The sequence below is a fragment of the Meles meles genome, chromosome 10, assembly GCF_922984935.1.
Source record: "Meles meles chromosome 10, mMelMel3.1 paternal haplotype, whole genome shotgun sequence".
Classification (NCBI taxonomy): domain Eukaryota; kingdom Metazoa; phylum Chordata; class Mammalia; order Carnivora; family Mustelidae; genus Meles; species Meles meles.
In genome coordinates, this window is record NC_060075.1 from 43,183,566 (window position 1) to 43,327,744 (window position 144,179).

Sequence of the window (144,179 nt, forward strand, 5' to 3'; positions counted from 1 at the left end):
CATGTGTTTTATTAGTTTCTTGAAATAGCAGATGGTGTGACAGTGCCTTTATTGAACAGCATGAACTTAATAGAAATTTTGATAGAAATTTGATTATTTAAAAAATTTTTCTATGAAAGGAATTCACGCGCACTAAGGAAAAGTTGGAAAAATTCTGAATAGTAGTGAAAAGAAAAAAGATGATTTTCTAGTACAGCTTTTTAAAAATTGCCACATCATGGTTCATTGGACTTTGAAGAAAGACAGCATTCATAAAAATTGTATTACAATTCATAATTCATTTTGTTGTCAAGATGAGCAATATAATGGCTTTGTCGTGGCCTTAAAATAGCCTCCATAGGATGAGAACTCTGTATTTGCAACCGAGCACAGTGGATTTGATAGCCTATGTCTGTTAGACACCTGTGTTCTAAAATATATAGAAACATTTAAAATTGGATTTTTTTTTTAATGTCAAGATTTTTACTGTCCAACTTGGAAGATAGTACATTGATTAGGACTTCAAATTAGGCTCCCTGTTTCTCTTGAATCACGTTAAATTATTTTTTTTACCTCTTCTGGTGATTAAATACCAAAATTAGAAAGAAATACAAAATGTACCTACTTAATAACACATCCATAAATAGATGTTTTTTTCCAAAAGAAAAAAATTTCTAGCCTGGGTTTCAGTAATATTGAACAGGAGACATTGCTTTTCTTTGAAATGAGGCCTAATCAAGTATCCAGCTTTGAGCTTAGATGCTAACTGGCGATAACCATCTCTGACACCCTGGCACAACTGAAGGGATACTTGAGCAGACCCTGTCACTTCACAGAAGACTTTCTTCCCATGGATGCTGCTTGATCTGCATCTGAAAGGGAAGGTAAGAAGTAACCAACTCAGTGGGATGGGGGAGGGGAAAGGCACTTTTCCCCGGAAGGCGAAGCAGCACGTGCAAGAGCCCAGAACCACTGAGGCCCGTGGCTCAGTCCAGGACGTGCACTTTGGTTCCGTGAAAGCACGGGCATGCTGAGGTGCCTCCTGTAAACCGGACAGAGACAAGCAGCTCATGCAAGTGGCAGGTTTAAGGGAAAATCTGCCTCCGCCGTGGGAAGACGGAGCGCCTTACTCTCCAGTCTGGCAGCTCTGGGGCTCCATTTCTCTGGAAACTTTATAATACCTTCCTCCCAGAATCGTGAGGATCCAGCAAGAAACCCCGCGTGGGAGTGGGTCATCCAGTAGTATACATACAGTCCATCTTAACTCCTGAAGATGTCGAGGCAGCTTCGAATTGGACGTGCACAGGAGGCGGCTCTGAGAGGTATTAGTAATCCGAAAGGGCAAATCACAAGATCCCTTTCATTTGGCTTCGAATCATGTTAGAGGAGCTTTTTCAGACAGAAACAAAGAGAATCAAAGAGAACTCACTTATTAGGCTTGGCTGAGATTAAAATTCATTTGTACCCTTTGAAGGCGTATAGACAATGGCCCTTATTTTTAAAATTCCTCAGAACAGCTGGGCTAACGCATCGATAGATACTGAGATGACTCAGATGAGGTCGCAAAAGCCCTTCATGGAAGATGGTGAACTGCTCCGAGCCCCCAAGGATGTAGGAACTGGCATCTGTGGAAAAATAGCTCCTCTGCTGCAAGGGGGAAAAAAAAGCTTGGTCACACAGCTTCATTGGAGATGCCGAGGGGATACAAAGGGGATCTTAACAAGAGTAAGTCTTTTTAAACTAGTGTTGTGTGGCAGCCACAAAGGCACATCATCGTTGGGACAGTCCTCCAAGGAGGAACTTACCGTCCAGTGGCCAGAGTAGAGTTCGCTGACCGTCCCCAACCCGAGTCCTGGCAGCTTCTGGCCTGGCCTCAAAGAGGCCCCACTCTTCTGAGCAGTCCTGAGGGGTGACAGCATGGCGGGTGTGAGGGCCCGGCCATTTCCGCCCAGGGCTGGACTCCCCAAACAGGCAGCCTCTTCTTTGGAGCTCTTCACTGAGTCAGCCCAGATGTGCTCAGGTATCCCTTGCTCCTCCTCTCCGGGGTCTGGGATGGGCCTCACAGCTGTCAGTCTTCCTCACACAACTCACTTCCTCTCAGGGCCATATCTGCCATCAAGCCTCTTGCCCTCCTTTCTCCATCTCAGCTTCTGTTTCCTGGAGGACATTGTTAGGTCCATAATCAAAGGAGCAAGACTGATACAAAGCGAAGGTCAAGCAAAGCTTTATTTTGCGCCAAGCATCGAGAATCAAACCGACCGGTCGGGGGCGCCTCTTACAGAGAGGGCGACCCCTCCAAGCCTCACAGACTAACTTTTATAGAGCAAAGGCCATGTGATTGAGCCTGGCCACACACAGGTGGCCAATGAGATTGCAACACACAGAGAAAGCTGCACAGTCATGCTAGGTCACACAGGGGTGGCCAATTGAATTACAATTCACCCCATAGTAGACATTAGAACTAGCCTATCACCTTGGTCAGAATTGGCGCCCAAAAGGCAGGGGCCCACACTCCTTGGTAGCTAGGGGGACAGTAAGCACGCCCTACTGATTGGATGTCTCCACCTGGCCCGACTCATCCCTGCATCCGGGCTCTGTTATCTCCACCTGACCTGACCCACCCTTGTATTTGGGCTCTGTTACCTGGGACTGGTTGACATATTATACTAGTTTCCCGGACTTGCTTTTAAGTAAGTCCCCTGGGGGAGGCAGGGTCAGTTTAAGTTTTACTGCATAAACAACAAAATGGCTGTTTAATCCAAGATGGAATTGTTCTGGCTAAATAGGCCCTTACAGACATGAGCTCATCTAAGCAGATTGCTAGCCCACATCCTAGGCAGAGCAAATTCGGACTTCTCTTTCAGTCTGACGGGGTGTCTGAGAGATTCTGTCCCTCCCTGTGTATGTGGGGTTTACAAATACAGAGAACCTTACTGACTGCAGAAAGCCTACTTTCATTCACGCTACTTGGCCATGAATTTTCCTGACCATTCCAAGATGGTGCCACCAAGGAAACGCTTCTCTTTTTAGAACTCTACTGGGGTGCCTAGGGTAATTCCTAGGAGCCTTTTCGCACAGCAGCTATTGTCAAGAGAGGGGACCAGACCTTATGCCTATGCGATGCCCGCCTTTTCTCACAGTTCTGGACCCTCATCAGATCTTAGGGTTCTCCAAATAGAGAAAAGTCATTTGAGAAAGTTAGAGGCCAGGCATTCAAGCCATTAAGGCACAGTACATTCATAATGTGCAGATGAAGAGTTAAATGCTGAAATTTGGTCAGGATATTAATCTAGCCTCATCCAGTTATTTTAAATGATGAGTTGGGCTTTGTTAGACTCTCTTTACAATATTGTGAAAAGCAAAACAATCTTAATCTGAAATACAGACTTGTTTGTTCCCCACACTTATCAAAAGGTTTACTGTATTATGAAAACTGGATTAATTTTTTTAATGAGACCCACTAAACGTGTGCAAAAATTCATTTTATATATCCTTAGTGCCATCTGCTGGCTGTGATGTATCATAACATCTGTCATGAAATACAAAAATTGTTAAGCAGCTAGTTTGCATTTGTTTTAACAGATAACAGGAGAATTCGGAGAGAAACAGAGAACTCACAGACACGAACTGCACTTTTAGTTGTGATTATGTCCACAAACGGTGATAAAACAGTCATTCCTGGCTCTTCTTTGCCCTACCCCGTCTGCACTATGACTTTGTCTCTCTCCCTCTGCCTCCTGCCTCTGGAGCTTCTCTTTCACTTTCACCCTTGCCTCCCTGTCCAAAAACACGGGTGCTGCCAAAATCACACGGGTCACTCAGTGATAACAAACTGTGGAAATCTCCAGCATCTCTTTGTCCCACCTGGGCTCACATCATCCCTCCAATCTAATAAGGTTTCCCCTGTACTCTGGCTTCCTCTTGCTGCTCGTCTGTCACCTCTCTGCCCAGAAGTCCCTTCCTCTTGGAAGTGGGTCCTGCCCAGCTCCTCCATAGTCTGCTAATACCACTCCACTTGCCATGTTGTCTGATTGCTTAAAAATTATCTGTTTGCCTTCAGAAGCCTCTTATTGAGCTACGCACCACTTACAGGATGTGTGTCTTATTTACTTCTGGGTTCCTCCACCCAGCACCGTACCCAGAACACATGAGATGCTCAGTAAATGTTGCATGAAGGCATAATGTGGAAAATGGTCAGGTTAAAGGGAAAAACAGAGATAGGGTGGTTGGTGATCCCCTTGGGTCATTTTCCTCCTATTTTCTGTCTGTACTACATGGCTAACTTAACCAAAAATCATTCAATATATTCTTAATTATTCCTTAGGTAGCCAGCACCATATTGGATGTTCTGAGGAACAAATACAAAATATTAGGATGTGGATTAAGACTGGGTTTGAATCCCTGCTCTATCACTTACTAACTGAGCTATTCATTTGACACTTAAGATTTTTCTCTGTACACACTAGAGGTCTTAAGGGGTATCCCTCAAAATGATCTTTTGAAGTAAAAAATGAGATGATACCCATAAAACATATAAAATAGAGTAAGTGCCCAGCAGGATGCTTTCTGTTGTTCTTTTTGTCCTTGTTCTTGCTAAAGTCAGATCAGCACAGAGCACCTGCTGACTGGGTTGGGTTTCCAGTCTCCACTTAATACTTTGTTAATTCTTCAGGGACTGTCCGTACCCTCTAGAGTCTACTACCAACACCTCACGAGGCCAATTAGGGAAGCTTTGCAATGGTGGTGTTTCTCTGATGAGGGCTAACTTAGATCTTTAATTTGAAGAAGCCATTATGGTAGACTCAGAAAATGCACACAGCCTAAATATATGACTATAGCTTATCTGGCAAAACAGCGGATGGCTATAGTATAGTGATATTTTAAGTTTTAAAATAACTGATTTTTCTCAGGTGGTCTTTCCCTCCAAGTATAAAATAAGAAACACGACAACACAACCTTTGGAGTTTGGCTTCTGACAAACTCTTCACCAGTAAAGGCAAAGCAAATTGAAAAAGATAAATGACTGTTTCTCAATTGGAAATGAATCTAAATGCCGTCGAGGGAGTTGAGGTGCTGTGCACAAATTTTACCTTATGTCACAGCCTAGTGAGTGGAGGACGGGGGGGAGGTGGCTGTCTCTGTTTCCTCTGGGTGGGACTTTGTTAATGCTTCTCTAAATTTCTGTTTTTACAGCAGATGATTTTATCTTCACAGAATCAGAAAACAATAAGGCAAACGGGCAAAGTTTTGTGCCTTGGTTCATTTTCTTAAAAAGATTTTATTTATTTATTTGAAAGAGAGGGAGTGAGAGAGAGAGAGAGACGGAGCATGAGCAGGGGGAGGGGAGAAGACTTCCCTGCCAAGCAAGGAGTCTGACCTGGGGCTCCATCCCAGGACCCACTCAGGGGCCCCAGGCATGGTTTTAATAAGTGGTTCTGTTGCTCTTTTTCCTACCTCCTACTCCCACTGCCTGAAACAAGGCGAGAGGGGGAGGAATGCTGAAGAGAGAAGATGTGGAGGGAAAGAGAGGGAAGTGGTGGTTGGCAGATGGTAGGTGTCTGGGTTTGCACCATTTTGGAACAGCTTCCCAGAACCTCTTATTGGGTAGAGCCACGATGTGGGCATTTCTAGTAGGACACTTGGGGTTTAAGATCAATCTTTCAGATCATCTAGGTTGGAGAGTCAGTCTAGCTTGCCTCAGATTTTCTGCACTCTGCTCTCTGTATTGACCATGGCTTTTACTTACGATAACAGGTGATTCTCTCTGGGCAGTATTTTCCCACTACTATCACCACCCAAGAAAAAACAAACTTAAATATCAATTTCAGAATATTTTAGCTAATGCCGTGTCTCATATTAGGTGGTTTATAATTATGGATTCACATACACTCCTATAACATAAAATATTCTATGTCAAATACCTTCATACTTTTAAATCTTCATACACACACACACACACACATGCCCATACTTCTATTCAATAGGTCCACAGTATGCCAGAAGCAGGGCCTTAGAGAAGTAGAAAGAGACCCTCCGTGAAGAGACTTTTCATCAACACTATTCCCTCCTGCAGGAAAATTAATATAGTCACCATAGTAAAGGCAAGAAATTTGGTGTTATAACAATTTTCTCAACTGAGTCTCTGGATACATCAGACATTTGAAGATAAATATGAGAGTATAGCAAAAGTATAGAGACTCTCTACAACGTCTCCTATTTTGTTCTCCAGATCAGAAAAATAGGAAGAAAGAAAATTTCTGCTTCCTGTTTTAGGTCCCCACTATGCAGATAAAGACTCCCCTTGCAGAATCGATGGCATTTTGGTGCCTTTACTCTCTACTTACTTTCATTTTCCTTGAGGGTATGAAATGCGCCTTAATAGGAAAGCAATTTCTTGGCATGCCTGAGACCCAGTTCAATGCCTGGCTTCTCACAAGTACTTGGTAAATGTTTTCAGAATAAATTTCTCATTTCAAACAGATCCCACATGCATGGTTCCCATGGAGAACCAGACTGAGCAAATAAGGGAAATCAGTGGGGGTCTTGGAATTAAAAGAAGAAAGTAGCTGAGCGTCTTACGGTGTTGCTCTGATGGAGTCTACTCTTTGAGGACACATATCTATCTTTCCTGTTGGCAGCTGCTTCTCTCCTGCCTGACCAGCAGAATACCTTTCTTGCGAGCAACTCGCTCTAGTTTGGATTTCTAAGGGCCTTTTGGCTCTAAAAAGCCCATGTTCTGTGTGTGACTCATTGGCACCGACGCTTTTCCTTCAGGGGAGGGGGAAGAAAAGAGAAGCAGCTAAAAACACACAAAAATGTCAAAATGACCAAAGCTTTTGGATTGGGGGTGGGAAATAATGTGAGCCCTGGAGTTCCAGAGAGGTCTATCAGCACAAGAAATTTGAGGACATAGGTGAAATAATGAAAATACTTATGGTTGATAAACACAAGCAAAAATGGGTAGCAAAGAGACTGGAGGGCAGCGTAGGCATCATTTGAAAAGTAGGGAAGTTTCCATTCAGTGTTTTTTCAAGGGAGCTCCAGAAGCTGAAGTGGGTGATTTCTTGACAACACATTCAGACCCCCTAATTCAGTCGAGTTTAACTCGGTGAAGTGCTTTGTGAGTACCTCTCACACAGCCAGTGACAGAAGGAGCAGTGGCAAAGACAGCCTATTAACCACGATTTTTATTTTCTGTATTTTGGCACTTTGACATCTGGGCACCTGCTGACCCTGGAAGGATGGTCTCTCTCCGGGTGAGTTAATTCCTGGAGATGACAGGCATCTACAAGGGCACCTTTCATGTACACACTAAGCAATCCCTAGGCCCCCTCCCCAACCACCCACTTTATGTGCTCCCACATTCCAGGCCATCACCCACCTGCTCTAACCACCAGAGCCAGGGATCAGGCAACTAGGACCCCAGCACTGGCTGCAATTATTCAAACTAACCAATTCCAAACTTACTTACATTTGCTTACCCATTTCCTCCCATAGAAACCACAGTAAAGTTCCCTTCGCCCACATTTCCCACCACTTTCCTCCACCTCCTGATAGGCCTCGGTACTTCCCACACAGCGTGGCATGGGGTGCCCCCTCCGCTGGGGAGCCATGAGCTTTCTTCCTGAAAGTCATCGCCGTGGCCGCGTGTCTTCCTGTGCACAGTTAAAAGGAATCTGAAGGGGGCACCTGGGTGGCTCAGTGGGTTAAGCCACTGCCTTCAGCTCAGGTCATGATCTCAGGGTACTGGGATCGAGCCCCGCATTGGGTTCTCCACTCAGCAGGGAGCCTGCTTCCAGCTCTCACTCTGCCTGCTTCCACCTCTCACTCTGCCTGCTTCTCTGTCTACTTGTGATCTCTCTCTCTCTGTCAAATAAATAAATAAAATCTTAAAAAAAAAAAAAAAAAAGGAATCCGAAGGCCCAGATCTGGGACACTGACCACCAGGTGGGGAAGGAAATGAACAAGGAAGAGCTGGCTGAGAACGAAGGCACTGGCACTCCTGTGAGCGATAACTCACAGAAGTGGCTAATCGGCAGGGACCTGCAGAGATGTTCACGGAGTCTTGCAGCTCACTGGCCCGCGGCCGGCTCACCAGCAAAGAAGAGGATCCTGCTTCCTGTCTAGGGAGCTCAGGTCTCTGCTCTCCAGACTACGGGGATTCCCTGTAACCTCGGCCCCTCTGCCGCCTTGCGTGAAGCCCAACTCTATGGCCCAGGCGTCTGAAGTGTTGTTTACAGGCACCCATTTGCTGGAATTTAAGATTCTCTGGAGGCAATCAAACTCCCATCTGAAGCAATTTGGTGACCGTGTGAGCTGTGTGTGTGTGTGTGATTCAGTGTAGTTCCTGAGGGTGCGGAGCTGTTCCCAGAGATGTGATAAATGTCTCATTCAGTCAGACAGGGCAGGTGCTCAATTTGGAACATGCAGGTGAATGGCTGATGTGACATCTTGCTGGTACCTCTCGGATGCAGAGTTCCCCAAGTATGGAAAAGCCTTGGAAAATAACATGAAATTGCCTTGCCTGCACTCACACACCAGTAGAATGTAAATGCTTTTTTTTTTTTTTAACTTAAAAAAAAAAAAAGACACACCAATTGAAGGCTTTTGTTCCACCATAGAATGGAAATGCTCAGCAGTGCCGAGCCCAGTGATGTCAGTGAAGCATGGCGCTCTGTGCGCTTGATTATTAATGCAGTCAGAGACACTGAGGAAGGCAGAAAACGTATTCTTAAATGATGTCTTCATGCAAAAGTAAAAGTGAATGACTTGTGAAGGTCTATTGAGCTGTGTGCTATGCAGCTGAAGGAAATTGAAATCAGAACTGCCATTATGAGTCTGGGTTGACTCAGATTCTCCATTTCAATTTCTTCATGGTGATTAATAATTGTGGGTTGAAGGGAAAGACAACTGACTTCCTGCTGCTTTAGTTTACCTGTCTCTGAAGTAGCCAAGATTCACGGGGACCTCTCCTGATCGCTCCAGGACGCTCGTGGTTGTGAAGTGTTGACCCTCTCAGGGATGAGCCACTGTTGTCCCAGGCCAGTTCTCAGGGATGCATGGTATATTGTTGTTAGTGGACAGGTTTAACAAAACCAGAAAAATACCACTCACTGGCATCATTCATAATGCCAAGAATCAGGAAGTCAATTTTAAGACAAAGTCAGACAATTAGAAATATTCTGCTATGTGCCAGAGACTGGAAGAAGCCTAGAAGGCACATAAAAATTCTCTGCCCTCAAGGAACCTCTAGGAGGAAACAGACCTACAAACCAACAATGACTCTAAGTATTACGGGTAATGATTGTAGGAGCAGTAGGGTATGTTTCCAGTATGGGAACATAAAATTGGGACCTGGATCATTATGATTCCTGAAAGGTTGAAAGCTACCAATATGCAAATGGGTCACATGCTGACAAACAAACAAAGCAAATCAGATTCCCTCAAAGTCTCTAAAATTCCCACATAACCAGCATTCCTAATCCAAGTTGTATATAGAATTCACTGTTGGATGTCAAATATTACTGAGGCTGGCTTCTCTGGCCAAGATGAAGTGAGCCCTCAGCCTATTTTCCCCACAAACTGTATCTAAAAGCCAATATAGGGGCGCCTGGGTGGCTCAGTGGGTTAAAGCCTCTGCCTTTCGCTCAGGTCATGATCCCAGAGTCCTGGGATCGAGCCCCGCATCGGGCTCTCTGCTTGGCGGGGAGCCTGCTTCCTCCTCTTTCTCTCTCTGCCTGCCTCTCTGCCTACTTGTGATCTCTAACTGTCAAAAAAAAAAAAAATAAATAAAAAATAAAAGCCAATACAAAATGCCCCAACTCCTTAAGGAAGCTGAAAAGCAAACAGTGGAAGGTAAGTTGGAGAGGAAAGACAAAATTTAAGAAAAACCAGTATTAGGATATTTGGGGTTATTTTTTCCTCTTCCATGTCACTGTTTTGACCTGATAGTAGCCCCAGTTATGGAATGGCACACAGGCACAGAGATTCTGAGAGAAAACTCCTTTCTTGACCAGAGCCGGAAAGGGGGCCCTATGAGCTGAAGAGTGTGCCACACACTGACTTTTTTGCTTTTTTCCCCCTCCTACTTCTCACACAGGAGTGGCCCCTGTCTGGAACTTCACCGCAGTGGCTGTGAGCCTGAGCCCTAAAGCACCGAGGAAAGACTACTCTCTCTTGCCAGAGGAATCTGGCAGAAGGGTGCCCAGTGGTCCAAAGAGTATGGAAGAAGTCTCCGTTATCGTTTTCACTCTTCCCCCCCCCCTCAGCATTTTGCCCAGAATGCAGCACCAGTCACTACGAATTGGATAACAGAGTGGCCTGAATAAGTTCTCAGAAGAACTTGTCCTTCAGGTCAGGTACAAGTATTCCTGGGGACCTGAGAGTGGGAGGGAAATCTGGGAGAGGTTAGAATTGGAGGAGGGAAAGCTCTAGTTCTGTGTACAAACCAGCAGGACGCCTGGGCTAGTGACAAAGCTGCATATGCATGAAAACAGACCCAAAGCAGCATGACCACCACTCAGATCTGAGGCCTCCTTCCCACAGAACTCATCTGTACCTAACCAGGCTGATTGTTGCTAAAGCAAGCAAACACACAAAACCATCATTCTCTAGATTTCTCTCTGGAGGAAAAAAAAATCCAACAATTTCTGAAGGATTTTAACAGGACCCAGAGTCTTACAACATCGTAATAAACTGTTTAGAGTACAATCGAAAGTGAGTTAGCAAAGAACCCAGAAAATGTGGCCAGTTCTCAAGGGAAAATCTATTGGCCAAAGCCAATCCACTCTAAAACAGCAAAATTCATGTTCTTTTAAAGTGCCGTGTTCTAAGACATTAAATAAACCTTAGATTTTTTTTTTTAAATTGAAAGCATACCAAATTTGTTGACAATAATACACATGACTATAACAGAATTGGAAAGAAAAAAAAAAAAAAAAACAAGAACAGAAAGATATCTAGGACATACCCAAACATTTGCAAATTAAACAAGACAATTCTAAACCGCCTTCTGGTTATTTAGGGGAAAGAAGTCTCAAGGTAAATAAAGTATTTTTAAATGAATAACAGTGAAAACACAGCCTATTGACCATTGTAGGAAGTGCTTAGAGAAAAAAATACAGCACAAAATGCTCATATTAAAAAAGAAAGTCTCAGATCAATAATCAACTAAACCCAAAATAAGTAGAAGGAAGAAAATAATGAAGAGCAAAAATCAATGAAAGAGGAACCAAGAAAGGGAGAGAGAGAGAGAGCCTATGTGCGTGATCAACAGCTAACAGTATCAGGAACGAAAGAGAAGATACCGCTAGGAGAAGGAATACCAGGAGACCCTTGTCCTCAGGGGCTGGGTCCCTTAGAGAAACTAGAGGTTCCTTGGAGGAGATTATCAGGATTTTAGACCTCAGGGATAAAGAGACACACTCAAGGAGGGGCTGTGGGTCGTTAACTGCAGGCTCAGAATGGTGCCAGAGTGAAGAAAGGGTAGAGCCAGGGTCTGGGGTCAGTTTAAAGGCCATGTAGGAGGAACAAACATGGTGGCCAGAACTGTGTTGTCCCGAGTCATGTTCAGCCTAGCTCTTGAGGGCGTTCTACTGTTTCTCATGACACCATGAGGCATGAGTGTTTATAAGCAGAAATTCCCTCAGGGGACACAGAGACAGAGACTCTGTGAGAAGCATGACCTGATTTGGTCAGAGCTGGGTTGGAGGCCAGGACGAAGTCAGCTCCTGCCACCCCTTTCTTTCAAAGGGGGATCCTAGTATAGTTAGGAGAGAAGGTAGCTACCACGATGGCTGGCATTTAGAAAGTGCTCATGACACACTGGTTTCCTCCCTCACCCCCTCAGCAGCCAAGCTACCTAAGGCCATGTGTCAGAAACATGGCTGAAAGAACCACAGCCCAGCAGGAGCCAGCAGAACCCATGGCCACCATGGTGACCAGTCCCTTGAGGAGGATGAGATCTAGAAGAGGTGCTCCATAGAACAGGCTAGAAGTGGGAGGAGACTGGTGGGCAGCCCTGTAGCAGCTTGTTTGCACTTGGGGAAGAACCTTCTAGAGAGGAAGCAGGCAAGGCCCACTATGGGGCTAACTCTCTGTAGAGAGCCGCAAAGACCCCCAGGGGAGAAGACCTCTCAAGACAAGGGGTATGAGGGCAATGAGCTGAGCCTAGTAACAAAGTCTTCACTGCTAAAGGAAGTGGGGATTCCGAGTTCAAGGTGGAGGCATTCACAATCCCTGGCCCAGCCCAGCCTCTGGGAAGCAGGTTCTTGTCTGTTTCCTCTGAAGAGGAAAGACACTATATGTTTCTTTAAAGAGTAGTTCTGTCTGTAAATTTTAACTCGGGGCGGCGGGGCGGGGTGGGGGGGGGTTCACAAGCCAGCCTGGTTGGCATTCCTCCAACAGCCAGTCACGCAGCCCTGGTCCTTTTCTCCCTGCACCTGAGTGTCACAGGGGGAGCACGGCCCCATTCTCTAGACATTTGCAGGTGGGAGGCAGAGAGGCTGTACCTCCCACCAGAGGAGCTTCCCCAGCCGGGACAGCCCTGCAGACAGGGTGTTCTGGTGACGGACAGGGCATATGCAGGCCTGCAGGGCGCAGACAGCAGCCTGGTGCTTACCTGTCTGTGACACACCTTCTGGAGTTTCCCAGAAACACTGGGCTGCAACTCACAGGTGGAGGCGGTGTGAAGGTCCTGCAGATGGCCGCCAAGCAGCCCGTCGGTGAAATTTAAATTGTCCTGCTAGTTTGACCTCATTTTTATCTGCTTGGTGGAGAAACCTTGGAAAGATAAGGCAAGAACAGTAATGACCGGTAGTTATCATTCATGGAGCCACTATCTTGGGCCAGAACTATGCTTAATAACCATGTTATTTAGTCCTCATCACAATCCTGAAACTCTGCCTCTTTCTTCCCCTCCTCCTCCTCCTTCCTTCCTATATGTACATGCCTTGATTAAAGGAAACCTAGAAAGCAGAAATATAAATTTGGCAATGAATCTTTTCATTGCACTTGGATATTGCAACAGGCAAAAATAAGCAGGTTCTCATTAAAAAAAAAAAACATATTTGGGGCGCCTGGGTGGCTCAGTGGGTTAAAGCCTCTGCCTTCGGCTCAGGTCATGATCCCAGGGTCCTGGGATCGAGCCCCACATCAGGCTCTCTGCTCCGTGGGGAGCCTGCTTCCTCCTCTCTCTCTGCCTGCCTCTCTGAATAGTTGTGATTTCTCTCTGTCAAATAAATAAAATATTTAAAAAAAAACATATTTAAAAAAGTGAACACTTGGTAAATATTTGTCAATTCATGAAACATATAGATGTTAAATGAAAATGCATATGCCCCAGAAATGAAAAAGATGACTTATATTTGCCTAGCACACAGTACCACAGCAAGGTTATATCCCAGGTGGCGCCATGCTCATGTTGGGTTTTTTTTTTTTTTTAATTTAAGTGGCGCCCCCTACAGGACAGCCTTGGAACACTAACGGAGGGCAGGCCACCCAGCAGCCCTCAGTTCATTTTAAGTGAAAAATGATTTTTATATTTTTATGCCTTCTTACCAATCTCTTTGGAAGAAGCAGATGAACATTTACAATTTTAACAGAGGATGTTTATTTTAGAACGGAGAAGCTCGATTAAAAGATCAGCTGGGGCCCAGAACACACATATTTTTTCTGTAGATGCAGCCAAATGTGAGACCGGGGCCTGCGCCTAATTCATCAGAGCCAAGCAATACTCTGCAGGCAGGGTGCAGGGCACGCACCTACCTTTGCAACACTGCCTGCTTTCAAATGCAAGCACGGCCAGCCAACTCCTCAGAGGAGGCCCAGAGGACTGGAGGGAAAGCCAAGCTGGCAGCGGACTTGGCCACTCTTGGAGCCAGAAGCCACCTGCACACGGCATGGTGCAGAGGAATAGCCATCGTGCCCTGGAGCCATTTTCTTCTAGAAATCAGCTGCGGTGGGGCTCACCTCCAGGAGGCCAGAGCTGCTGTGAGGGTGAGCTGGAAGGAGGAGGGCCAGATCTTCGAGGGCTGGGGTGGTGCCTTAGTCTTCTGGGTCCCCAGGGCTCACCGCTGTCTGGTGACTACCCCATTGAATGAAATGCACTGATTCGAACCCCAGCTTCACTGGGAGGTTCCGGAGGGATCTGGGAAAGTGACTTCTCTTGGAACCTGCTGAACAACAAACCACCCCAAGCTTAGTAGCATAAAATGAAAATAAGCATTTGTTATCTTTCATGATTTGGGTGTCCACAGGGCCCTGCCGGGGAGATTTGGGACCTTCTGCAATTATCATTACACGGTGACTGGGCTAGGATTCTCAAGAAAACCTTTCCATTCACAGGTCTGTTGTCCGGCCTGGCAGGTCCTGAAGAACTGGGGCTGGAACTTCTAGGGCTTGTGGGACACCCATCCCTAGCACAGTGGGGTCCCTCCGTGTGGGCTCTCCAGCACCGCGGCTTCAGGCAGCTGCACCTCTTACATGAAGGGTGCTTCTTACACAAGGGCACTCATCCCCGGAGAGAGGCAGGTGGAAGGCTGCCATCTTTTGTGACCCAGCCTCACAGGCCACACAGTGAACGGTTCACGACATTGTTTTCCTGGAGGCCTTTGAAAGTCCTGCTTATGTTCCAGGGGAGGGAATGCAGATCCCGCTTCTTGATGGGAAGAATGTCAAAGAATTTACTGAGATATTTTGAAAGCTCCACAGAGCCTCAGTTTATCCACATTAAATAGGATTCCAAGGATTACTCCTTGGAATAGATCTTTGGGAGGAGGGATGGGAGGATAAAGGGGGCTAATGCAGATGAACTCAGGTGGCAAAAGTTAAGGCACTGTCCAAACAAAGAAGATGAACAATTAGAAAAAGCTGTCTGGTGTTACTGATTTTCAAATTGGACCATATTATAATATTTCAAAGGCTGAAAAGCAAACATAGTTTTCTCATTGACATTCTTCTCTTCAATAAACAGACCACCTAAGCCAAAAGAATATAATTTCTCCCATAGGATCAACAACAAAGCCATTTTGAATGAAAGAGAAATATAGCCTGTAAGCATTTGTGCTTTTTCTTGAATTTGCCCTTGATCAAAATAAGGTTGCCTAACACTGCTATGCATCTTGTTAACCCCATTGTTAAGCTCAATGTCTTGCAAATATGTTGCTGCTGAGTATGAATGTTTATAAAGGAAAGAATTTAAAAACAAAAACAGGACAGTCATCAGCCTGTTTTTCATGAAATATGATTATTATTTTTATTCTACATGTAGCAGTAAGACAAGTAAAAAGTTTTCCCTTGATGCAGACCGGCTGAGCCTGAGGACCCAGGGGGTGTCCCTCAGGACCAGCCACGAGGGCTCTTGGCTTTGCACAGGATAGAAATCAAATGCAAGCTGGAGAAAGTGCAAGCATGAGCGACGGAAAAGCAGACGGAGTCTCTGGGAGACTCCGAAAGGAAAGGAGAATGAGTCTCACTCTTGCTTGGGGTTGGGATTTATGTTGGAAAGGGGTCTAGGGTATGTGTTCCTCCAGGAGTTCAGGGTAGGGTCCAACCGAAGGCAAATGCCAAGTGAACAACAGGTGTTGTTCCTTAAGTCACTGAAGGTAGGACTGTTGACACCAGCGTCAGCCGGGTTTGTTAGCAGCAAATGTGCTGGATCGTGTTTGGGGTCCAGCTCTTCCTCGACGTTATCAGGTGCTGGGGGCCTAGGACAGAAGTTAGAGAATGATTCACTTTCTTGCTTCCCCCTTGAAGTGGGAACGCAGCTTCTTTGGCTTATTCAGAGGCAAAATATAGAACACGAGTAAATGGGGCCTGGCAGAAAACCAGCGGAGACAGAGCCATTCTAACATGGAGTCAGCTCTGCTTTCCTACCTCACCTTCGCCCATTTCAGTTGTCATATTAATGACAATTCACTCATTTAGGAGTTAGAACTCTTGGTTGTAAGCATTTAAAAAAAAATGCGAGCAGACTTCACAGAAAGAACTGCAGGGCGCCTCCCGCCCGGGAGCCTTGAAACGGGCCCGCCTTCAGGCCGGGTCTGCGAGCAGCGACTGGTGGGAAGCATGGTTCTTCAGGACCCATTCACTCATCCATCCTCCCTCCCTCCCCTGTTCTCGTGCTGTCTGTTGCATTCCACTCTTCCTACAGATTGATATCTTTCCTACTTCTTAGTTGACACGACAAGCAGAAGGAGACTGCTCCGTCATTTTCTATTTCGAGTCCTCCATTCAGCAGGCTTGTCCAAACTAAATTAGACGGAATTGTCGGCGGAGAGGCTATGCTTGGCCCCGTGTGGGTCAACATCCATTCACCTGGGGCGGAGGGTCAAGTCACAGAATGCAGCTGCAAGCTTGCAGGTGTAGGTGGGGGCGGGGCATCCCCCATTCTGGTGTACAAGCAATGTACGTTTTAGAGTCTGTGGGCCAGAGACATACTAGTAGGGCTTTGCAAAATCTCTTCACTGGAAATGGAAAAGAAAACACCGAGGTGGATTACTGGGAGAAGACTGAAGGCAGGAGGAAAATACGCAGTGAAAATCGAGCATTCAAGCTAGCCCTTCTCAAAGGGAATCAAAAGTCTGCACCAGTCTCATTTTAATCAAATCAACACAGGGCTCTGAGTAAGAAGGGACTTAGGGAAGCACGCATTTTATACTTTCATAGTAATATTCAGTGACTTGACCAGTCACCTCGCTGACCTGAAGCATCAAGGGAGCAAGACATCCGGGCATGCGGATGTCCCGGGAGAAGTGGTTCATTCTTCCTCCAGAGCCTGCCGTTTGCTGTTTCAAAGGGGAGAACTCTGAGCCAGCAGCGATTTAATCTTACGCAATAAAAGCTGTGGCTTCTGGGACTTCTGTCCTATAATCTTGGCAGGCAGCAGGATGGCCTGAAGCTTATCTCTGCAGCTCAACTGCAACACTGTGACGTTTGCTCTTCTGCCAGCTACTTTCCTTGCCCACTTTTCCAGAAAGGCACGAAGCTGGGAGGTCTGACGCAAACTGCTGCTATCTAGTTTCATGCATCTTCCAGCTACCTTTTCCAACTCAGTCATATAAATATCCTTCCATTTAGGTCTATTCGCCAGCCTGGTGCTTCCCAGAATGGTGGTGTTGCAATTCCACACACCCCCGATTCGCCCCCGGGGGTTGCAATGGGCTGTCAGCAGTAGAGCAAGTCATGTCTTACTAAAAATAGAGTCCCAAAGTCTACACACAACTTCCTTTACAATACATGAATTAAAGAGAACTCAGTTAATCCCTGTGATATGTCACACTCAGTCACCCTGAACATACTCTCTTGTGAAAGCCGGTAATTGTTGGATGGGTGTGTATAGGCTTTATTTTCAAAGAAGCAATTTTTAGCTCTTAAGGGAAACCACAACTCATGATGCCTTTCATGAATGTTCCTCTTCAAAGAGAGTACAGACTTAAGGATTGGGCAGAGTGCCCTCTCTCACCCCCCACCACGGGTTCATATCCCAGTTCCACCTCTAACCAGCTGCCTGACCTTGGGCAAGTCACTGAGCCTCTCTCTGCTTTCCCCCAGTTAACTGGAGAGAATAAAAGTATGCAACTTGCAAGTTGTTGTGAGGATTAAATAAATTGTAAGAAAGACACAGAACAGTGCCCAGAATCTGGTAAAGGCAAGTTTTAGAGTAGCTGTTGCTATTTATTATTGGGAGGCTTTTGCTTTTCTGAGGATTTTCCTTGATGCCCAGAGACCAGTAGTTCAGTCTCTGGGCATAAAGAACAAATACGTCATACCTGCGCTGAATACTGCCCGCACATAACTTACATCGGGTGCCTCCACATGATTTCTTTTGTTTTCAGTATACTTCAAATCCCATGGGCCTCGTCCTCGGCCACCTCCAGAAATATGTCTTGGGCTGGGGTAGCTCCAGGAAAACCTTGTGATCTGGCACGGGAGATCTGGCACAAGGAGCTGTTCTTCTAAATATTTCGTGACTCTCTTCACTGGCTGCTCACACTCGCACCTTGATTCATTTCTCCTTCCCTACATCCATCACTGTTCAGCTCTGTTTCTGGCTATTCTGGGAAGGGGGGAGAGAGGAGATTCCTGCTCCGGGTTTTCCAAGCTGTGGCAAAGCTGGGTCTGGGCCAGGGAGAGGAAAAGGAGTCTAGGAGGCGAATCCCTGGCACTCCAAGTTGAAGTTCCCAACTACTTCCCAACCAGCGCGGTATACTACTGTGTGCTGTGGGTTAAGCTGGTGTCTGTGACCAGGTCTAAGTGTTGGAGAGGCTGCAGAAGAGAGACTCAAATGGAGATGGTGTCCTGGACAGAAGCCTGCCTCTGACGTGAGAAAGCCACTCTAGGCTTTGAACGGAGTGACATCTTGTATTTCTTCCTACCTCATTGTTGTTTTTCTTTTTTTGTTTGTTTTAATTTATTTATTTTCAGCGTAACAGTACTCATTGTTTTTGCACCACACCCAGTGCTCCATGCAATACGTGCCCTCTCTATTACCCTCCACCTGGTCTCGTTGTTGTTGTTTTCCTTTTACCACACAGACCCTACAGAAAATAAATGAATATATGTTGAAAGTCTATCATGGAACCAAGGAATACACATAATTTCTTTCTTCCCGAGGGTTGAGGGGTCTCAGCCTCACCGTTTGGCAGAATCACCCGGGAGCTTCTAAGAGGTACTCTGGCCTCTCTTTCTGATTTCATGATTTGGGGTGAGGTCTGGGCACTGGCTTTTCTTAAAGGCTCCCCGGTAGTGTTAATGTTGCCAGAGCTCCAGGGATGGGAGCTGGCTGAACTGTGGTATTCACTGAGTGGCTGTGGCCATTCCCCCACGCCTTCTTCCCCCTACCCTTCAGGGTCAGGTGACACCAAAGACACCTCCCACAGAACTCAAAATCATATATCTGTGTAACCTTTTAACAAAGTTCTATAAATAGTATGTGGTCTATTGTTATCTACCTCATTTTTTTTTTTTTGGCAGTATTTTCAAGATCTGTTTCTAAGATCCATCTTAAACTACTAAAGAAGAATTATTAGGGACATTCAAGAGCTATTTCTCCAAAATATGACTCCAAAAAAAAAAAAAATGAAGGGTAAACTTTGTGAAAATGTATCTCTATTGCTTTTTTCATTTTTTTTTTCCTACTGGCAAACTCTGTATGCTCTCCTGAATGTCTCCTTCACAAATGCACAGGTTATTAATAATAAAAGAGGAATCTGAGAAAAATGTTTGTCTTCAAAAAATGAAAAATGGAAGTAAAGCTAGAATAGGTGCCTGTGGTGCATCAGGCCCTGAGACACTACCACCTGGTGTGGACATGGGTGCTGTGTGCAGTGGGGGGTGGGGAGCGGGCAGAGAGGTTGGGGTGGAAGCTACTGAGGGTTTATTGCTGAGCCCCTTTTCAGGAATTGGGGGATTGCCCTTGGGTGTGCACACTCCATGGAGCTGCCTTGCTCAGTTTTCCCTATCCCTCCCCGCTGTAAGCAGCTAGCATCCATAGTTGTTGATGTGCGATCAAAGGCCTGTGTCTCTTGCCACAATCTGGGATGATCTGGAAGGGCCATCCCAGCTCCAGAGCTCCCTGTTGGGCTGGCTGAGGCCTTCCCTGCACCTGCGCTGTGGCTCAATTCCTCTTCTGCCCAGTCGAGCTTTCCTCCCTCCCTGCTCCCTTACAGGTTCTGTTCTTGAGCAAGACCCCCAACAAACCACCTGCATGTGCCCTCTCACCTCCAAGTCTGCTTCCTGGGCAACAGGACCAACTACAGAGCTTTCCTTCAAGAGGAACGTATGGTCTAACAGAGAAGATGGAGCAATAAACAGGCAGAGACTGTGTGGTAAGTAATAGGAAAGAAGGGACTCTTCGTTACTGGATGTATAGCCCAGGGGGCGGGGAGGGAGGGGGAGGGAATTTGCTGCAGGAACTGGTTTCTAAGTGAGCTGTGAAGGATGAGTCAGTTGTTCTGGAGAACTGCTAGGGGCTGGGTAGGCAGGAGTGGGACAGAGAAGAGCGCATGCATCAGTCCAGGGGGATGGAGGGCACAGACTGTTGGGACAAGGCGGGGATGGGGCTGGAGAAGAAACAGAAGTGGGAGAGCACAGTATGGCACAGATCATGATGGCCTGGCACGTCATGCTGAGGAATTTGGGAGGGCTGGGGTTTTTGCCTTTTTTGTTTTATTTTTAAGGAGCAACATTGTTAAATTTGCATACTGCATTCTCCGGACGATTGATGGGCAGCAAGAGAAGATGCAAATCATTAATTTAGGAAATGCTGAAGGCCATGTGAAAAAGAGTGGTGGATCATGGCCATAAGGATGGAAAGAAAGGAATTTATTTGGGAGACATTCATGAGACAAATCAGTGGGATTCTGTGATTGATGGGATGATTGAAGTGAGAGAGAAGAAATAAGAATGACTTCCTCAATAGGAGGATAGAGGGAATTGTGGTGCCATTTACTGAGTTTAGGACACTAGAAATGAAACAGGTTTGGATTTTTTTTTTTAAGATTATTTATTTATTTATTTGACAGACAGAGATTACAAGTAGGCAGAGAGACAGGCAGAGAGAGAGGGGGGAAGCAGGCTCCCTGCTGAGCAGAGAACCTGATGCGGGGCTCGATCTGAGGACCCTGGAATCACGACCTGAGCTGAAGGCAGAGGCTTTAACCCACTGAGCAACCCAGGTGCCCCGGGATTTGGGATTTTAAGGTGCCAACAAGACATGCCAGAGTAATATCGAATGTGCAGCTGTGTATAGGGATCTGAGATTCCGGAAGGAGATCTGGGCTGGAGATGGAAATATTCATCAGAGAGCAGTGAAAATGTTTAGGGAATGTATGTAGAGTAAAAAGGGGGAGAAGCTGGTTTTTGAACCTGGGAGAGATCAACATTTAGTGAACAAGAGGGAATTTTAAGGGTGATTGGAAAAGTACAGCCAAAGAGACACAAAAACCAAGTGTGTGGGTCAGAGAAAACAAAGGAAGGGTGTGTCAGAGGACAAGATGGAGACTGGGTGGCCTATAAACAACAGAAATTTCATTTCTCACAGTTGGAAGCTGGGAAGTCCAAGATCAAGGCACTGACAGGTTTGGTGTCTGGTGAGAGTCTCTTTCCTGGTTTAATAGACACCCGTCTTTATGGCACGTCCTTACATGGAGGAAGATGGCGGAGGAGCATGCTAAGACTCTTTAATAAGGGCACAATCCCATCCCCAAGGTCTCTACCCTCATGATCCAATCACCTCCCAAAGGTCCCACCTCCAAACACCACCACACTGGGGACTAGGTTTCAACATGTGAATTCTGTTTTAGGGACACTCCTGTGCATTAGTGAACTTTTGCTGCACCTGCTCTGGAGAATGGGACAGGAGAATAGGGAAGGATTTCAGGAAGCACTTAAGGTCCAGCTGCTGAGGGAAACTATGAATTCCTAGGGATTACTGCCTTCCACATTGTGGGATTCCTCCAGTGTTCCTCAGCAGCACTGGGTGCAGATCTGAAGTTGGACAGTGCCATTTTGCCAGGTTGGTGGGAGAGGAGGACATGAAGTGGGGGAGGTGGAGATCTTGGTAGACAGAGCTACAGGGATAGGTCTTGGCTCTCAAAATGGAATAACCAAGAGACTTAGAGGCCTTGGAGGTTGGGTTGTTTGAATTTTAAATGTAGAGCAAAGCCAGTCAGGGTGATGACAAGGATCCGGATGAGCCTTAAGAGTGGATGGGTGACACAGAGTAGGAGTGCAGCTCGCCAGAGAGGATGTTGGGGAGCTGAGGGGCTGGGTGTTGTTAGACTGGTGGTATAGTCCCTCAGAGCACTGGAAGGAACTGAGCAGATTGGAGCCAGGGCTGGAGTAATGTCCATGGAGGACAGCTATGATGAAGGGTAGAGCTGCCTTGGAGTTCGGAGAAGCTCTCTAGGAGGCAGAAAGGAACTCTGGGGAGAGAAGGGGTGGCCTTGTCAGGAATGAACCTGTTGCAGAAGGGGCCTCTGGAAACAGCGGGAAGTGGAGACTACTGAGAAGAACGGAGTGTTTCAGGGATGGACGGATAGCCTCAGGGAGCACAAGGTAATGCTGGGTAGAGGCAACAGTTTAGGGGTGAAAGGCAAAATTGTGCAATGCATCCAGGTGCTTCCCCTGGAGCCTCGAGACAGGAGTCTAGGTCAGTCCCCTACCTGAAATGTGGTTGGAGACAGGTGAGAGACTCAGTGTTCTGGCTAGGAGTCACCAGAGGCCTGACAGCCGAGAGAAACTCCTGGCCCAAATCAGAGCCTGGGGGTGGAATTCATTGGCTCTCAGTATTTCTAAGGCCCCTGGGTGTGAGGGTTGCTTAGCATCCTTCAGGGAAGAGCCTGGTCGGGTCTAGATAGATCTATGGGGCTTTGAGAGCCAGGAGCCATGTTGGGGTGCCCTGGGCATGTCATATTCCAATCATTACTTCATTCATTCACTCTTTAATCCGTCTATGTATTCCTGATACTTACATTAGCTGTTTCTTCTCTTCCTCACTCTGAAAGGTCTTAAGATGTTCCTATTAGTACCTACTGTACAGCATATCAGCCACATAGGGTTTCAAAACACGCTATTCCCCACCTGTAATGCCTTCTCCGTGTTTCCTTCTGTTCAAACAAAATCTATTATTCCCACAAGGCCTAGACCCAGTTTCTCCTCCTCCCTGCGAACTCCCTAGTCACGTCAGCCATGGGCTCTTCTCTTTGGAGCTCTTTCAGTACTTACACTCTGGATCACATGCTTTCCTATAGAACTACATTTCGTTCTAGCTTACCCTGTGTCTCTGACTAAGCTGTAAACCCTTTGGGGTTGGAGACTTAGTGTATGAAATTTTAATGTCTGTAATGTCTACTAAGGCACCAAGGACACAGCAAGCCCTCAGCAACAGGACCGGCAGTTTAGGGAAACATGCACCTCAGAGCCCGCGTGGTTCTCCATGATGCCCTGTAAGTAGAACTAATAATGCACTCCCTGAGTTTCCCGGGGAACACTCCATTTGAGCAGAAACAGTTTAAATTACAAGGTCAGCTACCAGAAAGAGGGAAGATAAAATCTGAAAAACAATAAAGTAGCAATTTACATTTGTTCTCCCCAGAGACTAAAGGCATACATTATAACACACTGACAAATTAATGTTGGAGCTTTGTTGAAAGTTGACTGTTACACAGACTTTGTTGCACCCACCCATTTTAGGCTTCTGGGAAAGTGGGCTGGGATTTTGCAGGTTCTTCCTGTTAGGAGCTACTGCTGAGAAATCTAGAACTTGCCCCCAAGACACTTCTCCAGTAAAGAGATAAGTGACCTAGTCCAAGAAAATGAGAAATAGAGGCCATAGTCAAGATTCTCCTTTTGCTTCACTCTGTGGGCAAGAGAGCAAGTGGGAGGAAATGCAGGAAATCGGAAAGTTTTAAAGGGCCTTAAAATGCCAATGTAGAGAAATAAGGAAACTGGTTCTCAGCATAGTCTTCCCTTGACCAAATTTTTCTTTTCATTGCTTATTTAATATATTTCCCTAGTTGCTTATTTTAATATTGTTAAGCTTTATTTTGGGGCATTTACTTGTCATCTCTTTTACGCTCATTTCCCCTTTTTAATTCCCTCTCTCTCCATCCCCAAAGTCTTTATAAATTATTTTTTTAAGTAAAGGTTTTTATTTCAAATGCCCCAAATGTAGCTTTTAGTGAGAAAGGGACTGGGTTTTCATCCTGGGGACCAGACTAGGGATTCTTCATGAGTGGCTGCTCTGCTGGAATCTGTCTGCCTTGGCTCAGTATTTCTATAATGTCCCATAAGGAAGTACCTTCCTGCTGCATCTGTAACTCTTAAAAAGAAAAGCACATTAAAGGTGGCCACTGACTATAACGCTTAATCCATATTCATTACAATCATGAATTGATTCATGGGATCATCTGTGCACAACAGTTTTTAAAATGCAACTTTCATTTTGTCTTTTCTTCTTCTTCTCCTTCTCCTTCTCCTTCTTTTCTTCTTCTCCTTCTCCTTCTTCTTCTTCTTTTTTTTAAGTATCCACCACTATGTGGCAGGCACTGGCCTAAATATACAAATACGAATACAGTGCATTCCGGGCTCTTGTGATAAATGCAAAATGAAATCTGGCATGTAACCTTCCATGACTGTTCTGGTCTCTGCTCTACCACCCACCCTGTGTGAAATATACTTTTTTGGGGGTTGGGATGCAGGGAGGAAGAGGATACGCCTACTGTTTTATCCCCGTTTAATCCCCCACCAATGGGCATCATTTGAAGAGCATGTGTGGAAGCAGGGACCTCAGGGAAGGTGAACTGCTCAGGTAGCTTAGAAGCTGGAATCACATCCCATGTACAACTGTCCAAAGAGCACACAGCTGTCCTTGCTCTTCTGTGATCTACTCCCCTACCTCCTCACATCCATCGGAGACTGTGAGCCTCTGGGAGGGCAGAGGACCTACCATCCTCCTTACTCACCAACCATTGCTTTGAACACTTACTGACCAATTACTCTGATGGAAGTAATTGTTAGATACTTTACATACATTGTCTAATTTAATTTTTACAAATCTGTAGGATAGATGTCTTCATTACCCCCATTTTAGGGATGAGGAAATTGGCCAACACCATAGGGCTGGCACATTTCAGACCAAAGGCTGGAACTCTGGTGTAAAATCACCACGTTTTCGACCAATATCCCACACTGCTCCTCTCTGGGATTCTCTACATGGTCTCTAAGCAAAGAAGAGGTCTCATCAGCCATGGTGGACTTGATCAAAATCCACTGGCTAGGTCTTAAATATAGGTGTCCTCCGTTAATTCAATTCAACAAACTTCCACAGTCAGGCTCTGGGTTAGGTTCTGCAGGTTAGGTTCTATTCAATATGAAATTGAATAGAAAAGACTGTCCTCTAGAAATCTGAGACTGTAGGAGAGAGCTAGAACAAGGTGATTTCAACTGCACTACAGAATACAGGGTTTTGAATCATCATTTGATTATATCATTTCCTGCATTCACTTACTCATTCATTCATTCAACATGTATTTTCTTGGGCGAAATGGTACCAGTTGAAGGGAGGCAGTTCCTGAATCCAGCCTACCATGTATAGGAGACAGACATGCAATCCCGTTGTTCAAATACTAAACTTCCTTTTCCAGGTGTTTTTCCAATCATTAAAAACAGTTAGTCAAGGGACGCCTGGGTGGCTCAGTGGGTTCAGCTGCTGCCTTCGGCTCAGATCATGATCTCAGAGTCCTGGGATCGAGTCCCGCATCGGGCTCTCTGCTCAGCGGGGAGGCTGCTACTCTCTCCACCTTTGACTGCCTCTCTGCCTGCTTGTGATATCTCTCTCTCTCTGACAAATAAATAAATAAAATCTTTAAAAACAAAACAAAACAAAAAAAACACAGTCAAGAATTATTTGTATCACCTTTAACAGACGCTGAAGTAGGGTACTTTTAATCTAATTGATCATCAATTCAAAATTAATCCAAGAGGACAACACTGGATCCATCTGACACATTGTTTCAGAATTCAAGTATTAAAAAAAAAAGAATTCAAGTATTCCCTGATTTCACTTGCAATCACTTTTTTGAAAAAGCCTCTAAAAATAGTTGTTCCCTGTTCCAATAAAAACAACAGCTGTAAATCCTAATTCACAAAATACAGAGTATGAGGGATTACCAATTAGCATGGCAACGTTTTTTTTTTTTTCTTTACAAAAGAATTCTCTGTCGCTTAAAAAGGCGTAACAGTGAATAGATGCCTGTATTAACTTCCCTAATAAAGACGTCACTCAATGGAGCAACTTAAGGGTAGGATCCATAGCCACGTGAAGCCTCTGGAATTATAATGGAAATAATCAAAAGTGACCTGATTTACAAAATTGGGATTTAAAGACAACTTTCTGGAACAAGTCCACTGGACACCGCAAGGTAGGAAAACTTTTAGTTAACCCATAAAGCCTAGAGCTCTGTGCAAAGAATTTGGGAGTGCGGTGGAATAGAGGGAGGAGGGAAACTGGAGTTTGCCTGGTTTTCTTAACCTTGCTGGGCTTCCTTTATTGCATTCCGTGCTCTGTTAGAGAAAATACGTCCTCACTAAAGTTTTGTATTTTATCAGCAAATAAAGTTTCTCTGCTTTAAGTAAGGAGATCACAGCACGCAAAACTTACAGAACATACTTGTTGATAATCTTTCCTTCTTGGGCCGTTCAGTTTGATCACATTCAACCTTGCTTGCTTGCTTGCTTGCTACCATGGTTTTCACTTTAGGACTGCAACGTCAGGCACACACTTACTTGTGCCTCCACGCTTATCACTTTCCCGGAATACTCTGCTGCCATTTTAAATCGGGCTGCACCGTCGGTCGCGTCCGTGGAGGGAACTGCCCTGGGCAGCGTCCCCTAGCAGCGAGACCACACACTGTGGAGTCCGGGAGACCACTGACTTTTCTCCGTTCACCTCCCAGCGGAGGGGCCCCGGAGGCTGCAGAGCGCCGGCACAGCGCCCCCCGTGGTCGTTCCCGAGCGCCTCCTCCCCCGCCCGGTCCACTCCCGCCACGAGCCGCCAGGGCCACGCGGGCTTCGCGAGGCTCCACGCGCACCCAGAATGGGGTCCGAAACTTCGCCGACAGCCCCCGCGCCGGGACGGCCGTTACTTCCTCGCAACCACTCCCAGGGGGAGGGGCGGCCGCTCCCGGAAGGCGTTCAGCGCCCGATCCCCAACAGAACCCCTAGCGGGCCCGGAGCAAGGCGGGGGTCGCGGGCCGGCCGCCAGGTCTTACCCCGCCCGCGCCGGAAGTCCGCGCGTGCGCGCTGGCCAGCCGGGAGCGCGCGTCCGGCGCGGAGGGGCGGCGGGGGCGGGGCCGTGGCCGCTCACAGGGTGTCCCCGCCCCCGCCCCCCGGCGTTCCGCGGTCGCCGTGACAACCGGAGCGGCGGCAACGGCGGCGGGCGCGCGAGTCCGGCGCCGCCTCCCGGCCGTACCGCCAAAGCAAGCAGCCGCCGCCCGGCCTTGCTGCTCTCCCCGCCTCCCGGCCCGCGGGGAGGGAACGGCCCGCCCTCCGCCCGCCCGCCCGCCGGAGAGTGAGCGGCGCCCGGGCCGCCCCGCCAGCCCGCCGTTCTCCGGCCGCCGTCCGGGCGCGCGCAGCGAGCGGGCGCGACTATGCCAAGATGGTCCTGCAGGCGCGGAACAAGCACCGAGAGGCGGCCCCCAAGCCGCCCCAGCCGCCCCGCGCCTCTCAGTCACCGCTGAGGGGGGCGCCGGACGCCGGCGCGGGGGAGCCCGGGCCCGAGCGCGCGCCCCGGTCCCCCGGGCGCAAGGGCGCCGCGGGCAGGAAGGGGCCCCGCGCCGAGCCCGCCGCGCCGTCCGCCGGGAGCGGGCTCGGGGGGCGCCTGGTGGCCGGGCTGCGCGGGGCGCTGGGCCTGCGGCGCGCGGGGCGCGGCCGGACCTGGACCACGCTCCTGCTAGGTGAGCAGCCCCAGAGCGCGGGCGCCGCCGGGACGCGGAACTTTGAGGCGCGGGCCCCTTTCCCCCTCCCCTAGACTCTCCTCCCACTTCCGCGCCGCCGAGCCCCGCCGCCCGGTCCCCGTCAGTTTGCAGCCCTCTCCGACTTTTCCTGGGACGTCCTCACCTCCTCTTCCCCTCCCCCTCCGCCTGGCTCAGCCTTCCTCGCTCCCTTCCCGTCCGCTCTCCTTCTCCGTTAAAAAAAAAAAAAAAAAAAAAATGGCCCCGAGATCAACAGCTGCCCGGCCTGGCGGCGAACTGACAGGTCTGCGCTAACGAGACTTGGACGCCGCTGATTGGCGCGGACCCGCCGTTTTCCCGTTATCTCGGCCCCTGCCCGGAGGATGGTTTGCTTTTGGTTGGAAGCGATTCCGTGGAGCTCAAAGCAGAAGCCCGTTCCCTGTCCTAGAAAGTTGCTAAACTTATAATTAAATTTTAGCGTGCTTTTTTCTTCTTGGCCGCAAACACCGCCGGTGGTACTTAGTGATTCCTCTCGGCACGTCACTTTCCAGGTTGTGTTGTGTTTTGGGCACTGGAGCTCCAGTTCTCTCTGCTGACCTGGGAACAGTTCTCTCTGCTGACCTGTGGAGGACTTCCCTCCTTTTCCGCTGCCATGCACCAAATGGATGATGTGCAGCGATGTGCTGGAAAAAAAAAAAATAAAGTTGAAACAGTCACAGGTTGTGGACCGACTTTAGGTTTCCTTTGTTTCCTGATTGACATTCCGATAAGGCGAGTTGTAGGAGTTTGGGTAATGGGCCTAATTTTTCTAAGCCAGTAAAATGTAATACTGCCTTTACTATATAATACCATTAATGGGCTTTGGCTACTGCATTATTTAACTACTGGTGATTTATGCCTAATTATCCTTTCAGATTCCCTTAGTGGCCCAAAAGAATTTGGATTTCAATATAGGCGAAGGATTAGGACTCAGCAATTCGGCTTCCCCTGACATAACATCCACCACTAGAAGCCGCTCAGTCATAAAAGGCCAGAGTCATCTCCGTGTGTGTGTGTTTTAATGGGCTCAGAAAGGTTGATATTGTTATTTGGATACTTTTATGTATTGTAGATTCAAGCCAAGAAAATTCAGTGTTTTCACTATATTCCTCCTCTTTTCAGTAGCGAGCCTGAAAAACCTTACCAGTGTGCAGGTTAGGTAAGTTCACCTTGGGGAGGCAGCATGGTACAATGGATGAGACAAGCTCCAATTCCTGTGCAGAGTGGTAGTTTGGTTTAAGTTTCAAATTATTTCCTCTGTGAGCCCTTCCTTCTCTGTGACCTGAGATTATCACCTTCCGTACTTACTGAGTAGAACTAAAAGGGGGTGGCTAATATATGGGAAGGCATTCTGTTTCTAAAGCCTTGTTAAAGGCTTTTAACATTTTGTTTAATTGCTCTTTTAAAAGCACATGCATAATACTGATTTGTGACAGAATGAAGCTGCATTTTTATTGAGTGGCTAGTGTAAACATTAACCACTTCATAGTGAAATATGGAAGGGCACCACTTCTTTTTCAGGGAGGTTACAGTAACACCCATAGGATAATCATCTTGCAGCTTTCTTGTAATTGCATTTACTTTGAATCTTTTATTGGATGGCTTAGCTTTGGATTTAGTAAGCATTATATTTAATGCTTATACCTAAATGCAGTTTTGTATTAATAGAACACTGTGACACTTTACTTGACTTCCCCCTTGGGTAATGGTAGCTGGTAGGGAAGGAGCTGTCTCACATTTTTGGGTGTATTCTGGACACTGGTTGTTGGATGGAGGTTGGATGATTTTCTACATTTACAAAAGGCCATCTACCGGATTCTGGAGAATGAATGGACATAGGATGTTTGGTTCTTCCTCTGGCCTTGTACCCTTGGGTCCTGCAGAAAGGAGCAGAGTTTAGACATTTTTGAAAGCTTCCTTATCCCCTCTCTTCTTGCCCTTTCCAGAATGAGTGTGGATTGAGTTGACACCATGCAAGTCTTTAGTGTAGGATTTTGCTATCACATAAATGGCTTCATTTCTGTTTGGGAAGAAATTTTACAACTTGAAGCTCCCTGATAGCACACATACTTAAGTGTTAGAAACTGACTAGAGGTTCTGGGTTCGGTTTCTTTCATCTCCTCCATATGTACTAAGCACTGATGAACTTACTACCTATCACGATGACCCTTTCTGCTGTTGGGCACTGTTAAGCACTGTTAAAAAGATCTACTTAACAACAACAACAACAACAAAATCTTAACAAACACATGTTTTTCTTATTTTTAGACCTTATTTCTATTTATTTAGTGGTAACAGTCATAAAGAATTTTTTTCAAATGTTTGTTTTTTGAAGTGTCACTCTAATAGCTCCCTACATCAGTCAAGGGGAGCAGCAATATAGTAAAGAAAAACCATGATGCTGTTTCTCCGGCGTTATTGACCATAACTCACAGTAAGCAATACAATGTACATTAAACCTGCTCACACTTCTGAAAGTACAACCCAGTACATTTATGCACGTGTCTGTTATTCCATTTAGGTATGTCAGTGTCCTGGTAGGAAACAGATTTAATAAGTGGACTGTTTTCAGAAGTGAACAGTTTTAAGGAACCCATAAAAGACACTGAAACATCCCTGCCTGTCAGCAGTCAGAAGGTGCTACCGCCTCTGGGCCTCCAGGGGAAGGGGTGCTTCATCAGGAGCTGACCCTGGGGAGGGCTGTGCTATGGGAGCCGGATCTCCCAGGAAGAGGGACCCCAGATCCTCTCCTCCCACCCTCTGCTCTTCCACTCATGCCCCTCCCTGGCTGACCAATGGGAACCCCCTCTGGCAATGGACCCAGCTGAAGCATTCTGTAGGCCTCGGATTAAGGCAGAGAAGGGAGGAGAGTGGATTTAGAGATGCAGAAATGTGCATATACTTGAAACAAGCGTCGTGTAATAATACTTCTGTAATGTGTGGTATACTCTGATTTCCTATTCTGTCGTTTTTTAAAAAAATGCTGTTTACTAACTCTTGAGTTTTATGACATAGTATTATAACTTATGGTTTGAAAACACTGCCTTAGAATAACTGTTTTCTGATTCTATACCTGTTTTAAACTAGTTGGGGGCCTGAGGAAAGCGTTTAGCTTCCCTGAGCCTCAGTTTGTGTATAAGTAAAAATGGGAGGCCTGGATTAGACTGGTGGCTCTCAATCTTAGCAAAACTGGACTAGAGTCACCTGGAAGCTTTAAAAAAAAATCCTGATAGCCAAGTCACTCATTAGACCAGTTAAGTCAGAATCTGGGGTAGGGTTAGGTGGAGGGAAGTGTCAGTAATTTTAAAGTCCAATGTCCTGCCTCTACTTAGAAGCAGACTGTCCAGCATAACAGGGCTGACAATCCTACATATCAGCGACCCCCTAGTACTAAGTGCTTCTTGCTTCCTGTCTTTTATTTATTTTTTAAATTTATTTATTTTTAAGATTTCATTTATTTATGACAGAGATATCGAGAGAGGGAACACAAGCAAGTGGGGAGATGGAGAGGGAGAAGCAGGCTCCCTGCTCAGCAGGGATCGATATGGGGCTCGATCTTAGGACTCTGGGATCATGACCTGAGCCAAAGGCAGATGCTTAACTGACAGAGCCACCCAGGCACCTCCCTCTTTTATTTATTATTTTATTTTATCTTATTTTTTAAAAATTTTAAAAGAAGATTTTATTTATTCATTTGACAGAGAGAGAGAGCACAAGCAGGGAGAGTGGTAGGCAGAGGGAGAGGGAGAAGCAGGCTCCCCTCTGAGCAGGGAACCCAATGCAGGGCTCGATTCCAGAACCCTGGGATCATGACCTGAGCCAAAGACAGATGCTTAACCGAGGGAGCCACCCAGGTACCCCTTCCTTCTTTTAAAGCAGGGACACAGACAGTCCTGTTTGCCCATTTCTCCTAGTCTCTGTTGTTTTCCCAAACCTGGAGCTGTAGGTTGCCATTCTTCATATGATATGGCTGTTAGTTTAGTGTTTCTTGTACCCATGTCTATTATCAAAAGAGGATAAAAAGGATAAAAAGGATAGCTGGAGAGGGCTCTGTGTTTCAAAGAGAAATGGAAAGAGTCCTTTCTTTGGTGGAAGTGAAGAATATGCATGTTAAGCACGCAAATAAAGCATGCCTGTGGCGAAAGACTACAAGGTAAGATGTCATCTACAAAGCATAATAAAATTGTACCCTGAATACAGAAGAGACAGATAATGAAAACTTATTTTTTCCCCTTACCTCTGTCCTACTTGACTTGTTTGTTACCTATCTGGTTCCTAAGGTCAATGGCAACGTCACCCTACTGTAAGTGGGTCCTTTATTGGCAAGGCTTCTCATATGCACCGTGAGGACATTTTGGATTGAGTAATTCTTTGGTTGGAGGCGGGGGAAGCTCTCCTGTGCATTGTGGGATGGTTAGCGGCATCACTGGCTTTGAAGTAGCATAGACATCTCTGTACTGACCTGCATCTGAATCTTGTTTCCACACTTAAAAGCTGTAGATCCTTTACTATTTCTGACTCTTGGCTGCCTCATCTTTAAAATGGGATGATAAATGCCCCACATGGTTATGGTAAAGAATAAATAATATATGTAAACTGAAGCTTTACTCGTATTTACCAATTACTGAATGCCTACTACATCTGATGCTAGTTTAGGGGGATAAGATAGAAGACAAGACAGCTGTAGCCTCTGTCTCCATGGAACTCCATTCTAAAAGGGTCAGGGACAAATAAAAGTAATAGTACCTTGCAGTAAATCCAATGGAGGAAAGAAAAAGTGGCTGAGATAGAAAAAAACAGGAGATACCTGCTTAAGAATCAGAAAAGTCTTTGGGGAGGTAGCCTTCAAAGTGAGGCCTATAGGCAGAGAAGAAGCGCGCTGTCCAGAGTAAGAGAAAGGGCAGTGTGGATGTGGCACACAGCATTTGCTGTGGTAGGCCACAGCTTAGCCTGTCCAACACGACAGGGGCACGGACCAGGTCTCCTTAAGGAGCTTGGGTTTTATTCCTCGTATGATGGGAAGCCACTGAGGAGTATTGAATAGGAGAGTAGCATGATTTAATTTTTATTTTGAGAAATCTGCTCTTGGGAAAATGGGTTGTGGAGTACAAGGGCAGAGCAGAGAGAAACCAGGCAGGGGAGGCTCTGGTGGGGCTGTGATGAAGGGGAGGAGATTTGAGATCTGTTTTGGAGAGAGAAATGGTAGGATTTGCTGATGAATTGGACTTGTATTGAAGGAAGGGAAGAGTTATGAATCATTTCTAGGTTCTGGTTGCTCTAACCGGGAAAACAAGGTGGCATTCACTGAGATCGTGAAGACGAGGGGCATGGGTGAGGGCATAGGTTTGAGAGGAAAGGTTGAGAATTCTATCCTGGCTATGGTACCCTTGAGACATTTTGTGAGGTGCCCAAGTAGAACTGTCAAGTGGACCGTGGGACATAAGAGAAGATGTCAGAATGGAAACACAATAGGGCATCACCAGCAACTGGGTGGTATTAAATTAATGGGAATTGAGAATAGCATCTTTTACTGATCCTGGGTTTACTCTGTGCCAGGCATAGCTCTAAGTGCTTTAGATTAACTCATTTATCTTAAACTCATTTCACTGCTAACTCAGTCCTGACCATGACTTTGTGATCCTCATGCCTGTTTTATCAGATAGGAGATCTGAGGCACACAGATGTTAAATAACCTGGCCAAGATCATCCCTAGAATGTGGAAGGGTCAGGATTTGAACCCAGGCAGTGTGGCTTCAGAGTTCATGCTCTTAACTGCTATGCTGAATTTCACCTTCTCTAGGGTGAGTATAGCAAAAGAAGAAATGAAGCCCCAGGACTCAGTTCAGAGAAACCGCCAACTTTAAATGTTAGCTTTCTTGTTCCTTCCTAGGGGAAATAAAGAAAAGAGGGATCATGCATAGAGATATGGGAATAAGAAGTGGAAAGAGGGCATATTGGGGTGGCATAAGGGACAAGAAAAACTGAGGAACTATGAAGACACAGGCACCACTGGCCATCTTAGTGGGATTGCTTTCAAACACTTAGATACAACTGAGCATCAGCTCTAAGGGTGTAGTAATACATAGATGATGGGCCAGTACATTTCCCTGGAAAGCCAGTGAATGAAATGGGAATTTGGGATTTAAAGAGTTTCTTCAGTGTTTAAAACCAGTTGTTTTTTTTTTTTTTCTGAGATAGACTTCTGGTTAACTCTAAAGAACTATTTATAATCATTTAAACAGTTTTATTATTAAACTAAACAATTAGAAGGGTTTTGAATATGTTCTATTCATGTGTGCTCAAATAATGAATGTGATGTATTTAGATTGTGTAAGTATAAGGATATATTATCAATTTGTGATTGATTTTTGGCCTATAATATGGCATCAGTGCTAAAAGCAGGTAAAACTTTATTATATACATGCATATTTAGATGTTGCTAAAATTTGAACTATAGCTGTTTTTATAAGTTCTATACACTTAGCCTGTTAGGCTGTATTAATGATTCTTAAAGTTTATCTTAGTGAGATTTACATTATCACAAAGACTGTAAGTCTGTGTGTCTGTTTCTAAGAGGGGTAGCTTTAGGCTTTATAATTTACATCTTTAGTCCTAAATTCCTGCTTTGCTAGTTTATCTTTTGCCATCAGATTATACTTTACCCAAACGTTGGAACATTACTCTTCCAAGAGTAAATCTTGCTAGTTTTCTTTGGTTACCATTCTGAAGAGTATTAATCATCAAAGTTGGTAAAAATTACATCTGTTTCTAGGTCAAGACCTTTATGCTGCTGTGTAATTCCATAAAAGGCAGTCTCATTTCATAGGAAAGATAGTTCTCCATGGATGATCTTTCATAATTCAAGAATCATTGAATAGGAATAAATTTAAAAGTGGAAGAATTGATTTTTAGAGTACATAAATCTACAATTATTGTTAACTTTTTTTTTCTGCTTCAATACTATTTTTTAAAAATTTTCAGCATTGTTATTTTTCCCCCCAAATACATTTCCCCCTGAATACATAAATGAGCAGCTCACACATCTTCATGTTTGTCCGGCATATTCCTTCGTGTTTGACTTCCTTTCCAAAGTAACCAGTTGCTGGGTGTTTTTCAAGTCTGTCACTACACATGATCAATGCTTGGGCAGCATTTTGTAATTTTAACTTCTAGCAGCAAATGTTAACATAATAACCTAGTCACCAAGATCACTCACAGAAATTCTATTGTGATTCATTGTACTGACCAAGGGTGGGGTGAGTTTTCTTCTAGTTTACAGTAGTACCAACTGTATTTTATTTTATTTTTTTAAGATTTTATTTATTTATTTGACAGAGATCACAAGCAGGCAGAGAGGCAGGCAGAGAGAGAGAGGGAAGCAGGCTCCCCGCTGAGCAGAGAGCCTGACAGGGTGCTCGATCCCAGGACCCTGGGATCATGACCGGAGCCGAAGGCAGAGGCTTTAACCCACTGAGCCCCCCAAGCCCCCCACCAACTGTATTTTAAGCACTGTTTATAAATTACTCGGCCAAATACTTTTGAAAACTTGCCACCTTGACAGATTTTTAACTTGGGAAGTTATAATTGAGAAAAGTGAGGCTTTAGTCATATTTTTATACAACTCAACTCAAATTTGCCTAAAATGCTACTGCTCTGCACTGGATTTGTCTATTACTTCCTGACAGTAATCACTGCTTTTTGTAATGCAGCTTTTCAGTGCTTCAGTTGTCAAACCTCAGAATCTTTTCTCCACATTTTAATAATAATCATAAAGAACTTGTGTAACTAGCACAGTGCTTCTGTTTTCTACTACATTTAAAAGTGTTTTTTTTTAGTAAGACCTTATTTCTCATTCTTTTTGTCATCTTTGATTTCCATGGAAATATCATAAAAAATCTAGAACTGAAAGGTTAGTTTCTGGAATTTTACATGTGAAGAAAGTAAAGTAGACCAGATGAGTGGCCTGCCATCATTAGTGAGTTTGCAGAGGGAAGTCTGAGATCGAAGTTAAGGTCTCTTGGCTTGTTGAGCATATCTGTCAAATTGTAGGTTTCAGATCTATAGTTTTAGGCAACTGTCAAAAAACTATCAAAGATACATTAATGCAGGGTGCCTGGGGGTGCTGTCATTTGAGTGTCTGGCTCTTGGTCTCAGCCAGAAATCTCAGCGTCCCAAGATGAAGCCCTGCCTTCGGCTCCGCCCTCAGTGCCTTGTCTGCTTAGGGCTTCCTCTGCCCTGGTACCCCCAAACCCTCCTTTCAAATGAATAAATCAATCTTTTTTTTTAGATACACTAATGGGAAGATGACCTCCTATATTCTAAGACCTGATAACTCTCTTGGCAAGAACACTACTTTGCTGGCTTCTGCTAATTTGGGGGAATTACTCTTATATCCTTATGGTCAACCTGTTAGTTTCCATTTTGTTTTTCCTATTTTTTTAAAACGACTAGATTCTGAATTATTTTGGATTGGTTGGTTGTTTGGCATTAGTATAAAACAGAGTAAAATAGTAACCAGTGGTATCACGGTTTTCTTAACCATTAAGGAATAGGGTATTTGGTATATCCAAGGGCAGTTTCCAATTTGTGGAGGACTCTCTAACCTGAAGATTGGGATGATTTCTTGGTTTTTTGTTTTTTAAAGATTTTATTTAACACAAAGAGAGATCACCAGTAGGCACAGAGGCAGGTAGAGAGAGAGGGGGAGGCTTCTGGTGAGCAGAGAGCCCAATGCGGGTTTAATCCCAGGACCCTGAGATCATGACCTGAGACAAAGGCAGAGGCTTAACCCACTGAGCCACCCAGGTGCCCCGGAATGATTTCTTGATTAATGAACTTGTTAAAATCTCTTGCCTAATGTGATAGGCCTGGGTTTATATTGTGTATGTGTGGGTCTTTTTTTTTCCCTCTAAAGAAGAGATGCAGCTTCTACACTTTTTCCATTAGGTTTACTAAAGTATTGCAGTTTTGCTATGATTGCTCAGAAGCATTTAATGGCCTAGCATGTTATTTTGCGTTTATATTTATCTAGCTACTTGTACTTAAAACACTGAAATGCCTTTCTTTCAATAAAGAGAAAGCTACTTTGTGAAAATTAGTAATGTAGGTTACTGTTTGATTTAGAAATATTTGTGTTCACATTATATGAGGATAAGATTTTAAAGGAAGTTAGAATTTATTGCTGTAAAAACCCATATGCTGGGTAATTGTTCTATTAAGTGTACCCTACTTTAATATATGTATATGCATAAATGTTTAAAAATGTGAAAATTTACTTTGTATATTTCTCTGTTTAGAAGCCTAATTATATTCTTTTTGAGGGTGGTGATATACATTTTCTATGCTCTGTTTTCATATATTCATTTTAAAATAAGACTTTGTCCTTGATTTTTAAATTATTTCTAAAGAATTTCCTTCCTATGTGAATGCATTCTTTTGGTTAAATATGCTTATTAACATTTTCATGCCCAAGCTTCTAGTTCAAAGGACATCAGTGGTCAGAGTCACAGAATCCAGGCTTTTCTCCAGGTAATAGTGTGTCCCACTCATGTGGAAAATTTCTCCTAGGAAAATAAGAGTCATGTTAGACTCATGAGGACTCCCGGATTGTTTTACTTAATATGTGAAAGTGTTCTGTAAACTGCAACTGAAAAACAGACATTAGACATTGTCATTGTAACTGAGAGCTTCCTAGTTTTTTCCATGTATTAAGGTACTGTTTTGGTTACTGCCAAATATATGGAGGAGATTCAAATGAACTAAAAGTCAGCCTTACAACCGTAATCACATAGATCCCTGAATTCTAGAACTTAGTAGTAGTGTCTTCATACATTACTGAATTTTAAAGCAGTCATGGTCCTTGGGACTCAATATCTCTAGTAACAAATTGAGTGCACTTCTTTTTTTCTTCATTCAAAAAAGAAAACAAATTAAAAGGGCCAAAACTGCAAAGACTTTTAGTTTAGGGAGCAGGAAGATCAAAATGAAAACAACAATTTTTTTTTAAGATTTTATTTATTTATTTGACAGAGGTCACAAATAGGCAAAGAGGCATGCAGAGAGAGAGGAGGAAGCAGGCTCCCCACTGAGCAGAGAGCCCGATGCGGGGGACCAATCCCAGGACCCTGGGATCATGACCCGAGCCAAAGGCAGAGGCCTTAATCCACTGAGCCACCCAGGTGCCCCTCAAAATGAAAACAGAAAATAACCAGGCAGGCATCTTGGAGAGTGTGAAGTCCAATGTATAGTAGTAATTGTAGCTATACACTGTCTTTAAGTGCAAGGGAGAGAGATAACCGAGGAAAAAACGCTTATTCACATTTGGTAAAAATGAGGCTCAGAGAGGCTAAATAACTTATAAGTCTTAAAAAAATCCAGGGACCTATTTCTTTTTAAGAGTGACTTTCTTGCCAGGGGTAATAAAGAAGGATTTGATTTTTAGTTTTAATTTTTTCCCTTTCTTTTTTTTTAATTTATTTTATTTTATTTTTTTATTTATTTGACAGAGAGAGAGGTCACAAGTAGGCAGAGAGGCAGGCAGAGAGAGAGGGAGAAACAGGTTCTCCACTGAGCAGAGAGCCCAATGGGGGGCTCGATCCCAGGACCCTGAGATCATGACCTGAGCCGGAGGCAGAGGCTTAAACCACTGAGCCACCCAGGCGCCCCTAATTTTTTCCCTTTCTTCATCATTGTTTTCTGCTCTAGGATTTTGACAATTTCTCCTTCAGAGTATCTTTTGAACTAATATTTGCCTTTTCCTAATAAAAATTGCCAAAAGTGTAGATTTCCAAGCCCCAATTGAAAGCTTTTGAGTTTGGTGTCTTTGAGAGTGGGGGCCCACAAATGCAGTCTTAATATGCCTCTACTAGATAAACACTCTCAACCCTAGTTGAGAACATTAGAATCACCCCCTGTGCCAAACCTAGCAAATGTTCAAAGCTCCCAGGTGATTTCACTGTGCTGTCAATGTTGACACATTGTCCTTAAAAGAGTTTCTGTATCATCTGAGGGACCTTATTAAAATGTACGTTTGGAATCAGGCTTCTGGGATGGGACCCAAGAGTCTGCATTTCTAACAAGCTCTCAGGTGATACAATTATTGCTGGAGGACACTTGGAATACAAAGAGCCAATCTCACATTGAATTTTGTGAACTACCACCTACATTTTGTTCCAGTCATTTTTGTACCAGTAATAATTAACCTTGATTGTATACCAGAGTCATTTGTGAATTAAAAAAAAAAAATTCCTGGGGCACCTGGGTGGCTCAGTGGGTTAATCTCTGTCTTTGGCTCAGGTCATGATCCCAGGGTCCTGGGATTGAGCCCCCCATGGGGTTCCCAGCTTAGCCGTGAGTCTGTTTCTCCCTCTCCCTCTGGCCCTTTGCCTGCTCATGCTCTCTCGCTCTTTCTCAAATAAATAAATAAAATCTTAAACTAAAAAAAGTCCTTGGAATTTCAGATATAGGGGCTCTGGGTTAATACTCAAGTATCTGTAGTTTTATTTAGTGCCACTGATGATTCTAATGCAATCTCGGTTTAGACCACTATGACTCCGTATTACTGCATAGTGATATAATCTCTGAAACTTGCTTTGGTTCTTTATTTAGTGGCTCAGTGCTTTCCAACCTTTTTCATATCATGGCACACATGGAAAATAAGAATATTTGTGTGGTATGGAGTGGGGAAGTGGTGTCTTCAAAGCCTGGAGGTTCTTGGCCCCCAGGGACTTTAGTTCTCTCATCCTTAGCTCTCCAGGCCCCACTGGTTGAGAAGCTTTGTAAACTGCATTCCTGGTATTCATGGAGCGCTGAGAGCCTGGCACACTGTGTGTGTGTGTGTGTGTGTGTGTGTGTGTGTGTGTGTGTGTGTGTGGTGAGTAGGCCCTCAGTAAATGTTGTCTTGTTATTGCCTTTATCATTTATATTCTGTACTGTGTATTAGTGATGGGAGTTTTTTGTTTGTTTTGCTTTTGGTTTTTTTTTTTCCATGTTGGAGTCCAGGCCACATGCGGCTTTCCTGTAGCTGTCTTCTTTTCTGGCTACCCACCATAAATCCTCACCTAGATGGTAATCATGTCTTGAGCCCTGTCCCTCCCTCCCATCCCACTTTAACAGACCCTGCCTTGAGAAGGTCACTACTAATCTGCCTTTTCAGATTTTTTACAGTTCATAGACTTTGTGCCCTTTGCTTCAGTGCCTAATGTGTTCTCTCACTATTTTATGTGCCTAAATCTTATCTCTCAAAGGTTTTATTTTTAATGTTGGCTAATATTTCTTTAATGTTGTTGGTTTCTAGGAAAATGCGTTATGCATCTAGTTGGCATTTAGATGCTTGTTGACTTTAGAGCACTTATAACTCTCAAAAATTCTAGGTGCTAGAAAGAAGACGGGAGCTGAGCTTGTGTATACATGACTGTTTTCCCTTTTTAAACTGGGTCCTACAGAATGTCTTTTCACTTGTTGCTTCACTACACAGAAACTGGCCTCTGTTTCATTCTAGGTACTATAGACTGAAAATATGATTTCTTTAAATATTAATTTTATTGTAATATAGATACCTTCATGTAATGGGAACCTTTGAGCAGTTTGGAATGCTTAGATATTATCTTTAGGAAAGTACATTTTTATTTAGTTGAGTACCTTCTGTAGTTTCTCTTATACAGTGATCATCATTTAACATTTCAACCCAGTGAGGTGCCAGGTGTAATGCTAAGGGTGTCGATATTAAGATGAATTAAACACAAGCTCAGCCTCAGGGCCTTTGCATTCTAGCAGAGGAAGCTGTTGTGTGCATGACTAGCTATTTAGGTGCTATAATAAAGGTATTTTAGCTAGGGTGGCAGGATAAGCTTCACAGAATGCCAAGTTTGAATTCCTGTGACTTTGAAGGATGAAATAGGAGTTTACCGGCAAAAGCAAAGGCGTAGCCTCATAAAGCACGTGGTATTTTAGGGAATGGCTGTCCAGTGCAGAGGGCAGGAAGGGTGTGTGGTGCAGATTAACTGGAAGCTGACTAGAATGCGGGCTCCATGGTCTGAGCTATGGGAAGCCATGGAACTTTTCAAAGAGGGGGATGAAACACTTAAACCTGTACACTTAGAAATTGACTTCATTCTCGAGGATGGATTGTTGATGGGGAACAAGGAGACTATTTACTGGTGTCTTTTCCATTTGGAAAGAAACTTTTAGACTCTGAATAGATCCTTGAGAAATAAGAAATGACTAGTAATATTAGGAAGAGGTTGAGTATAGAACTTGTCAAGGTTGACTTGGAAACCTTGTTCAGTAGATTTAAGGGGAGGATCCTTAACCTCTTTTTGTCATTTGTCATTGAGGGTTAGAAAGGCTAAAACTCTTTAGAATGCTTTAAGTATGGATTAACCTCAATTTAGGAATAAATTATATTAAATTTTGCAAGTCATTTTGGACTTAGAATATATTTTTCCATATAAATATTGTTACAAGATGAGGTCGTCAAATGCCTGTGTGGGAGAGGAGGTAATTCTTCCCCAGTGGAAAAAAATGGAGGTTTTGAATTAGAACCATCTGCCTCCAGGTGGTTCTTGCCATTTATTAGCTTTGTGCCTTTGGGGGAAATGACCTCTAGAAGGCCAAGTTTTACATTTGTAAAATAGGAATAAATACCCCCAAGGCTGTGTGAGAATCAAATGAGAGAGTTGGTGAAAATGCTCTGAATTTCAAGTGGAGTACTGGTTAGGAAGTACACACATAAGGGCAAAACGTAACCTGGATGGGATAGTGTGGTCCTTACCAGGAATGCCTTTTGCTGGCTGCAGTTGCGGGCGAGTCTCCTCTGGGGTTATCAGAGAAAGGCAAAGGGAGAGGCAGCCCCCCCTTGGTTTTGTGGTTCTTGCTTTCCTCCCTTGAGGAGAAAGAAAGAAAGGGCAGTGGGTCTCTAGCCCTAGAGTGCATGAAACTGCGTTAGGTATCTTAAAAATGTAAATCACAGGGGGCTCTACTTTCCAGCAATTCTGATGGCTGTGTGCTGGTTATCCACAAAGAAGCCCAAGACTTCAGAGTCATCTTCTTAGGAGGGGCAACTTGAGGGAAGGGAGGATGCTGGGAGAGGAAGTGAGTGCAGGCAGGGTTTGGGTGCTGGGTGGAGAGGGAATAAGGTTTAGGAGCCCCCGAAGATTGAGAGGAACCTATGGAAAAGCCCCCTCTCCCACTTCTTTCCTGTTCCTCCTGCCTTCCCTCCTGCTGCTGACCACTGTGGACCAGGCATTGGGGTAGGGGCAGGAGGCATCCCCTCCCTGTTCTCTCAATGCACTGTACTTGCTGGTGTGGGGCCATCTAGAGGAAAAGAACAAAGGGCAAGACTGGCCTTAGCTGCAGCTAGAAGGAGGGGTGTCAAAGGGAGCTGAGCTGGGGCAGACCTTGGGGACCTCACCTGGGGGCATTGGTCCCACCCTACTGCCAGCTACTGTGCTGGGGGCTGGAAGTTTAGGCACCAGGCTGCTTGGGTGGGGTGGGGGAGGTGTCTAATTTGGACTAAGTAAGTGGGGACTTGATTTTGGGGGGAAAACCCACAAATCTATTACATACATACAAGTGTGTGTATATGTATCCATCAATCAAAGCACATTCACCTTGGTTATGTAGACATGATTTAGATTATTTCATTTTCCTCCTTAATTTTGTCAGGTTGCATCCATTAATTCAGCAAACATTTTAATTGAGCTCTGTGCTCAGCTTTGTGCTAAATACTATAGTACAACTTTCCAGTAAACATTGTTTCTGTCCTCAGGAAGTTACATTCTAGTTTGTTTAAAGGAGATTCTAATAACAGGAAGAAAACAATTTTCAGTGGAGAGGCTGTTCATCCCATGAAACTGAAAATCGATACATTATGACATATAATCGGGTACAAAATTCTTTAATCAAAAAGTGGAAGGAGTGTCTGGTTTAGTTTCAGAGTGTTGGTAATTTAGGTGCTTCCAGCAAAACGTAAGAACCTTTCAGAATTCTCAGCCATAGGATTGCTATCTTTTGAATTAGATTACAGAGCAAACCTTTCCTTGAATGCTTTTTTCTTATGGGATAGGCTTAGATTTTTGAAATTTCAGTGTTGGTTTTTTGTTTTTGTTTTTGTAATGTTCTGATTAAAACAAAACAAAACAAAACAAAAAACTATGCTATATTTACCACAGTCCCTCAGAATGACAAAAAATAGCATATGTATTAAAATTGAAAAAGGAATTATCAATTTTATGACACTCACTAAAGACTAGACAGGGTTGATAATCACTGGACTAAATTTAGAGAAAATCGTTTATAATCTTTTCTGTAGGCAAGGAAGCAAGAAAAGCTCTAGGGGTGCCGTTAGGCGTTTTTTGTCATTTTATGTCTTTATGCTTAAATTATATGCTCACAAGGCTGTATCTGCTTTACTGGGGCTTTCGACATATAGATATACACACATGTCCTTACTTCAGTTTTGAATTAATTAAAGCATAACTAATATGTTTTTCTCTTTGAGGGGGCAGGGAGAGAGGAGAAGAAGGACAAAGGGAGAGAGAAAGAATCTTCAGCAGGCTCCATGCTCAGCAGGGAGCCCTGTACAGGGCTTGATCTCATGACTCTGAGATCATGACCTGACTCGAAATCCGGAGTAGGATGCTTAACAGACTGAGCCACTCAGGCACCCCATAACTCTACTTTTTCTTTTCCTTTCTTTCTTTTTTTTTTTTTTTTTTTAAGAAAGAGAGCATGAGCAGTGGGGAGTATCGGGCAGAGGGAGAGAAGCAGGATCCCTGCTGAACAGGGAGCCGGATGTGGCACTCATTCCCAACACCCTGGAGTCATGACCTGAGCTGAAGGCAGACGCTTAACTGACTGAGCCACTGGGGCGCCCCTCTACATTTATATATAAAAATTGGTAGTTTCTGTAAAACATACTGTTTATGGCAATAGATGAATTGCAACTTTCCCTCCCTTTTATCTTAAGGGGGTGGGGAAGAAGGAGGGGAATAAGACACTATAAGGTAAGGGGAAGTCTGGATTTTGTCTTACCACCGCCCCCCCCCCCCACCAACCCACCCCATTCTCCTCAAGGGCCCATGCTGTGTAAGGCTTTCTTGTAATTGTTCTTGTCCTCAACTTCCCTTTCTCTGTCTGCTCACTCTGCTTACACAAGTTACTCAAGTTAGTTCTGGTAAAGTACGTAAAAAGTATCTGGCATGTAATAAGAATGCAAATGTTAGCTGCTTTATTATTATTACTACTAAATTGAAATGAACAAAGAAATTAAAAATACTGGGCAGGTTATAAATTGACCCTGGAGGCGGTGAAAGCGCTCCATTCAAAAGCCTGGAACTCTGAGAATTGTTTAGTGCTTGAGCTATTGGATTAAAGGAAGGCACCAAAAGCCACTTGGTACCTTTGTTCTTCTGCAGACTTGTGGTGTTCTGAGGAACTACAGAGGTGATGGCCTTGAGAAATCCTATTTATCACTCTAGAATTGTGAAGGTTAAAGTCTAATTTAAAAGCATATGTGAAATGCATTGCCATTGAATTTAGTAGAAGACCTGATGCATTCTTTTACCAGAATTACTTAGTATTATTCTAGAAATGTACTTTTGTTGTCAAATGAGAAGAACCCAACAGCAAAATTATAAAATAGGAGCAAAATTATTATTTTTAAATAATATCGTTCAAAATAGAGGATTGAAGATGATAAACCAAAAAACTATAAGAATTAATGATAGTTTAGTAAATGAATAAAACAAGTACATTGCAAAATAAGTACACTTCAAAAATAAATACATTAACAACATCTAATAAAGTATAAAAAAAGATTTCATGGATCTTAGTAGAAAAAATGTTACAAGAAAGACTTAAGGAATATGAATAAACTGTAATAAGTATTATTCTACTGATAAGATTTTTGTCAAGGCAATGGAAAAAGAAGTTGAATAATTGAAGGTATATACCATGTTTATGGTTATAAACATCTGGATTCATACTGTCAATGTGTAGATTCTTTCCAAATTAATTTATAAATGAAACCCCAATTATAATCTCAAAAGGATTACCAAAGTATTTGTGTCAAGTGTTGTTATGTATGATAAAGATGGCATTTACATTCTATGAGAGGAGAATGATTTATTCAGAACATGATAGATTATTGAGAAAATAAAGCCCAAACTTCATTATTGCAGGGTTAAGTCTTTAAAGGCAGAAACCGAAAAGGAAATGGATGGTAAATTTGTCAACAACAACAAAAAAATCAAAGTTTTGAAAGCTCAAAGTACCATATATAAGCAAATGTCAAATGACAAACATGGTTAAATATTTGCAATTGTAGTGATCTAGAAAGAGTAACTTTTGTCTTGTATAACCATTAAGATCTCTTAGGTAGAGTGTATTTTTTAATTTTTAAAAATATACATACTTCTTGGGCTGCCAGGGTGGCTCAGTGGGTTAATGCTTCTGCCTTTGGCTCAGGTCATGATCCCAGGGTCCTGGGATCAAGCCCGGCATCATCAGGCTCTCTGCTCAGCAGGGAGCCTTCTTCCCATTTCTCTCTCTGCCTGCCTCTCTACCTACTTGTAAATAAAATCTTTTAAAAAATATATAAATACTTCTTTAAGAATAAGGCAATAAGTTCCAGACTGGTTTTCATTCCTAAGAGCATTTTCATAGTTCAGTTCCTTAGTTATTTAATCAGAAGCCTGCAATAAGATGTATCTTGTGGCATAAGAAAATTGGTATTTTCTGGATTCTTCTTAGTACATTCTTTTTACTTGGACAGAAAGCAACTATTGATTTTCCTATGAGACTGATTTTATTATTACCTTGTTTTCTCTTCCTTACCTTTTCTTTCTTCCTTTTATCCTGATAAGAGAAAAAAAAAACTCAAGTCCTGAGATATAAGGGAAGTCATTTTAGATTTCTTTCTAAGTCAGCATGACTATACATAAACTTGGTTTAAACCAAAAGCCTGATTTATGGCCTGCCACGTGTACATTATACACCTGCTTTGTAAATGAGTAGCCTAAAGGAAAACCATCTTGTCTTTAAGATATCGATCAATGCTGCTACTCCCTGCATTCCTTGACATTAAAACTTGTGTTGCCTGCCTGTATGCTAATCTATAATCTTTTGAGCTTTTACAAGATGTAAAAAAGTATATAACAGTAAAAACTGTTGATTCCACAAAGCACTTTCTTCCCTGTGAAGAGTGTGTTTCCTGGGCAGCTCTCCTAACTTGGCCTTTAGTAAAACTCCTACTTTTAGAGATTCTGAAGTGTTTGCTTGTTTTGCGTCAACAACCCCTCCATCTCTTGTTTTTATTTCATTCTACATTTGTTTAAAAAAATAGGAAAGTTTATCATAAAAATCCAGATACTGCAACAATATACAAAAAGTGGTAAGCTCTCGTTTTATTCATCCCCAGTCCTGTGCCCTGAGGTTACCATATTTCTTTATTCTAGAGTTACCTTGCACTGCTGGTTCTGTCCCTGTGGCAGTGCTGTTTGTGGAAGTTTCCATCTGAGGGTTCCTTGTGTAGTTTTTGTCAAATAGTAGGCCCCCATTTTGTTGAATGACTGAATGAATGCAATTTGTAGATATATGCCTAATTCTTTTATTGTCCAGGCTGCTGGCTTTTAAGCCCAGCCCTGGGGCTTCTTTCAAAGAGTCACTCTCTTTCCCCAGTTGCTAAGAGTCCAATATCACACATCCCAAATGCTTATCTTTATAATGCTTTTCCATAAAGTGAAAACAATTTCTTTATGCTAGCATACTAATTTAAATTTCTTTTTTTTCTTTCAGCTGCCTTTGCAGCAGTGTTGCACTGGTAAGATTGTTTTTTTCCTCTGGTGTATTTTATGCAGATGTTTACAACTCACCAAAGCAATTTCTTATATATATAAAGAAATAATTTCAGGATGATAAGGGTGAATATATGTTATTACATGCAACACAATAGTCTGAAAAAGTAGTTTAATTGATAAATCAAGGTCAGAATAATGTAATTTTTTAATAAAAAAAGATCCATTATTAAAGAGGTTATATTTGAGGCTCTGTTTCACTTAACATTAATATAGTGTTCATGTTGAGAGGAAGATTAATTTTTTTAATCTTCTGGATAGAGTGAAATATGAATTTCATTAATCAGACATTTCTGAGATGGTAACCCAATGACATTTATCGTTCAATTTATAATTTTATTGTACTTGACTTAAATTATTGTTATTCTGGTTCTTTCTAATTTTAAAATCTCATTTGAATGTGTTTTCTATTAGAAATTTTAGTGGAATGTTACGATAGAGTTGAAAAATAGATTCGGATACCACTGTATTTGAATTTTATTACAAAATTATGTGCAAGTTTCTGGATACCTTTATTTTTGCTCTTAGAGTTTCTTTTAAAAATAATACTTAGTATAAGCATCAACCTTGGTTTGTCACCCTTTTGTTTTTACAGGAGCCATATAACACACCTCTTTGAAAATGATCGTCACTTTTCTCACCTCTCAACATTGGAAAGGGAGATGGCTTTTCGCACTGAAATGGTTAGTTTTTAATGTGATATTTTGGGGATCTAAAAACTTTTAAGCGTTTTATCATGGAAATTTTCAAAGATGTTCCAAAAAAGAAAGTGTAGACACCTCCCCTTGCCTATTCCACAGCTTCAACAACCAGTGACACAGCCATTTTTCCTTCATATACACCTCCACACATAGGAGACCTCAGACATCATATCATTTCATCAGTAAATACTTTTGTATGTATCTCAAAAGAAAAGAATTTTTTATTACCTACAGTACTATTGGCACACTTGAAAACAATGAACAGTGATCTCTTAATATCGTTAAGTGTCAGCCACTGTCTAAATGACCAATTGGCTTTTTTTTTTTTCTTTTTATAGTTGGTGTGTTGGTAGTCTGGAATCAGGATTCAAACCATGTCTGTACATTTCATCTAGTTGGTGTTTTTCTTAAGTCTTTTAATCTATAAGTTCCACTTCCTGTTTTTATTGTTTTACTATTTAGTTATCGAAGAACAGGTTATTTGTCTTATAGAATTACCCGTAGTAATTTATGTTATTTATTATGTTCACTGTCCAAAGTTCCCTGAAAATTGATAGATAAAAGACTTGATAGCTGAAGGCTCAATTTTTTTCTTGGCAGGAATATTTCTTAAGTGATGTTCATTTATTGTACCATACAAAGAGGCACACCACATCTGATTGTCTCACTTTCTGTGATGTCAAGATTGATCAGTGGCTTTAGGTATTGTCATGTTGGTCCTTCTGTTACAGCCTAGCCATCAGCCTAGATCAGGTAATTCATTAAGATTACCAAATGGTGATTATCTATTCTATTATTTTTTCCCCTCCATTTGTTAACTGCAATTCTTCTATAAAGAAGAATTTTCCCATAATATTTATTTGGTTTCTATGATGTATAATTCATACAGGTAAGAGAGGCGAATGCTTGATTTTTTTCTTTTTATTTACCACTTTTTAGAAAAATGAGTTGGTTTCCTAGCATTTTCTTCTGGTAACCAATTGAGTACCTTCTTTCAGATTCTATGATTATGATCTAATGGATTTTAGCATGTTTTGTGAACTTACCTGTCTTTAGCTGACAGGAGCCTTTGCAACTGACTCTGTGTCCTTTTGACGTGACCTCACTAGTATTCTATAGCTTTCTTACTTTCTAGTACTATTAAGACATTTTGTCTATACACCTGGAATCCTCCCATTTTCTAAGGAGCCCCAATTCCTTTCAGTGGCAGATGGTATCCAGAGACCACAAATTTGGTGCTAGAGATGTTTATTGCTACTATATTTGGCCCTTAGAACAACAGGGGGTTAGAGGTGCTGACCCCTGTGCAGTCCAACATCCATGTATAACTTTTGACTCTTCCCAGATTTAACCATTAATAATGTATTATTGACTAAAAGCTGATACCATAAACAGTCAGTTAACACATATTTTTTATGTTATCTGTATTCTATACTATATTCTTTCAACAAAGTAAGGCAGAGAAAAGAAAATATTAAGAAAATCGTAAGGAAGAGAAAATAAATTTATAGTACTGTACTCTATTGAAAAAAGTCAGGGTGTACGTGGAGCTGTGTAGTTCAAACCTGTGTTGTTCTAGGGTCAATTCAAATTTAGGATTAAGTGGTTTTTATTTACTTTGTTTTAAATTTGTATCTACTATTAGCCCAAGAATCTTGGTTTCATATTACTTATTTTTGTGAAATAAAAGTACCAAAGATTATTAAGACTAAGATGATTGAAAACATTTTAAAACTTTCTTGCATTCCTTTTTGACTTTGGGATATGTGCCATTAGGGATGTACAGTAGAATTACTATATCTTAAAGTTACTTGAAATCTTCTTCTAATTTGATAGTTAATTTCTCTATTTTATTTTTATTTTGATATTTAGGGATTTAAAAATTTTCATTTTACAATTAAATGTTTACACGATTCCAAAGCAAACCTACAAAACAAGATAGGTCGTGGTGGTTTTCTACAGCTGCCATAACAAATGTACCATAAACCAGGTGGCTTAAAGAGAAGAGATTTATTCTTTCAGAGTTCTGGAGGCTAGACGTCTGAAATCAAAGTGTTGGCCTGGCTGTGTTCTCACTGAAGGCTCTAGGGAGAATCCTTCTTTGCATCTTCCTAGCTTCTTGTGCTTCCTGGCAATCCTTGGTGTGCCCTGGGTGGCATCAGAAATGCTATCACTCCAAGCTGTGCCTCGGTCTTTATGGGGCACTTTTCCCATTGTTTCTGTGCTTAAATTTCCCTCTTACTGTAAAGATACCATTTATATTAGATGACCTCATTTTAATTGATTACATCTGCCAGAAACTTACTCCACATAATCCAGGTTCCCAGTGGATATGAAATTCAGGGAGATATTATTCAACCTAATACAGTTGGAAATATTTTTAAAAATAGTGATAGGAAAGCTAAACACCTTAGTATCTAGAACCATTTTTTTCCTTTTCAATAAATATTGGATATGCAGATCGCTTTCATATTGATGAGCCTTAAATCCAGTGTGGGGTTTGACAGCTGATGGGTGCTCTACTAGTGCAGCTCTAGGCAACACTGTACAGAAGGTGAAGTTTGTTTCCTGTGTTCATCTGTTGAACCCTGTTCTGCCGCTTACCCCCTCACAAGGGGAGCAAGTACTAGTACTTGTTTGTTTTTTTGATCCATGCATTATTCCAATCTTAATATCTGTCTGAATTCCCTCAAAATGAGAGTACCACTACTGCACTCCTCCTCGATTCACACAGCCCCAGTCCTCCAGGGTTTTTACCTTATTCTGAGCTGGAAGGAAGGAAAATAGTCTCTAAAATTAGTTGGCATCTGAATGTAACTTACATGTAATATATTAACATGTAGCCTTCCTAATATATTTGGATTTTTACATGTAAATCTGGAGGAAGGATGACTGATAGCACCATTTTGGGGATTCATATGGGTAGTAGGGGGAGACATTTTGGCTAGGGGAGATTTCTTGGATCCCAGTAACTTAAGTTCCATAGTAAACCACTCACTTGCCCTGTTCATAAGATAGCCTTTTCTAACACTTAAATTAGTAAGGATATGAAGTTTTCTTAAGTTGCATATGTTGTCTGAGTTATGTATATTACTTTTTTAAAAAAAGATTTTATTTATTTATTTGACAGCGAGAGAGAGAGAGAGGGACAGATCACAAGTAGGCAGAGAAGAAGGCAGAGGGGAAGGGGGAAGCAGGCTCTCTGTTAAGCAGAGATCCCGATGCGGGGCTTGATCCCAGGACTCTGAGATCATGACCTGATCCGAAGGCAGAGGCTTAACCCACTGAGCGACCCAGGTGCCCCTGTATATTACTTTTAAATGTTGAAACTCTTTTTGAAGATATTTTGAGTTCAATTATCTTAATTAAGACAAGGTTATACTAAAATATGTATTTCTTTTTTATAACCCAAGATCTATTAGTGATCAAACACCATGAGAATAATTGTAGCTATTATTTGCTTGATTGCTTTGTTTTTCAAAAACAGTGTATTTAATTTTTTTAAGCTGGTAAGAGGCATAGAAATTATGCATTTTTTATTATAACATAACATATGCTTGTTTCAGGGACTGTATTATTCCTACTTTAAGACTATCGTGGAAGCACCTTCATTTTTGAATGGAGTATGGATGATTATGAATGATAAGCTGACTGAATACCCCCTTGTTATTAACACATTGAAAAGGTTCAATCTTTACCCTGAGGTAAGTCACTTTTTCAGTTGTGTTTTGTTTTTTGTTTGTTTGTTTGTTTTTACTTTTTAAAAGTGTTATTGCATTAAATACTGATTCTAAATGTGAGGTGTATTTCAATATATGATATTTCACCTCATTTTTAAAAGAAGATGTGTATGTTTTCTTGGAAAGGAATATGGAGAAAAGACTATTAATTTTGGTGGGCTTTAACTGATTTCATGGAAACCATTACAATTGCATGGTCTAGAAAATTTGAAAACTATCTAGATTTGGTGTGTTTGTAGAGATAATAGCAAGGAAGCACCATTACATGTCATTTGCCAAATAATGTTTCTTCCCTCTCTGGGATTCTTCACTTAATTGAATGCTCTTTTTTGGGTGGAGTGGGGGAAAGGGGATTCACCCAAGAGATGAGGGAGGAAGGCAGTGATATCAGTAACTTTTTTGGCCTCTCCTTTACCATCGCTGCCCTAATTTGACACATACCTAAGCATTTTCCAGAGCCAAGCTGAGAGGTGACTTCTTCAGCCAGATCCTCCTTGACTTGATCGAGGGTCATCTGTTAACACACTGTCCCCATGACTCCCCCTTCTTAGCTTACTGATGTTGCTGGACAGCATGTCCTCGTGCCAGGGCCCTGACTGCCTTGGTCTCTGGGGATCTCAAACCCAGGCTCAGTACCTCGACTTATCTATCGGGACTCTCAGGCATTTCCCACTGAATGAGAGAAGTCCTGTTTCCGTCTAGATCAGTGAGTTAGCCGATTGATTAATGAGGAGATGGAGATAGAGGAAATAGATCAAATAAATAACCACCAAGGTGCAGTATTGGTTCACTAATGTACTGTTTACTGAGTACTTTCTATGACCATGTACACATTTGCTGTTACAGAAATGGGATCGCACAGCACATATTTTTTTTATAAGTGCTTTTTGTCTTTTAAAATATTTTTAACAGTCTTGTATCATCTTTTCTTCCTCAGGATCAGTTTTAGTGGCTATATATACAGTCTTCTATTGCTTATTTAGTCCATGTTTTGTGAAAATATTCATTGTTTTCAACTTCTAAAATATTCTAGAGCTGCCATAAGCCTGCCATAAGCATTTTAAACTATAAATTTGTAGATGTGGAACTATATTTAGTTCAACAGAATATATACTTTAATGATTTTGGTATGTGTTGCCAGAATGCTTTCTAGATAGGTTATACTAATCAAGGTTACCATTGGCAGTGTTTTTGAAAATGCTTATTTCCCTGAATCCCTGCCAATTTGGTAGACAAAAAAATCACATGATATATTTTGTTCATTGCTATATATGTGTGTATATATGTATTTCATTCAATGCTATACATTAAAAATGCATTTGAAATTTTAAAAATAATTGCTTGCTTATGCCCTTTGTCTATATTTCTATTAAAATAGAAAGTAAGATCTCATTTATTACATGCTGGATATAAATACCATGCTATATGGGTAAACATTTTCCCCCCAGCTTTTTGTTTGCCTTTCAACTTTGTGTGTGATCTGTATGTATTCTTTCTGTACAGAAATGCTGTTATCTATTCACATCTGGAGAAATTAGATCTACTCAAGAAGACAGAGTATTTATTTGTTCAACTCTTCTTTTATGTACCTTACTAGAATTTTATACTTTTTGAAATATATAAATCTTGTGTGTTTCATGTTGTATTTTATTCTTACCCATTGGTGGAGAGTTGAACACTGACCAATGAAGAATCTGTGTAGGGGATTGTGAGGCTTATTTTACTAGGTTTAAAGGGAGCTAAGTAGATGGTAGAGGGAAGGAAAATTTAATAACTATCAAAATATCTCAAAATTATTCTAGTAATGAAACTGTTGATGATACTAAAAAAATCTAAAAATGTCTTTATTTCTTTAAAAATAGGTAATCTTAGCCAGCTGGTATAGGATTTATACCAAAATAATGGACTTGATTGGTCTTCAAACCAAGATATGTTGGACAGTGACCAGAGGAGAAGGACTCAGTCCTATTGAAAGCTGTGAAGGCAAGTTTCTTTCCTTCTTTCCAGTGTCTTTCCAGTTACTTGTTGGAGCACGTTAAACTTACTGCAAACTTAGTGATATAAAAAACAATTTTATTGTGCTTATGGATTCTGCAAGTGAGGAATTTGGGCACGGTATAGCAGGGTTGGTTTGTTTCCACCATGTCAGAGGCTTCTGCTAGACTCAGGTGGCTTGGGAAGACTGAAATTAATTGGAGACTGCTTCACTGACATTCTAGCTCCCAGTAGGGGTCCCTGCGAAGTTGGGCTCAGTTGAGACTGTCAAATGGGACACCTACATAACGCCCTTTCCGCACACCTTGGGCTGTTGTATAGTATGTACCTCAGGGTAGTCAGGCTCTTCATGGGCTCCAGGTTGGACGCTCCTTGGCCACTTCCAGCCTTAGAAATCCATTGTATGACCGCCGACGTCTTCTGTTGAGGCAGTCGCCAAACCAGCCGTCATCAAAAGCAAGAGAAGAGACATCCCCCGCACCCCTTTACAGGAGGCATATCCATGAGTTTGTAGCCCTGTTTAAAAACCACCACAGCTCCTGCCGTGTTCTCATCTTTGTTCCGCAGTAGTCACGTGTTCGTATGGGAACCAAGGCAACCATTTAATATATCTGTGCCATTTTCAAAATAAGCACATTTTAATATAAATTGCCAGACATACAAAGTAATTTATAGTTAGAACATATGTTTTTTTTATTTTATTTTTATTTTTAAAGGACTGGGAGATCCTGCTTGCTTTTATGTTGCTGTAATTTTTATTTTAAATGGACTGATGATGGCATTATTCTTCATATATGGCACATATTTAAGGTAAGACCATTCATTGAGAATATTTTGGTATGTGTTATAATACTATGTACTAAAAATAGTGAGATAAAGATTAACTTGCAGTTCAGTTTTATAACTATGTTATTTCTAATACATCTACTTATAGATATAAAATTCTTTCCTATTTGAATGATTTCACCATTGGCATAGTCAGCTAAATCAAAATAATTTTAGATGCTTAAATAAAGAGAATTGTGGAAATATTGGATAAATTTTAAATATTCACAGGCTTTTGAGCATAAACAGTATATTGTTTGCATAAAATATAAGGACCAGTCATCAAATGGTATTAATGACTATTTTGCTGACATTAAGATGGAAGTATATTCTATACAGATATGTAATATCTGACCTGATTAATAACATCATAGTCCAGCAATATTTCTTAAACTAAAAAATTGACAAATTTTTTAAGGTTTTTATGTTTCTTCTTCTTTTGACAATTTGTTACATTGTATACTTGTTTAAATATTTAACTTGAGAGTATCTTTAGAATTTTTTTTTTAATTGCTTACTGATTTCTTGTTTGTACAGAAGTGTGAGCATAGCTATATGATTTTCTATTTGGGTTAATGAGTTTGAATCTACTATTATTCCATTATACTTGCTTTGGAAGTATGGCATTTTCAGTTTAGTACTTCAAAGATCTACTGCATTCCTAGCTCAGTGTTTGAGCAGATAACGGTTACTTGTTAAATATTTGTCAAATGACGAAGTCATTAGAAGATCAATTTAGAGTATATTTGCATATAGATTTAAGATACTTTGATGCTAGTATTTCTGATTTAGCTATAAGAAAGTTCTTTTAATTATGTAACTGGGGGAGACGGAAATGAAAATGCATGATTAAAAGATGACGTGGTAAATTTTGTTTTTGAAACAAGACACAAAGATAACCAAAAGTATATGGTAATCAGAAGAGGAAGCTGACTTGAAAGAAAGCAAGGCCAGTGTGCCTGGTATCATGATGAGCCAAAGGTCTCTACTTTGGTGCGGTGGGGGGGTGGGGTCTATCATTCTGCTGAGTACTAATGGGTAGCTTTTCTACATTCGGGAGATTTGATTTTGAGTAAGAAGTTAAAATATGGAATGTGGCAATGTTGCTAAATTGCTGATCTATATTATGCTATTTTTTGAAAGAAGAATTAAAATTTAAAGAAGAATTTCTAAACGTTTACTAAACATTCAGTATCGTTTTCTTATAGTGCTTGTTATAGCCATCGTTTCAAAGGCCAAAGGTACACCATCTATTGCGGAGAGCCTGATGTTCTGGTTCTGACTGAGAGGTTCTAGGTGGTTTGGGCCCTGACCCTGGATTTCTCGGTATTCAGCCCCAACAGTTCCCTGAGAGCAGTTTTCTCCCTGCATAGGAGATACATGTGCATTTGTCTAGTCAACATAAACATAAAGTATAGACCAGGTGGCTTCTTTTGGAGATGGCGTGCTTGGGTTTTGAAACCACGTGGTGGGGTGAGGTGGGAGCGGGAGCCATGTCGGGGTGTGTGTCACAGACAGCAAGGAGAAAGTGCTTATAATGCTGGAGGCAGGAGACATTTGTTCTGTGTGGAGGGCTCCTTTAATTGTGCCTTGGAGCATCAGAACGTTTTGGATAGGTTGGGGAGCAAAGAATCCTGGAGAGAGGCAAAGGTGGGCAACCTGGGATGTAGAGAGTGGATCCGTTTTGCTAGGATGCAGATTATTGAGGGCCGTTGTAGAAGATGAAGACTGAAAAAATGGGTTGGTGAATGACCTTGGCTGGTCTGACACTATTCCAGAACCAGTGAGAGGAATCAGAAGTCTGACCAATAGAGGGACAGGATTTAAGCTGAACTATGATCTCATGAGACCATTGACTTCACCTCTCACTGAGGTTAGCCAGTGACTACTTGAGCATGCTGTCTGCCAAACTGCAGGGTGATTTTAGAATCAGTTTAGTGGGTTTGGCCCAGGACTTTTTTTTTTTTTTTTTTTTTTTTACATGAAAAGGAAAAGATTATAAACATCAATAAGAGAGTACACAACACTTTGTAAGATGGGTGTTATTTAGAGCAACTTCTGTTTGTTGATTGTATATACATGTCTACATGTGCATATGCTGAGTTGTAGTGTAAAGTTTCATTTCTTGTAGTTTGAGTGTAGAAAAAAGATCTATAGACCACTGCTTAGGGTAGCAAGAGGGAGTGACTTTGCTTAAAAGCATTTGAGTCTTGGGGCACCTTAGTGGCTCAGTCAAGCCTTTGACTCTTGATTTTGCGTCAGGTCATGATCTCAGGGTTGTGAGATCGAATCCACAGTCTGGCTTTGTGCTGGCTGGGTGTCGAGACTGCCTAAGATTCTTGCTCTCCAATCTCCCCTCTGCCCCTCCCCTCCTGCTTGTTTAACCCTTGCTCTCTCTCAAAACAAAACAAAAGGCATTTGAGCCTTTCCAGAGAGAGCTGTTTTGTTTTTTTTTTTTTTTTGGTTTCTCTTTCTGGCTCAGAAGACTGCGACCTGTTTCAGCTTCACCCACTTGACTGCTCTGGGCCCTTGCTGGTCCCCTTCGGGTGTCCTTGACTCTTAGACACCCCCCCCCCCCCGGGGTGCTCTGCCTTATGCCGGTGCTGGGCTGTAGACACTGCAGTGGTGGCATAGGTTTCCATTTCTCTAGCTCTCCCTTTGCTCCGTTTGCTAGTGTTTTGTTTTGTTTTAACCCTGGTTAACCACTTTACCTCTATCCAAATACATCCTAAACTCGTTTCCTTCCAGCCCCAAATGAGCATCCAGTTCTCCCACATTTTAGAGCCCCTTGTATTCTCGGGAGCCTTGGCTATTGCCCTGTGCCTTGAGGAGGGTGGGTGTGTAAATTAGATTCCAGTGGTGATCCTGCTTTATGCTGTGTTGAATAAAGTCTTCTGTCACTTCTTTCATCAGTCTTTTTCATCTTTTTAAAATGTTCTTGACATGAGTATTTTTAGAGGTCTCAAACTGCTAGGTAGTTCTTATTGTTTTCTTCCTTGGTGGTTAGTTTTGTCACCCTTCTAACTTTTAAAGTGGGATGAAGCTGCAGACTTCTTAACATGTGGGTTAAGAATAAAGAGGAGGATATCTATAATTGTGGTTAGAATCTTTTTATAAATTGTATTATATAAATTTACAGGCAGATTGAGTATGACATTTTTACTCCAGAAGCATATTTCTTTTAAGATAGTATAAGTTTTCTAAAGTCAGATAAGCCAATCCATTTCACGGAAAATGAAAGTGGAAGAGAAAATAGAAAACACAGCCAAATGGTGAAGTGGGGCTGGGCTGCCAAGCTCTGACTTGAGGAGATGAAGTCAGATGTTTTTGCAAATACAACTTATTCATGTTGTACCTCTTTTTCTGGAATTCTCAGTATTTTGGTATTTTAAAAAGCAAAACACATTGTTTTTATTATTTTCTAAAAGCCATGTTGTTAATCCATGATTATAGTTTTTAATTTTATAAGATGCCCTGACATGTGTCAGCTACAGTTTCTGGAGGCCAGTTTCTTAAGACTTGGTGTATATAAGTCCCTATTCTGTAGGGAGGAGGGCTCCCGGAGGGAACCTTCAAGGACTGTTAGGAGCTCCGCTGAGCTATGTAGGATGGGGAGTTCAGCTGCCAGGTACTAGGGTAGTTGTTTAAAGCAATAAGCTAAAAACAAAAGAGTTAAACCTTCTATTACTTACTGTGGTGGTGTAACAAGATTCTAAAACTGGAAAAAACACAGACTCCCCTGGTCCACTGTCCCCTCTGTAACAGTAACCTGGCTGAGATCCAGGGATTAGTGCACATATGGGGGTCATCTCACTGTTGAGGAAGCCCTGAACAAAAGGCTCCAGGATTTTATGGACCCTGAGATAGGAGGGGGGAGGGCGAGGGGGAAATGGCTAGGAATGGAAAAGTACTGGGTACTGAATCAGACTGGGGAAAAGTGTCTTCAGGGTTGCCCCCTCTTACCCCTCCATAAGTGGACTTCCGCCCAAAGTCTCAGATAAAGAGACCTAGGAATGAATGTGCTGGGGCTAGGAATGTAAAGATGTGGAGGTCTTCACTGGCCAGGGCATCCTGAGTCCTCAGAGACTGCATTGTACTGACCACGAACCACGTGTCTATGAAGAGGGTAGCTGTCTCGGTGAGGCCTGTCAGGTAAACCTTTTTCATTGTGTATGGTTGGGCCTCAGAAGTCATATATAAGTTTTTAATCAGGAGTCCAACTACCTAGGACATTAGTAGGCAAGGTCATGAGCTGGTCCTGGCATGTAGGGCAGGAGGATCTGGAAGAAATGTGGTATGGGCCTGGTCCTGAATGTCCGGCAGAAATATTGTGATGGGAAGAGTTGTCCCCTATTTCCAAATTCACCTCTTTGTATGCTGGCTCTCAAGAGCATACCAAAGCAGAACAATTTCTGTAGGTGAAATGAGTGTCTTTAGCTGATGCCAGCAGTAAGGCATGTAGAAGCCAAGACAAAATATAGACAACAATCTGTCCAGGCTCACTGGGGCATTATTCTCAGGTTAAATAAAACATGAGGATCTGGGCATGAGTCAGTACTTGATTCTGGACTGACTGCTTTCTGTTGTTGGCGTACATCTGTCACCTTGGCATTTTCCTTCACTATCCAGAGTTCTTTCACTGCTCTCTTATGACGGGATCTCTTATGCCATATTCTATGTATTCCTCTTTCTTGATTTATTTTTCCACTCTGGCACATCTCCCATCTTCTAGAAGTTTTTGAGAATGAATTGATGAAAGTAAATTTTTGAATCCATGTATGTTTGAAAATGCCTTTATTTTGTCTTCATGTTTGATTGATAGTTTTGCTTGAGTATTGAACTCTGGATTGGAAATAATTTTCCCTCAGAATTGTGAAGTCCTCACACTGTTACTGCTTCATGAGTGCTGTTCAGGCATTTCTGAATTATTCGGATTCCTAAATTTTTAATTTTTGTATGTGACATTTTCTTCCCCTTTTTTTTTTCTGAAAAACTGTAGAATCTTCTCACTGTCTCTGTGGTTCTGAAATTTCACAATATGTCTCGCTCTAGATCTGTCTGTTCCCATATTATCTTGGGCATGTGACATGTTGTTTCAGTCTTGCACCTTATGCCCTTAATTTCAGGGAAATTTTCTTGGATTATTTCTTCACTTACTTCAGTCCTTTCATTTTCTCTTTCAGAACTTTGTATTATTTGGATATTGCATTTCCTGATTCTCTAATTGTCATGTATTTTCCCATTTTTAATATCATTGCTCTTCTGTATACTGGGAAATTCTGTCAACTTTATTTTTCCAACTCTTCTATTCAGTTTTTCATTTGTTATCTTGTAATTTTCAAGAATTTTTATTTGTTCTTTGCTCCTTTTTTAAAAAAATAGTATTTTATTTTTGTTTCATGGATTCAGTATCTTTCTGTCTGAGGATACTAATGATTTTTTTTCTTCCCTAAATAATTTGGTATCTTCTAGTTCACTTTTTTCATTCTTTTGGTCTTTACCTACCATGTTAGAAGTTTCCCTTAGCTATCTGGCTATCCTAGGCTGTCATCATTGAGACTGGAGGACAAAAAGCTATATGGGAGCTCCAGATCGTGGGTGGAATCTGTTAACATTGAATTTTTATATAATTTGAATAAATGATGTGGGAAGAACTTAGAGTGACTGCCAGTTCTTTGGTTTGCCTTTGGATGTAAAAGAAAATTTAATGTAACAAAGGTTTTTCAGGGTTGTAATAGGGAAATGAAGTGTTTCATAAGTTAACTGGAATACAAAATTATAAAATTTTTAAGAAATGCCATGGTTGGAGGGAGAACACCTAAATGAGTTAGGAGACATTGTCATCTATGTGAGAATACAATAAATTAATGCTTGTAAGTCACCTAGAAGAATGCCTGCGTTCAGAAAGTAGTTTTTAATTGAATGAAGTGAATAAACAAATTATTGGGGGAAAAAGCCCCCTAAGCCCTTGATTATTATTTACAAAGGCACAAAAATAATATATTATCTGTCACATAAGCTTTGTTAGAATTTTACCAATTTAGGAAATGTTTTTTTCAGTGGACTCATCTGAAGCATTGACTCTGCAGATTCCACTTTTTTTTTTTTTTCAGATTCTAGTCTTAAGATTATTTATTTCCTGAAGAAATATGTATCTAGCACTTTAAGAGGTGACTCTGAGGAAACAGAGTCACAGGAAAGTTACTGATCCTAGAGGTCAGACTTGGGCAGCAAAAGGCGTGGTTAAATGTCCTTTGCTGAGATAATGACCTAAAAAGGGACAGGTTTTAGAGAAAAGATGCCAATATTTTCAACCAATAACTTTCATCAATTTATGCATACTGAAGAGAAATACATATCTTTTAAATATTCATATACAACTGTTAGACCAAATGATTAAAGATGCTAGAAGGCCAAGTTAATAGAACATTCCAACAGCACAAAACAACAAAACTAAACAACCTGGGGCGCCTGGGTGGCTCAGTGGGTTAAGCCGCTGCCTTCGGCTCAGGTCATGGTCTCAGGGTCCTGGGATCGAGTCCCGCATCGAGCTCTCTGCTCCACAGGGAGCCTGCTTCCCCCTCTCTCTCTGTCTGCTGCTCTACTTGTGATCTCTCTCTCTCTGTGTCAAATAAATAAATAAAATATTTAAAAAACAAACAAACAAACAAACAAACAAAACTAAACAACCCACAGCAACATGGAGTTGAAAAAGTTTGAGCGGGTGTAATTCATAGCTTACTTAAGACATACTTTTAGCCAAAAATCCAGACTGCATAAACAGTAATGCTTGATTTTTTAACAAAGCATGAACAACAGACAAATCTCAAATAAAACAATGGAAACAAAGCTAAATTGGCATAAAGAATAAGAAGTTCAGCTTTGCCTTAAAACAGGTACAGGAAGGGGGAGGTGTATATTGATTGATGTAAATAATTGACATGAAAAGCTACTCTGTTCTGCAGCAGAGTCTAAAAAGGACACTGAGTCACTTCATAGATAACTTTGGCTGGATCACGAGAAGAAAATAGAGAAACTGGTTATATTAACTACGACTTTCACTCTCATTACTCAGGATAGAAAGGAGAATGTTAGCAAAATTTAAAGGAAGGTTTGGCATATAGATTAATCTACAATGCTTTCAGAGCTTCTGGAACACATCTACAAATAAAATAGTTAAAGATTCTTTCTGAGGGGGCACCTGGGTGGCTCAGTGCGTTAAAGCCTCTGCCTTTGGCTCAGGTCATGATCCCAGGGTTCTGGGATCGAGTCCACATCCAGCTCTCTGCTCAGTGGGGAGCCTGCTTCCACCTCTCTCTCTCTGCCTACTTGTGATCTCTGTCTGTCAAATAAACAAAATAAATAAAATCTTAAAAAAATACAGTTAAAAAAAATTCTTTCTGGTATCAAAGAAGCATGAACTTTCAATGACCAAAGAAAATAATAGAGTAGAAAATCAGAAGATGAATACATTATGCTCTTTGACTGGTTGATTCCTCCTGTGGAAGAAAAGGCATTTTCTGATGACTAGCTATGTCTACAAAAGAATGGGCAGGCTTTTCTGACAAGAGCTGAGAAGCCATGGAGGACAGAGAAAGGTTAAATATTCAAGAGGAGGAAGAAATCAGAGACAGATCAGAGTGGTCACAGTGATACAGAGCAGCAGCCATTAAGTCTAGAGAAGCTCATAAAAAGGATCATTAAAAATTTCTCAAAAAGCCACCTCAGTGCAATAGAGGGAATGGAGAAGAGGAACAGGGGATCCTGGACCCTGACTCTGTGAGTTAGACATGCCCTTGAGGAAGGAGAATAGCTGTGAATTATGGAGAACGAGCTGGAGTACTAGGAGAGAACTTCTGTGAGGAGGCAAGTGAGAGAAATGAACTCAGAGGAGCAGGCTTTCATGAAGGGTCCCAGATGATGTCTGAAAGTAGCAATAGAGGACGCTTCAGCCTTATCTCTGGGCCTTGAGCCATATAGGTGCATGGTGGCATGAGGAAGGGGAACGTCTTCTCAGAGGAGGGTAAGGTTTCATGGTAGGAAGAGAAGGAAGCATCTGAGTAGAGGCCAAGGGTTCTTGGAAGGAAGTTGTTCCCTATGCAATGGAGGTTCTTGAGGGCACAGTAGTAGGTCTGGATGGGGAGTCAAGCAGTGTGGTGGTTGGGTCACAGTAGACACTCCACTGAACCCATGGCTCTGATGATGAGCAGGTAGTGTGTCCAGGCCAGTGATCAAGGATGGCAGTGATGAGAAGTGTGGTGTGTTTGTCTGACAGTGCCCCCTCTCCTCAAAAAGGAATGCCAGCCTACTTTTGGTTGGATAGTTTTTATGTTTTCATTTACTGCTGAGATACCTTTTGACTCTGTGCCGTAGACAGGGCTCAGGCCCAGTATTAGGCACTATGCAGGCTATGATGATGACCTGGGAAGTTCACAGTCTAGTAAATAAAATATTCTGTTTCTTGGCCCTGGAAGACAAAGAGTTAAATTAAAGGCCTTAATTAGTTGCCTGGAAGGACTTAATTAAACTGGAAGGACTAAGCTGATACCTTTCCTTGCCTTCCTGGTTGTCATTCTTATTCCTCACCTTTACTCTCTGCGGCTTTCTTTTATGCTCTAGAGAAGCCAGAGGATCCATGTGTAAATTTAGGGGAGGATGCTCAGCTCTCAGCAGGTCTGCTGGGCATTTTTTCATCTGGCTAGCAAGGTGCTTATGCCTTACCTCTCAAACTTGAGATGAATTCTTTTCATTCAATTATTTCCACATTATTCTCTCATTTTCTCTTTCATTAGCATTCATGCAGCAGAAGTTATTTAATTTAACTCACTCCAAGAGTTATTTAATAATGTTCTGAATTAACTAAGATTACTTTTTCTCCTAATGTCGAACTTTGTACATTTTGTCACTTTTAGGTAAATTGAGGTACAAGTATCAGTGATTAACCAAACTTGCCAAAATATGATGATTGATTTGAATCCATGATACTTAGAGATATGAGAAATAAGAGAATTATAAATTATTAAATGTCAGAATTGAAAATATTTTTAAGATCTTTTGCCCCTTCATTTTATACCTGAGGAAATTGAGGCTCAAAAGGTGATTGAGATGGATGAGTAAATGTGCAAACTTAGACTGTTTTAAAATTTGCACAATGGGAGCTTTCATATTTTTTGATGGTGGTAATATTGCGAAGAATCTTCTTTTTTTAACCACTAGGGAATGCTGAAATATCAACTGATGAACTATAATGGAAAAAAAAAATCCAGTCTTAAGTTTTCTGATTATTACATCTTTCCTGTTTATCAAAATAAAATGACCTATGTGCTAGTCTATAAGGATTGGAGAGAAAGGAGGTAAATGCTAGGGACACTATTTTAGAGTTATTTTAAGTCACACCATTTCAAAATGATCATAAGTCAGATATTTCTTGTAGATAAGCAAATTTTGTTCTCCCCTCCTAGCTATGCAGGGCATGAAAGTGTACCAGAAAATCTGCCTCCCTGGTTAGGTAAGCAAAGCTGTCGGTGTTTGTGGAAGATGCTGGGCCACGACCTATCTGGCAGTTATTTAGTGAAAAGATAGTGATGTCACACTGATTCTACCTTTGGGAAGATGTCCAGTCCCAGAGCCCCACAGGTCATATGGCAGTCGAGTATGGATCGAAGACTTCTTGAGCAGACCCCATCATGAGATTTGGTTGGGAAATTGGACTTGGGATTTTTCTGTCCTTGTCTTCTTTTTATCCCTGTCTCTCTCTTTACTCTGCCATTAAACAATTTTTGATCTTGTAAAATTTCAGTTTTGAATCTTTTTCTGTTCAGGGCATTTTTAAAAGGAATTTTATATTACTTTCCCAGAGTGGTGGTGTTGTTTTTCAGTCTCTCTTGTATAGGTTGTTTTTGGATTATAACCAGAGAATGATGAGTCTTTTCCAGCCAGGTGTTCCAGATGCTATACAAATCATGTATATTCTCTGTATAGTCAAAGTACTATATAGATTTATAAAATAGAGTTTATTGATGATCTCATTCAAATCCTTAGTATGTTTACTTTAGCTTATATGACCTGCCAAAGTCTGAAAGTGTTAAAATACTATACTATGATCAGATTTTATCATATCCCCATATTTTTAGAAGTTTTAGCTCCAGATATCTGGTGGCTGTATTGTTTCTCCATAACATTTTTATTTAAAGAAATAGAATTGAATAAATGGAGAGAGACATACTATCCAACTGAATGGGCAGAATTACCATCACATAAATGACAGTTCTTCCAAAATTATATGTAAATTTAATGACCTTCTGATCAGAAATCCAGCACTTTTTTGTGTGTGTTTTGTGTGTGAGAGAGGGCACTGGTTAGAATTACCTAAAAAAATGTTAGAATAGGGGCACCTGGATGGCTCAGTGGGTTAATAAGCCTCTGCCTTCGGCTCAGGTCATTGTCCCAGGGTCCTGGGATCAAGCCCCACATCGGGCTCTCTGCTCAGCAGGAAGCCTGCTTCCTCCTCTCGCTCTCTCTGCCTGCCTCTCCAACTACTGGAGATCTCTGTCTGTCAAATAAATAAAATAAAAAGAAAAAAGAAAAAAATGTTAGAATAAATATTAACGAGACAGTAAACAACGTGTGTTGGAGAGGATGTGGAGAAAGGGGAACACTCTTACACTGTTGGTGGGAATGCAAGTTGGTGCAGCCACTTTGGAAAACAGTGTGGAGATTCCTTAAGAAATTAAAAAATAGGGGCGCCTGGGTGGCTCAGTGGGTTAAGCCTCTGCCTTTGGTTCAGGTCATGACCTCAGGGTCCTGGGATCGAGCCCCGCGTCAGGCTCTCTGCTCAGCGGGGAGCCTGCTTCCCCCTTTCTCTCTGCCTGCTGCTCTGCCTACTTGTGATCCCTCTCTCTGTCAAATAAAATAAAAAAAAGAAAAAAGAAATTAAAAAATAGAGCTTCCCTATGGCCCTGCAATGGCACTACTTGGTATTTACCCCAAAGGTACAGATGTCGTGAAAAGAAGGGCCATCTGTATCCCAATATTCATAGCAGCAATGGCCACAGTTGCTAAACTGTGGAAAGAACCAAGATGCCCTTCGATGGACGAATGGATAAGGAAGATGTGGTCCATATATACTATGGAGTATTATGTCTCCATCAGAAAGGATGAATACCCAACTTTTGTATCAACATGGATGGGACTGGAAGAGATTATGCTGAGTGAAATAAGTCAAGCAGAGAGAGTCAATTATCATATGGTTTCTCTTATTTGTAGAGCATAAGGAATAACATGGAGAACATGGGGAGATGGAGAGAAGGGAGTTGGGGGAAATTGGAGGGGGAGACGAACTATGAGAGACTGTGGACTCTGAAAAACAATCTGAGGGTGGGAGGTTGGGTGAGGCTGCTGGTGGGTATTATGGAGGGCATGTATTGCATGGAGCACTGGGTGTGGTGCATAAACAATGAATTCTGGAACACCGAAAAGAAATTTAAAAAATAAATAAAAATTTAAAAAAAAATGTTAGATGGAAAGAACCTAGATGTCCATCAACTGATGAATGGATAAAGAGGATGTGGTATATATACAATGGAATACTAAATAGCCATCAAAAGAAATGAAATCTTGCCATTTGTGATGACGTGGATGGAACTAGAGGGTATTATGCTTAGCGATATAAGTCCGTCAGAGAAAGACAATTATTGTATGATCTCCCTGATATGAAGAAGTTGAGAAGCAACGTGGGGGGTTTGGGGGTAGGAAAAGAATAAATGAAATAAGATGGGATCGGGAGTGGGACAAACCATAAGAGATTCTTAATCTCACAAAACAGAGGGTTGCTGGGAGGAGGTGGGTAGGGAGAGGGTGGTGGGGTTACGGACATTGGGGAAGGTATGTGCTATGAAGTGTGTAAACCTGGCGATTCACAGACCTGTACCCTTGGGGCTAATAATACATTATATATTAATTAAAAAAAATTAAAACAAAATAAAAAGTTAGAATACTTAGGGGTGGAGAATTTTCCTTATCATATGTTAATATTACAGTAATGAAAACATTGTGATATAGAAAATATAGAATTAAATCAATTGACTGGAATTAACAGATTATAATATTGTGAGAAATTAATGTATGATAAAGGCTGAATTTCATTACACTAGAAAAACAAATGTTTATTTGATAAATGGTGTTAGCATAATTGGCTGTCTGTTTCAAAGAGAACAAAATTAGGGCTTTATACATACGTTTCTGTGGGTGAAAGATTTAAATGTAAAATACAATGATACTAGAAGATTTAGAACACTGTCTTTTTTTTTTTTTTTTAAGATTTTATTTATTTGACAGAGATCACAAGCAGGCAGAGAGGCAGGTGGGGTGGGGGGGAGCAGGCTCCCTGCCGACCAGAGAGCCTGATGCGGGGCTCGATCCCAGGACCCTGAGATCATGACCTGAGCCAAAGGCAGAGGCTTAACCAACTGAGACACCCAGGTGCCCCGAACACTGTGTCATTTTGAGGTAGGAAAGATCTTCACAGACAAAACAAGGATTGCAGAAGAAATAAAGGAAAATATTGACATTTAACCACATAAAATTTAAAATTTCTTTTTGGCAGAATATACCGTAACTTATTATCAAAAGACTTAATCACGCATAAAACAGTCAAAAAATTGATACCCTTAATCTTTGGATAGGGAAATAGACGATCTGGTGGAAAAATGGACAAGAATGTAACAGGCAGTTCACAGAAGAGAAAATGCACATTGTCCCCAAAACCCATAAAAACGATGGCCCATAATAGTAGGCAAGAGGTACAAATCAAAATAACAGTGAGAAAAAAGTGTCCGCCTACCCAATGGGCAAAATATAAAAGGGTCTGGACACATCAGATGCTGTGTTCTGGAGAAGCAGACACCTCATACACTGTGGGGTGGGGGGAGGGTGTGTGGATTGGTATCGCATTTTCTGGTTCACAGTCTTTGACTTGGCAGTCTCACAGATAGGTTTGTCCTGTAGGAATAAAAACACCAATATTTACATGTACAAGGATATTTATTTTAACATGTTTCTGTAATAGTAAGAAATTTTAAAATATCTATATGTTTGATAATAGGGAAAGGTCTGAACAAATTGTAGTACATTTGTCCTATGTAATGTTTGACATTTATTAATAAGGATGCCTTGGGTTATGTGTATTGATTAGGAATAATCTTTATAGGGGCGCCTGAGAGGCTCAGTGGATTAAAGCCTCTGCCTTCAGCTCGGGTCATGATCCCTGGGTCCTGGGTCCTGGGCAAGCTCTCTGCTCAGCAGGGAGGCTGCTTCCCCTCTCTCTCTGCCTGCCTCTCTGCCTACTTGTGATCTCTCTCTGTCAAATAAATAAGCGAAATCTTAAAACAACAACGACTTTGATTATGTCTATCATCACTGTAGCCCCAAAACCTGGCATAAGATAAGCATTCAGGGGCGCCTGGGTGGCTCAGTGGGTTAAAGCCTCTGCTTTCGGCTCAGATCATGATCCCAGAGTCCTGGGATCGAGTCCCGCATCGGGCTCTCTGCTTCAGTAGGGAGCCTGCTTCCCCCCTGTCTCTCTGCTTGCCTCTCTGCCTACTTGTGATCTCTGTCAAATAAATAAATAAAATCTAAATAAAAAAAGGAATAATCTTTATAATAGATGAATTAGAAAAGGAACAAATTTCAAGGAGGTGTTAATAATGTGATCACATTAATATATGGGTATAGAGAAAGATTTGGGCAGGTGGACACACACACAAATGTTATTATCTTTGGTGAATAGGATTGAGGGAAGGGTGGCAATGAGGAGAACAATTTTTTAAAAAATATATAGACCTTTGCACTTTTCTGTCTTGTTGGCATGAGTTCAAAACATTACTATTTATTTATTTTAACCCATAACTCACACTTAACTAATGTCTTATGACTTGCCATGAAGCCTGATGTTGGCCTGTTGGCTGATTTTTTAGGTGTGCTGGGCCTCTGAGGGGAGAGCCCTGTCTTCGCTCCGCAGCCTATATGACTTTCTGACTCCTCTATCTGTCCCTCTTATTTCTGTGGATTCATCACTTCAGCCATTTTCTGGCCAACATGTTGTTTCTTTGCCTCTTTATATTTCATTTGTGCTGGTCTAGGTTGATAATCAGTAAAGAAAAATCTTGCACAGTTGTTCCATTAGTGTCCTTAAATTTGTGGTCTTCCAGCTTCCCATGATCCCTTAACACGGCTCTGCAGTGTTTTCCCATGTTACCTCTGTCCTTAAATGCAGGTGGTATTTCAGACAACCCCTTTCCTCAAACCTCTCGCACTGCCATCCCTTCTCTAGAGCAGCAAGGGGCTGGAGACTCTGTAGGGAAAATGGCAACTCCATAAACCACTCGCTGCTGAACATGTAGACTTACCCCTCGTCTTGTGGGTCAGCCGAGGCTGACCAGCCCCCTGTGCTGGGACTGCCAGCCCTCCTGGTCTCCTGGGAGGCCCGGAGGGATGTGGAAGGGGTGTGTACTCTCTGCATAGGGTAGCCCAGCCATCTCCTCTATCTCCTCCGTGCTTCTTCATTTATACATCCCCTGGAATAAGTAGCATAGCCTAGAATACCTGTGTCTGATTCCTGTTACCTCCCTGGCTTGTCTATGTTCTACATACGCTTGTGTAGAAAGAAGGAAGGATATTTGGGTAAAATAATGAGAAAACAGCGTGAGTGAGAGAGAGTAGTAGATTTCAAGACCAAAGAAATGACAGAACAAACCTAGAACAGCCTTTCTTTCCTATATCCAGATGCTTCTGGCCAGGGTGGGAGGAGAGTGGGGGACCTGCATTACTCTTACCCAAGCAAATGAAGGTTTATTTGTTAGGACAGCCAAACTATGGCATTGTGATTTCTTAGCTAGAGTTAGAAGCCTGATGGTCATATTTTGATATTTGTGTTCTTTTACACTTTTCTAAAAACGTGATGAAAGATGAAACTTTGTAAACTATGTTCTCCAAGCATGTTCTATAGGAAAGTAGCTTGGGATGGGGCTTGGGAAATACCGAATTAATTACATTTTTAATGTGCTGGCTTGCTTTCTGAATTTCCAAGTGTGGTGTTTTCTGCCTTTATGACCACAAAGGCTTTTTCTGCACTTCTGTCCTCTTTCCTGAATGTATATCATGTGTCCCTAGAAAAATAGTTTGGGAACTGCGAGAGGACACAAATATGTGGCACTAATGAAGAAAAAGGTCAGGTTGCACAATGCCTGGTAACATGACGAGTCACCATTTTTTACTCACTGTCTTTTTTGGGTACATTTTGAAGATGGAAGATGCCTTTTTAAAAATGAAACTTATTTTGACTAATGATACTATAAAGGAAATAAACTGTTTTGTAAGTAAGCATAGTAGAGTTCTACTTTGTGTAGAGCTAGAAGTTTGTCATGTTCTATTATTTCATGGTTTCATTAGGATTGACCTGCATTTTTGTTCTTTGAGTTATGTTCTTTATCCTCTTTTCCAGCGGCAGCCGATTAGGAGGCCTGGTTACAGTGTTGTGCTTCTTTTTCAATCATGGAGAGGTAGGTTGTCAACACCTATTTTCAAAATTGTATTTTTAGAAATACAAGTTTCTTCTTGAAGTAGTAAGTCAAATATTCTTAAAATATTTTAGGAGATTTTACTTCCAGAACTACAGGTTTCTTTTTAAATTTTAATTTAAATGTAGTCCATGGTAGCATTCTTTAAATGTTTGGTCTTATTTTAATTCAAATTTTAACACTAGCACTTATCTTAACTTTTCATTAACATTGTATCTTTTATGTGATATATCTCTTAGTGATTTGAAGTAATAGTGGGTCTGCATCAATTCTTTATATAATTTCAGAGTGTGAACGTTCATGTTTAGCTATAATAGAAATAAGTCGACCATGGATAAAGTTAATTAACTTGTGTGGGAATAACTTTTTTGGTAGGAGCTATATAATATGTTTCTATTTTAATGCATCTTATTACACTTGGATGTATTTTTAAGTCTCCTTTTCAGAATATTATTTTATACCTGTAAACTTGCACATATCCAAGGGTTTTCTAAAGAGAACACTGTTGTAAAAAAATATTGACTCTGGATCCAAGCTACCTGTGTTCAAATCCTGGCTTTGCTGTTAGGCAGCTCTGGGACCAGAGCAAATCATTAACCTCACCTGCCTTGTTTCCGCTTTGTAAATGGGTGTAATGATGGTACTTATCTCATGGGATTTTTGAGGAGTTTAAATGAATTCTTAAGTGTAATTGCCTGAAGCAGTGTTTGGCACATAGTAACCATTATGTAACTGTTACTTTATATTATTATTAATAATTTAGATAAAATTCTAAATAAAATTCTAATAAAAATTCCACTTATCAGTCGTAGTTGTAAATGAATTTTTATTAAATAAAATAAAATTTTAAATAAAATTCTAATAAAAATTCCACTTATCAGTCGTAGTTGTAAATGAATTTTTATTAATATATCTCTACCTGGTTTTCTTTCATGGTAAATCTTGTATGAGAGAAAAAGAAGAAAGATCTTCAGCTTGTTTTGTGTGAAGTAAATTAATCCTTATGCATTTATAAACTCAGTGTGTATACTATTTGAATATGCACATGTTACAAAGCCTTAGAGTAATCATACTAAAACTGAACTGTAAAGTCAAGGTTGAACTTTTTTTTTTATTGTTCAGTGGATTACTAATGGATATTAAACCAACACATGCTTAATATTTAGAATCACAGAAATTTAAAGCTAAAATGGCCTTATAAATTAGAGCATTTGAGACAAATCATTGCAATATGGCATGGTCTGACTTTTACAGAAAAAAAAGTTTTTTTGTTTTTTTTTTTCCCTCTTCTTGACTGTGGATGCTTTTGAATGTCATAGTATGGACACAGAACTTGCGGAGGCACAGATCCTGTGAGAATGACCTAAGAAATTGGAAATAACTTCTTAAGAGTGAAAGAAAGGAGCTTTGAATGTTTGCAATAAGATGTTGGAGGAAAGAGAGAAAATTTTGAAGCCAAGGTCTGCAGTTTTAACGACAACTTTTTTTTGTTAAGCAGAAAGGTCTACTGTGTTACCCTCAGTCTAAATTAGAGGCTGTCAATTCCTGAGCTTACGTTTTTCTTATAATTTTGATACTCATGTAGCATGAGCATCATTCCTTACAAAGTCTTTTCAGTTTATACCAGTGAAATTTGGACTATTTCAGTTCATTTTTCAGGTTGATAGACTTTTTTTTTTATACCTTTCAGCTATTTGGTCTGTTTATTTTTTCAAAATCTTTAAATTTCTTATTTTTTTAGGAAATTAAAACAACTTTTTTAATTTTTAAAAAATTTTCCCTTTTTAAAATTATGTTAATCACCATACAGTACATCATTAGTTTTTGATGTAGTGTTCCATGATTCATTGTTTGTGTGTAACAGCTAGTGCTCCATGCAATCCGTGCCCTCCTTAATCCCCATCACTGGGCCAACCCATCTCCCCACCCCCCTCCCTTCTAAAACCCTCAGTTTGTTTCTCGGAGTCCATTGTCTCTCATGGTTCATCTCCCCCTCCAATTTCCCCCCTTTCATTTTTGCCTTCCTTCTCCTAATGTCCTCCATGCTGTTCCTTATGTTCCACAAATAAGTGAAGCCATGTGATAATTGACTTTCTCTGCTTGACTTATTTCATTTAGCATGACTTCCTTCAGTCCTATCCATGTTGATGCAAAAGTTGGACATGCTTGCACATCACTTTCTAGTTAGGAGAGGGTAGACTAAATGTGATTAGAATTAGCATTTCAGTTTTACTGAAATAGTCAAGTAGAGAATCATATTTATATCAGTAACTTAGCTTTCGAGTAGAAAAGGGACCATTTTTAAAGACATTAAAATTGAGGGAATAAACCGTAGTTTTGGGTGAAATAAGTTAAGAACTTAACTAACTAAAATAATTTAATATTTATTTTGGTTTTCAGACTGTGAGATTGAGACCCAATTATTTTCCTAAATTTAAAAAATGTTGCCCCAAGTCTATAGTTTTTATATGAGGGAAGTATCTGCTGTGGTAGTTCCCATTCTCACATTTAGTGAACTCTGTTCGAGGGTCACAGTGTACTCACTGAAATTGCTAGGAGGTTACTGACTGGTACTTGGTATCCCTCTTTCTTAGGAGAGTTATCCTAATCATGCCAATGAGTGGTTTATGTACCAAAAAATAGTTGTGAGTTGTTACTTGCTTTTAAGTTCTATTTCCATTATTCAGTTCGCTCTGTATTTGAGTCTAAGATAGACTATGATGTACTTTTGAAAATACTCTTTCACTCAGATGGGTTTACAAGGGAGAATTTTGGCCTCAACAAAAGAACTGCAAGATGTGTAATATAAAGGGATTAATCAATGATTTAAAACAGAAGTTGAAACCTTCAAATCTGGAACTTGTGAAAATGCAAGAAAGAACTCACTGATTGCTCATAGTAATGATCAATAATATTGAGGCTATACATTTCATAATAAAAATTATGTTGATGTTTTCACTTATCAAGCTTTTTTTATTAAATGTTGACTCTGTCCGTGTTGAGAATAATTGCTAAGAGGAAAGCTAAAAGTTTTGCTCTGCCTTTTAAATCCTTCCTTATTACAAGATCAGATGTATGTTCCATGGCTTGATGCTGTCGGATTTTTATCATGCTGACTGGAAAGCAGAGGAGTATATGGAAAAAAAATGAGATATAATATTTTTCTTTAATTTTTGACTATTAAAAATTCATTATATGTGAAGTAGTTTTGTTTAACATTTTCATGATGAGATTTTTAGAAAAGTTATTACCAGGCATGATTGATGGTGTTTTATATAAAATACGCTCACAGATAAAAAGATAGGCACATTTATGAGGAGGAAAATCCCCTCCCTTTTTTTTTGAAACCCAAGTAAATCTGAGTAGTATATGAAAGAGGCATGTTAGAGGCGTATCTAATTAACCTTTCTTTGTCACCCATAACATATTTCTGACCCATATTAGTTTCTTAAGTATTTTTTAACTGAACTGAGATAATGTACATGTAATTGTCTGTGTTTCTAATTAGTTATTGACATATTTATGTTATTTATGTAAGATTTGGAAAATAATTCTTAGAACACTTTGAAGAGAGTCTCATTAATCTTTAGAATGTTCTTGTATGGTAGATAAGCAGTAAATAATAATGTTCCGGTTTGTATAATAATTGGAAGCACTGAAAGGTTAAGTGTTTGAGTCAAGGTTGTGAAGCAGGGACAGGATTCTAAGTTTCCTGATTAACCAGTAATCTCTCCAAACTTCTCTCAGCACAGATGGTTCTTAGGGGAGCCGGATTTCAAAGATAATACCACGGTTTATCTTTTACAAGTGAAAAGTACAGAGATCTTTCCTTGCTAATTTGTGAAACTTTTTCTTTTCCCTTTCTCTCTGTTTCTCTTTCTTCTTCTTTCCTCCATCCCTTTGTCCTTTTCTTCACTTTCTTGTAGGGTCCCATTTGGGCCAGGACATTTATTCTGGCTCTTCTTTCTATTCAACTTAATTAAGACAGTGTATACAGAGGGCTCACTGTATGCCAGGTACTTGTAGATGCCTAGGATTTGTTGATAAGTCAGTAAAGCAAAGATCCCTGTCTTTGTAGATAATCATGTGAAGGTGGGACCATCTTCTACTTAAGGTGGGGGAATACTGGCTTATTTGGGGAGCAGCAAGGAGGCTTTTGTGACAGGAGCAGAGAGTGGAAGAAATGAGGCCAGTGAATAATGGGAGGTGGGATATGGAAGGAGCCTTTTCTCTAGTCCTTGTTGGTCATCGTAAGTTTCATTTGGAGAAGGTGGAAAGGCCATTGGAGGGTTACATGCAGAAGAGTGATGCGGCTTAAATTAATTTTTACATTAATTTGGAAAATAGTATGAGTGCAAGATGCATTATTTATTCACGCTATTGAGAGATGTGCTTATGGATTTGTGAATTTACACTAAATTTGCATTAACTCCAAAAGTCCACACACACACAAAAAAAGTGTGCTGATCTTAGATGAGAATGTATCTATTGCTTAGATGAAAACTGCCTAGAATGTAGTAGAACTAGCCTAGCCTACAGCCCACTTCATGACCTGGGCCCCGCTGGGTCTCTCACTGCTGTCCAGGCTGTTTTCTTTGCTTCAGTCCCACCGTCCTTCCTTCTCTAGTTCTTTAATCTACTCCTTTCCTTCCTTAGGGCTTTGGTACACACTGTCTCCTTTGCCCTGCATCCTTCCCTCCCCTTTTATCACCTAGTCCTTCACATCTGGGTATTTGTGTTTGGGTTTCAGTAATATTTTTTGTCCTACTGATCTGGGTTTCCATCTGGTATAATTTCTCTTCAGTCTTAAGAACTTTATTTAACATTGTGGTGAAGATCTGTTGCCAACAAGGTCTCTTAGCTTTTGCCTGTCTAAAAATGTCTGTATTTTGCCTTCATTTTTTGAAGTGTATTTTTGCTGGATAAGAATTCTAGGTTGGTATCTTTACCTTTCAGCACTTTAAATGTCATTCTGTTGTCTTCTGGTTTCAGTTGTTTAATGAGACATCAGTTACCGTTCTTATTGTCACTCTGCATGTGGAGTGTCTCTTCTCTGGTGGTTTGAAGACTTTCTTTTTATATTTGTTTTTTATTTGTTTGATGGTAATAAACTTAGATGTGGTCTTCTTTGTATGTGCCCTGTTGACAGCTCACTGAACATCTTTGTTCTATAGGTGGTTGTTGTTGTTTTTATCAGTTTTGGAAAAATTTTAACCAATATCTTCTCTTCATATATTTTGTTTTTCCCATTTTCTCTCTTTTTTGAAGATTCTAATTCCATGTTGGCCACATATGTTTTTTTGAAAGCATTTGTAAGTGCAAGATTTAACGTAGTATTATAGTTAACACTAAGGAATGTAAAGCAATATTGTAACTATTAAGCCTGTGTAGCATTCAGAAGTGGGGTAATTTGTTTTAAACCTAAACATTATACCAACAGCAATTTATAACTTATCCTACCAATGTCTCCTCTAATCAAAACTCTTGGAACAAACCCTAAATATGATCTGTCTGATGCTAACTATAATTTATAATTCAGTGGTTAGTTATACCCCTATTTAGTTTACATTAAAGAGAGAAATCTATTACATTATGATAGATTTCTAATAGTCTAAGTGAGCTATTTTGAAAGTAAAGCTTGACAAATGAAGCTTCGTATTACTAAAATTCCTTGGTTTTTGATTCTTGAGTAAATGATTTAAAGTTCAGGCTTTCTAAGGAGACACTAGGAGCTTGTTCTTGTCACTATCTAGGCAGTATTATGCTGCAACATTATTCAGTGCTTTGAAATGTGTGCTGAAAATTATATACTCTAAGAGGACAGTTAAAGGAAAGTCAGATTTTCATTGAGTTCATTTTCACCATTGAGGAATGTCTTGTATTTTGCCTGAGTGCTTCATACAGTGATGTAATGCCTTGTGAAGGAGTTCACACATTTATTTCCTTCTTTAATTCCTAAATTTCAAGATAATGCCTTTAGAAGGCATTGGCATTCTGAACTGTCCATATATAGAGAGAGCTGTATTATAATTATAATATTTACTTGTTGAAACTTAACATATGATTAAAGCAAATCTGTTTACTGTTTTCAGATTACATGGGGTCATCTGGACCAGCAATTATGTTTGTAGCAGATCTAGTGAAGCTTGTTGTGTTATTGGAGAAACAAAAAGAAGCTCTCACATATTTGCATTCATTCACTCTTAACACTGTAGAGGCAAAAGATCTTGCAATCTTTGTTTTAATTCTGTAATTTAGCCTTCTCATCCTACTTTACAAAGGGTGGGATTGAGTTTGAGAGAATTGAGTGCCTTCAGCTATTAAAAGAAACAAATTTCTAAGGGATGGCAACATAGTTGAAATTGGGTAACAAAATAAATGTGTGTGAACAGTCTGTATGAAGAAAATTCTCTAATTGTACATTACAGGGTTAAAATATTTTCTCTTCTTGGTTTTTCACAGAGATTGATAACTTTGTAAATTGTGGTGGGTATATATCTCTACTATCAATCATATCGAAATTTCTAGTTAATTTTGTGAACCAACAGATTTTTAAAATCGTGTTCCAGTAACAACAAATAGACACCAAAAAAGAATTTTTCAGTTTTTTTCAGAATTCTCTTGTGTGTATACTTCATTTATAAATATTTATGTTAAATCTCATAGAGGATAGTGAATTTTGGCTAAAAAGGGAAGTGAATTGGCTCAAATTTTCTATAGCAATAGTAGAAAGATTTAATAGTGTAAGATAGAGCTAAAATAAAGGAAAAGCTTATTTCCAATATGGTCTTTGTAATTCCGTATAGTCTTTAACTGCTTGACTTGAAAGATGTTATGCTTTCTTCTAGTGTGACTAGCTTAGTTGGGGTAATATCAGATTATTTGTATTTCATCCAATGCAGTGTTCCTCTAATTGAAAGATAGACTTATTAATTTATTTAGTGTGGATGCAGAAAAATAGTACAGTGCTAAAATTGGGATGGAACAGTATTTTTTTTTAAATTTTACTTATTTTAGAGCATGCGTGTTTGTAGGGGGAGGGGCAGAGGGAGAGAGAGAATGGGATGCAACATTACTTAATTATGCCCGAAGTGAGTTCTTCAGTAGAGATGGTACATGACATTTTAGGACTTTTGTTATTTTCTATTTAAGCCCCTCTTCCCCTTTTAAATTTTTGCAGCCCAGGGTAGTTTGGGCAAAGGAGAAGTAAAAACAGAAGTCAAGTGCTCTTTTTTAGGAGCATTGTGAATAGATATGCTAACGTTGATGACTGCAAAGAGTTTTGAAGTATTGGTTATGGATATTTTGCTGAAATTCAAGTGGAAGGGCAAAGTAAACTGGTTTATACACCAATTCCAGTGAAATGCTTTTAGTTTTGGCAGAACATTTTCTGGCTGGTACTTTCCCTACTTTCCTTTTAGGCTCTAATTAAAATTTTTTGGTATTTGCTGTCGACAATTCATGTTAATATTTCCCAAGATCTTATGCCATGTGTGTCTCCCTCTCAGTAATGTTTCCTTCTCACTTTTCAGTTTTGCTCTTGGTGGAAAACCTAGCAGCTTGTTTTCCAACATACCATTTAAATTATGTGTGAAAAACTTTTTTGTGTTTATGAATAGCTGCTTTCAATTACTATGTCTTACTTAACAAATTTCACAAAGAGACCATACATTACGAATTGTGTTTTCAGTGCACTCGTGTGATGTGGACACCACCCCTCCGGGAAAGCTTCTCCTATCCATTCCTCGTACTTCAGATGTTGCTTGTGACTCACATTCTCAGGTAACTTTGACTCTCCTAATGTCTTTGGTGTGTTTGTTTTGCACTGAGTAAACTTAAGGTAGGATTTTTTTAAGCTTCCATAATAAAAACAGTCAGTGTAATTAAAAAAAATTAAGATGATGTTGCTAAGTTGAATTCATGGTTATTTTAAGTGTGTCACTTCAAAATATTTACTACCGAAAACATTTCCTTCATCTGTCTTCCAGTCTTCTTCCTTTTTCCTTAGTGGCCCACAGAGCTGCTTAAGGAGCAGTAAATTTGCTTTCACTTCTGCCATCTCCACTTTCCTATGTCATTCTCTGCCACCATCACAGCTTTCCAGAAAGTAGGCAGGAGGAAGGGGGAAGACTGATGGCAATAGAGCCTGACCTGTATGATAGAGTCCTTCAGAGGAAAGAACAGTTTGTAGAGTAATCATGGCCGGGTATGTTAACATGTTATTCTTCTTCGTATATTTGCTTAGCATCCTTGAGCATCAGATAGTAGGCTTAGAAAGAAACCACTCAGTAGACCAGAGCTATGCTAGGAAAACTCCTGCTGGAAATTCAGGATTGGATTGTGTTCTCCCATGTTCATCTGGCCTTCAGCTAGAGACCTTACAGAGATTCAAGCACCATATGAGTGAAAGAGAATAGGACTGAGAACAGTTCTCTCCCCTTTCTGTCGACAAATACTGAGTTTGGACAGATGCTACCTTGATTCAGAGGGTAAAAATAAAACAAAATGGGGACTATGGAAAAAAATAGAATGAAGCATGATGAGAATCTGAAGATGGCTCAGACTAAGAACTCCCTTGAAGGATCTGCAGAATTTAGGAGAAGCTGGTGGAAGTCTGTTACACCAAACCCTTTGGATGGTCCATTTCCCCCTGTGACGACTTCAGCAGCAGTAGAGGAATTAATGTGAACTTGTCTCTTAGGTAGTGTTTCTAGACAGGCCTCTCTCTGAATGTTATGTACTCACTCCATTAAAACTTTTGGGTTTTTATTTAATAAAGTGATTTCATAACTTACAAATAGGTGACCTAGATTTTAAAAAGACTTGATTGAGGGACATGATTAGAAAGAGTTGGATTAGAATAGCAGAGGGGGATGTCCTTGGAGAAGGGATACTTAGGCAAGTAAAGAAAGGCATCTTGTGGTGCTTAGTGCCCCAGGTAGGTTTATTCTGAGGAGCATTTCTTTAAGGTGCAGACCTAGTAACCTCGAGATGCTGCATATACACTTCACTTTGTGAAGGCGTTAAGTCTGTTGGGGGCTTCACATGAGCTCACCAATTTAGGAGAAAAGTACTTCTTAAAACTAGCATGAAAGATAAAATTATCTCACCTTTCTAAAAACCCCCTAAACTGCAAGTCAGGACCAAAGAGAGGCCTTGGCTCCAGATTGGCCCCTGGCCTTTGCCGCCTCTTCTTTTTGTGTGTCCTTCCTGTGCAGGACCCAGCTGTCCCCTCACATCCTCCGCGGAGTCGCCCACTGCTCAGCCCATATTCTCAATTCTCTTTGTCTGCAGAACACTGCTAACACTTAGAATATGCTGCTTTCTCTGCTTTTTTATAGACATTCTCTGTCTCTCCAAATGAAGCTATTGGATGCAGCATTAAATGTGTTCGATTATGAATTTACCAAAATAGAGCTTGACAAAATCCAGTGGATGTACTGACCCAGCTGCCCTCTCTGTCTTTGGCAAGCTTTGTTTTTACAGTAATAATGGACATTTAGTTTTCATGGAAAGTTGTTGTAATTGAGTGTCGGGAAGTATAATTTCGAACCCATTGGTTCATTTTATGTCTGGTTGATGTTATAATGAGATCATGTTTAGAGATCCTAATTTGCAGCAGTTTGGGCCCATGCTAGAATACCTTGTGGTCAAACTTACTGATATTTATTTTCTCTTCCCAAGGGCTACAAAACTTTACAGAGGAAGCTTGATTGCACTCTGCATTTCCAATGTATTTTTCATGCTTCCCTGGCAGTTTGCTCAGTTTGTACTTCTTACTCAGGTAAGGTACTTGGATTTTTAAGCTGAATTAAGCTTGGTGTATTTGATTTTGTGAACTCATTTGTTTAAAATTATAGAACTGAGATGTTATATGATTCTAAGTCCTAAAATGTTTTCAGTTAACACTTTTAAAGAAAGTTCAGGGTAGGGAAATACATGAGATTTATTTATTAGTAAATGTTAGTTATTTACTTACTAGTAGAATGCATTTATTGAGTTCAAATCAATAAGAATTCTTTGTTATTCAGTATTGTTAATGTCCTTAAAAGAGGACTAGCGCTGTAACTTCAAGCATTTCTCTTAAAGAAATGTACTTCTTTTATGACGAATGCTATGCATTCTTACACATAGGATAAATGCACGTAGGATAACATAGGACAAATAAATAGTTCTTATTTATATAACTCCTCTACCAGTCTGTAATTTATCATTTTTCCGTGCATTTTTGCCTCCCTCTCCCTTCAAGTAGAGGTGTATGGAGCAAAGTGAAGGTGCCTGCTGAGAAAGGGAGTAAACTGTGTGCCAGGCTCTCCCTGTGCTCCTCCCACCCCCAGCAACTTCTGCTTCCTCGCTCTGCTGGCCATGTTTGTGTTCACATAAAGCAGCTTGGAGTTGTTCTGCAATCTTCTGGGACATGTCTTGCTTGAGTCCTAACTCTGTCCACTAGCAGTTTGACCTGGACAGACTGCTTAGCTGTGCTTAGTTTCAGTTTGCTCATTGGTGAGATAAAGAAAATAAAAGAATCTGCTTCACTGGGTTAGGATCAGATGAGAGAATGTGTGTAAGACTGAACGCAGGGGCGCCTGGGTGGCTCAGTGGTTTAAGCCTCTGCCTTCGGCTCAGGTCATGATCTCAGGGTCCTGGGATCGAGCCCCGCATCGGGCTCTCTGCTCAGTGGGGAGCCTGTTTCTCCCTCTCTCTCTGCCTGCCTCTCTGCCTGCTTGTGACCTCTCTCTCTGTCAAATAAATAAATAAAATATTTAAAAAAAAAAAAAGACTGAATGCAGTGCTGGTACTTAGCAAGATGTCAGGAAGGTTAGCTGCTTTTTTCAGTATTTTTAAAAAATTTGTACTTAATTCTTTCTTTGCTCTTAATTTTTAGATTCCTTTGTCTTCTTTAGCATGGTGACATTTTAAATGTTCCTGGTTAAAAATGTCCCTGAAAAGAAAATGAAACAAAAAAAGTCCCTGAAAGACACTTCTTGAAGATTCTACCCTTGTAGGTCCACTGTGTATTGCTTGGCCCTGGGGTGGAAAGGGATAGTTCCCATGTCTTCCAGCTAGGGGTGATGACCTGAGTTTGGGGGGTGAGTGGGAGAAGGTGTTTCATGGAGTTGTGGGGCTTATGTCAAGTAACAAGGCACACTTCCTCACAGTTACAGTGTCATACCAGTCTCCTCCTTCAGCAATGCAGTGTTCCCCATGGATAAATCTGGGGAAAGGGAAATCTTGGTTTTCTTGCTCATGGGAAAATCTGTCATAGATTGCTTGGAGGTAAAAAAAAAAGAATGAATGAAACTTAAGTTATATCTTTAAGTATTCAGCTACTTTGCTGCTTATTTATACCATGTTTGTGTAGCAGGGGAAGCACAGGATTTAATCTGAGTTGCTTTCTCCACTAAGAAGGGTGGAGAGGCATTGTGTGGCATAGTAACTACATTTTACTAAGAGGTACATCATCATCATTTAATCAATTAATTCACCTAAATAACTCCAGTACTCTTTGAATTCTTGGTCAACACCTACACAGGTTTCTTCAAAACTCTAAAGAAAGTTAAAAATAATGAAAGTACTCCTTCTAATTTGAAATTTGATAAATTTGATTACAACGAATACTTGAATGTTTATATAAATGAAAGAACACTAATGGAGATTCTTGTAAAGAGTGACTAATAAGCAGAGCTTAATGCATTTTTACACACATGCATTACGTAATTACTTCTGAGTTTAATGTACCTTTCCCAATTATGTGTTAATTGTCATCTGTTAAAATTAAATTTTCATATTTCTTGATTGGGCAAAAGCACTTTGTAATTGTACATGTTGGCAGTAGAGTCACCCTGACATTAAAGTGAATATTGTTTTTGAATAATCCACAAAGTAGATAATTCACAAGGTTAATTGAGAGAGCTGTTCATGGAAGAAAAATATTCAATCTGTATTTGCTATATGAATATATTGACTATATTCAATAATAATTTGACAGGTCTGAGGAAAATTAAAGAATTCCTTTCGAGGGGCGCCTGGGTGGCTCAGTGGATTGGGGCCTCTGCCTTCGGTTCGGGTCGTGATCCCAGGGTCCTGGGATCGAGTCCCGTGTCAGGCTCTCTGCTCAGAGGGGAGCCTGCTTCTTTCTCTCTCTCTGCCTGCCTCTCTGCCTGCTTGTGATCTCTGTCGAGTAGATGAAGTCTTTTAAAAAAAAAAAAAAAAAAGAAAAGAAAAAAAAGAATTCCTTTTGAATATAAATACAAATCTGTGTGAGAAAACAATAAAAAATAATCTTTTTTTCATTCTTACAGCTATTCGTTACATATGTAATTTTTATTTTTAATTTAACTTCTTTTTAAATTTCAGATTGCTTCATTATTTGCAGTATATGTTGTGGGATACATTGATATATGCAAATTACGGAAGATCATTTATATACACATGGTAATGGTTTAAAATTTTTTTTTCCATTTAGTTTGACCTTAAAACAAACTCCTTATTAGTATTTGTATTGCATGTGGTTGAACCTGGTTGTGACAGGATTCCATAACTAAAACAAGTATCATCCAAATGCTGTGATATAATTAAAGGCCATGTTTTAAATAGGCCACCCAGAAAATTTTAATTTGGGTCATATTATCTGATTTGAGATTGTGCCTGACTTGCTATAAGTAAAAGAGATAATTCATGAGAGAGAAACAGGGAATGGTATATTATCTAAGAGGCTTCTGTTAAAATGAAACAGAATGTTTGTTTGCTATGCACCAACTATCCAGGCATGTGGGTCATACTTCAGAATAGAAATACAAGGATCCCTGCATACATGTTAATCACACTTTAGTAGAGTGGAGGAAGGTGAGAGGACAGAGGATAAAATAATAAACACCGTAAATGGGCAACTTATATATATAGTATGTTAGAAGGCGATAAAGGATGACCAAAAATAAGAACAGAACAACTCATGGTACCCCAGGGAGATCAGGAGGGCCAGTATAAGGGGGCAGGGGATTAAGATAGCAAATGAGGTGGTGAGGGCAGGTATTACGGAGAAGAGGAGAATGTAGCAAAGATTGGGAGGAGGGGGGGTAGTTAGCTAAGTAGATGTCATGAAGAAGAATATTCTTGATACTAAGACTGGATGGTTGATTTTGAGGAATGTTTACCCTTTAAAAATATGTCTTCTTCTTGTCATTAGTTCTGCAATTTTGATGTTTTCTTTTTCCTATAATTTTGATGTTATTATAATATGCCACATTATTTTTTATTCTCTAATAATTGATACATATAAAAGGACATTATAATATGTATAGGGAAGTTATGAACAAAATTATCATATGAACAAGCTTGAGCCCCCCCTCTAACTGAACACTAAAACTGTCACTGCTTAGAAGGCCTCGTGTGCCCTGGGGATGTCCCCTCACTTCTCCTAGAGAGAACAGCCATCCTGACCTTTTAAATTATAACTAGCTTGCTTTTCTTTATGACTTTACCATATTCCTAAATAATACATCTTTGTTATTAAATATTAGTATTGTTTTTAAGTTTTGTAAAAACGGTATCAGACTTACATTTTTACTTAGGTTTCTGAGATTTGGATGTTATGGATTTCAGACATTTTCTTCCCTTTATATTTTCCATTCTATAAATAAAGCACAGTTTATTTGTCCATTTTCTTGTTGAAAGACATTTAGGGTTTTTTTCCCTCTTTTTTTCTTCTTTGAATAACGCTGAATGTTGTCGCACATTCCTCCTGAGGCATAAATGCTAAGTTTCTCTAGGGTCTTTACCTGGTAGTAGAATTCCTGGGTGGTAAATTATATACGTGTTCATCTTTTTAATTTAATCCTATATTGTTTTTCAAAGATGATTGGACTACCTTGAACAGTAATGTATAATATTTTAGCTCATATTATTGTACATCCTCTTTTATGTTGTCATAAAATGGATGAGTATAAAATGGTATCTTACGGCCTTAATTTGCATTTTCTCTGATTCTCAATAAAGCCAAAGGTCTTTTGATATGTTTATGGGCCCTTTGTGTTTCCTTTTTTGTGACATTCCTATTCAAATCATTTTACCAGTTTCTCTCTTATATCCAAGAGAAAATGGCATCTGTTTTATTTGCTGCAGTATAATCCACTGTTTTCATTATTTATTTTTATGCTTTTATGCTTGACTTGTTCCTGATTTGGCCAGCTGCTCTAAGCTGGCTTCTTTGTCCTTTTAACATATCCTCAAGCTTTGAGCACTTCTTAAAAGAAATTAATAAAAGCTAAGCTTCCTCAAACACTTTTCTGTGTCTGGCTGCATGATCCTATGTGTTTTTCCCTCTACTATGTTACTGCGGTGAGTTATATTAATTGATATTCTGCATTAAGAAAACCTTGCTTTTCTGGGCCAAACACAACTTTTATATATTGCTGGATACACTTTGCTGCTGTTTTGTTGGGATTTTTAAATCTTTGTTCATGAATGGGGTTGGACAGTAATTATCCTTTCTTTATACTTGGCTTATTTTTTTCCCCAAACTGTCTAATATGGCTTTTGTTTTTTCCTTTGCATTGCAGTAAAAAATCAGAATTATTGGTTAACATTTAGAGTCAGTCAGCAACATGGCCACATAGGTAACTGTGGATGAGGTCTTTGATTCAATTACAGTTATAAAAGTACTAACATTACGGAGGTTTAATTTTAGTGGGACCTATCTTGGGTGAATGGTTTATGTTTTACGGTATGACTTACTAACTATGGAACTGGTTTCTTACTGTGGAATATCTTCTTCCATTATCCCTTTACAAATTTCTAAATCCCTATAGTTACATAAAGGAAAAAATATAGAATTGTTTCCAAAAAGGAATTTTTTTCACATTTTTTATTGTGGTAAAATACACATAACATTTCCTGTCTTAATCTTTATAAGTGTACATATCAGTGGTATTAAGTATATTCATTCAGTGTTTATACCCACCACTGCCGTCTCCCAAACTCTTTTTCATCTGGTGAAACAGAATCTCTATACCCATTAAACAATAACTCCCTGTTCCCCTCCCCGCCCCCAGCTCCTGGAAACCCCCACTCTGCTTTCTATGTCTATGATTTTCACTCTGCTTGGTACCTCATGTAAGTGGTATCATGCAGTATTTGTCTTTTTCTTAATGTGTTATTTTACTTAGCATACTAATGTGCTCAAGATCCACCCATGTTGATGCAAATTGAAGGATTTCCTATCTTATGGCTGAATAATTTTTGCATCATGTATATATGTGTGTGTATGTATATATACACACACATACCACTGTTTCAAAATCTATTTATTCACTGATGCAAATTTATGTTGTTTCCACGTCTTGGCTCTTGTGAATAATGCTGCAGTGAATATGGGAGCGCAGATATCTCTTTGAAAACTTGTTTTCATTTCTTTGGGATTGCTGGATCTTATAGTAGTTCTAATTTTAATTTCTTAAGGAACCTCCATACTATTTTCCACAGTGACTGTACCAATTTACATTCCCACCAACAGAGAGAAAGGATTCCTTTTTCTCCACATCCTCCTCAATACTAACCTCTTGTCTTTTTTATAATAGCCATCCTGACAGCTGTGAGGAGACAGCTCATTGTGGTTTGGATTTGCATTTCCCTGATGATGAGTGATGCTGAACACCTTTTCATGTACCTGTGGATCATTTGTATGTTTTCCTTAGAAAAATGTCTTTTCAGGTCCTCTGCCCATTTTTAATTGGATTATATGGGCTTTTGATTGTTTTTTGGCTATCGAGTTGTGAATATTTTGAATATTAACTCTGTCTGCTAGATGGTTTGCAAATATTTTCCTCCCATCCTGTAGGTTGCTTCTTCCTATTGTGGATCATTTCTTTTGCTGTGCAGAAGCTTTTTCTTTAGGTTGATACAGTCCCACTTGTTTATTTTGCTTTTGTTGACTGTGCTTTTGAACTTGTGCAGGACTGTCTGCAGCTGGGCTGGTGTGTGAGGGATGGGCAGCTGCTGTTGAGATAAGAGCTGAAATTCATTGCAGATAACTCAGTTTCCCATGGAAGCATTCTCCTGGGAGTTGCAAGTCTTGGGAGACTCCCGAGTTCCCATATAGTTCCATTAAGACAAGTTTGGGCAGCACAGTTGTTGTCTAGGTGAGGAGATAGATTCCTGCCATTTTCCCAAGATCTTCTGGCTACACTTGACTGATTTGATATCAGATTTATTTTAGCCCTATAGAATTAATTGTAAAGTGCCCCTACCTTTCCTTTCTGTGGTAGATTTTGTGTGAGATTAGAAAGAATACTCCCTGAAAGTTTGGTGGCTCTTGTCTGCTAAACTATATGGGTCTGTTGTTTTCTCTGTGGACAGATTTTAAATTGTTGATCTAACTTATTTTACAAAAATAGAACAGTTGAGACTTTTTTCTTGAGTGGTTTTTGGTAACTTCTGTTTTGCTAGGAATTATCCCTAAGTTTTAAAGTTTGCTAACATAAGTCATTCACAGTGTTGTCTTATGTTTTTGAACCTGCTAAAATACCGATACTCAGAAAAGACACAAATGCTAAATAATTTGTAATAATCTCAATTCTGTACCTTTTAAATTCTCAATTTTCTTTATTAATTTTCAAATTTACTTCCTTGAATTTTAAATTCACTCATGTATTTGAGCACCCAGTTTGTCAAACATTTCCGAGGTTCTAAGGAAACAGCAGTGATAAAAACAATACAAAGGAAAAAAAAAACCCTTCCCTCAAGGAGCGTATATTCTAGAGTACAAAGAAACAAATACATAAGTTAAACAGTTATGTTAAATGTTAGTAGATATTAGTGAGGAACAAGGAGCATGGGATTTGCTGAGTATGTAGGGGAGGTCGGAATTGAAAAGGGTGCAAAGACAAGGCCGCTCTGAGAAGTTACATGGGGATAGATACAAAAGTTGAGGTAGCCAGCCACTAGGGTAAGAGAAACAACAAGTGGAAGCACTCTGCCGTGGGGATGTACCCGCTGTGTTCTAGGATGTGCAAAAGACGGCTGGATTGGAGCGAGATGGGGAAGAATAATGTGAAATGAGGTCCCAGATGTTAGTGGGGTAGGCCCTAGAGGTCTGGTGGTGTGGGAAAGGCTTTTGGCTTTCCCTTAACTTGAGAATCAAAACCTTTGGAGTGTTCTAGCAGGGCACTGACCAGACTGGCTGCTGAGGTAGGAATGGACCTCAAATCTCACTCCAGATCTTTAGCTCCTCCTTTTTTAATACTGCCTTATATTTTTTCTTGAATACCCTTGGCATTGCTTTACCTGATTCTTGGTTATGAATCTATTTATGCAAAGTGATGTTATTCTGCTAAATTTTGCCAAAATTGATTTGGAAAGTTTAGAGTTTGTCTTAAATTTCAGCACTTATGGGAAAAAGCTATTGTTATAAAATTTTGAGGGTTTAGTTGCTTACCTTTTCGTAAGTATAGGAGAATACCATACCATGAAAAGTTAAGTTTGTTCCTGGGAATGCAAGAATGATTTGACACCATTAGAAATTATATCACTGCAACTTATCCATCAATATATTTTTTTAAGATTTTTTATTTATTTATCAGAGAGAGAGAGAGAGCGCGCACAAGCAGGCAGAGTGGCAGACAGAGGCAGAGAGAGAAGCAGGCTCCCCGAGGAGCAAGGAGCCTGATGCGGGACTCGATCCCAGGATCCTGGGATCATGACCCCAGCCGAAGGTAGCGGCTTAACCGATTGAGCCACCCAGGCGTCCCGCCATCAATATATTTTAAAAAGATCAACAATATCATTTCTTTTGATGTTATAAAGGCATTTGATAAAAGTCAGTAGCTATTTCTGATTTTAAGATCTCAATCAAATGAAAATAGATGAGTGTTTCATTGCAATTTTAAATATATACATATACGTCAATTCAAAAGCTAGTAGCATCACACAAAATGATGAATCAATAGTTGTATTCCCATTAATGCCAGAAGCTTGACAAATATGCCACTGCCATGCATATTACTTAGGTTTATTGCAAGAGTATTAACTGATACAATTGACTAAAAAATAAGGCTTTTGAAAATTTGAAAGGAAGATGAAGAAATATTGTTTGTAGGTGATATGATTTCAAATACCAAAAACCCAAAATTAATAAACTAATTACTACTAGAAACAATGAGTGTGTTCATTTCTGCATATTTAACATAATGTTTCTATATGCAGCCAGAAAATATGATGGGGGGGGCACCTGAGTGGCTCAGTGGGTTAAAGCCTCTGCCTTTCAGCTCAGGTCATAATCCCAGGGTCCTGGGATCAAGCCCCGCATCAGGCTTTCTCTCAGCAGGGAGCCTGCTTCTCCCGCCTCCTCTCTGCCTGCCTCTCTGCCTACTTGTGATCTCTGTCTGTCAAATAAATAAATAAAATCTTTAAAAAAAAGAAAATATGATGAGAAAAGATTCCCGATACAATAACAAAAATAAACAAAATAAATAAACAAAAATAAAATAAAATACTTTGAAATAAATTTAATATGCAGGATCCATATGAGGAAAATTTTACACCCCCCATGAATGTAAAGGAACACTTAAATGGCAACAACATGTGTTACTTTTGGATGTAAAGATTCAGCAGTGGACAGATATAACTCTAAATATGACATGATGTATATTATTGAATAGAGTGGTTCTAATAAATACATCAGTTTTTGAACCCTAAGCTGATCCTGAAATGCAGATGGAAATTCAAATACATGGATCAAAAATAAAACTTCTAGAAGAAAACATGGATTATTTTATTTTTAAAAGCTTTTCTAATTATAGAAGACCTAAGGGAAATGAACAATAAATTTGACTAACATAAAAATTTGGAAAATAACCGTAATACAGAAATACCACAAAGATAAAAATGAACTCAGAAAAATATTTACAATGTATTTGCCTGATAAGGAATGATATTTTCATAACACATAAAGAGAGCTCTTAAAATAACTAAAACCCAATAGAAAAATGGGTGGTAGAAATAAGCAATCCGGGCGCCTGGGTGGCTCAGTGGGTTAAGCCGCTGCCTTCGGCTCAGGTCATGATCTCAGGGTCCTGGGATCGAGTCCCGCATCGGGCTCTCTGCTCAGCGGCGAGCCTGCTTCCCTCTCTCTCTCTCTGCCTGCCTCTCTGTCTGCTTGTGATCTCTCTCTGTCAAATAAATAAATAAAATCTTTTAAAAAAAAAAAAGAAATAAGCAATTCAGACCCACAATAAAAACAACAAATAGAAGAAAAGATGCTCTGTCTCACCAAGTTTTAAAAGAATGGAAAAGTGAAACAATGAGATGATGTTTTCTTGGATGAGATGGTCAAACGTTTTAAAGAATTGATAAGAGTGTGTATCAGCAGGCGCTCTCATGTCCTACTGGTGAAAGAGTAAATTGGCACAGTATTTTTTGTGGCAGTATGTCGATATTTTTTCAGATTTCAAAATGTGTATACCCTTGATCCATCAATTCCACTTCTAATAATTTATATCATGAATGTGTTAACATGTGTATAAGATACATACCTAAGGATGTTTATCATAGCAGTGTTTGTAATAGGAAAAACCATATAACAGCAAAATAAAACTAGAAGGTACTTACCTGTTCAGCAGTAGTCCGAGGACTGGTCAGTAAATTATGGTATGACTCTAGAGTGGTGTACTTTTTTCAGCTATTCAACAGAATGAATTAGGTTGGTTTGGATTCATATGGAAAGCTCTCTAAAACAGAGTAAAAGCAAGCAGGAGCATCGCTTATGGGCCAAGTTTCCATTTGTGGTTTTTAAAAAATTCAAACTAGACTTTGTACTTGTGAATGTGTGGAGGGATGCACAGGAAACTGTAGATGGTGGGGATCTTTTGGGTTTTAAGTGTGGATAGGACGTGGGCTGTTTTCATGGTATATCCCCTTTTATATGGTTTGAATTTCATCATGGGCATGTGCAATTTTCAGAATAAATTCCGTGTTCTTTTATGTGCATTAATTATATTTTTCTTGGATTTTTCCAGATTTCTCTTGCACTTTGTTTTGTTTTGATGTTTGGAAACTCAATGTTATTAACTTCTTATTATGCTTCCTCTTTGGTAATTATTTGGGTAAGTGTCTTTTAAATACATGGAGATTTTTCAAACTAATGGTTCACCAGTTTTTAATCACTGGCTTGAGATTGGTGAGGGATTTTTGATAAGAATTATCTCAGGCATTTTTACTGATTTTTTATATATGTAATAGAGTGTCTCAGTATTCCCTTCCCCAACAGGAAAGGAACACAAGAGTTAATACCGGAAATATGAACATAGCACCTTGCCTTCTACCCCTACTTTGCCCTTTCTCTTTCCTCATCTTTTCTGTCACATGAATTTTGGTCCAGCATTCATTTTAGAAAGGTTTTTTGCTTTCTTCTTTTTCTTGTTTCTTCCCTTTTGCAGTTTTTCTCCTATTTCTGCTCCATTCTCTGACCCCTTGCCTCCCTGTGGCGTCTCATAGCAGTCTCTCCTGATTTCGCTGTGATCAGAGATTAGGGGCCTTGGGTTCTCTTAGGTTTTTTTTTTACTCTTTGTGTCTATTTGTGTAAAATATTAAGATAGTTTAAATCAGGTGATGATTCAGTTATATTTTGCTAAAGCACTGCAAAGAGAAGATTTCAATTATTGGGAGACTGTCTTCTAGAATTAGAGCAAAAGGTAAAAGGTCATCTAACTCCTGCCACTTTTGGCAGGATCACTTAAATATAAGTCTTCCTAAATTTAAAAACTTCCAGAGGTGGGTATGCCTTTTTTATGAATAGGCTTCACCATTACAAGGTTTTGTTAACCTAAAAGGAAAAAAATATATTCCTATATTTCAAGTGCACATGCTTTAGTATTAGGCTGCTTTCCTGAAGACAAAAGTGTATTGTACTGTCTTAATTGAACTGGATTCTGCTTCTCGAATAGTCATTTAAGTTACCCAGATTATTTTGGCTTTCTTGGTTTCTAGAACCCACGAACAACTTGGGAACTTCGTATTTCTTTGTCCCATTTCACAAATAATATTTAAGATCCTGTTTCCCAAGAATATGCCTCTTCCTAGTCTGGACTGCTTCTCGTTTCAGGTTGTGTGGCTCAAGTATGCTTAGTCACAGATGTTAGCAGTTACCATATGGGCATGTGGGGTTTTCAGCAATGCCAAAAAAATCATTAATGGGGTTGCTGTGCTTTGAGATTAATGATAGTTCTTACAGTCAGTGAATTCTGTTTGTAATCAGGAAATGTAACAGTATACTCAGTTCTATATTTACATGTGTTCACAGGCAAGCCCTGCTATTACTTAAAGTACATGATTCTTGAAACTTGTGTTCAGGTGCCAGTGAAATCTAACCTAAGTAAATTTGGCAGGAAACTTCAGTCCAGGACCTATAATGTATCAGGTTTTCTTTTAGACAGTAAGTTGTGTCTTGGGTATGAATTAAGCATATTTATGTATATTTCATATTTGAGTGTATAAAAATAAATGATGCCAACAGTTACAGAATATAGAGAATGTATGCATATATAACTATAAACACACATTTGCCTATTTTTATTTGTAGTAATCTCTTTGAAACCTAAATCACAATACTTTTTGTATTCTCAGATATTCAGAAACTTCTAAAAAGATTTAATTTGAGTTCATGTATTTCTGTTTTGATCTCCAACTATATTTTTGCCAAGTTTGAAGTAGATTTAGTTCCTTATAGGTACCAAATGTGGGAGTCTATTAATTCCTGGAGAGAGAAAAGATTTGGTAGAAGAGAAGTATTTAGTTGATCCATTAAAAACTCACTTGTAGTTTATTCTAAGAGTTGATAATTTTTAACTTAAATCTTTCAACTATAAGACACCTGTCTAAAATTATTATATACTATATATAATAGTACACATGCATGTGTGCATGTGTGTGTGTGTATGAATGATACTGCTTCTGAGGTAAATCTGAGATGTAAAATCCATCATAGAAATTTATATTTGGTAATTGTGTTTTCAACTTTACGAAGTCATTAACTGATCTAATCTACATTGGATAAAACAGTGAGCTTGTTGTAATTGCTATATGGAGCATTGATAATGTGCTGAATTTTAGATTCTTGAGAGTCTTATTATTTAGAAATGTTTTTTGGTACTTGAATTTATGTATGTAAGTATTAACTGTATGCTATGTTATTTTCTCCATGAAGGGTATACTGGAAATGAAACCATATTTTCTGAAAATAAATGTATCCGAACTTAGTTTATGGGTAAGAATCAATCATTTGAATGCATAAATTTTTCCTTTCCTAAAATATATCATCAGTTTTATGTCTTACTTTTAAGGAAATTAGCTATTCTTATGTAATTCAGGAGATCTAACAGCTTTATGACATAATTAGGGCTCAATTTTAATGTGCCAAATTGCCCTTTTCATGTGGCAAGTTAAAATTAATATTGGATAGATGAAATATTCTGGTTTTACTTATTTTATCACCTATGTTTTTTCTGGGGAGCAGTGCGTGTGTAAGAGACCGTTAGTAGAAGGGGAATGTAACTGCAATTGCTGTGTAAATCTATAAGATATATTAATTTTGATAGTATCATATGTATATATTTTTATTTTTGGTGATAGCCCATTGATTTTGGATACCATTCTTTAAGCTACATTTTTTAGCATCTTTTTTGGAGGTATGGAAATATTTATTTCACATGTGATTAAAGCATTAATTTTTTTCTTCCTTGGCTATGTCTAAGGAATGTCTGTATGAAGCATTAGTTTATTTTTGTTTTATTTTGTTTTCCTTTTTCAGGTTATCCAAGGATGTTTTTGGTTGTTTGGAACCGTCGTGCTCAAGTATTTGACATCTAAAATCTTTGGCATTGCTGATGATGTAAGTACATTTTTCTTTAACCTGGAAGACTTGTGAAGAATCATTAGGCTAAGAATGAATTACTTGAGTTATTAAAGTACCACTATTTAAGCCAAATTCTAATATGAAGTCTATTCACTTATTATTTTATATAGTTATGATAATAGAAAGTAAATATGACTGTGTATAGTCTCTATTCTCCAATATTAATTTCTTGACTCAATCCTGTTATTTTAATTGGTCTTTCTGTATCACAAAGGTTTTAAAATTTTAAAGAAAGAAAGCTCTAAAGACGAGCTCAAATTTTAAGGTATATACAGTCATTTTTCTCTGGTTTCTTTATAATCCTTTGGTAACACATCAGTATGCCATCTTCAGAGCCTCTAAAAACTATAGACCATATTATAGTCTTATTTCCCCAAGCCCGTTTCCTGGTCAGTGCTTGTGAAAGATTTATTTATAGGTAATGTAATCCAAGTTAGTCTTATTAAGAGAAGGGTTTTTTGTTGTTGTTTTGTTTTAGTGTTTGGGTAGGAGAGAAAATAAAATGAGAAGAATTCTGCTTTATAACTTTAAGGATTCTTCTCATTCATAATTATTCTTTGCCTATTTTATTTTGGTGTTTTAGTAAACACACTGATTAAATTTAAAAAAGAAGCAGCACAACAACCAACACAGAAAGAGTAAAGCAAACCACATATTTTTTCTGTAATTTATTTTAATTGGCTATCTTTCCTTCATCCATAATAGATTAAAGCCACAGTTTTGAAACTGGGTTTTGTGAAGTCCTGGAATTTGCATACCTTCTGTGGGGGTCTGTCTACTTCCCAACCTCCCTGGCAGCCTTTCACCCAGGGCAGTTGTGCTTTAATTTCTCACACATTGGGCAATTATGAAGAATTTTTTGCTTTAAAATGATTGAAAGCAATTGGGTTGTTGGTTGTTCATTGGGTGATCTACAACCTCTGGAAAAGTAGAAAACTATAGTCTAAAGTTACTTATTTACTCATTGAGTATGTACCTGGTGATAGATGTATCCTAGAGGTACAGAACTGGGTAAGATATGGTCTAGTAGGATTTCGGGACCATACATAGCAGCTCTAATATAATGTAATAAAGGCTGTGATAAAAGCAGGAATGCACAGGAGAAGAGTCAGGGAAGGCTCCTGGAAGTCTGCTGAGAAGAGGAGTGCTACAAGGTCATTGAGTAGTGAGGATACAGAGAATGAGCAGGAAGAAAAGAGAGACAGCCCAAGTTCGAGGGGAGTGGGGAAGACTATCTAGTTATGGTACTGATTCAGGTTAAAGTGATGTTGTGATTTCTGTCACACCCTGATGTTGCAGCAAGAACCAAACAAATTAGAAGTAATTCAATTGCAACTTCAGTATTTCTAGAAATCTGTAACACTGATCAAGGACATCAGTTCATAGATTCTGAATTGTGACATTGGTTAAAGTAAGAGACTGGCAAGGCCACACAGTATTTAAGAAGCATTTCTGCTCACCCTTCTCTATTAAGATAATCAGACACTGCCCTGTTCTTTAGGAACCACATGAGGCCATTTCTCAGTACATCCTGACTTCCCATCCCTGCTCCTGTCAACACTCTCCTTGGTAGAAGTCTGAGGTTGTTTACCAGGGAAGTTTAGTCAGTACTTAGAGACACATAGTTTTTGCTGGGGGCTGGTAACATAGGCACCTTCTGCCTGGCACGTATCAAAATTTCAGACTCCCAGAAGGAATGTGGGTGCTCCGCAGAAACCAGAGTGTTTTAGGTACAGGGAGCCACTACTCCTTCTCACTTAGGCTGGTAGGAGCCATCTGAAATCTAAGTTCCCTGATGCCAGCCAAGTACCAGCTTTGCAAGCAGATTTTTCAAGGATAGCATTGGGCTCACTATGTTAACTCTCATCTGAACATCAAGTTTGCCCCATCCTTTCCTCTCTTTTACGCCTTCTCTGTCTTCCGTGAATCTGTATACTGCCTCCCAGCCAGTTACACGTTTGTGGAGAAGCTGGGCTCCGGGATCCCTCACCTATGTGTGCAGTTTTCCAGGCCACCAGGGATGGGAGAATTGGTTTACCCCCTTGTTGGTTTTCCCATTTCCAGAATCTCTGTAAAGTCTCTAGCTGCCAGTCGGCTGTTCACTGCAGGGATGATGCAACATTAGGCTGGCAAAGCACTGCCTGCCATTTGACACTTTTATTAACAGTGTCTCTGAGCATAGATTTTTTTTTTGCTCCCTGCCTCCAAACAAGTCAGCACCCTCCCGTAGCAAAGGTTCTGCTTCTCATAGCCAGCCCCACCCTTGTGGACCTCTTGGGCCTACCGACCCGGGGAAGTGGCGTCGCTGCTGAGGGTGGATGGGAGCCTCCTGGGCAAGAATGCCGCCGACACCCACTGTTTCCCTTCGGAATTAATGAGATGTTGTAGGGATGAGTGCTTCTCAGTTTGTTTTCTTTTTGGTCACTTTCTAAAACGGGATATGGTTGTTTTTGACAGTTTTTTTCTAATTTTATAGGTGTTATTGGGGGAGGGGACTTGTCAGTTTCTACCTCTGCCATTAGGAAGTAAAGTCCCCATTTTCATTGATTCTTGAGTGTTGGTCTTTGTATTTCTCGGATGACCTCCCTTGCTCACGATATATTATTCTTTCTATAGATTGTTGGATTGGTTGTTAATATTTTTAAGGATTTTTACATAAGGGAGGTTATTAGTCTGTCGTTTTATTTTCTTACAGTGTTTTTGTCTGGCTTTGGTTTCAAGGTAATGCTAGCTTCCTTAAATTCTTGGGAAGTGTTCAATCTCCTATTTCTTTTTTTTAAAAATTTATTTATTTATTTTAGAGAGAACACGCATGTGTGTGAGTGCATGCAGGGCAGGGGAGGGGCAGAGGGAGAGAATCTCAAGGAGACTCCCCACTGAGTGTGAAGCCGGACATGGGGCTCCATCTCATGACTTAGGGTTAACCCGTAGGGTTAAGGTTAGGATTAGGGTCAGGCTGGAGGGTCATGACTGGAGCTAAATCAACAGTTGGGAGGGCACCTGGGTGGCTAAGTGGTAAAGCCTCTGCCTTTGGCTCAGGTCATGATCCCAGGGTCCCGAGATCGAGCCCTGCATCGGCCTCTCTCTCTGCTCAGGCCTGCTTCCCTTCCTTTCTCTCTGCCTGTCTCTATGCCTACTTGTGATCTCTGTCTGTCAAATAAATAAATAAAATCTTAAAAAAAGAAAAAGAATGGTGATTGGTCTACAGTGTTCAATAATCTCAATCGATTGAACCACCCAGGCACACCCAATCTCCTATTTCAAATGGGGATTTATATGGAGGTGATGCTATTTCTTCCTACAGTGTTTGGTAGAATTTGACAGTGAAGCCTTCAGGGCCTAGAGTTTTCTTCATTAGAAAATTTTCTACTACAAATCCACTTCCTTTAGGAAGTTATTGGCTGTTTATGTCTTTAGAGGAAACTTACCTATTTCATATATGTCATCAAATGGATCATGTTTTTTAAAAAACTTGTTGTAGGTTTCACTTAGTGAAAATTTCTATTAAAATTTTTGCATGTGTGTGAAATGGTCTTTTACATTCTTTTATTATCTTCCTTATTTAGATTCAGAATCAATATTGTGTTAGTCTTCTATAAAGAGCTGGGTTTTGAGGTTTTTTTTGTGTGTGTGTGCTGTTTTTCCTGCTTTCTATTTACTATATTCATATTTTCAAAGTACCACACTTTTTTGAGTCTTCTGGTTTTGCCGAATTGCTCTTTGTCACCAAATTGTGTCATCCTTGTTTCTTATGTCTTTGTGCTTGTTCTTTTTCTCCCCCCCCTTTTTTTAAATTTTTATTTGTTTATTTACAGCATAACAGTGTTCATTGTTTTGGCATCACACCCAGTGCTCCATGCAGTATGTGCCCTCCCTATTACCCACCACCTGGTTTCTCAACCTCCCATCCCCCCGCCCCTTCAAAACCCTCTGGTTGTTTTTCAGAGTCCATAGTCTCTCATGATTCACCTCCCCTTCCAATTTCCCACAACTCCCTTCTCCTCTCCATCTCCCCATGTCCTCCATGTTATTTGTTATGCTCCACAAATAAGTGAGACCATATGATACTTGACTCTCTCTGCTTGACTTATTTCACTCAGCATAATCTCTTCCAGTCCCGTCCATGTTGCTACAAAAGTTGGGTATTCATCCTTTTTGATGGAGGCATAATACTCCATTGTGTATATGTACCACATCTTCCTTATCCATTCGTCCGTTGAAGGGCATCTTGGTTCTTTCCAGAGTTTGGCGACCGTGGCCATTGCTCCTATAAACATTGGGGTACAGATGGCCCTTCTTTTCACTACATCTGTATCTTTGGGGTAAATACCCAGCAGTGCAATTGCAGGGTCATAGGGAAGCTCTATTCTTAATTTCTTGAGGAATCTCCACACTGTTCTCCAAAGTGGCTGCACTAACTTGCATTCCCACCAATAGTGTAAGAGGGTTCCCCTTTCTCCACATCCTCTCCAACACACGTTGTTTCCTGTCTTGCTAATTTTGGCCATTCTAACTGGTGTAAGGTGGTATCTCAATGTTGTATTGGGACTGATTTCTTCCATTTTGTTTTACAGTTCCCAACTATTTTACTTGCTTTTTCAATTTTTTTCTCCTTTTGATTGGATGGTTTTCTTATGCTATTTAAGGCACTGTATATTCTCCCTTTTGATTTCTTAAACTTATCAGCGTACATTTATTCCCCAGCAGAATAAAGTATTTTGGAATTCTTTAGCACATTCCCACCATCCCTTAGTTCCTACTCTCCCCTCCTGCTTCATGTATGTATCATTTAGGATTTTAGCTATGGTTTGTTTTATGTAATTTCCCTCTTCTTCTTCATCTTCTTTTTTTTTTTTGTTCTTTTTTAGACAATAATGAATTGAAAATTTGGTAAATGCTTTCTCATTTGGTAATTGCAAATAATCCTACTTTCCTCACATGACTTTTTATGGGAAGTAGATGAGATGATGTACGTGAGAGCACTGGGTACTATGTAAAGAATTACACATATAACTGATCATTATTTAAAGGTGGATGTTTTTCCAAAGCCTGCCCATTTTCTACTTCTTTCAAAGTCCTTTTTTTTTTTTAAAGTGGACTCCATGCCCTTAATCCCCTTTTCAGAAATCGATATTAATGTTTTCTTTTCTTTCACTCTGTTGCACTCTGTCCCTTAGGATTGACAGAGGTCTGTGTGTGTTACCAAGCCTGCTCCCCCTGGTAGGTTCAGGAAAAGGAGGTGTTGTACAGTGTATTTTGTCAGGCTCAGCACACTGAGCAGGGAAAACCCAGGGGAAAAAAGCCTTTGGTCTGCTGGTGATGGATCGTGGAAGGTGGGCGTTGCTGGAGCTATCATTTGCCAGCAAGAGAAGGGGAACCATGAAGTTGCAATGCTTTAACAGAAGCAAGTCTGGCATGGGAACAGGGAGCTCTGCGAAGTAGAAAGCTGTTTTTAGATACTATGAAGATTAAAGTGCGTTACTACAATACATGGCATAATCTAATGGTACCCCACGTTATTCCTTCCTAGGCTCATATTGGAAACTTATTAACATCAAAATTCTTCAGTTACAAGGATTTTGATACTTTATTGTACACCTGTGCAGCAGAGTTTGACTTTATGGAAAAGGAGGTAAGATGCAATTTCTAGTTTTCCTTCCTTAGGTTTTGGTCCATTCATTTTTCAAAGAGGACGCTCCTCTTATCTCAGACTCTCCTCTGTGCTCTTACCTCAGTGGGAAGGAAAGGAAAATGATGGCTCGGAGGAGGACATTCCTACTACTGTTAGTAAGGTCTTTTCTCATTTTGATAATTGAGAAGCATGCCTTCAGACTAGCAATAGTGTTTTGGATGAGTAAACACGGAGGCATTTCAAGTAGCCTTGTTTCAGGGATGCTTGCTCTCGAGCTCTCACATTTCCATTCAGTCTGTGGTTGTTGATCTGAATAATCTCATTGCTCTGAAACATCATTGAGTATAACTTTTTCATTCCAACAGTGTTTTTCTTTCTAAAACTGTATTCAGATGTTTAAAAAGAAAGCAGAGAGTAGCGTGGGGGGTTGTGAGATGGAAGTCTGCAAGAGTACTTGAGGTTCTTGGACAAGCAACTCTCATTTGTTCTTTGTCATGGCTTACTAGTTCCTAGTGGTATGCTGCGAAAAGATACTGTGAGAACCAAATGAGATATGTAGAGAAGGATTCTGACATTTTAATGATATTTTGTATAAAATATGTTGTAGCGATCAGTGAGCTGGCTTGGTTCAACAAACATATATGTATATGTATATATAGTTACAGATATACATAGAGATATATAGATGTGTGTGTCTTTTTTAACACCACCCATGTGGCCCCAATTTATGATATTTTATTATCTATGAGACATTTTCCTTCAAAGCTCTTTGTGTGTATTTCTTGCACACACACCAACAATAGTCTAGTTCCCCTGATCTTGCTAGGTGGCTACATCTGTGTCCTGAGTTACAGACCAGGGGATGATAGTGTACCCCACTGCACACTCTTACCAACCAGACATTCTGAATTGAGTACGTCCTGCAGATGTACTGTTTGCTCCAGTGTCCTGTCAGTCTTCTTTCCCAGGTTCTGGCAAATTTTGACACATAATGGCTAATATATAGTGTATGAATGATAGTATTGAGCCCACCGGAAGAAACTAAAGAAGAGTTTCTTGCAAGACATTCAAATGCATGTTCACAGAAAATCAAGACTCCTTCAAGCAAGTGGTAGAGGAAGTAGAGGGTAAACATCGGCAGAGTGGGAGGATATGGCGGAAGTCCTTTGGCGTTACTGAGGATATTCATGCCACTCTAACCTGAAAGTATGCAGCGTCAGTGAGATGATAGAAGAATTTGTTTATTGAGGCCTAGCATGACTTCAGTTAACTTGAAGAAAATAGCAAAGCTGTTTGCAGCCTGGTATTCCACATCTCTGTAGGTATCTTCCCAGGGCTGTGCTGTAGAGACAGTATGGTGCCCGTTCCGAGAAGGCATCCATTGTATGATACACCCGAACACTGGGAGAAAGGAAGAGTTTGTCATGATATTATACTGATATGAAAAGACATGTATCATGGAATGAACAAATGGTATGCCCTTATTTACCTATAATTAACATGCATAGAATAAGGTATAAGAGAGCAAAACTTTAATAGTGGTTTTTGACTGGAGAGATAATTAATGATTAACTTTTTTTGCAATTTGCATCTTTGAAATTTTATGCAGTAGTCATATTTTAATTGTATTCTGCTTGAATTTATGACCCTGCGGTTGACCTGAGCTGAGATCAGCAGTCAGACATTTAACTTACTGAGTAAAAACAAAGAGGGGGATCGTTCCTTTCTAAATATAGAAATGGTGAGCAACACTATTTAAAGTACAGCAATACTAAGGAACATTTTTATGGCCAAAAATAGACAATGCTTGGATAGACCCATGTGTATGTACTTAATTGAATTTATGTATATGTACTTGATATGAAATGAAGAGAGAAGTACAGATAAACAGTTAAAAATGCATTATTTCATAAATACTTGAAAAATGGGATTTGGGGTGAGGAGTCAGGTTAAAGCCTTGTGTCACATTATGCAATAAACTTCAATTCAGTTAATTAATGTGTCAAAATTAAATGAAGCCTGAAAAATAAATTTGAGAGACATTTCAATGAGTATTAGCTTCATTTTTTAATGAGCATAATAGCTGTCCAAAGCACATACGAGAATGATTAATAGATTTGACTGCATGTAACTTAAAACATCTGTACATTAAATATTATAAAAATTAAAAAGCAAATGACTAACTGGGATGACTCTTGCCATAAATATAACAAATGAATTTTGTTAGGGATTAATGTAGTGAGTATAGGAGATTGTCCAAATCAGTAAAAATTACCAAGGACTCTACCCTTCTCCACCACCAAAAATACAACTTCACTCCCACACACATATGCAGAAATGGGGGAAAGATATGAACAGAAAACTCATTGGGGAAGAAGTTCTGATAACTGATTAAAATGTGAAACTGGTTGTCATCTTTATTTTTTCTGCATTTTTAAAATTTTTACAATGAGCTTGTATAACTTTTATGCTTAGAATAAAACAAAAAAATTCGTAGAAAAGGAACTTATAATTCTAAAGCTCACATGTACACACAGGCCTACTCTTTTCCCTGTGTGGTTTGTTTCCTTTGTATTTGTCCATGTGCCTATACTCTCCCTGATGGAGCTTTTGGAATTGAGGAAATTGTATACTTTGTTTCCTTTATATTAATTCTTTTATATATTAACTCCAGTCCCTTCTGTTGGTTTCCTACTGAGAGTTACACTGAACTTAGTCACTTCTTATCCCTCCATTTCTAATTTATTGTAATACTATAATCAGTGACAGTATTTTAGTTCCCATATAATTACCAGTGACATTACTTTACATTATTTTACTTCTCCCCTCTGACCCCACTGTAGGAGTCCCACTGCACCTTCAGTATCTGGACATGTAACCACTCATGCTGTTCCATCACCTTTGTATCCCTGCCCTTGTCACAGTTCTGTAGGTTGGTGTTTTTAATGCTGCATGTTCTGGGGCTGAAGCCTCTCATGCCTATTTCTTGATTGTGTGAAGATTACTCTCAGTAGATTCCTCAGGAAGGCCCAAAGGATCCATAATCCCTGAGTTTTCACATGTTCAAATATTTTATCAGTGGCTTTTATATGTGAAGGTCTGGCTAGATACAAAATCTTTGGCTCATGTGTTTTTCCTTGACTGTCTTAAATAAATTACTCCACCATCTTCTGGTCTAAGTGTTGCTGTCAAAGTTTGATGCTAATCTGATTTTTTCTTTTTAAGAAAAATACTAAAAAATATTTTTAAAACAAAGTTTTAGAATATAATTTTAAAATTGTTTGAGTTCTTTGTTAAATTTTGTTAAATACTTTAAATGCAATTTTGATACATTGCCTTTTTAAAGTAAACACCTGAATCTCACAACTTTTCTTACATTTATTGTTAGTTGTTATTAGCAAATGTCTAAATTTTTGAATAATAAAATACTTTTGGTTATATGATTGTTATGAGGTTAAGACAATTAAAAATTTACAAAATATAAATAAATATATTTTAAAAGTGTAAGTATTGTGCAAATGTTTATAAAGGTAAATAGTTAAATAAAAACATAAGTCTCATTTTAATGAGATGTCTGTGGAGTACGCATTTGGGGGCTAATAAATTATCAAAATTACTTGTGTAATATGGGATAACAAGCAAGAAAAGTGGTGTAATGAGAGGGAAAATCAGAAAATACTACTTATATTTTATATTATTAAAATGTAGCAGTGTTTTTAATATGTTGAAACTAGATGTCTCTTGATAAACATATTTGGGAAAGTGTACATTATTTAACTCAATGATACAGGATTGGTTTTGTGAGGGTAAATGTTGATGGTAAGCAAATCAATTGCAATTTAGAAATCTCAAGCCTAAGGTTGTTTAAGACTGTGACTTCAAATGATTGTGAAATATATAGGATTGCAGTTGTAGGGGTTTGTTATTAAATGTTTCTGTAGTTTTAAGGAAAGGTAAAAATGTTTTTATTTCTCTTGTAAACATGGGTCTTTAGTGTGTGTGTGTGTGTGTGTGTGTGTGTGTGCACGTGTGCGCGTGTGTATGTGTGTCTTGGAACGATGGTTAAGATTTTACCCCCCACCAAATGTACAGGAAAAGCTCATGCCATTTAAAGGAGTTCTGCTGACCTTAGGTGAATGTTAAGTTGAATTCTCTAGTTAGGAAAGTAGTGTGCAAAGAAGGAACAATAATCTTTCCAGTCCCAATCACATGTTATACTGACAAGTGTTTGGGGACTGTATTTGTGTTTTCAACTCAACATTTTGGGGATGTTTGTTTCTATGGAAATGCATCTTCATTTTTATGATGGGACTCAAGTCAATGGGTATAGTGGATGGACTCAAATGGGTGAAGGCTCTGTTTACACTTTGTAAAGCTCATTTTTTTCATTATTGGAAATGCAGTTTTGTCTGAAAATAATATTTTCCTCTAACAAAGCATCTCTGAATTTCAGACTCCACTGAGGTATACAAAGACATTGTTGCTTCCAGTCGTTCTTGTTGTGTTTATTGCAATCGTTAAAAAGGTAGGTCTATCACATCTATTTCTTAAGAGATCTTTCTTTCTTTTTTTTTTTTTTATTAATTTATCTATTTTGGAGAGAGAGTGGGCTAGAGGGGGAGGGGCAGAGGGAGAGAGAATCTCAAGCAGACTCCCACTGAGTGCGGGGCCAGTTGCAAGGCTAGATTGCATGACTCTGAGATCATGACCTGAGCCAAAGCCAAGAGTCAGATGCTCATCTGACTGAGCCACCCAGGTACCCTTCAAGAGCTCTTTCTTAAAACACTTTCTTGTTTCTACGTAGTAGTTAAGTATCTTAAGTTATATGTTAATGACATAATGTTTTATATGGTTTTGTTGAAACATACTCTGTATTTTCTCACTTCTAGCCCTTGATGAACATTTACAAGCCTTAAAAATATTCTACTGTCTACCAGCATAAAATAGACATAGGAAAAGGATGGTTCAAGTTTTGATAGTCATGTATTTTTGAAAGACACGATCAAAGAGACCATATTGACCCAGAAACAGTTATTTTTGTCTTTGTAAATTATTACTGACTGACTTTTAGCTTTATGTAATATTTCACTAAAATATTTAAAATATGCCATTCTAAGTCATCCGTGCATTGCTCACAAAGTCCTGGATGAAGTTTATTATTATTGATCAAAAAAATAGAATATTAATAATGTATTACCAACATCGACAAAATTGTTAGACTCCCAACTTGGCTTTAATAATGAAATTCTAAGCCCAGATTTGAATCAGGTCAGGGAAGTTCCAGTTTTTAGCAAAAAACAGGTATGATATTCTCTTATTTCTTTTAACATTTGGCAAATTCTGGAACTGTAAGCACTTTAAGAGAATGAATAAAGATTAATCTGTAATAAGATAACAGATGAGAGACCCTAAAGGTTTTCTGATTTGTAGTTAGTGATCTCTGTGTTAACACAGTGTTATGTTTTATAGAATATTCTGTGCTATAATTATTGTTCACATTATATATTTGTACTCTCCCCGAACATATCCCATGTGTTATTGTACCTGCTTATTTGACAGCCCTGTCGGGGATATTATTATCCCCATTTTGACAGATGCAGTTTTAGAAGATCAGAGAGGTTTTTACCAGACTCACATTGTGTCCATTAAAAAGCAAGGGAAGAGCAAGAATCAGACTCAGCACCTTTCCTGCCTTATTGGGTGTTGTGTCGTGTTCAGCTTTGTAGTCTCACAAGATTTTCAAATCTAATGAGTTTATTGCCAATCAGTTTCTGCTCTATGCCAGCCTCTGTGCTTCCTTTGCACTTTCGCATGCTTTATGTGTGTGTGCACCCCGAAGGTAATCAAAGAATACCGATGTCGGCAATTCAGAATGCGTCAGAAAGACAGGAACCTGGATGGCTAGAGATCATGAAAACAGTTACATCAGGTTAAAAAAAAAAAAGCTCAGACGTTTGATTTAAAGAAGAAGGATTCAGAGGAGAAAAGGATAATTATTTTCAAATATTTAAAAGCCTGCCACTTGGAAATAAGAGTATACTCATTTTGGCTCCTTAAATCATCGCCAATTCTAGGGGGAGGGATTTTTGACCAGAAAAAATCTGGAGACTAGGAAAGCATTACAAACTCAAGCAGCAGTTGGGTGGTTCTTCCAAGAGGGATGAAAACCTGTGAGCAGTGTCATAGAGGACACCCACTCTGGGGATAGGATTCAGATTCGATGACCTTCCAGTTGCTGCTAAATATGCAAACTCTGTTTGGTTAGTTGTACTTATCAGTCTCCAAGCTCGTTGTCCAGATATGTGTATATATGATTGAGGAGAGGCATTGCCAACAACCTTGGTATGGTGTAATTTACTGAATGTGAATTGGAAGCCAGAAGGTCGGGTTTCAGGGCTTTGCAATGCTTTCTAGTTGTTCCACCTTCTGGGAGATCATCTAATCTGTCTGAGTCTGTTTGCTCATTTACAAAATGAGGGTAATGCAATCTACCTGAACAGGGTTGTTGGGTATTAGAGATGATCAAGTACTGTATAAATGGAAGAGTTTGGTGTTATAATTATTTCCCGAATTATTTCTTATCTCCATACTTCTTAATTTTTAAGTAGATGTTTGAAAGTTTAAAAGATACTTTAGTTGAAATTTTGTTTTTCCCAACACAGCTCTTCTAAAGTGTTAAAAAATCTATTTGCAGATTATTAGTGATATGTGGGGTGTCTTAACTAAACAACAGACACATATAAGGTAAATATGCTATTTAATCATTTTATATTAGTAAGTAGGTATTTACAGTGTATTTTTATAGTTGATGTTGCACACTCAGCATTTGGTAACTAGTGTTTTCGATTGTCATTCCTCGTCTTTGCTTTTCTCACTATTGCTTATCAGTGTAGAGCTCAGAATATCACTTATTCATACTTCAAATTCCATCTGCACAATCTGACTGTGGGCCTACTCATAATCTATATGTGAAGGATACAACTTTGTGCTTCAGTAGTAGGGAACAAAAAATATTTTAAGACCAATGGGCTGTCTTTTGAGAGAAGAGCAGGGAAATACAAAACTAATTCCATACTTCATGTTTTACACAGAGTAAATTCCAGATGGAGCAAAGATTTAAATGTAGGAACAAAATAAAACCTCAATATTAACCAAGAGATTATTTTTAGAATTTTAGGATTAGAGTCCTCATTAAGTATGACTGTAAGCTAGAAGGAAAGATTAAAAAGGCTGGTCAGATAAATATTTTCATTTGATAAGATACTGTGACCATTGTTCAAAGGAGAAGAAAAATGGGGGGAAAATACTCACAGGATATGACAGAGGACTAATGACCGGCATACATAAAGGACTTATACAAATTAATAGGAAAAATGCTAAAACCCTATTAGAAAAATGAGTGAAAGACAATGAAGAGACAACTGAGAGAAAAAGGAATTCTCATTTTCCTCTTTTCCACTGCACGCATGTCCCATGGACCTCCTTTCTGCTCTTTAGCCATGGCGGCTGTTTCCTGCCTCTGTGGTTTTGCCCTGGTTGTACCCTAAGGTCATCACTTCGCCCTCTGCTCCCCACAGCCTGGCTCTGTGTGTGGCCAACTCCTTTAATTCTTGTGTAAATGTCACCTCCTTCAAGAAGCCTTTCCTGACCATCACTTCTGAGGAGATTCCTTGTCTCCTTACTTATTATTCTCCATCATCACGGGCTTTATCTCTCTCAGCATTCATCACCATTTACACTTGAACACCGGTGCACTGCCTGTCTGCTGTGGCACCACAGTTCTCCCCCACCTCTCTCTTCTCTAGTCATGGTGTCTTTGTAGTTAGCCCATTAAGGATCTTCCCACTGTGGGGCTCTGTCTGCCGGAGCGATGCTCAATCTCAAACTCTGTCCTTCAGGTCTTGCTCACGTGTCCCTCAGTTGATGACCACATGTTTTGACATACACCTTCCCGGTTACCCACACTCCTGGCATCTTTTGCCCTGTTTCCTTTCTCTCCACGGTACTTCCCACCATGTGACATATGCTCATTTGCTTTTTGTTAGTCTCCCTTGACTTTGTGTAAGCTCTGGGAGGGGACAGGTATTTTCTTGTCTTATTTACTGCTGGATCTCCAGTGCCATCAGTGCTCAATGGGATTGAGGTGGATGGGTTTGTACCCTGTCGTCCTGAGGGGTCGGTTTTAGTAGGGAGAGACAGATGGTAATCAAGAAACCAGTGAATGAACACTTTTGAGGAGATAAAACAGGGAAATGGAATAGGAGTGATGATCAAGAGGGGCACTGAATATGGGCGTCTCCCTGATGTTTGACAGAGTAAGATTAGTCTAGTGTGATTGGGGCATGGTGACTGAGAGGGAATGTGGTAGATGATGAGTTTCAAGAATGAGAAGTCGGAAGACCGTGTGAAGCATTGTGAGGATTTGGATCTAATTCTAATTCTAATTCTAATTCTAATTCTAATTACAAAAGGAATCCATTGGAGGGTTTTAAGGAAGGATTGGCATGACTAGATTCCCATTTTCAAAATATTGCTGGCATTGCTGTGATGATCATTGAAATGGGATGGTGGGGGGAGGGGGGTGTGGGGTCAGAGGAAGTTGTAGGGAGGGCATATAGGCCTTAAAGCATGTATATTTTCTCAGGAAATTAAAACTGTCAAGCAAAACTAAAGGGGGAATTTTGTGGCTATTTGTGTATTCCAAAGCCCCTGCTGAAAACATCTTTTTATGTGTGGTTTCCTGAATGATCTCTATAGCAGTTACAATTTATGGGGGAGCTCAGAGACCACTGGTGATGAGAAGCAGGGGTATGGAAGTATGAAGCTTCAGGCTTCCCTTTACTTCATTCTCTGTTTTGCCAGAATATCCCCAGGGAGGTATCTGATAGACCATAGTGTGCCTTTTGTTGGCCCAATAATTGTCCATGTAGTCAAATGTTCAGGGTATGCAACATTGTCGTTTAAAAAAAAATCATATGTCCTTTAAAAGATTGTGGCATCAGTTTCAGTTCATAATTGTTAGTTATTTTCATTTACATATATGTGTCCTTGGAATATTGTATATGCAATTTACAACACTCGTATTTGTAAGATAATAATGCAAATGATTGAAGTAAGTGCTTCAGTAATGATTCAATAGTAGTATTTCTTACTCCATTTCAGGAAACACCAGTTTGATCACGGAGAGGTAAAGACTCAATATTACTAAAATGCTCTTTATTTTAATGTTTGTGTATATTTGGACTTTTCTTTCTAGTTCCAGTTTCTAGGTATTGGTAATTGTCATTAATCATCTTCAGAATAGGTCTCTATGTGTTTTTATGAGACTATTACAAACACAACCATTCATTTGTTAAAATGGTTTAGTAGGAAACCCCTTTGGTCTGCTCTGATCATCCTCATGATGACCCAGTTTGTTGTGTGAATGGTTGCTGCTCCCATCTCCTGGTGATTCCACCTGTTTTCCTCTCTCCCTTCCTGCCGCCTTCTCTCCCTCCTTCCTCCTTTCTTTCCCCTTTCCCCATTTCCCCATTCACCCTTCCTTCCTTTATGTGTTTTTGTTTACTTCTAATAAATGTATGATAGACATTAACATGATATTGGTTTCAGATATACAACATAATTAATCAGATGTGTGTACATTGTGAAATGATCACCATAATAAGTCTAGCTAACATCCATCACCATACACAGTTACAAAAAATCTTTTTTCTTGTGATGAGGACTTTTAAGATCTACTCTCTTAGCAACCACGTGGTGACTACAGTTAATAATACAATATTGCACATTTCAACCTGGTTTCGATGGCTGCTCCAAGGCAGAGCTCTGGGATCTTAAACAGTACTTATTTTTGTTTACCACTTTCCTGTCTTAATCTAATGGTAGCACCAATGTTGATTCAGAAATGTGGGCTTTACTAACTGCAGGCTTAACTCTGAGCAAAATTCTAAAACCACTTGCAGTACTGACTTATAATTTTAGCTTTTAATAAGATGGAGAAGTTTGAAAGTGAATTTTAAGACTCGTTTATTTCAGAAATCAAAATATTGTTGCTAAGAAAAATTGCCCTTTTCTGGATATTCATCTATTTAACAATATATTAGTAGGAATGAAAAAAATATTTTCTCTTTCTTTCAGCTAGTTTATCATGCATTGCAGCTGTTAGCATATACAGTCCTCGGTATTTTAATTATGAGACTAAAACTCTTCTTGACACCACACATGTGTGTTATGGCTTCCTTGATCTGTTCAAGACAGGTAAGATGGTTATGTTGGAATTATAGTTGCTATGATCACTTCCCCCCCGCCTTTGTTATTGAATGGCCCTAAAATAATATTGAGTTACTCAAAAGTCTTTAAATTGTTGTAGTGAAAGTTCTTCATGGTTTTGTATTAATTTTTCCTAAAGGGCAAAGGCCAAAGAAGGTCATTTATTCTAAAATAGTGTTTGGCATACAATAAATGTCAAGTAGTGTAGGCTGAATTCATGAATGATTACTACAGATGTTGATAGAAAAAAGAGCTCCATTATAGAAATAATTTTTTATTGTTTTGATATTCCTACCCCAAAGAATTCCAGCCAGTGATTTCAAGTTGCATTTACTTTCAAATAGATATTCTTTTTCGGCATCAAGCTTTAAAAAAACTTTTTTTCACTTGAGTATACATTTGTATGCACATCCCTGACTTGACTTTTTAAAATTTAGTGTAAGCCATTTTGGTTATTTGCTACTTATTTTTCCTGGCTAACTGCCTCCTTTGCTCTGTATCCACAGATTTATGCTTCTACGCAGTGTCCCCTTTTCATCAGACCATTAGCCAAGGTGCAGCAGCAGCAGTTCTCTTAAATTTAGCAAATATTTACTAAGCATCTATAGCATGTTCAAGGGATGAGGGTAGAATGGTAAATAGAGAAATCAAAAAGCAAAAAACCATATATACCCTCAAAAAACTGGTTCTACAGACATGTAGAGAAATTAAGGAGAGAATGATAGGAACAAAGTGTTGTTGAGTGTGGACTATTTAAATGAAAAAAATCAGCCAGCCTCAAGACTCCCAATCAGAATGGAGGTGGTGTATTAGAGAAGCATGCTTACCTGAGGCCTGACCTAGGGATGAAGACTTCCTTCCTGACTCCTCCAGGCTGGGGCAGGAGATGAGGTTGATGGGAACCCTTGCCTCTTAAATCCCAACCTGCACCATGACTGAAGATAGAGGACCTTGCCCCAGGCAGGCTTTACAGGTGTGAAACCTCTGCAAACACATGAGGGCCCACCCTCAGAAGGACCCTGCACCTACTTGGATGCTCTTCTATTGTTCTTTTGAACTTCTAAATAATTTTTGAACAAGAGGCTCCACGTTTTCATTTTGCACTGGGCCTGGCAAATTACGGAGGTGGTCCTGGCTTTACCTGAACCTGGAATTAGAATAAATTGAGAGAATTGCTTCTTAAATTATGTCCCACCTGTGTAAGGCTAAGGGCAAAATTCTTTTAATCCCTCTGGTCATTGTTTCTAGAACTTTCTCTCAAAATAATTAGTTCTTTATCTGGGACTCTACAGAGAGTGTGTTCTTCTCTGGGAAGAATTTTTGTTGATTGGATGCAGGCTGCTTTGTACTAACAGTTATCAATGTAGTCTTCATTTGGTTTCAGCTGTTTGGATGGCTCTTTTGCAAAGTACATCCTGGTGCTGTTGTTTTTGCGGTATTAGCAGCAATGTCAATACAAGGTTCAGCAAATCTGCAAACCCAATGGAATATTGTAGGGGAGTTCAGCAATTTGCCACAAGAAGAACTTATAGAATGGATCAAATACAGTACTAAACCAGGTATGTGTTTTCTCCATAGTTTTATATACCACTGCAAAAACCCACATTACTTCCAATGACCTTACTCTTTGTAGGCAGTGCTGCTTCTAGGTTATTCAGAAAAAGAGATGTCAATCTTACTTAAATGGTTTGCAAAAGAAATGTTACATTTTTTTTAGTAATCTATTCTGGTTTTTTTTCCCCCATAAATTCTAATGTGTTTTTTTTTTTTTTTTTCAAAAAGATTTCTGTGGCATGATTTACAGTAATTTTTTTTGTGCTTATTTTCTCAAAGAGTTTTTAATCTTAGTCCTGCATATTCCTTCCTTTTTTTCCAAGTACTTATAAGTTATTTTTATTTTGTTATGAAGTAAAATTGGTATATAACATTAGTTTTAGGTATACAGCATAATAATTTTATATTTACATATACTACAAAGTGATCATCATAATAAGTCTAGTTATCTACTATCTGTTACAATACAATTGACCCCTTTTACCCTTTTCACCTATCTCCCAATGCCTTTCCCTTCTGATAACCACCAGTCTATTCTCTGTGAGTTTTGTTTGTTCTTTTTTTTGCTTTTTAGATTTCACATATATGGTGAAATCTTTCTCTTTGTGAATTATTTCATTTTGCATTATGTCCTCAAGGTCCATTCCTTTTTGTCACAAATGGCAAGATTTCCTTACGTGGCTGAGTAGTATTCCATTATGTATATATACCACATTTTCTTTATCTATTCAGACATCAGTGGATACTTAGATTGTTTCCTTATTTTGGCTATTATAAACAATGCTGCAGTGAAGATAGGGGTGCTTATATCTTTTCAAATTAGTGTTTTAGTTTTCTTTGGGTAAATACCTACTAGTGGAATTACTGGATCATATAGTAGTTCTGTTTTTAATTTTTTGAGGAATCTTCGTACTGTTTTTTCATAGTGGCCCGCCAACAGTATGAAAGGGTTCCCTTTTCTCCACAACCTCTCCAACACTTGTTATTCCTTGTCTTATTTGATAATTGGCATTCTGACAGGTGTGAGATGACATCTCATTATGGTTTTGACTTTACTTTCCCTGATGATTAGTGATGTTCAGCATTTTTTCATATGCCTTTTGGCCATCTGTATTTCTTCTTTGGAAAAGTGTCATTCAGATCCTATGCCCATTTCTTTTTTTTTTTTTCACTTTTTTAAAATTTCTTTTCAGTGTAACAGTATTCATTGTTTTTGCACCACTCCCAGTGCTCCATGCAATACGTGCCCTCCCTATTACCCACCACCTGGTTCCCCAACCTCCCACCCCCCATCCCTTCAAAACCCTCAGGTTGTTTTTCAGAGTCCATAATCTCTCATGGTTCATCTCCCCTTCCAATTTACCTCAACTCCCTTCTCCTCTCCATCTCCCCATGTCCTCCATGTTATTTGTTATGCTCCACAAATAAGTGAGACCATATGATACTTGACTCTCTCTGCTTGACTTATTTCACTCAGCATAATCTCTTCCAGTCCCGTCCATGTTGCTACAAAAGTTGGGTATTCATCCTTTCTGATGGAGGCATAATACTCCATTGTGTATATGGACCACATCTTCCTTATCCATTCGTCCACTGAAGGGCATCTTGGTTCTTTCCACTGTTTGGCAACCATGGCCATTGCTGCAATAAACATTGGGGTACAGATGGCTCTTCTTTTCACTACATCTGTATCTTTGGGGTAAATACCCAGTAGTGCAATTGCAGGGTCATAGGGAAGCTCTATTTTTAATTTCTTGAGGAATCTCCACACTGTTCTCCAAAGCTGCACATTCCTTCTTGAAATAAACTCATGGAATATGGCATTTTATTCAAGGGAGATTTTATTATTATCTGAGTATCAAATGACTGCATTTTAAATCATTTTCCAGAATTCTTGGTGCTATAAAACTTTCCTAGTCCATCTAACACTTCTTTCCTGGAGGCAGGAAAAATGTCTAGGACATTACAAAAATAAACAAAACAAGCAAACAAACCCACACCCCAGAAGTCCTCACTGATGAAAGGAGAAGGCTCTAACTTCCAAAGGAAATGGTTTACCCAAACCAGGGGGCTGATAGCCATTTTACCAGCCAGCTGACTTCAGTTTGGGTCTTCCATTGAACCTTTAAAGTCGTGAACCTCACTGGGCCTTCCCTTTCTCACCTGCAAAGTGACCACGTTGACCAGAAGGAGACCTTGTAACGCTCACTGAGTCTTCCTGAGACTGCCTTTGCTTCTTTGCAGACGCGGTGTTTGCGGGTGCCATGCCCACCATGGCAAGTGTGAAGCTGTCTGCGCTTCGGCCCGTTGTGAACCATCCGCACTATGAAGATGCAGGGTTAAGGTTAGTACACAGTTCTCACATCACCCAAAACAAATTTCTCACACAGATCCCGAGTGAGGAAACTGGTAAAATAATGAGGAGTGTTTCTAGAAGGCTGTGGCGAACGGGGATTTATAGCATTAGGGGAGAAAACAATGCTGAAATAAGAGGGCTGAGTCAGATACAAAACTGTTTATTGGGCAATAAAACTACAACCTTTGGGGTTCTCTACTTGGCTGCAGAATGAAATCATAGCATGTCCGTCTTCTGCAGGTGAAGAGGGCTGCAAGATGTCAAGGTCCTTATTAGGCATCCCTGTCCTTAAGCTCCCCAGAAGATTCATGAGCTGCTAGCTTTTATTAAGGTTTCCTTTTGGCTATTTCTCTTGAATTCTGAGGAGTCAGTTGAAATGGAATCCCATTCAAAGAGGGTTTTATTCTGATTTTCACCCATATAGCCTACTAGAATGATCTTGGTTTTTATTCTTAATATTTTTCATAAGTTAGAGTATTGTGTTCTCTTTGAAAAGGACATAGATTTAATTTTCATGCAATTTCTGGGATAGGTCAAGCTATTCATTTCCTAAGTGATTGGGTGAATCCTATTAATCTGTTCTTTTGTGTAACAGTGAAACTTCTATTTTATAAACAAAAAATCTTTCACTAAAAATTAAATTCAGTATGCTTATTTCCAGAACAATTGTGTTGAATAAATTTAGTTTGTTTTTTGTTTCCTCAATCTAGGAATAAAATGGAAAGCTATTAATGCCAGTTCTGGCTGCTGTCGAAGTTGGGACTACATTGCAGCCTTAACGTAGTCTGGTAGCTGTGTTTGTGTGCATCTGCGCACGGTGTGCCATCTTCTCATGTATGATAGGGTCACAGAGAAGACAGAACAAAACTAAGCAAGCAAACAATCAGAAAGACTAAGTTTGGAAATGCAGAGATGCATTAAACCGAACCTCTTCTCCCAGACTCTTATGCTATGCTTCTGCTTTTTCTTTTGACCTCCCCGATGCCCCAAAGCAGGAATTCTGTGAAGAATTCTCTTGACATGACTCTTCTGTGGAGTCTTTCTTCTTGTTCCCGTTCAGTGCTTTCTTCCAAATAGATTGATTGCATCCTTTTAATTTTGAAACTCTTCTGCCCAATTATTTTTCTTTAAAGAGCCAGAACGAAAATAGTTTACTCAATGTATAGTCGAAAAGCAGCTGAAGAAGTGAAGCGGGAACTGATAAAGTTACAAGTGAATTATTACATTCTAGAAGAGTCCTGGTGTATAAGAAGATCCAAGTGAGTATTCAACATAGTTAGTATTTTATATTCACAAGACATGAAAAATTAATCCAGTCTTTGGCAAGTGCTTACTCATATGTGTGAGAGATATGTAACATTCAGCACAGTATAAGTAGAAAAAAACTTTTTAGATCATTATTTGAATTGGAATTTCTTTCTTTTCTAGTCATTACAAATGTTTCTTTTATAATGATTTGCATGCATACACTACCTTAAAAGTATTATATTGGTACTGACTGGCAGTTTCCCAAATTGCTCATATTTGTCTTTGATGTTTTTAAAAACTTTTAACTTAAAGTTGGATGTATTTTCTTTTAAAAATACTTGCAGAGTCTGCAACTGAATAATGGTGAGTCTCACTATATTGAAGTAAGGCAGGCAGCTGAGAGTCGCATGCCACAACTCTGCGCCGTGTCTGTGATGGACAGGCGCCCCCTCCCAGCGTCACCTCACAGCGACCCTTCTTTCTTGCTGTTCCACATCTGATATGAGTGGGGGAAATAATTAACTTTACTGTGACCCACATTCTCTTGGGTTTATAGTTTTAAAAACTATTTCTACTCAGAGAAGTCTACTAAGCAGAGGATAGCAAAAGTTAGTAAGAGCTTCAAAGCAAATAGGAATTTTGAAGTCGACTGTTTAGAAATCTTGCACCTGGGTGACTAGACAGCTGATGACAGTAGCTTGCTATTAAAATACCAAAGCACTGGCTCCACGAGGAGCACAGGCATGAGTAGTTTCTTTACAGATCAAGAGTATTTTATGGAATACTATTATTTTTTTTTAAAGATTTTATTTATTTATTTGACAGAAATCACAAGTAGGCAGAGAGGCAGGCAGAGAGAGAGAGGGGAGGAAGCAGGCTCGCTGCCGAGCAGAGAGCCCGATGCGGGACTCGATCCCAAGACCCTGAGATCATGACCCAAGCCGAAGGCAGCAGCCTTAACCCACTGAGCCACCCAGGCGCCCCTGGAATACTATTATTTTTAAAATTCTCACTACTCTTTAACTAAACAGAAGCCTTTGGTGGTTGCTGTATTTGTGGCTTCATGATACTTATTCACCATGTATTTCAGTGATACACATGGGTGTTTAGACAAAAAAATTAAATATTGACTCAGGAGTGAGAATCGTTCTGTGATATAGTAGCTGTCCACAATGCCCACAAGGAAATGCACAAAATTGTTGATTATTAAATGATTTTCGTATGAATGGGTCCCAGGTGACTTGAATTTAATCAGGATCTATACAAAATGTTCTTAGGGTCGTAATTCAGAAAATGTTTTAGTTCCTTATGAACAGAAGAATGTATTTAAAATTCATATTCTCACTTTTAATTAACTTGGTTATATAAACTTAGAACAAAAAAGTCACAAGCCTCTCTCATAACAATTTTATGAGAACATTGTAATATAAATGAATGGTGGGCTGACATTTGCAATCAGGAGAACGTAGATTGGAGATTTCCACCCACACTGGGATCTTCTTTTATTGCCTTGGGCTTCATTCTCTAGTTCAATGATCAGTCTGAGACACCTATAGGTTACTGGAACATAAGAATAATGCTTTGTGACCTTTTTGTCCCCAGGCTAATGATGAGTCTTGATTCAAGAGTCTTCATTTTTTTCTTTTTCTAGATGGTGAATAGTGTTTTGAATATGTGGGAATTGCAGAGGCTGGGGTGCTTTATATTCTAAAATGTTGGTGCAGCTCCTCGGATTGGCCTCACTGTAGTGGTCTCATGTTCTGATGGGCAGAGCACTGTTTTGTATACCAGAAGGGATGAAAGACAAACTTAGGAAATATGGCAATAAATCTTGTACACAAAACAAGGTCAGCAATGGATTCACTGACTTTGGATCATTTCCATTTAGCACTCACTTATGGGCTCTAAGACTGAGAGTCTGGGGTGGGAGTGTGTGCTCGATTTCCCCATCTGGACCTTGACTTGCCCCTGTTGTGTTTCCAGCAGGAATGGAGAGGAGGAAGCTAAGGAAATGAATTTCTCTAATCTGTTTTCCTCAGTAAATAAAAAAACACTCTTCATCTACTGCAGGATTTAAACCAGACTGATAATAAATCTCAGGAAACTTTGGGCAGGTGCACTTGCTTAAACCTTGAAACAAAACACAAGCTGTACCTTCTGTTCTGCCAGGGAAGCAAGCCGGGGACTGAGGAGAAGAAAGGGAAGAAGGACTAATATTTAGTGCAGTAGCACAACTGAGTTTCTTGACAGAACTTTCTATCAGAACTAGGATCTTTAATGCTTTGGCCCCCACTGTCCATTTCAGTTACGCCTGAGACATCTATAGGTTACTGGAACAGAAAAGTGTGTCAGAACAGGGGGAACAAATGGGGACTCAGTAGGAAAGGAAAGGGAAGAGAGACTCTGTCTATATCTATCACTTAAACTGTGCCCAGCACATTGGTGAGCACTATATTTATGTGATCTCAGTACCAGTGGCTTTAATTGTGTGGCTTGATTATTCTTTAAATACTTAATACCCTGTTTTCAAATATAAGTATGAAAATATACTCAGATGCAAGTTGTAGATGGGTTTTTAATTAACTACTCTTTTATCCTTAGTTCTCTGCTTTCTTTCTGATTAATTCCAGTAATAGAGTTGACATAAAATTAAAACACATGAATTCAGAAGAAAATTATTCCCATTTTCCATAATGCTATTTAAAGCTGTAGCTGGCTGGCTCCTGGGGGAGCTTCAGGAAACTCAGATAAGGACAACAGGGTGTTACACTTAGGGCAGCAGAGCTTACAAAGGCAGCTCTTAGCCTTTTCTTTCTCCTGAAAGCAGGTGAACTCGGGAGCCAGGCCATTTTCTCTGTGGGGTGTTGTGCTCTCTACCCTCCATGGCCAGCAGTATAGTCACAGCTGGGCTGTGACTATACTGCTGGCCATGGAGGGTAGAGAGCACAACACCCCACAGAGAAATTAAGAAATTAAGTGGTAGAAAACCCAAGCCCAGTCTTAGTATCATAAGTGCTCAGTGTTTTAGACTCTGATGTCAGAGAGGGTGTGCAGAAAAATGCCCTCTACACTCTTCTTGAGAACACTCATTAGTAAAACCTTCTGGGAGATAATCTGATAGGGGCAAAGTGAAGATTTTATAAGCCTTGTGGTGTAGTGATAGTGCTGCTTCTAGAAGTTTAGCTTGCAGAAAGATACCGGCACAAGAAAGTTTATATCAGCATCACTTTAGAATGGCAAAATGTGAAACAGAATATCCATCCATAAAAGAGTGGTTCGTTAATACGTAGACGTACTAGCAACTATTAAAAAAAAATGAAGCAGATATTTAGGTGCTGAGGTGGAAAAATGGCCACATTTTCTTGCCAAGTGAGGAGTCCCAAAATAATCTCATTTTTGTAAAAGCAACCTGGGAGCATCTGTGTATACAATCCCTTATGTTTGTATGCACATGTGTCTGAACTTGGATTAAAAAGGTGTTGCAGAATGGGTGCTGGATTGTGTACACAGGCCACCTCTGAGAAATGGCATTGGAAGTGACAGTGACTTTTTTTTTTTTTTTATTTTGATAGGCCTATATTTTGGCAGTTTTGGAATGGTAGTTACCTTTAAATTAAAGACGTTATTAAGAAGACAAGAACACACGTACTCCTGCCATGGTGCTTGCCTCGTGGTGCAGAGCAGGGGAGTGGCTTGCCTTTGGGAATAAAAAGGACATGCTGGAAATGGTTTTTTCTCCTAAAGTGAAGCAACCATGACAAAACATAAAAAATTGCCAATTCTCTGTAATTTTCTGTGTTTTGCATTTTTCTTTTCTTTTTTTTTTTAATTTCTCAAATAGCCCATAAGAAATTGGGAACACCCTTTCGCCTTTTTTGTTTTCGTTGATATTTTGGAAGAGTTCAGGCCAGTTGTCTTCTAGGAATGTTCCATGTTGATTTGTCTAATTCCTTCATCATGACTAGATTGAGTTTAGCAAATTGTGGCAAAAATATTAATTACCCCACAGTTGTTGTCTATAGTCCATAAGTCACTTGCAGAGGTAGAGATCACTTTGTTCTATCATTGGTGATGTTAAGTTTGACCGCTTGATCTATTAAGGAGGCAGATCTGCTTCAGAATTAGTAAGAGATCTGTGAAGATCCTTAGAGGCTGTGTGTTTGTCCTCTTTCTCGACAGCGTTTCACCAGCTAGCTCTTGCATCCAGTCTTGATTCTTACCTGAATCAGTTATTCCACTGGTCATTATAAAACAAGTTATATAGATTCGAAAGCACTGTACCAGATACTGAGTGGTGTGGACAAGGATGGATTTGATAAATAATAATTAATAAATGGACCTAGAGCTGTGGGCTAGCTCTATGGAAAAAATTAAAATTAAATCTCTACTTCACACCATATGGAAAAAATAATTTCAGATGAGTTATAGGTCTATGAAAAGCAGAACTCTAAAACTTTCATTAGAAGAATGCACAATGCGTATTCTCATGATATCATGATAGGGAAGTATTTCTTACACAAGACATAAAAATCACCATCCTTAAAAAAAAAAGTCACATTTTGGAATATAAGAACACAAAAGTCTTCAATGTAACAAAAACCCAAGAAAAAAGAAAAAAAAGACATTTGTAAACCCTAGTGAAAGCCAACAGTTATATCTAGAACACTGCTTTAGATTGAAAATAAATGTTAAATTATCTGCAGAAGTTATTGGGACAAATATCGTACAATACCAATTTCACTTCTGCTATTCTTTATAAAATATATTGCTTTTAAAATTTAATTGTAAAAAAAAATAAAATTTAATTGTACATTTCGCTAAGATGTGAGCTGAACACCACTGGATTTTCTTTAAATTGACTCATCCTAGGAGACAGTAGTGGGAAGTTGCATAAATGTGACCTAAGCATATCTGCCAATTAGAATTTTTGAGTCAGTGTAATATATTAACCTCTCACGTGTGCCAGGCATAGCACTAACTAGATACAGTCTCTCTCTCTCTCTCTCTCTCTCTCTCAGTCTCCTCTCTCTCCCTCTGTACGTCCTCATGACATGCCCACATAATGGGTATTCCCCATTTGACAAATGTCGGGAGAGACTGCATGAGCTATCCAAAGCCACATTCTTGCTAAGTAGCTGAGGCAGAATTTAAGCAAAATGGTTTTTACCCCACCAACTGAATTCATGTATTTCTATGTCTGTTTCTTTCTTTTATAGTCAACTTTGCTGCATTCACCTTGTTCTAAAAAGAATTTATGGCAGCTTAAATAAATATAAATAACTATAATAGGATTTTTTTAACCAACTTAATTTACATAGAAAAAATGAAATGGGGGCAGGAATCTAAAAAGCTTTTGCTTCATGTACTTTGATTTCTAATCTGTACCTTCACTTCTCTAGGCCTGGGTGCAGTATGCCTGAAATTTGGGACGTGGAAGATCCTGCTAATGCTGGGAAACCTCCCTTATGTAACCTGTTGGTGAAGGATTCCAAGCCACACTTCACCACTGTATTCCAGAACAGTGTTTACAAAGTCTTAGAAGTTATAGAAGAATGACTGCTGCCCACAGAGAAGTACATCAGTAATGGTTTTAATGTTTTGCTAATAACTCATGCCTTGTTTTTAATTCAAATCCCAAAAACTTTTATAGGTAACTGTTTTCAAATAGAAAACATTTTGTTTGGTCAATTCAAATGTTGTTCTGATTGTAAAAATACTTATACCTTAATCAGTTGGTTACTATTTCAATGCACCCTTAAAATTTGCTATGCAAATGAGTATATGTTTGTACCTGACTTAAATATTTGTGCTAAAGGGAGTGAGCAAAGCTGCCTGTATAAGAAATATGATGGGTCATGACAAGAAAGGTATGAAAATATCATGAGTTCTGACCATTATAGGGGCTGGTTTTAGTGGATGGACTCTTAGTGGCCCTTGCTTCCTTTTCTGCCTCTTGTCATTTGGACATCTCCGTGACTGTCATAAGCTCCTCAGTTGTGTCAGGCCCCTGTCAACAACTTCCGTAAGAGTAGATGGGGCAGACATGGGTATTTGCTATGTGGAGTTCTCTGTTTCACTTCTTCATGTTCTTTTGTTTATTGTTGCTCTTGTTGATGAAGCATTTCCTGCCCATTACTAATCCAGATTTTTGGATCTAGTGGTCAGGATCAAATTCCTGTAATTACCAACCCTGTGGCATTAGCGTGTCTTCTCTCTCACCTTTCTCCCTCTTTCTTTCCCAGCATTCTTTGTCAGATAAGTGTTATTTACTCATTTAGTTGCTTAGTAAGTACTTATTCTTGGTTAAAAAAAAAATTAATGGCAATTGTGTATTTTTCTCATTTTTGGTATTACTCAGATTTTTATATTTTAGTACCTTTAAACCACTGTAAAATTTTTTCATGTTTAATTGTAGTTTTAAGAACAGCTATTTTGAAAGACCCAAATATGATGATGTATCTGCAAACTAGTGTGTATTTGAGTAGACACAAATTACAGTGGAACAGTAGACTGTAGTATGTGTAGTTTTTCTTTTACTATTGAGATACAATAAAACATGACTAATTTTCCTGTCAAAAAAGTAAACCCATAATGAGAAATTAATGGAATTTTTATATTTTATTTTTTAAATTGCCTGTCTTTAGTAAGACAAAGCCTTAAGCCTTACGTTATAATTTTGATCCCCAAAACTATCATTTCAGTATGAAGAATGAATATACTCAACCTTCCTCTTTAAGTTTTTTCCTTCTTATTTATTTTTATTTTAAAAGATTCCCAAACCTGCTCTGAATTCCTAGTATGAATTTTTGTTTCTTAGAAGTTAATTTGTGTGAAATGAGATTCTTCAAAACAGTGAATCCTCATAGTTCTGAGAAATGGTTTTAAGATTTTAAATTCTAAGCAAACCATGATTCTGATGGACTACACATTTAATTATACAGTGTTCTCTTTATTAACCACAGGCAGATTAACCTCATTGTGGACTGTCCTTGAGACCTGAGTCCTCAGGGATGGTTTCCGGTGCCCACTCCTGGGAGCCACTGAAGAGCTGTTCCCTTTCTGCCTTCTCACCAGAGCCCAAGGACAAGCCTGGTCTGGGGGAAGCACTAGCTTGCTTAGAGCAGAGAGCTGCAAGGACAGCCTGGGCTGGGAGTGGGCAGCCCCCAGCCCGCCCCAGAGCCCGCGCTTCCGCTTCCTTCCTTCCGGGGAGCCTCCTTCCAGCGTCTTCAGGTGCCTGCCCCCTCCTCCTCGCTCGCTGCGTGACTTTTATTTCTTGGGCTTCTGCCAGTTTCAGAAAATAGGGAAGCAGCTGGGGAGTCGTGGATTAGGAGTAGAATTTGAGCAATGATGCAGCAATCTGGAAAAATGGGAAGAGGGCACTTGAGGCCGAGGTGGCTGAGAGTCGCCGTGGGCGGGGGGAGGGAAGCGCGCTCCGCTCTCTGTGCCACGGTTCACGCCGACGTGGCTGTCTCCTACACGCAGCGCTGCCGGTTTTTTAAAAATTGTACTTTTAAAGTCACTGTCTTTTCTCCCCACCCTCCAGTCATTCCTTTCCTGATGAGGTCACGTGTAGTTATTGGAAATTCTGTGCAGGAAAAACATTAAAATACCATTTTGACTGTTTCATATGGTGGGAAAAGTTAAAAGTGGTCAAGTTCGGTTGTTCCCCTCCCCATAAGAATCCCTTTTGTAACGGTATTTATCAACGTAACTACACCAGCGAGCTATGAGTGCATTTCAGGCCAGTCAGTTAAGAACAGAGGCCTTGGGCCCATCTGGTAGCAGCCGGTGCTGTAGAAGATCAGTATCTTTTATGGGAACATAGAATAGTAGTAGTTTCCATATACATGACAAAACAGTATTAAAGCTCAGTATTCTACTTATTTTTAGCATTTGAAAATATTTTTTTGCTTTAGTATGAGGAAGGTAAGGATGGGCTCTTGTTGTGGCATATGAAAAAACAAAGTGGGGGTATTTATATATGCAGAAAAGCCTCTAAAAACGCTTCGCAGAAAAAGTATCCTGTTAAAATAGGACAATGATATTAAGGAGAAGTGAAAGGCTGTATCAGGAATAAAGTGATATCACACGGAAGTATCGTATTTTTATGAATTTTATGCCAGTTTTACATGTATATGTATGTTCAATAAAAAAGATCATGAAAAATCTAGAACGTGGCTTTGTTAATTTCATTTCACCTTGACCCTTAAAACATGTTCAGCGTCATTCTGTAGTCAGATAACCATGAAGTTGGTGTGTTGCAGGCTGTAGTTCTGAATGGTGGGGAAGAGTTCCAACTACTTAGTCCTCTTCACTGGGGCCCTGTAGATACTGGGGTTACCCACACTCTTCTATATTTATGCCATTACGCATTTACATTACTTTAGCATTTACATCGAGGGACACAATTATCCTTTAAAGTCATAGTTTGGGGATAATTTTAGAGTTACTGAAAGCTTTTTCTCATAAATTAAACTGTAGTGTGGTCCTGTATTTCCTAAATTATATCTCCATGTTTTTGCTTGATAGAAGCATCAGCTTTGTTTATCTACTTATTTATCTGCTTGGAGGAAAGACAGTTTAGCTTGGTTCATGCCTGTATAATTAATTCCTTTACACAGTGACACCTTCCTTCTCTGACCTCTTTGGGAGTGAAGCGTTTCTAGTATAGTGGTTCTCAAATTCAGTGTGCCTCAGAGTCACCTGGAGGGTTTGTTAAAACCCAGGTCGCTACCCCCCCACCACAGAGGCTTCTGATTCAGTTCTCTTCAGGTGGTGGGGTGGTCTGAATGTGTCCCCCAAGAATTCATATGTTGATATCCTAAACCCCAAGGTGATTGTGTTAAGAGATGGGACATTTGAGAGGTGATTAGGTCATGAGGGTAAAGCCCTCACGAATAGGATTGTGCCCATATGAAAGAATCCCAAGCAAGCTCCCTTGGACCATCCACACTGTGAAGTTAAATCTACAAGGTCCATTTATGAATCAGGAAAAGGGCTCTCACCAGACACTGAATCAGCTGGCACCTTGATCTTGGACTTTCCGTCTCTAGAATTGTGAGAAATAAATTTTTGTTGTCTCTAGGATAGCCCAAATGGACTAAATAGACAGGTCCCACAAGTTTACATTTCTAACCGTGTCTCAAGTAGTGCTCATGCTCTTGGTCCAGGGACCACAGGAGAGCTGCTGCTCTCATGGATTGCAAGACACATATAGTCTTGTGGATGGCTGGCCTCTAGAGGGCGTTCCCTTCTTGACAGCATTTATCCCACATGATGGGCTACAGGGTCCCTCTATTGGAAACTGAATTTTGTAGGGTCCCCTCTTTGTCCTTTGGGGGCATTGCTTCAGCGGAACTTTCAAGGAGCGAGGAACAGATAAGGTTTTTTTAACCAGAACGTTAAAGAAGCTTATTTACATGGGGTTTGCTGAGCAGGTGGCTATGATCATTCAAATACTTTGAAACTGTAAACTAGACTGGGCTTCAAACACTTTCTTTTCAGTTCAGAAATAAAAATGAGGGAAATCCTTTAAAATAGAACTTCCTTTTGTAAAATTACTTTATCTAGAAGAAAATGGATAAATTCAGTGATGTGTGTGGATTTTAAAACTCCATTTTTCACTTTATTACCTTTGTTTGGACCCAGAAATCTTCAATCTTCTCCCTCTATTAGAGAGCAGCTAAGGACAAGCTTTGAGTCACGGATCACCTGTTTCTCTCTTCTGCCTTCCCTTTTCCTTTCCCCACAACTAGGAGTTTCTAATTTAAATCAGTAAAATTGTTCCCTGTGCAGAGAAAAGAGAAGTTGCTTTTAAACTTCATTACATTCTTGAATTGGTCTTTATTTCACAGTACTATATCAGTGCAAATACAGTTTTACATTTGGAGTTGAAAAGGACATTAAAGCATAGGAAGGTCTTGAAAATTCTTTCCTTTAGCCTTTCCTTCCATAAGAGATTTAAAAATTCTGAGTGAACATACAAGTTGAAGTCTTTTTCTCTTAAGATTTTGAGTCATTGTAGTGTAGTTAAAAGGTAGATTTTCCTTTTTGTGCAAAGAGATTAGGATGGTTATTGACATTGGCTCTGCTTTCAAGGCAGTGTTTTCTGTACTCCATTATCTCTAACCCCAAATTCTAATTACTTTAAGTAAGGTGACAATCCCCTGCTCAGTGGCCAGACCCCTCAGGTCTTCACTTTTGGTATCTGCTTATTGACCAGAGTCCAGATTCAGAGGCCTCCCTTTTGCCCTAAAATAATAATCCCCACGAAGTGCAATTTGGTAATTCTTCCAGCTCTTTAAATCTGTAATGAATTAGAATTTTTCTGACAAAGACCCCTTATGGCAGTCATTCTCAAACTTGCTGCACATTGGAAATTACTTGGGGAGCTTCAAAAATACAGAATCTTTTCCTCCCTCCCCCAGAGTTTGGGACTGAATCAGTCTAGGGTGTGGCCTATGATTTGGGACTTTTAAAACTGTCCAAGTGATATTTTAGAACCTGGCCTCCCTGCCTCACTTCTGGATCCACCCTTTCCACATTTCCTCCACCCAATCAAATCAGAAATGGTCAGCAAGTTTCTCTCAGATATACTTTCCTTTATAAAGATTTTCTATTTCTACTTTATCAATCATGGAACCTCGTGTTGGGTAGACTCAATGCTGTGGAAAGAATGCTGTGTTCAGTTAGAGATCCCTGCCATGGAGTAGATGTCTCATATTCATAAATCCTGTGTAGAGTGTCAGTGAGAAATGGGAATATAATGGCAACAAATTAAAAGAAATTTTCTTTAAAAATCACTGTCCATTTAATATTAGTGTAGAGAAGTGTGTTTCTTCTCTTCCAGACAGTTTTTTCCTTTCTTCCTGGACTGTATTTCACTTCAAGATGCACCTCAAGTGTCACCTCCTTCATGAAGCCTTCCCTGCCAGACTACCCCTTGGCTGAGTGACCTGCCCCCACTGCCCATGCTCCCATGACCCCTATATTCCACACATATAACAAGACTTTTTCTCCTGCATTGTGTCCTGGACTTCTATCTTACTATCTAACTATGTTCTGAATCTACAGTGCCTCCTAGCACCGTTCCTGGCATGTAGTAATGCTTAATGTTTTTGAAATAAATTATACTTCATTCAACTTCAACAAATAAATTCATACAAATTGAATTCAACAGTAAATTCTTTCAACAAATCATACTTCATTCAACAATGCAGTAAATTCCATATAGCACTAAAAATTATTTGAAATAAAAGAAATGGAAGGTTATATATTCTAGAGGTGGAGATGAAATAATAAGGACATTCAGAGTACCTTTAGATGAGATTAATATCATATATAGGAGAAAGGATATCCTCGACAAAGAGCAAAACAAAAATTAACCTCAAGACATATTCTGGCTAGGTATTCTGATACATTCAGACATGACTAGTCACCAGAGAAATATTTTTAAAAGTATGACAGAGAGAGGAAGGACTCACTGGCCTGATTTAGGTTTGTGTGGCTTAAGATTTGTTGCTGGCCAGGAAGCAGAGAGCTCTAGGAATTTGGTTAAAGTATCAAAGAGGAAATTCCTCCATATGGAGAGCGATTGATGTGTTGTTGCTGCATGAGGATATTAAACAAAACATAACAGTGACATAATATTGTCATAATTGAGACAACTAAGTTGGAATCCTGGCTCCGTTTTTATAAACTTCGTGAGATAAGATATGTTTCTCATTTTAAGAATCAGTTTTCTTGTCTTTCAACAGGATATGCCTCCTATGGTGGTAATTAAAAACAAGAAATAGATGAATTCACAAACACACCAGAAAATTCTAACCTACCTCTGTTAGAAATTGATATAATAAGCAGGCAAAAAAAGTCAGTAAGGATATGCATAATTTAAGTAATAAGAAAAGGAATCTTGGGTGCCTGGGTGTCTCAGTGGGTTAAGCCGCTGCCTTCGGCTCAGGTCATGATCTCAGGGTCCTGGGATCGAGTACCGCATCAGGCTCTCTGTTCAGCGGCGAGCCTGTTTCCCTCTCTCTCTCTCTGCCTGCCTCTCTGTCTACTTGTGATCTCTCTCTGTCAAATAAATAAATAAAATCTTTAAAAAAAAAAAAAGAAAAGGAATCTTGATTTAATGATCATACTTAAAACAAATGCCCCAAACAAAGGAAGAATACACATTCTAGGTAAGCATGTGGGATGTTTCCAAGAATTGACAATAGAATGTGAACTCCAGAAAGGCATGAATTTTTGGTCAGTTTTGTTCAGGGATGTAACACAAGCACCGAGAACAATACCTGGCATAGATGAGTGCTCAATACTTGTCCAAAAGAAAAAAAAAAAAATTGGTCATGTGTGGAACCAAATAGCACTTTGAAAACAAATTCATGATTGAAAATTCCTTAGGTGAGAAATTAATACAAAAAGTTTTATGTTAAAAGAAATTTAATAAAAAAAAGTTTTATGTAACCCATGAATCAAAAAAACTGAAAAAAATTTGAGGAAAAAAAAACAGAACAATTATATACCACAAACAGCTTGTGCAGTATAATTAAAGAATGTCTAGAAGTATACTTTTTCCCATTTAGTCTAAAGTGCACACATTAAACTAAAAATGAATTCAAATATCTATGTCAGAAATATAGACAAAGGATAGCAGCATCCCCTTTCCCCAACCCATGAAAGGAAATAACAAGCAGAACTTGATGAAATAGAAAACAGAGATCAATAAGGCCAAAGTTTGTTATTTAAAATCATTCATAATAAAGACAAAATAGAGGAGGCATAAAATATTAGGATTGGCAAATTACTGAAGCTGCAAAGAGTAAACAGATAACGGGGATATTATGAACAATTTTGCCAGTAAGTTTGAACACTTAAATGGTTAAATTTCTAGAAAAATACAACTTAATAGAACTGACCCAAGAAGAAATAGAAATTAAGAACAATCTCATTTTCAGCAAAGAAGTTGAATTAATAATTTTAAGAAACATCTTGCCCTCAAAGAAAACAACATAACCTAGACAATTTTATAGGTCTGTTCTACTAAACTTTCAAGATACTGATGATTCCAATCTTATACAAACATATGGAGAATGGACAATTAGAGAATTCCATTTATAAGTGATTATAACATTAATACCCATAGCAGAGTGGGGTTAATGCAGTAATAGGGAAGTCCAGGTTTTTTATATGCACAAAGATACAAACAAGAACCTAAGAATAAATTGGACATAAGATAGAAAAATTCCAGCTCTCCTCAAATTGACCTATAGTTTAATCAGCATACCAATAGGGCTTTTTATGGAGCTTTACAATCTGAATGTAAAAATTTCAAGGATGAACAGTCCAGACAAGTCTGAAGAAGGACACGAAATACGTGAATTTTTTCCTACCAGATAACAAGATTTATCACAACAGATACAGAAGCATGGCACAAGGATATACAAATTGACTCATAAAAGAGGATAGCTCAGGAACAAATGTGCATATATTTAACAGATGAGCCTGACAACCAGTTATCTACATTGAAATTAATGAATTATTTCCCTTACATCATACATAAAAATGACATTGCAAATAGATGAAGGACCTAAGAAGGAGAGGGAGAGTACTAGAAAACCTAGAAGATAGCATAGGGTAATATCTTCATGCCCTCAAGGAGGAATTCCTCGAAGAAGAAGAACTTCCAAAACAAAAGCAAACAATCAAAAACCTTTAGAAGAAAGGATAAATCAGTTCATTAGGGTCATTAACTTCTGTTCACTAAAAGATATAAAGAAAGTGAAGCAGGCCATAATGTGTGGAAGATACTTGATTAGCATCCAGAATAAAGAACTCTGACAAACAGTAAGAAACAAATAACTCATTAGAAAAAGTGACCAAAGACATGACATTTCACAGAAAAAGAAATGTGAATAAGCCAGAATCATTAAAGAAAATCCAGCCCACTCATAATCAGGGAAATGCAAAGTGAAACCATAATATCATTTCTAACAGGACATTGGTTTTTAAAAAGTACACATTGGGAGACAGGTGGAAAAGCACAGTCTCCTTTATTCTTGGTAGAAGGTCACTATTTTGGAAATAAAATGGCATTACCTGCTAAAATTGAGAATGTACATACTATGATCTAGCTTCTCCACTCCTTAGACATATACCCCAGGAAATTTCTTATACATGTGCATCAGGAGACATTGTCTAAGAAGGTCATTGCCAGGAGTTCGTAATAGCTAAAAACCTGGAGCTCACTTACACATGTGTCTGGAATAAAAAATAGAACAGATAGACAGATAAAGGGTCCTACTGAATATTTAAAAATAGCGATAGACAGTGCTCGCTTCGGCAGCACATATACTAAAATAGTGATAGACAACAATTTGGATGACTCTCAGGGGACCATTATTAGGCCAAAAAAATCTAATTTGCATAAGACATTATGCAAATTATGATGTGAGTTTATTTACAGGACATTCAATAACATGTAAAGTTAAACAATCTATTCTTAAGGGCCTGAAACATGCTAACATAAAAGAAAATCAAGTGAATAATAAATACAAAATTAGATTAGTAGTCATCTCTCAAAGAATGGGTGGAAGAGGGGTACACCGGGGTCTTCAGAGTTGAAGGTTATGTTCCTTGAAATTGGGTAGTGGTTATGTAGATGTAACTTTATTATAATTATTTATACTTTTTTAAAGAGAGAGCAGGGGGAAGGGACGGAGGGAGAGGGAGAGAGATACAGACACAGATACAGAAGTGTATCTACACTAAGCTCTACACCAAGTGTGTTAGCCCGATGCAGGGCTCAATCTCACAACCCTGAGATCATGACCTGAGCTGAAATCAAGAGTCGGACGCTTAACCAACAGAGCCACCCATGCACCACTGATAATTATTTATACTATAAACATTTTATAAATATTCTTCAACAATTCAATATTGGAAAAACAGGTAGACACTCTCAGATACTAACACACATGAAAAGAACAATCCGCAATAGGTGCGACAGAAAGTAGAGAAGAAATCCTCAATTTCTCCGGCAATCACAATTTGTAAATAGGATTTCCCTTAAGACTTGTGCATGATGTGAAGTTCAATTTGAAGGGACAAGAGGGATGAAGGAAACAGGTGTCTCATTAAAAAAGCCAGCAGTGGCCGCTTAGGTAAACAAAACCACAGACTGTTAGAAGAATGTGTTTACTGGCATGGTCGAGGTCAACATCTATTTACAAATCAAGAAACTGAGGCTCTGAGAGGCGAAGTCGATTTGCCTAGCTCACACTCCTACTCAAGTAGGAGAGCTGAAATTAGAAAGTAGCTCTCTGGGTCCTAGGCCAAGGCACTCCTGTCACCTGGGTAAGGTGAGAAGAGCATGGGCTTAGTCATACACTGAAGGTGGATTGGAATCTAGGCTCTGACACTTAGCTCTACCAGTCAGCACAAGTCCGTTACATTCTGGAAAGCTCCATTTCCCCTTGGGTAAAATGGGGAGTAGAAATCGTGCCAGTCTCCTATGGCTGTTAGAAGATTGCATGAGGTACTGTATGTGAACATTTTATAGTCAGAGTAAAATCAATGCCAGCTGCCTCCCTTTCCTCCTCCCCATGATGGCAGCAGATGAGGAGGCTGAAATGATGAGACAATGTCAACTCCGCACACGTCCCGGCAGGGAAGCATGCTGCCTGCGGGAGAGCCAGGGCCCTGTGCCTCTCTGGGTGTACTCTGTGCATGCTGGGGTTTCTAGTTCAGTGTCTTCTTGGTGCTCCTTGGTTCTTACTTTTGGGACTGAAACCAATTTTTTTTCTGGTGCCAGATGACAGGACATTCACTTTACATTTGTGCAAACAAAACAATTACTGTTGTTTCCTGTTGACTCCAGGCCCACAGAGCTTTTGTTATCACCAAGAGATCCTGATGGGAATCAAGCTGAAGAATCAAGCTGAACAAAGATTCTTTTTTTGCCAGAATCAATTTCCTGAAGTAGGGAGGCTTTATCATTCACAGTCTGTGTGCAAAGAACTTTTTTTTTTTTTTGGATGAATGACTGACTCCTTTATTGGTTTCTCCCTTCACCCAACCTCCCATTGCCTGCTATCTCACCCTGACTTTGGGATCTCACCCTGCGGGGGAAAGAATTTCCAGCTCTCTGCCCACGGGGGCCACTGGGAGGCTGGCTGAGGGTCCATAGTAAATGTGCTATTGAGGCGTGTCTGGTCACATTCCGGCTATGTAATCTCGGGCAAATTAATTAACTTGTGAACTATCTGGAAAATATTCTCCATGACAGACTTACAGGATGTCATTTCTTTCTTTTTCTTCTCTTTTCTTTGGGGGCGTGGGGGGCGCAGGGGTTGCAACTTCGTGTCTACATCTTGAGTACCTGCTGCATGGTACTTCAGGTAGCGGGAGAACACTAGAAAAGAAATAAGTCGCATTCCCTGCCATCAAGGAGATGGAGAGTGAGGTTTAGGGATGTGCAAGTTTTATCACAAGCAGACTGGCCAGGAGCCCAGGAGCTGGAGTGGGTCAGAGCGGGGTAGGCAGCTTGGTTCTACCAGTCTCTAGACAAGGCTGCATGAGCTTAGGCAAACGCAGTAACATGTCCAATTCTGTTTTCCTGTCTCTAAAATATGGATAATAGGTCCTCACAGTCTGGGGGTGAGGTTTAAATGAGGTCATAGTTTTTGATCAGGTTCCTGCCAGCTCTCTGAGCTCAGTCTCCCATTTATTAAACTCCATCTTGGGATCCTATCACATGCGACATTGTTAATCATGCTGGCTGGCCTTCCTACCATGCCAGTATCTTCCCTATCATTCTTCTCTCTCCCACCCCGAACTGCACTTTAAATCCCCCCACCCCCACCCACTAACACAAGCTGCATCATGTCCCGGACTTCCCTGAGGTTAGCAAGGAGAGGAGGGCCTGCCTCGCGGTACTGTCATTGTGCCCCCATTTCTACCTCAGGAACTTGTTCACGGCCGAGCTTCCTTCCTTGGCCCTGTGGTATGAACATTTAACCGACATCTGCCCTGCTGACAACATTTCAACTGTATGACCCTCTGTAGTTAACTGCAGGCACAGTGTTGCGCAGGAGATCTCTAGAACTCTACCTTGCATAACTGTTGATTAATAACTCCCAGTTCCTCCTCCCACAGCCTGTGACAACCACCATTCTCCTCTCTGCTTCTATGACTTTGACTATTTCAGATTCCTTATATAAGTGGAATTAGGCAGAATTTGGCCTTTTGGCACAGCCTGATTTCACGTAACCTACTGTGCTCAAAGTTCATCCTTGCTGTCACAGATGGCAGGATTTTCTTCTGTTTGGAGGCTGAATAATATTCCACTGTATGTATGCACCACATTTTAAGAATCCACTTATTTGTTCTCAGACATTTTAGGTTGTTTCTACTTCTTAGCTGTTGTGAATTCAGTGAGCCCAGGAGGGCTAATATCTCTTCGAGATTCTGATTTCAGTTGTTGCATCTAACCTTCTTATCTGGGTGATCTATTCCAAGAGGGTTTCATGAGCCTAATCAAACATGTTTGTTAGGTTATTTTTCCCAACCAGAAGACCAGAACTCTCTGTGAAATGAATTTTCTATCAAGCTCAAGTAGCAGAGAGCTTTAAAAAATAACATCTCTCTCTGTTTCTCTTCCCTTAATCATAGTACCCAGCAGATGAGCAAATCAGGGTGGATCCGCTCGCTCACCATTTCTAATACTGAAAATCTTTGAGGTTTTCTTTGTACTTTTCTCCCAGATGTCTCCCCAACACTTTTGGAATAATTTCTTTCTGTTCCTCTCTGCTTTTCATTGAGAATAGGAATAATTCATCCAAACATAAGGAGAGAAAAAAGGTTTTTTGGGAGAAAGGGGGGGGGGGAACCCATCCCCTGTCAAAATAGTCTGGCTCCACATCTGCCCCTTTCACTCAGCCTTTGTGCAAAGCGGGGCCGGTTGGGTACGGCGGACTGGGGCTCTGTTCAATAGAGCATCTGTCACTCCCAGCAGAGCCAGGGCTGCCTTCTGAGCTGAACAGGAAAATGACTAAGTGATGACAGAAAAATGGCTGCCAGTTCCAAGTAGAATTGCCACCTCTGAGGATGCCCAACATTGTCTTTTCAAATGGCACTTTCACAACGAGTTTGCTCTCCTTGCAGTGGCTTAGGATCTGAAGATTTGATTCCTGTCCAAATGCCCAGGCATCCATTGATTCCTAGATTTGCAGAATTTTATGCTGGGAAAGAAGTTTAATGGCGAAAGGCCAAGTTGAAAACTATGAGATTGATTTTGGACGGACAAGAACTTCCTAAAGAAATTTTCGAGAATTCCAAGGTTTCAGGGTGAGTGCTGAGGAAGGAACACTGGACTGATTCCAGAAGACTTAAGTATTAGTCTCTGCTGTATCACACTGTGGGATCTTGGGCAAATTACTTTACTTCTCTGGATTTTAGCTTCCTCATCTATAAAGTAAGGATGTTGAATAGGATCAATAATTTTCAGATTGTGTTCTGAGAATCCTATAGTCAATAAGTTAGAGGAAATGCTGGGATAAATTTCATAAAGTGCTTTAGTAATGACTTTCTCAGAAACTTTAATACATTAGTATGCAGCACAACTTTCCAGGACAAGGGTAAGGTACAAGTTTTCATAAGCAATCAAAAGCTCTTTAGAGCAGGTGACAGTCAAGGCATTTAATGGCTTTATTGGTACGAAGGGTACTTGTTCTGAACATTTAGTTGCATCACTCAGGAAGGCGGGGAGAAGCTAGAAGAATGAGAAGCACAGGTCCTAATGGTACAGAGAGTGAGATCGGAAGAATAAAAATCCATAGAAATGAGGATGTGAATTAGGAGAGATGGGTAAAAGGTAAATGTGATTCATCTTCACTTATAAAAAGGGCTTGAACGGAGAACCAAGTGAAGGAAGAGTGACGTAGAATTTAAATAGTAAGAAAAAAAATCTTACATGCTTGTTCATGGCTTTACCAGTTCTCATGCTCCTCACGCATATGTGTAACTCCAGATTTCCAACCAGTATCATTTTCCTTCTGTACGGAGGACTTCCTCCCACTTCCTGCAGTGTATGTCTACTGGAGATGAATTCTTGCAGCCTTTGTATAAATGAAATGTCTTTATTTTGCCCGTGTCTTGAAATGTTTTTACTTAGTAAAGAGTTATAGGTTGACAGGTTTTCAGTACAGTGTTTTCAAGATATTCCTCCATTGTCTTCCGTCTCTCAATATTTTCAAGAAGAAATCTGCTGTAATTCTTATTTTTATTCCTCTGTATGTTACGTGTCATTATTCTCTGGATTTTTTAAGCCTTACCCATTATCATTGTTTTTAAGCAATTTCATTATGATGTGTCTTGGTGTAGTTTTCTTAATGGTGTTGTGTGTGTATGTGTGTATGCACTTGGATTTCATTGAGTTCTTTTCATCCCTGGGTTTATAGTTTTCATTGAATCTGAACAATTTTAAGCCATTATTTCTTCTTTGAAGGACTATATTTTCTGTCCACATCCCTCTCTCTAATGTCTTTTCTGGAGACTCCAGCTACCTAAATTTTAGCTGCCTGTGACTGTCCTGCAGCTCACTGATGCTGTTTTCATTTTGGGGGCAGTAGAGGGCAGAGATTCTTTTTACTCCCTTTCATTTTGGATCATTTCTATTGCCATGTGGTCGAGCTCACTACTCTTTTCCTCTACAATGTCCAGTCTGCTGGGGGCGCCATGTAGAGTATTTCACCTCTTAGACTTCACAGTTTTCACTCCCTGATGTTCCACTGGAGTCTTTTAAAAATATTCTCCGTGTCCTTAGATAACTTCTGACCATACTGGAATAGTTATAGTAAATGCTTATTAAAGCATTATTAATGTCCTTGTCTGTTCTATCATCTGTGTTAGTTCTGGGTCAGTTTCTATTGATTGATCAGTCCTCATTGTGGGTCATATTTTCTGGTTTATTTGCATATCTGATGATCTTTGATTAGATTCCAAACATTGTGAATTTTATCCTGCTTAGTGTGGATTATTTTTTTTATCCTTATAAATATCCTTAAACTTTGCTCAGGGATGCAATGAGGTTTTTTGAAAGATCCTTGTGAGATTTATTTTTGTGATTTTTTTTTCTTTTTTTTTTTTTTGGTGGGTTCAGAGTTGTGCTCAGTTTAGGACTATTTATTCCCACTACTGAGGTATGACTTCCCTAGGTACTTTCCCAATGTGCCATGAATTATGTGTTTTCCCCTCTGCCTGGTAGGAACAGGCTCTGGTCATAGTCCAGTGTGAGCATTGGACACTGTTCTCCAATCTTTCAGATGGTTCTCCCCCAGCATTGTGTAGTTTCCTTAAACATATATACTACTCACTATTGTGCTATATACCCAAAGGACCCCGAACAGGCTACTCTCCATGCAGTTTTTCTCTTTTCTTTGTACCCTATCTTACCAGCTCCAGCTCCCTTCTTATCTCCAGACTCTCAATTCATGGAGTCCATCAGGCTCTATGTGGCTTCCTCTTTCGTATGTTCCAGACTATAAATTCTCTAAAGGTAATCTGTGGCAATTATAAGGCTCACCTCCTTATTAGCCATCTCAGGGATCACTGTTCTTCATTGTCTAATATCCAGTGACTTGAAAATCTTTGTTTCATATATTTTGTCTGCTGGTCGTTGTTGTCATTGTTGCTGTCATATCAGTAGGAAGATAAATCTAGTTCCTGTTACTCTATCTCAGGTGGAAGCAGAAATCTTTAACTTAAAATTATAGCAGGAAGTTTAATTTGAACTTAAGGAATTTCTTTGTTTAACTCCCACTATTAGAAAAACAAAAAATCATTGAAATAGGAGACCCAGGAATATGCGGGAGTCCTCATGCTTGGAGACTTAAAAAAGAGGACAGGTTGGGGCGCCTGGGTGGCTCAGTGGGTTAAAGCCTCTGCCTTCGGCTCAGGTCATGATCTCAGGGTCCTGGGATCGAGCTCTGCATCGGGCTCTCTGCTCCGCAGGGAGCCTGCTTCCTCCTCTCTCTCTGCCTGCCTCTCTGCCTGCTTGTGATTTCTGTCTGTCAAATCAATAAAATATTAAAAAAAAAAAAAAAAGAGGACAGCTTGAGAGGGTGATCTGGTTGGGACATCTGTCATCCCATTCATGCCACAGTTGATTTGGCTGTTCTGGTTGGCCAGGCAGGTGTCTCCATCCTTCCTAACTGCTGCAAGTTCGTACCTCCCAAAGCTGTATGTGTGATTGAAGAGAATGACCATACCCATAGAGGAAAACCATTCTTTAGTCAAGGCTATAAGAGTAGCTGTGCTCTTCTGTTAGAACATCCAATCAACCTCTCAAAGTCCATTTTTAGAAGAACATAGTGTAGGCAAGCTTCCAAAACTCCAGACAGATCCAAATGAGCCACTGAATGTGGCAGTCTACCTTTCTTAAATAAAAAACAAAACAAAACAAAATACAATACAATAAATAGTATTTGTTATGGGTGGTTATTTATTAAAAACTCTTTCTGAGCTATGTGACAGAAAATAAATTTGAGCCTTCAGCAAAAGGGTTATTAATTATTTTAACACTTTTCAGGAAAGTTCAAGGAGTTGTACCAGGTACATCTGTTACTCAAGGTTTGAATGATCATTTCAATCTCATGGCTTCACTTGACTTGAGGGCCAAGACGAAGAGAATAATCCTCTCCCCAAAAGAAGTAATCTGAATGATGCCTGGGTCATGTGAACACTGCCGGATTGATTCTTGTTTCCAGGGAAATGATGTAAATTACTCTGATTATTTAGTTTGGATCTTGTTTTTCAGCCTCTCCACACTCCCCTCTGCCTCCCAGCCCCATGATTGACAGTTTTGCTAGAATCACACATAGTGGGGGAGGGATACTGTGTAGTCAAAAATGTACCCGTGAAACATGAGGCAGCTTTATGAGATGATCTTGCAAGATTCCTATCGACTCTAAAAATTCATGATTCTAAAGACCAGAATGGTATTGAAAGGATTTGAAAAATATTTGAAAAATGATAGGACCGCAGATGACACACAATAAATCGATTTCCTCCCTAGGAATTCTTTCTTAAGGTTTTACTGTCTTTTTGATTTTTAAAATAACGCATGTTTATTACTGAAAATTTGGAAAATCAAGAAAATGTCACTACCCAAAGAAGATCCCTGGTAACATTTCAGCGTATGTCCAAATTGTTCAAGAACTTGATTGATGGGAGTTAAAAGAAGGCACACCCGAATAAAGACTGTTGTTAATTCTCTTGATCTTTCATGCATATAGACCGACTTGAATACGAAATCTTGGCATTTATGCTCCTGGTAACAGTAAGCGATTTTTCAATTAATTATGGCATATGAGCATTTTTGAAGGTCTTATTCCTCTAATTACTTGCTGGTTGCTGCTCTGCATTTTGCTTTATTCAATAAAAATGCACATCATTAATGTCTAGTCATGCCCCTGCACCCCGTATTGCAAAGCTTCACCAGAACACACAATTTATCTTGACATATTTCTGAAGGATCTCACAGGAATGGTGAGGAATGGGTTGAATAGGGTCTATAATTAATTTTGTGTTAATTCTACTCTTTCATTCCTACATTTATTTATTCATTTATATATCACTTATTTACTCATTTATTCAACAACCTTTTATTGACTTTCTACTATGTTCCAGGTACTCACAGGGTAGTAGAGAAATAAATGTAAGCAAAGCACAGGTGGGTTTTTTTTCCTTCCTCATAGTTTGACGTTAAATGGAAGACACAGAAGAAAATAAATGTCAGTGAAATAATTACAAACTGTGATAAGTGCCAGGAAAGAAGCAAACGGGAGTATTGAGATTTATAAAACTGAGACCACACAAGGCTCTTCTCTGCTTCTAACCTTCCACAGCTCCACATTGCCAATGCAAGGCAGCCAGCAACGCAGCTTGACATTCAAGTCTCTTCATGGTATGGACCCTGCCTGAAGTTCCCACTTCCATTTCCCCCAACACTCAGGCACACATAAATATCCACCACTCCCTGGCTGTGTATGTCATGTCAAGGAGCGTGGGGTTTGACTCACTAGCGATGGGGTGTCTTTGAGTGGTTCCAAGCAAGGCAGTGACACAAGCTCACACAACGCTTGCTTTGAATGGTTCACCTTCACCTTGCAGGGCGATGTGTGCAGGAGGACCTGATCAGGTGCAGGCATAAGCACCTGGTAGGAAGCATCGCCAGGGCTGCGGCAAGAGGATGACATTGCCTACATGTTGGCGGGAGCGACTGAGCTACGAAATCTCTGGGACGTGGTCAGGGACTGACTGTGATGGTGAAAACACAGCAAGTGACTCCGATCCTTCCGGCCTTGAAGAGGTTGGCGAGCTGCCAGCTGAAGCCAGAAAAGTAGCAGTAAATCGGTGTTAAGGTAGTCACACTACTTAACTCAATATATAGATTCTTCCAGAGGGAAGTCAAAAATAATTTCCTCCTCTGGGTTTTGCAAGAGCAGTATCCAGACTTCTGCCAATGGTTCTTTCCCAAGAAAGGATATGGCAAGAAAGATCATTTTGTAAGTCTCTAACCTGGGGTCTCACAAGGGTGGCCCACAGGCCGAATGTGGCTTCCAGCCCAATGAGCTGATTTAGCTTGCACTGTGTCTTAAAACTGGGAATTTCCCCCCAGAATTTCTGATTTTCACCTTCTCTTTCAAAAATAAGATCTGTCAACATTCTCATGGGACAACTGGCTGGAGCTGAGGGAGACTTTCCAGAGGCATTTCCACCCCTGGCTCATGACAGGCCGCACTACTCACTAACATCTGTCAGGACTGCAGGTTAAGGAGTCCCCAGCCACTGCTCAGCAGAAGGGCCCATGTGTCCTAGGTGCTGGGCCCTCCAGTCCAAGTCCCAGAGCACGCAGGTGAGGTTGTAAACGTGTCACATTTCCCTGATGGCCAGGGGGCGTGGTTCTTCTCCAGGTGTTTCAGCAGGTGCCTGCCCCCGGGGCACACCAGGCTCTGGCTGCCCCCCCCCCCCCCCCCCCCCCCGTCCCCAAGTGGGCCCCAGGCAGCATGCGTGGTGCCTTGGTGCCATTACTGAGCGCTAACAATACTACCTCCAATACTACCCATAAGAACAACTATAGAGTTGTATGATATGTAAATTATATCTCAATAACTTATTTAATTAAAAAAAACAATTATAGAGCACTTACCATGGTCCAGACACTCTGCTAAGGGCATCACGTGGATACACGATTCCTGCAGTGAACAGGAGGGCAGATGTTATTGTTCCCATTTTACAGATGTGGAAACAGGTGCAGATGTGGAAACAGGCGCTGTGCCCGAAGTTACGGCACAGGTGCTTAGGGAGAGGGAAGAATCTAGATTAAATCCTTGGTGTCTACCCTTGGAGAATTTCTTGACCCATGGTATATTTTTAAATAAAAATCATTCCTGTTTTTTCTATTTCTTTGAAGTTTAATAATGCATATTTGAAATTCTCTTCAAATAGCCACTTCGATCTGGAATGGCTTGTTATTTGCAAATAGTGTGTCCTATGCTTTCCTATCCTGCTTCTTTGCCCACGGGGTTCTCCTGCATGGGTTATGGTTTCCTCCTCCTCCTCTTGTCCATATGTAGGTCTCTGGCCTGGCAGCTTCTGGTAGCAGTTTGCATGAGGTCATCTTGATTAAAAATATTTGGTCCTATTGTTATGCTTTCTCATCTCTTGTGTCCAGACCATGGATACCCGATTCATGGTGTGTTTATATCCTTTTAATTTCTGTTCAGGGTTAAAAAAACTGTATGCAAGTCTCCCTGAGGAGACAGTGAGGTCCTAACAGCGGAAACTGGGTCTTCCTCATGTGTATCCCTGTCCCTCCTTAAATGGTAATGAGCACTGCACAGAGTGGGCAAAGTCTGTCTTGTCCCATCAGTGTCCTTCTCTTGACTTCATAGCGCATTCAGATCCCTTTCTCTCTTCCCATCACATCAGCTTCCTTGAAACAGTGGGAATTCATTCTGAGGTGTCAGAGACAGATGACAGCTTTGTGTGGTATCTCTCTAGGCACTTACTCTTCAACTGGCATCAGAGGCCTCATCCAGAAGCATCCACATAGAAAAGGTCAGTGAACAGAATCCAAAGTGTAGGAAGATAGAGTGCATATTAGAATGAATAACCATGGCAGGTTCGGGGCAGTAGTTCTGAGCTGGGAGGGGGGGATCTCCCCCCTTCTCTCCCACTCGGGGCAGTGTCTGGAGACACTCTTGGTTGTTACGAGTTGAGGAAGGGGCTTTACTGGCATCTACTAGGGTAGGGGCAAGGAATCCTACTAAATATCCTGCAATTCACAGGACTGCGCCCACAACAGAATTTTCCAGCCCAAAATGTTAATAGTACTGAAGTTGAGTGGCAGGTGGAAAGGGTTTTTCTATTGCTGTTTCCATAAACAGCATGGCTTAAAACAATACGCAGTTTTAATCTTACAGTTCTGGACGTGAGAAGTCCGAAACGGGTGTCACTGGGCTTAAATCAAAATGTCAGCAGGGCTGTGTTCCTTGCGGAGGTTCTAGGGGAGAATCCACTTCCTTGATTTTTCCAGCTTCTAGAAGCCACCCCCATTTCTTGACTTGTTGCTTCGTCCTTCATTTTCAAAGCCAGCAAAGGCAGGTCGAGTCCTCAGCGGCCAGGTGGCTGGTTCTCTGTCTTTCACCTAAGGACTCTGTGATTACGTTGGGTCTATCTGGATAAACCAGGATAAATTTCCTCTTTTCAGGTCATCTAATTAGCAGCCTTAATTCCCTTTGCCACATAAACTACCATTCTTGTAAGTTTGGGGATTAAGATGTGGACATCTTTAGGGGCCATTATTCTTCCTACCACGGAGGACTGTCCTTGTCCTACAACTCAAATGCATTTACTGGCTTTATCCAAACCAAGTTGCAAGTCCTGTAGATGATGATGCCTAAACTGCGTCACATGATTTTAAGAGACTTAAGTGTGGACGGCTCAGACCTCTAAGTCCCTTTCAGTTATAGCTGCTCTTTAACCAAGGCCTGTCCTAGGACCTCTAGGGACGTCATTTCCTGAGCTGTGGGAGTCTGGGCTCGATCACACCTGCTTCCCTGGATGCTTACCAGGTGAGAGGCTTATACACAAGAACTAATAGCCAAATGGAAATCCTTGTGCCTCTTTATTAAGTGCCAGATGCAACAACCCCCGGTACAAAGATAGGAGTCCTAGAAAGACTTCACTCCACTTCCCAGAAAATTAAAGACACCAGCCTAAATTTCCTTTCCAGTTATATGCAGAATGAAGGTGTAAGAGCAAGAGCCCTGGGGCCTCTGGGTGGCTCAGTTGGTTAAGCACCCAACTCTCTTCATTTTGGCTCAACATGATCTCACGGGTCATGAGGTTGAGCCCCGAGGTGGGCAGTGTGCTGAGTGGGAAGTGTGCTTAATATTCCCTCCTCTCCTTCTGCCCCTCCCCCCAAACTCTCAAAATAAATAATTTTTTTTTTTTAAAGAGAGAAAGAGGGGCACCTGTGGCTCAGTCAGTTAAGCGTCTGCCTTTGGCTCAGTTCATGATCCTAGGGTCCCGGCACCGAGCCCCATGTTGGGCTCCCTTGCTCAGCAGAGAGCCTGCTTCTCCCTCTCTCCCCTGCCCATGCTCTGTCTCTTGCTACCTCTCTCTCACACAAATAAATATATAAAATCTTTAAACAAAAAGACAGACAGAGAGAGAAAGAGCCCTGGCCGGGCCTGGGCTGAGCTGGAGGCCCTGCCCAGGTGTGCCTGCACAGGGAACAGGGCATGCCTGTGTGCTTGAGTGCTCCGGCTGTGACCAATCAATGACCATGTTCAGTTCCTTTGTACCAGCTTAGAAAATTAGGTAAGAAAATGGCTAGCATGAGTTTCAGCGGCCTGTTGGAGAGTTACACTTACCCTTAGGAGGCATGTTGGGGGGTGCCTGGGTGGCTGAGATGGTGAAGCGTCTGCCTTCTGCTCAGTTCATGATCCCAGTGTCCTGGGACCGAACCCCACATCAGACTCCCTGCTCCATGAGCCTGCTTCTCCCTCTGCCTCTGCCCCTCCCCCTGCTCTTGCGCTTGCTCTCTCTTGCTCTCGCTCTCGCAAAATTAAATAAAATCTTAAAAAAAAAAAAAAGAGGTATGTTGGAGTTTGGGGTCCTCTATAATAGTACAGAATGGGTAGTGGAGAGAGTGCTGGTGCTGGAACCAGAAGACTCCGTGTCCGGGTGCCGGCTCACCTCTGCCCTGGATGACTGCCTTACAGAGCCTTCCAGGACCAGGTGGTGGTCCTGCCCCTGCGCACAGCCTGAGCTTCCAGCCCCCTTCCGGTAGGGCAGGTGCATCCCAAACAATAGCCCCTATTGAAGACACAGCTGGGGGTCAGTGGCCTGACTGTGGGAACACAGTAGGAACACAGGTGTCCTCCAGGCACTTGCCAGCTTTTGACAGTAAGGCTGTCAGGCCAGGCATGTCTCGGGTGGTGCTGTTTTTACTTCTTGGGTTGTCGTGTGAGCCAGAGAAATACTCTCCTTTGCAGCCAGCAATATGATTGATTTGAAAGAAAGTCTATAACGAGCATGTGCTTCAATTAACTTTTTTTTTTTAATATTTTATTTATTTATTTGACAGACAGAGATCACAAGTAGGCAGAGAGGCAGGCAGAGAGAGAGAGAGGAGGAAGCAGGCTCCCCGCTGAGCAGAGAGCCCGATGTGGGGCTCGATCCCAGGACCCTGAGATCATGACCTGAGCCGAAGGCAGAGGCTTAACCCACTGAGCCACCCAGGCGCCCCCGAGCATGTGCTTCAAATGAAAGAATCAGGAAGGTACTGCCAGAGCTCTTTTATGCTAATGCTCTGCAAGGAAGTCGCTTGAACGTGGCTTTTAGGAAGGGAACAGGACACGCAGAGTGGGGACATAGAATCTGCAGGCAGTCAGAGGTCTCCTGTCTCTTCACCTTTAATATGTGAGCAGCCGGGATGCCAGGCGCAGTTGGCAGGGGCCTCTGGCACGATGCTGGTGTTGCCAGGGCTGGCCTTGTGGGCTCTCTGGGCTGGAGAAGTGCTTTCTTTGCATTCTGTGGTCTGAACCCGCTTTCCCTGGCTCCCTTGGCTCTCTCTGGGTATGAGTGAGGAAACAAGAGCCAGCTCTGAGTGTCCCCACAGCGACAGGGTGTGACAGGTTGTGCTTCTGCTCAGAGGCAGGGTGACTGGTGGAATGGCTGGGTGTCACGGGCCCTAATAAATGCAATTCTCTACTGGGAAGAGGATTCCGGAGGGCTCTGGGTGGACACTGACCTTACCACCTTCACAGGTAACCTTGTTGGTGATATAAATTGCCTTCTTCCGAGTGGGTGAATGAGCCAGGGACGGGGGCAGGAACCTGAGGAAGTGCTGATGTTGCCATCTGTAGCACACAAGCCCCGCCAGAGTTTTGGCAACCGTCCAACCTCCCCGTGCTCCCCCATCCCCCCTCCCTGCACTATACGAAAGTGTATTCCTTTCCGGTTGCTTCTATAAACAAATTACTGTAAACTCAGTAGCTTAAAACAACACATATCTATTCTTCTGGGGTTCTGGAATGTCAGTCAAGCTGTGATCATTCTAGAGGCTTTAGGGGAGAATTTATTTCCTTGTCTTTTCAGAGTCTAGAAGCCGCCTGTGTTCCACCCTCTGTAATGTCTTGCTTCCACTACTGACTCTGAACCTCCTGCCTCCCTCTTATAAGGACCTGATGATTCCACTCAGCAACCCCCATATAATCTAGCATAATCTCTCTGCCCTAACATCCTTCATGTAACCATGTCTGCAGAGTCCCTTTTACTGTGTAAGGCAGAAGGTTCCGGGTCGAGGAGGTTGGCTCATCCCAGAACAGGAGGACAGCAGCCTGTTGGGGGTAGGGTCCCGCAGACCCTGCCCCTTCCAGCCCAGCGATGGCCCCTTCAGGGCAGTGGCTCTAGGACCAGACCCAAGGGCAACTCTGCCTCTCCATGACTTCTCTCTGGCACCCAAGCCTGTTCATCTGACCTGAAACTAGCCTGGGGATAGCTATTCTGTCCTTTGGGAGGGGACCTCGGACTGGAGATTCCAAGCCATCCTACAGGGATTCCCCCACATCCCCATCACTGTCCCTTTACTTTCCTGTTTTACTTTCCTGTAAGGAAGTGACAGGGGCCTGAGGGAACAAGGCAGAGGAGAGCCAGGGGCTACCTGAGCTCTCAGACCTCCCCACATTCCTGTCTCTGGTGGTGTCCCAGACTGAACCTGCTCCCCCCACCAGACCGGGGTGGGGGGCGGGGGGTCCTGAGCTCCACAGCAAGCAGACAGTGCCATCATGAAGGCCTTGCCTCCAGCTGCAGTGGGGCACAGTGTCCCTTGCCAATTTGTTATTTGTTCCCCTGATCTTTCTCAACACAACCCACACTTGGTTAGAAAAAAAAATCCTTGGGGATCTCCCTCCACTTCCTGTGCAAATATCTTTTTTTTCCCCCTGTCTTTCTCCCTCCCTCCCACCTCCTTCATTCCTTCCTTTCACCTGTTTTGAAGCTTAACTATAGATAGTGTTTTGGCTCTGAGGGGTTTTGGGTATTTTGTTAATATTGTTGCTTTGATCTTAATCTTTTAATCGTATTTTTCCTAGATCCTGATTCTTTTTTTCCCCCTGTTTTTGTCATTATTTCATTGAATGTGTTTTTGTCATTATGACCTAACTTGGGGGGTGTGTGTGGGTGTGTGGGTGTGTGTGTGTGTGTGTGTGTGTGTGTGCACGCTGTGTGCTAGGTCTGGAGACCTAAAGTGGCTTTACTCCTTAGGAACTGGTTAACTGCTCTTGGACGGGTTAGATACCATCCCTGGATCTTCTTTTCCTCATCTGAAAAATGAGGTAATTACCCTGCATAATGGTTTCTTGCAGCCCTAAATTCTTCCTGAATCAGATGGAAGCCCAGAGTGTCGACGGACCTCTTTTCTTCAGAGGTGTGCACATGGACATCACTGTACAGTCTCTCGCTCCCGCAGGGATTAGTCTAAATCAGGAAACTTATATTTGCTTTAGATAGTTTTTCCCCTTACTAGTGGAATAAATGTTTTACCATCTGTATTATTTTCCTGAGGCTGCTGTAACAAATTCCCAAAAACTTTGTAGCTTAAAACAACAGAAATGTATTCTCTCATTCTGGAGACCAGAAGTCTGAAATCGGTATCAGTGGGTGGAAATCAAGGTGTTGGTAGGACTAACTGGCTCCGGAGGATTTGGGGACAATCTGTTCATTGTCTCTTCTGACTTCTGATGGCAGCTGGCATTCCTTGACTTCTACTGTTCTAGTCTCTGCCTCCGAGTTCACATCGTCCTCTCCCCTTCTCTGTGTGTGATCCCTGGCTGTGTTCTCTTCCTGGGACATTTGTGATTGTATTTGGAGCCCCACCCCGATCATCCAGGACAGTCTTCCCACGTCAAAATCCTTAACTGAGTCACATCTATAAAGAATCTTTTCCCTTATAACATTTGCAAGCTCCAAAGGTCAGAATCTGATATATTCGGGTGACTGTTTTTCAACCCATGACACCACCTTATACCATCCTTGCTAATGGCCATCGGCGAGCAAGGGAGATGAGTGACTGTAGTGCTATTTCTAGCCTCTCTCTCATCATAGCTGCAACCTTTGTGAAATCAATCCCAGGGGGCAGGGGGCTGTGGATAACTCCTGACATTCTTGGAGAAAAATGCATGGCACTTTCCCAGGCAAAGAAGACAGAGTGTGTGTCCACAGATCTGTAGTCTGGGCTTCTTTTTGAGGGCACCATGTAACCCACAATGCCCCAACTTCCTAACAGATGATAAGAGACAGATAACTTGTTCTAATAACTTTTTTATTCTGTTCTTTTCTCTTCTAAGTCACTGTTTAGAGAGAGAGTGGCATGGGAGGGGGACTGCAGAAGGAACTGGAGACCCATTGCCATGGACAACTGTTTTATTGTAAACATGGGACCTTCAGATACAGAGCCTATCAACCCCCCAGGGCTCCTATCCCTGTG

At 40.3% G+C, this 144,179-nt stretch overlaps 1 protein-coding gene and 1 long non-coding RNA gene across 5 annotated transcripts; one reads left to right on the forward strand and one right to left on the reverse strand.

Annotated features, from left to right (window-relative positions):
• Positions 1 to 7,924: 7,924 nt before the first annotated feature.
• LOC123951693 lies at positions 7,925 to 26,724 on the reverse strand. Its single transcript, XR_006820499.1, has 4 exons — positions 26,571 to 26,724; positions 13,744 to 14,150; positions 12,599 to 12,759; positions 7,925 to 8,686 (listed from the first exon to the last, which is right to left on the reverse strand). It is a non-coding gene; the product is annotated as an uncharacterized LOC123951693 (long non-coding RNA).
• Positions 26,725 to 27,028: 304 nt separating this feature from the next.
• Positions 27,029 to 120,461, forward strand: DPY19L1 (dpy-19 like C-mannosyltransferase 1). 4 transcript variants are annotated; one of them, XM_046020582.1, is made up of 23 exons: positions 27,029 to 27,434; positions 46,266 to 46,290; positions 46,920 to 47,007; positions 50,592 to 50,729; positions 52,628 to 52,748; positions 53,477 to 53,570; positions 69,085 to 69,142; positions 76,851 to 76,942; positions 78,845 to 78,944; positions 81,518 to 81,595; positions 89,170 to 89,256; positions 91,356 to 91,415; positions 91,959 to 92,039; positions 97,594 to 97,695; positions 102,149 to 102,220; positions 104,390 to 104,439; positions 106,858 to 106,882; positions 107,833 to 107,952; positions 109,349 to 109,523; positions 111,763 to 111,862; positions 113,008 to 113,133; positions 118,522 to 118,703; positions 120,085 to 120,461. In XM_046020582.1, exons 1-22 carry the CDS (start codon positions 27,137 to 27,139, stop codon positions 118,676 to 118,678), a joined length of 2,247 nt encoding a protein of 748 aa, XP_045876538.1. In that variant the 5' UTR covers positions 27,029 to 27,136; the 3' UTR covers positions 118,679 to 118,703; positions 120,085 to 120,461. The 4 variants fall into 4 exon arrangements, with proteins under 4 accessions (XP_045876538.1, XP_045876539.1, XP_045876537.1 ...); XM_046020583.1 differs by having other exon boundaries at positions 118,522 to 118,695; XM_046020581.1 differs by having other exon boundaries at positions 118,522 to 120,461.
• Positions 120,462 to 144,179: the final 23,718 nt, after the last annotated feature.

What these genes read in the sequence shown, in the direction of transcription:
- DPY19L1 (XM_046020581.1), top strand. Translation starts at nt 27,137, where the DNA reads ATGGTCCTGCAGGCGCGGAACAAGCACCGAGAGGCGGCCCCCAAGCCG. An exon ending in AGATCATTTATATACACATG is followed by an intron (nt 81,596 to 89,169) that starts GTAATGGTTTAA and finishes GGATTTTTCCAG; the next exon opens with ATTTCTCTTGCACTTTGTTT. An exon ending in CAAATACAGTACTAAACCAG is followed by an intron (nt 109,524 to 111,762) that starts GTATGTGTTTTC and finishes GCTTCTTTGCAG; the next exon opens with ACGCGGTGTTTGCGGGTGCC.